The sequence below is a fragment of the Megalops cyprinoides genome, chromosome 1 (genome assembly GCF_013368585.1).
Source record: "Megalops cyprinoides isolate fMegCyp1 chromosome 1, fMegCyp1.pri, whole genome shotgun sequence".
Taxonomy (NCBI): Eukaryota; Metazoa; Chordata; class Actinopteri; order Elopiformes; family Megalopidae; genus Megalops; species Megalops cyprinoides.
In genome coordinates this window covers 16,133,149-16,253,199 of record NC_050583.1, presented here as the reverse complement: position 1 = coordinate 16,253,199, position 120,051 = coordinate 16,133,149, and the positions used below count along the sequence as shown (strand labels likewise).

General features: G+C 46.0%; 5 protein-coding genes across 7 annotated transcripts; 3 read left to right on the top strand and 2 right to left on the bottom strand.

Annotated features, from left to right (window-relative positions):
• Positions 1 to 7,074: 7,074 nt before the first annotated feature.
• si:ch211-214c7.4 (mucin-1) lies at positions 7,075 to 33,548 on the bottom strand. Of its 2 annotated transcripts, XM_036533161.1 has the most exons (6): positions 33,080 to 33,548; positions 18,353 to 19,096; positions 17,934 to 18,024; positions 12,777 to 12,782; positions 11,006 to 11,172; positions 7,075 to 10,458 (listed from the first exon to the last, which is right to left on the bottom strand). In XM_036533161.1, the coding sequence occupies exons 2-6, from the start codon at positions 18,984 to 18,986 to the stop codon at positions 7,700 to 7,702; spliced, it is 3,657 nt and encodes a 1,218-aa protein (XP_036389054.1). In that variant the 5' UTR covers positions 18,987 to 19,096; positions 33,080 to 33,548; the 3' UTR covers positions 7,075 to 7,699. The 2 variants fall into 2 exon arrangements, with proteins under 2 accessions (XP_036389054.1, XP_036389062.1); XM_036533169.1 differs by lacking the exon at positions 12,777 to 12,782 and having other exon boundaries at positions 33,080 to 33,547.
• A 5,374-nt stretch (positions 33,549 to 38,922) lies between these two features.
• On the bottom strand, positions 38,923 to 55,063 carry mcoln1a (mucolipin 1a). The gene is made up of 14 exons (XM_036527956.1): positions 54,831 to 55,063; positions 48,020 to 48,264; positions 46,822 to 46,989; positions 46,010 to 46,166; positions 45,347 to 45,428; positions 44,894 to 44,990; positions 44,522 to 44,621; positions 44,046 to 44,152; positions 43,537 to 43,686; positions 41,461 to 41,562; positions 41,105 to 41,227; positions 40,065 to 40,271; positions 39,706 to 39,836; positions 38,923 to 39,533 (listed from the first exon to the last, which is right to left on the bottom strand). The coding sequence occupies exons 1-14, from the start codon at positions 54,871 to 54,873 to the stop codon at positions 39,497 to 39,499; spliced, it is 1,749 nt and encodes a 582-aa protein (XP_036383849.1). The 5' UTR covers positions 54,874 to 55,063; the 3' UTR covers positions 38,923 to 39,496.
• Positions 55,064 to 60,816: 5,753 nt separating this feature from the next.
• pglyrp2 (peptidoglycan recognition protein 2) lies at positions 60,817 to 64,771 on the top strand. Its single transcript, XM_036527967.1, has 5 exons — positions 60,817 to 61,094; positions 61,374 to 62,222; positions 62,584 to 62,791; positions 64,269 to 64,563; positions 64,707 to 64,771. Exons 1-5 carry the CDS (start codon positions 61,022 to 61,024, stop codon positions 64,725 to 64,727), a joined length of 1,446 nt encoding a protein of 481 aa, XP_036383860.1. The 5' UTR covers positions 60,817 to 61,021; the 3' UTR covers positions 64,728 to 64,771.
• A 1,307-nt stretch (positions 64,772 to 66,078) lies between these two features.
• Positions 66,079 to 79,732, top strand: rasal3 (RAS protein activator like 3). Of its 2 annotated transcripts, XM_036542929.1 has the most exons (18): positions 66,079 to 67,480; positions 69,071 to 69,210; positions 70,814 to 70,898; positions 73,550 to 73,614; positions 73,832 to 73,917; positions 74,015 to 74,141; positions 74,385 to 74,483; positions 74,792 to 75,472; positions 75,631 to 75,775; positions 75,950 to 76,094; positions 76,372 to 76,608; positions 77,060 to 77,261; positions 77,363 to 77,454; positions 77,895 to 78,192; positions 78,404 to 78,514; positions 78,657 to 78,847; positions 79,026 to 79,110; positions 79,287 to 79,732. In XM_036542929.1, exons 1-18 carry the CDS (start codon positions 66,901 to 66,903, stop codon positions 79,404 to 79,406), a joined length of 3,489 nt encoding a protein of 1,162 aa, XP_036398822.1. In that variant the 5' UTR covers positions 66,079 to 66,900; the 3' UTR covers positions 79,407 to 79,732. The 2 variants fall into 2 exon arrangements, with proteins under 2 accessions (XP_036398822.1, XP_036398831.1); XM_036542938.1 differs by lacking the exons at positions 66,079 to 67,480; positions 69,071 to 69,210; positions 70,814 to 70,898 and adding an exon at positions 71,674 to 72,051.
• A 1,673-nt stretch (positions 79,733 to 81,405) lies between these two features.
• Positions 81,406 to 99,799, top strand: LOC118775946 (protein Wiz-like). The gene is made up of 19 exons (XM_036525966.1): positions 81,406 to 81,424; positions 82,813 to 82,984; positions 83,164 to 83,353; positions 85,702 to 85,786; positions 86,198 to 86,346; positions 86,519 to 88,069; positions 88,945 to 89,154; positions 89,481 to 89,837; positions 90,133 to 90,483; positions 92,830 to 92,961; positions 93,546 to 94,103; positions 94,552 to 95,025; positions 95,449 to 95,910; positions 96,369 to 96,896; positions 97,262 to 97,479; positions 97,723 to 97,990; positions 98,915 to 99,080; positions 99,520 to 99,694; positions 99,791 to 99,799. The coding sequence occupies exons 2-19, from the start codon at positions 82,859 to 82,861 to the stop codon at positions 99,797 to 99,799; spliced, it is 6,009 nt and encodes a 2,002-aa protein (XP_036381859.1). The 5' UTR covers positions 81,406 to 81,424; positions 82,813 to 82,858.
• The last annotated feature ends 20,252 nt before the right edge of the window (positions 99,800 to 120,051 follow it).

Below are 120,051 nucleotides of genomic sequence, written 5' to 3'. Positions count from 1 at the left end.
AAGACTTGGTATGGACAGCCGAGCTGCACGGTGTGGCATGACGTGTATGTTTTCATCTCCAGATACTCAGACATTTACAGTACTTGTATAACCCAATTGTTTGTCTCCAGAGCAGTAATGGTGCATTGTGCAATATGTAAATACCACACTGAAATTGTCCCACAGCAAACAGGTGACACTGCTGGTCTCGTGAGTGAATTATGACCAGACTCCGTGCACTCAGTAACATTAAGTCAATTGTGAATGGGCTGGAAGGCAATTAGTCAAGGCCATTCAGTTCAGACATAATTACATTGTGTCATTTCAGACAAAAGCAGCTTTGTTTCGATTTTGGGAATTACATCAATCACTGCTCCCTGCAAGTGTGTGAATTCAATTAGCAAAATTGGAAGGAAATTTTAACATACATCAAATTTTGCAGCAGATTACTGCATACAATGCAGAACACGATTCTGGAAATTCTATTTTAATGTCTGGTCTTTTTTTTGTTGGGCTGTTTAATAAAGTCTTTATGTGAGGGCGGAAAGACATCTGTGCTTGTCCCTCATGGAAACTTGGTGGATAGGAGTTTTATAAAAAGCATTTTACATCACCACCAGTGACGTTTATGAGTAATGGCCCATATATTTCCATTATCTGCATAGCAGCTCTCACACAGTACCGTCGTGTAATCGTGCAGAATTAAAAAATCTTCCCTCAGTAAAGAAATAGAAACCCTTCAGTGTAGTTTTGAACCCTTCAGTGTAGTTTTGAAACCTGATTGGCTATCCCTGATCCACCGCCACCCTGAGAAGAAGGGTGAACGTGACGGTTAATACAAGTGCAGTGGGCAGAGCGTTTCCACAGCACCACCACACTGCAGCAGCTCCTGCAGAAACCATCAGCTGCAGCTGGAAGCACTGCAAAGCTTCGTAACATAAGGAAAAAAAAAAAGGTTGGAATGTTTCATACACATATTTCTGTGAAAGAGGCAGAGCAGGCATCCCTTAGTATCAACATCAGAACTTCTTGCGTAAGTTCTCTTTACCATCCCCCCCCCCTCCCCTTCTACCTGTACATCAGCAGTGTTGAATATTTAGCGAACGCTATCCTTCAAGTGTCTGTCTGTGCTCTTGGCCCTTCATAAAACCGAATCTCAGTGCAGTTCCTTCTCAGCCAGCTTTTGCACGGTCCGTTCCCTCCCATCGTGATGTCACCCGACATGACACATCATCCCAGGGAAATAGGTCATAGCTTTAGAATGCATATCCCCCCCACCATGTGAGCGCACAACTCAGGATGGAGTCAAGTTCTTTTTCTGTGCCCATCTCTCAGTACCATCTGTAGTAATAAATTAAAAGTACTTTTAAGTTTGCATAAATACAAAGCAGAGCACTGCCATTCCATGATAAATACTGGTCAATATTAGGACATAACACCTCCTCCATCAGGAAGCTTACATGTTCCAGTCTTCTACCCTCAAAACATGTACGCCCACCTCAACATCCATCCGGTGTTTTCCAGGCAGGACCCCAGTTCATTCAGACCAGACTATAACAAGGCTGCTTCAATATTACACAAGAAAATATTTCCAAATTAGATTTGGAATGAAAGACTTCATAACAAATCAATAAATATTGCCTACATGTGTATAAACTCAGTAGTTAGACAGCATTATACATACCCTTGGTACACTGTTGGCAGAAAGAAAGTAAACCTATGTGGTGTATGCCACCTCCTTTGCAATTCCATTATTAATGAGTACCCTTAAAAGGAATAGTTCTATAACATTGAATTCAGCGTGAACTATTTGTCAAGCGCAAGTTATCAGCCTTCTGAATCTGCTAGTTATTGCTTACTGAATGCTTGTGTACCAAAGGTACACAATTCCTGCACAAACAGCTGCTTTACTTTTTTCTCCCCAGTGTCAATGTGTGGTCAAATTTCAAACTTAAAGATAAAGATGTAATAAAGGGCTGTACCCTTGCTTCCTGGATAGACAGAGTTTGTCAGTAGTTCTGCACACCCGTGTAATTCCATAGTGTTGGTTGAGCCCCCATTAGCTAAAGGGAATATTGGCACGTTCAGTTTATGAATGATAAACCAATATGGCACGTTCACTTACATGTGTTTTTCAAATGAAAAATTAGTGCACGTTGCTTGATCGCAAAGCACTGCTTGGTGGTGCTGCATCAGTAGTTCTGTGCATGTGGTGTGTCGGTGTAGTGTGGTGTGGTGTGTCGTGTACTGCAGTCCTGCGGTATAAGATCTTCCTGAGGTTGAGCCGCCCTCCCCCTCAGTGATGGGTCTCCAGCTCCACCACCGTCCACTCGCCCTGGGGGGAGCTCCCCTGGTCTTCCGGAGAGAAGCTGCTGACCGACGTGACCGTGGCAGAGGGGGGTGTGAGAGGGGGCAGCAGGGAGGGCCACAGGCTGGTCTCCAGGGGACTGAGGGTGCCCCCGCCTCCCCCCGGCAGGAGAAGCAGAGGCGAACAGCCATCCCCAGCCAGCAGCAGGGTCTCGTTGATCAGCTGCTGCACGATGTCCACCTTCTTGCTCCAGTCCAGGTCCAGCTGAGGGCGGGGCAGCGCCTCGGAGGGGGAGGGCAGGGGGCTGTCCGACGGGACAGGGCGCGGTTCCTGCGTCGGCTGGGGCGAATCGGGCGCGACGGGCACGGGACGGGAATCCACGCCCTCTTCCTCTTTCTCCAGAACCCGCTCTTCACCTTCCTCTCCAGTTGCTTTCTCCGGCTCTTTGACTTCCTCTTCCTCCTCCTCCTCGTCGCTGGTCTCCATGGCTTCGTAGATGGTACAGAGCCCGGAGGATGGGGACAGCAGGACAGCAGCCTGGGCCTTGTGCTGCTGCTGCTGCTGCTGCTGCCTGTGCTGCTGCTCCAGCTCGAGCTGCCACTGCAGGATCTGCTGCCGGTGCCTGTGCTCCTGCTGCTGCAGGTGGAGCTGGAGCTGGAGGAGGTCCTGCCTCTGCTGCTCCAGCTGTTTCTGTTGCTCCTGCCTCTGCCTCTCCTCCTCCTCCTCCTGCTGCTTCTCTTTTTCCTCCTCTTTCTCCTGCTGCTGCTGCTGCTGCACCTGCTGCCGTCTCTCCCTCTCCTGCCTCTCCCTGCTCTGCTGAATCTGCAGCAGCTGCTGCTGGTGCTGCTCCAGCCTGCGCAGCTGCGCATTGGGCTGCGCCCGCGCGCTCTGCAGCGGCAGGTCGGCGGGCTGCCTGGGCTGGGTCACGTGATCAAAGGCCAGCTGGCAGGCTCTTTTGGGCGCCGGCGGCAGAGCGCTCCCCTCGTCTTCCCTCCGCTGCTGCTGCCGTCCGTCCGTCCGTCCGCCCCACCCTCCTGTGAGAGAGTCAGGATCACTCGGGATTGCGTTACAGAGACAGAAACCAGACGGTGGGACGAGTCAAGAGGCGGTTATGGTGAGAGAGAGGAGAGGAAGAGCTCCAAGGCGGGAATAATCTACCGGCTTTCAAAAGATGGAAATCTCGGAAGTGATGGTGAAGACAAGTAACAGTCAAGAGAATGGGGAAAGGACGGAAAGAATATATGACTTACAGATGAGAAGGATAAGAAAAGTATGCAAGCCCTGGTCAATTGCAAGTCACTGGACAAACAGGATACAGGTAAAACACATCGAGACACATCTTGCACACTATGCTCAAAGGAGAGTACTTAATCCCTTGCAGCAAATGACAGAACAATTTTAGCAACGCAAAACAACTCAAGCTGTGTGGGAAAGGTTTTCCCCAGTGAAAAGTAGACAATCGTGTTCTAACCAATGGTTTAATCACTACCTGCACATGTAAAACCCCTAAATTAATAAAATTGGAAGTTCTATGGTAAGTAACAAGCATATTGGTCAGGCCACATCAGAACTAGTGTTAAATAAAACACACCAATTCAATAAGGACATTGAATTGTTTCACATCGCCTATGTAAATTTAACAGGTGGATCAGATGCCCAATAGTACCCACCATTGCTTAGTTGATAAGAACAGAAATCATGAGACCGTGTGCAGAGCAACACAAACTCCCTGGTCTCCTGTCCGTAGCTTCCAGGGTGTGGTCACTTTATTGGGTCCAGTTGCATGAGATACAGCAAATGGGTAAAATTCTGTAACTGGACAGATCCTAGGAGAAAATTGGCAGCTTCTTGATCCAAGATTCTCAAACGGCTAAATCAAAGGATCTCCGAGACTGAGCTTGCCCTGCACCATGGAGTGGGCCAATGGCATCCATCCATCAGGATGTAACAAAATCAATTTCATCTTAATGGAACATACTTGAGTTAAAGCCCTAAATGCAGTCACTTTGTGCTTATCAAAGTATATATATATATGCATGTCATATACTATTTACTGTAAGTAGTATGATATATGCAGCACCAGTCAAAAGTTTGGACATACCTGATTACGAATGGGAAACAGGCATTCCAAGACATTTTTATCCAAAAGACCTATGCTTACTTGAAATTAAATTGGTTAAGTTGATCCCTATGTGTGACTTTTTTCCCCCTACTTTGAAGAATCTAAAATATAAAACAGTTTTGATGTTTAACACTTTTTTGGTCACTGCATAATTCCACTTGTGTCATTTCATAGTTTAGATGTCTTATTACTATACATTATGTCTTCACTGTTACCATTAATGAAATGTGGAAAATGGTAAATGAATAAAAGTTGTTCAAACTTTCCACTGCTGCTGTAGATATGTAAAATAGTTTCATAAATAATTTATTGTTCCCCACAAAGCCCCAAATTCTCTAATACGTATTCCCTAAAATGACTTGAATACTTAATTCTGCAACTGAAGATCACTGGTATATGATGGCAAACTGAAAAATGCGCATTCACGGAAAGGTTGCAGCCACCCTAAATGAGAAGACAAATGCAAAGCTTTGTTCAATGGGGAAAGCCAATGCGAGTGTGCGACACTGTAGAATTAGACTTCTTATGCACTTATTCACAAACGAATACAAGAGAAAACCAAATACGTGGAACCTTTCACCTTCCTCCTGTAGGGTAAAACCCAGAAAATGAGCGTGTAGAGAGGGAGCAGGGAAGCATGGGAGAAACAGTGGCAGAGGGCGTGGGCTCGGGAGTTAGTTAAAGCGGAGAGCAGCTTTATACCAGCTTTGTTTTAGATGAGGAACTTGGATCAAAAGTTAGGTTTTTTTGTGCAATAAAGCGGCCACATCCTGTATATGCAGTAACTATTCAGAATTGTGCAGGAAATTAAATGAAAAATAAAACAAAAGGCCTAGTGAGAAATGTATAACAGTCCCCGCTGTGGGCTGGTTAGTCAGTAAGACATGCATAACAGACTTTACCATGCAGATGTACAAAGACAAAAGCACAGAGAACCTCCTCCACATCTGTGATGTACACTGTGAAAAAAAAGAAAAAAAAAAACCTGCCCAACTTCAATAAGGTGCAGGCTAGAGTACACTCAAGTGGTCTAATGAACGAAACCTAACGAACACCAACATGCAAAATTACACCTGGAGACCCTGAAATCAGAGTGCAGACACGCATGCACTTTTGACAAAGATACAACATTTAAATAGAAGTAGAGGGACTGCAGTAGGTGTGGGTTGATTCACTGAAACACCTTCATGAAAACAGACTGGAGAAATGCATGGTTTGGCGGAAAGACGGCCTCTTCCAAACCCACGGTATGCATTGCAGGCTTTGACACCACGCATCCAGCGCCTTCTGACGTTTCTCAGTGCACCATCAACCGTGCAGAAAGGGCTCTGGTGACCGGACTGCGCCCGAAACGGGGGGCCCGCCGTACGCACGGCAGGTACACTGGGTGCACGGGAGCGGGATGGGGAAGGCATGTCCCACCGGCAGACACGCATGGGAGGTGAACAGGAAGGGGGGGCAGCCGGAATGTCTTTGCAGGTGACTGAAATCCAGAGGTTCTCCAGGGGCCAGATCTTGCACGCCTCCTCTGGATTGGGTTGGTGAGGAGCAGGGCAGGCAGGACGAGGAGGGAGAGGGGGGAGCAGAAGCAGGAATCTCTGAAAGATGGGTCTCCACCACACCCACCCCCCGCACTCATTCTTAGTTCATGTCATCCATGACCGCTTCACATTTTCACCCATTCCTGATCTGGTTGGGGGGGGGGGGGTTCATTCAGGGACAGAGGAGCTTGTGTAGGTGCTTGTGGTTACAGTGGATAAATATGAAGGAAAGAGGGAATTTTGTGCAGGTGTGAAAGACCTGTTGATTCAAGGCTGAAGAACAAAGGGGGGGCTTATGTCAACTGCATCACCCGAGAACAAAAAAGGTCAGGATCAAAAGGCAAAATCTGCCCATCTGAAGGGCCACGTGTGCCCCCTCCCCATCCAGGGATGTCCTGGAGATGAGGAGCAGGGGCTGGTCAAAAAGACACACACGCCACTGAGGGGGGGGGGGGCAACACCAAGTGGAAAAATGAGGCCAAAGAAGGGTTTTAGTCAAAATTCGCTTCAGTAAGTGACAACATTCCACAGAGAAGCTTGCTTCCCGTCAGCAATGGCCGTCTATAGGGACATGCTCTTCTTTCCATGTTTACTGTGGTATTTGTGCAAACGTGTACATCTCCAGATTTGTAATCTGTGCACCGTTATAAAAGGAAACAGCAATAGTTCTGAAATGTTTGTCATCAGAATTTTGAAAAACCCTTTCAGTTGGAATCCAACCGTCGCTATACATACATGACAATAAACTGCAACATCAGGGATTGTATCAAATCCCTGATAGCAGAGAATTGACTGCTGAAGTCCCATACATGTGTTCATAAATTTTAACTCACTCTTGCGGGGAAACAATATTCTTGCATCTCAGGTTATATTTAAATAATGCAGACATCAATCTCTGTGGTAAAGCTTCATGACTGCACACCAATGGCTTCAATTTTTTAAACAATCATGAGCTGGTACTGGTTTCAGAACCCTATGTTAGCAAAATGAGCTGTGCTGCCCCACAGGGTAAATTAAAACTTAGAATTGTATAATTTTAAGGGTAAGTTTTCAGGAAAAAACAAGACTTGCAATCCGACCACCCTCCCTCCCCACCTGAATAAAAACTGTCCGGGAAAAATGTATCATGTTAAATATCTAATCTTTATTCAAAGCTAAAAGGGTAAATACTCAAAGGAACAAAAAAGGGAGGGTGAGCTAACCCTAAAGTGCAGGAGAGAGGGGTGTGAAGAAGGGCAGGTCTCAACAACGCCAATGGGGGGGAGGGGGGAGGAAAAACAAAACAAAACAAAAAAAAAAAACGTACAAATAAATTCATTAACATTTATTCGGTAAAAAGAGTAGGATAAATACACAAAGGTAAAGAGTTCATTCCTTTCCATCTTTTTTTTTTTTTGTTTTGTTTAAGAACTTCATCACAACAGACCAGTCAATCCATGCCAGTTCAGGGCAATCGGATATGCAGTGTTAATTAAAAAGGAGAAAAAAAAAAAACATTCTAATAGTAAATAGTAGTAGCTATTGCACATACAGGAGTTTAAGCCATATACTTATAATCATGATCATAATAGTTATCATAGAGGGAAGTGGCACTGATATATCTAAAGTCTTTTTCCTTCCCTTCACTTTTTTTTTCTTCCTTTCCTCTCTCCCTTTCGCCCTCCCTTCTTTCTACAGACATCTATACCGACTGGAGAGAAAATGAACGACAACAACAAGGGGGGGAAAAGGTGCGTTACAAGTGCGGGACTATACGTTACCTGACAGAACGTTATCAGTCTTTTCACAAATAGCGGAGTAGTAGGGGGGCTGGACGTCGGGAGCCTCCCCGGAGTGCTGGGGGGTGAGCGGTAGGCCTGGCTCCTGGGGGAAGGCCCCTCCCGCGGCGCTCTGCTCCGACAGCTCCGCCCCCAGCTTCCCGCACAGCATGTACTGCTGCTCCTCGGGGTTGGGCTCCGCCTCCCCCGCCTGGCCGACGGGCAGGAGGTCCACTGGGGCGCCCAGCAGGAGGAGGTCATCGGCGTCGGCGGTGGCGGCGGCCGGCAGGGTCAGCTCCTTGATGAGGGAGGGGTCCTTGGCCTCCTCGGGCAGCTGGTCCTCGTTCTCCAGGGAGAAGATGCCGGGGCTCTTGCCGCAGCTCTCGGCAGTGGAGTGGGCGTTGGAGTTGGACGTGGTGGTGCAGTCGAAGCCGTAGGACGCCACCGAGTTGGCAGACTGCGGGGTGTCGCCGCCCTCCTCGCCCTCGCCCGCCTCCTCGCGCTCCTCCAGCGCCGGCAGGTTCTGGGCGCCGGGCTTGCTGTCGAAGGCTATGTTGTCGATGCCCTGCGCATCGGGCTCGTTGATCTGCATCTCGCCTTCCGTGTCGCTGGCCTCGTCGCCCGAGGTGGAGGGCGAGGAGGGGGCGGACGCGGGGGCCGTGGGGGGTCCGCCCAGGACCTCGTCGGCGGGGAGGGTCTCGGCCTCCTCCTCGTCCTCGCCGTCGCCGCGCTCCATGTGGATGCCCAGGTCCTGCTCCGTGTCGGGCTGGGGGAGGGCCGCGGCGGGGGTCTGCTGCTGCTGCTTCTCCTCGGAGCGCGACTCCACCCCCGAGCTGCTGTTGTAGTCGCGCAGCTCCTCGGGCGTGCTGGTCTCGCTGCTGCTGTGGGCCGCCAGCTCGGTGCCGCTCAGTGTGCTGGACTGGGACATGCCCCGGGCGGGCGGCGCCAGCGGGGCTGGCGGCTGCAGGGGCTTGGAGCTCTCCTGCTCCACGGGGGCGGCGGGCGCCGGCCGGGGCTCAGCCTCCTGCAGGGCCTGGGGGTGAAGGAAGGGCTCCTCGAACTGCGGGACGAGCGCGGCGCTGCTGAGCTCCAGCCAGGCTTGTGCCGGGGACTGGGTGGGCGTCTCGGGGTCGGCGGCCCACGGCTCGCAGGAGGGGCTGGCCAGCAGGGCAGCGGCCGGCTGCGGCGGCTGCGCCCAGGGGTCGGCGAACGGGTTGGTCTGGGACCACTGGGCGGGCGGAGCCGTCGGAACGAGGGGAGGGGCCTGGGCGCGGTTCAGGTTGTCTAACCTTTCGTCCTCCGCGAAGTCGTCCTCGTCGGCGTTGCCGTAGCTCTCCAGCCCGCTCTCGGTCACGCCCTCGCTGGCCATCTCCACGTCCTCGTCTTCCTCCTCATCCTCGCCCTCGTGGCGCACCCGCCGGGGGTCCTCCACTCGCTCGGAGCCCACCTCCATGTCGTACACCTGGTCTTCGTCGTCGTCGTCATCTTCCTCCTCGTTGGCGGGGATGTCCGGCACAGTCTCGATGTCGGGGGAGCCGGCGGACCCGCCCTCCCCGTCCGCCCCCTTCAGGCTGGCGTCTCCCAGGTCGTCCATGCTCTCGGTGCCCTCCAGCACCCCGGGGGCACTCAGCTCCGACGCCCCCTGCTGGCTGCCGCTCACCTCCTCAGAGTCCAGCTCCGACAGCAGCGCTCCGCCCCGCCACATCGAGCCGGCCAGACCCGCTGAGCCCGGCCGGGACTCCTCCGTGGGCTGAGTGCCGCTCATGTCAGACACCGACACCTGCTGGCTGCCCTCCCTCTCGTCCTCCTCCTCGTCTTCGTCCACGTTGTTCTCCTCCTCCGCCTTCTCCACAGCCTCCTCCCGCTCCAGAGCCAGGGGGCCCGGGGCGGCGGCTGGGTGCAGGGCGGTGGGAACGGCCACCAAGGGCTCCGGCTCAGCCGCCTCCTTCTCAGCCCCTTCGGCAGCCACTTGCATCAGAAGGTCCTCCTCATCTTCAGCTTTGGGTTTCCACTCCTCCTGGGCCGGGCTCTCTGGAGGAGCCAGCGCCCCGAGCGGTAAAGGCGCCGGGCCGGGGGGCGAGGACGGAGGGGACAGCACTGTGGTGCCCAGCGGAGCCACCGCAGCCACGGGGGGCTCCAAATCCCTCAAATCCAGAAGATTCTCCGCTTGCTGGGCGGGAACATCCGCCGGCGCCCTCTCCGCCTCTCCCACGACAGCCGGCGCGGATGGCATCTCCATCTGTTCCTCCCTCTGGGCGACCTCAGGCTGTTCCGTCTCCACGGGGGCCTGGGGCTCGGCGGCTGCCACAGCGACAGCTGCAGCGGCGGTGGCGGCCACAGCGGCGGCCGCAGCGGCTGCCGGTTTCTTAGCCTCCGCCTTCTTGGCCGGCTCCCCGCTGGCGGCCAGAGGCTGGACGGCCTGCGAGGGCTTGGGGCCGCGCTTCACCGGCATCGGGGCGCTGCTGCCCACCGGCTTCTTGGGACTAGGGGCGGCGGTGGTCTTGGCGAGGCCGGGCCTGGGGCCGGCGGCGCGGGGGCTGGCGTTTACCGCGGGCTTGCCCTCCTGAGGCTTCGGCCGGGCGGGCTTGGTGTCCGCCTTATTGTTGGTCGCCGGCTTTTTGGTGGAGGGGTCGGGTCTCGCAGCTGTGGCCGGTTTGGGAGCTTCGGGCTTGGAGGTCTTGGCCGCGGCGGGGCGGGTGGTGGGGGCGGCTGCCGGTTTCTTGGCCGGCGCTGCGGTTGGTTTGCTGACATCTACAAACAGAGCGAGATGCAATATGTTCACGCATGAGTAAGCCTGACATGAAAGGGAGTGAGTGGATTTAAAGTAAGCTATACTGAGCTCGGCTGAGAGGGAACAGCACCTCCTGCAAAGACAGAACAGCTGTTCCCATTACCCATGCATGTCAAGAACTAAATACCACATATGCAATCTGTTTGTTGTTTAACAGCTTTGAGACTAATAAAATTCATTCAAAAAACCACATCCAGCTTCAAAGATGCAGTTTCCATTGCCATAAAAATAAACATTTAAGCTTTTGTTGCAACAGAGCACCATTCCCTTATTACACAATAAACATGCACATTTTGAACACTGAAATACTCAAAGACTGGTACCATCATGAAACACAGATTATGTCTTTTTGCTGTTGTTACTACTGCTGACTGTACCAGGGATCTTTCTGTCAGCCATAACCCTGGGTCTTGTATACTGACAAACTCAACTCTTCTGCTGTACTGGCAGGACAAGCATTATTTAGAATATTTCTTATTAGATTATACATTATGGCATCTAAAGCACCTTTCTTTGCAGGAGTTGAGGGCTTGGTGGGCTGTGATACTGCACTGCGGCCAGCAGAGGGGGCTGTGGTGCCGGCTTTAGAGGAGGCGGGTCTGGAGGAGGCAGTGGCTGGCTTCGCTGCTGTCGTCGTGGGTGCAGGGCGAGAGGCTGGAGGACCACCAGGAGGCCTGGAGAAGCAAAACTCCATTTAAAAACATTCTGGACATTCAAATGAAAGATTATGTACCTTGGAAAGACACTTAACCACTTTACATGACGCCCGAGGATCGTTTTTGCTCAAAGCAGGAAACAGGCGACGTGTTGTGGCGACCCTGATTGGATCTGATCGGCACGGTAATCTCAATCTCATGCGTTCGCAGCGCGACGGCCCCAACGCTTGATGAAACAGGTGACCGTTCACAAGGTTTTCATTTTTTCTTTATTACTTTCTGCCACCGAGAGCATTCATCATGTGATGAGAAGCGTTTCACCAGCACGGCGAGGAGAGAGGGAGGGAGAGGGAGACGGAGGAGGAATGTGGGGCAGAGGGAGGACTGGACTTAAGAAAAGATGAGAGCTAGAGAGAGAGAGAGAGAAATCGATTTTCTCCACTCCCCTTTCTCCCACTCTCCTCTCTCTCTCATTCATTCTTGGGAGCAGCGCTGAAAGGGCACTTATTCCCCCGCCGATGAAGCTCTCCCTTAATCACCCTGCTGCCGCTTCCCTGGCCCCTGCCCCATCCCCCAACCTCCCCCCAGTTCCGGGGGGCAGCTGAGGAGGTGACTCAGATCCCCCCGGGGGGGAGAGAGACGCTCACACGTGCCAGGGCCCGTTTCCTGACTAAACCCGCTCGACCTTTACCGTGCCAGGGCGACGCGCGCTGGCCTCCGGCGGCGCTTGGCTTCCCTATCAAGCCCAGGCACAGTAACCTACATAAGCCTCGCGCAGCCGCGTCAGAGTGGGAGCGGTTTAGCCTGCGCTACACTGACCTTCGCCCGCTGAATAAAAATAAACGGCAAATAAGGCGCATAAAGGGAGGATTGTGAGGGGGGTCTTTCTGAACGTCAGCTGTCCGCTCTGAAAGGAGCGTGAAAACAAAGCAAACATTAAAGCGCTTTTCAGGGCCTTCCGTCGAAAAAGTGGCTTTTATGACGGCAAACCAGAAAAGGGTTCGAGGCGACTCGGACTGGTTACTAATAAGAAACGTGTAAGACCTAGGCGCCCCAGTGCCAGAGACACAAGCGAGAGAATGATGCAGCTGAATGATACAGCCCCTTCTCCTTCCAAAATGGGAGGGGAAAGGAGGCAAACAAAGCTATGGTTTACCATTGCACCATAATGTGCCGCAACAGTCAACTGGGAGGTGTAAAATGGATGGAAAATAAAAACCGTATCAGAATATCAGCAGCTCAACAGGGCAGATTAAGCTGGCAAGAACAAAACAGCAAGAAGCCAATTCAAGGACAGAGGCGCTGGTTAAGAGGACAGCCAGTTAGTACATGCTCACATATGCGGCATGTGAAAAAGGGCGTGGGGAAAGACAGTGGAAAGGAGAAAGGGAGAGCAGAAGGAAAAGCCTTGGACTGGGAGAGGAGGAAGTGGAGGACAGAAGATGTTTTTTTTTGGGGGGGGGGGCTGCAGTGGCACGATATGAGAGTACAGACAGGGCAAGCCGACTGAAAGACGACAGATAAGAGGGAGCAAAGCTGATTAAACGGGGAGCTGACTCCCTTAATCGCTGCGGTACAAAAAACACATACGCAATCAAACATCACAGCACAACCAAACTTACGTGGTACTGCGACGGGATTGGCGGGAGCCAGTGCATACAGGAAGGAACGGGAGAGAAGATGCAGAGAGAGAGAGAGAGAGAGAAAAAGAGCTGTGTCACTCATCCGATTACACACAGCTAACAGCGTAGCGCTGTGGCTCTCCTCTTCATAAAAGGGCCTTCAGACTGCTAAAGTGGACTTTACCGTGAGAGAATGCATGGAGAAACAATGGGATGCTTGTTACAGTGGAGGTACACAGAGTACAGTGAAGTTGCCATGTTGATAGCACCGAAGGCTGGGCGCTGTGGTCTTCTCGCAGCATTCCCGTAAGCCAGCGGTGGGATCAGCGGGTACTTTATTTCCGTACGCAACGCTGCGGAAACTGGGTTCAGTGACAACCGGGGCTGAGGCCGCCGCAAAAACGACACCCAGCTGGTGCTGTCGTAACAATTTCCCAGGAAGAAAGCTCGCTTACAGGAGCACCTGCTGAATAATGCAACGCAACACACCCCATTCGATCCATCCATGCATATAAGCCAACAAATGTTCTCTGGAAAGGCACGCACTAATGGCTGCTTGGCCAGCCAAATGCTGTGGGAAAAAACAGTCAGATGGCCGGTTATATTTTGAAAAGAAATCGATAAACACTGAATAAAATATGGATACTGGATTGTTTAAATTGCTTTCCCTCTGCTTCATAAGCGCAGCTGAATACAGTCAGTCGCGCAATGTTTATTATGACAAACGCACTGACATCAAAGTCCACGCCCTAACAGCACCGTGCCTCGATTGCCCTTTCAAACCCAAGTGTATCCTGTAAAAGACTACGTTTTACAGGTTGTTTAAATATTGGAAACTTCCAACAGCTACTATGTGACAAATTCAGACACACCTTCATTTGGTTTGACCTTTTCCTGTTATCAAAGGTCAGATCTATAATGACAAACGATGGCTGCAAAACCCGCATGCCAATAGAGGAAAGGAGCACTTTCGATCACCGCGAATGCATACTTATCTGAAAGCAGATAAGTTCAGCCGAATGGAAGAGCCAGTCTACAACATTCCGGTGAGTGACATCACAATGAGCCGGGCTCTGGCTTTGCCACAGGCCTCGTCTCCAGTAACGCTGCCATTACGGCGGTTACGCTAAATGTAGAGTAGGACAAAAATGCAACGAGGCCTGCAAAATCGGTGACAGTCGGTCATAACTAAATGTCAGCCATTTACAGGACGCCGGCAGGCGCGCGCAGGGCTTTAAAGTTCGCGATGGTTGCCTGCGGGATTTTTATTTCTAATTTTGTAATGCAGTCTCGCTAATTACGTATTTCACAGTAATAAACATAATCGGGATGCCTGGTGCGTCTCTTTGCGGGAGATCAAAGTCGAGCCACAATTAAGTCAAGATGCACAACTATTCTGTCCCCCCCATCCCCCCCCTTCACACACAGAGCAAACTGCCAAAGGGGGAAAGCTCAGTTCCCTGGGAGATACAACTTGCAGATTAGAGATGAAGTTTTAATTAAGCAGAAGAGCCAGGAGGGCCTCTTTAACCCTATTCCCTGTTACTGGAAGATCATCCGCCTCCACGACGCTCCTGGACTGAGGCGATTCAGGAAAGCCGCAGAATATTTGAGCTGGAACAGCATTTTCTCGTTCATCCACGAATTCTGTTAGCCAAAAAAGGATCTGATTTCTCTGACTCAGAGAGAGGGGCTCCAGCAGGAGAGTCGAGGAGCAGGGGAGCAGAGCTCCATGCCAGAGACGTGTGAATTAGCTCCATCAGCACACTGCGCCCTGTGGCAGCAGAAACGCACCAAGTAACTACTGGAGGGAAATCGCAAACTCACTATTCAGTTCAGAACTGTCCGGCCCTCGGTATTGATTACGCACCCAGAGCTGGGGAGACATGTTTGCGCATTAGCATTCAGACACGCATTTCCATCACAGGGCCAAGGCTGTGACAAAATGGCCCGTTTCTTGTGAGGATACAGACGGAGGACAATGTCTCCAGAGGGCGAAGGCCTGGCTCCGTTTTGTGCTTGGTGAGGCGCGGGGGGCAGGAGTTAGCGCCTCTATTAACGCGGGGCGCTGTCAAACTGACACCGCGGTGCCGAAACGGGAGACGGCTCGTGTCCATTAGAGAGCTCCCGTCATTCGGGGGGGGGGGGGGGGGGGGGGAACCCACGCGCTTACGTCCCGCGCAGCGATCAGTGAGCCAAGATAAATGGGGTTTGAGAACACAAAAGCCCTCTTTGCTTTATTTTCAGCAGCCGAGACCTAAAAGCAAAAGGAGTGACACGTAAACCCCAGAGAGTAGCACGTTCTGCTGGCTTGCTGCCTGGAATTGCATTCAACATGGACAGAAAAAAAAAAAGAGGTGGGAAGGGAATGGAAGCAAAGGAGAAATAAGCTGTTTTTTCTGAGACGTTGAAAAAGAAAAAAAAAAAAAAAGAGTCGCCATTAACGGGGAACGGGGGAGAATGAATCTGGAACGTGCGGGTTTTACAGCCGCGTAGCCAGCGCTCCAGACAGATCCCCGCATCTACAGTGCGCGCACGTACGCACGCAGCCGCACCCCCGCCTGATGGGCTCTGCGGCGGGCGGCCCAGCCGCGGGGGCTGCATTATGGGAATGAGCTCCGCCACGCCTGCCGCTCTGGGGTGATGCGCCGCTGCTCCTGGCTCGGCTCGCCGCCTCCGTCTCCCCGTCCCTCCCTCCCTCCCTCCCTCCCCCGTCACCGTCGCCCTCTCCTCTCTTCCTCTGCCCTTCTTCTGTCTGCCACGTCCCTAAATACTTCCCATTCCCAGTCCCCCCTCTCTCTCACACACACACACACACACACACACACCCCCTTCCATGTGTACACCCTCGCTCTCACTCACAGCCCATTTCATTCCTTCCTCCCCCATCTCTCTCTTTCTCTCTCGCTCTCCCTCCACCACAGGCGGGCGAAGTTCCATTCCCCTGCTCAGGGAGTCATGACTAATTCAGCGGTACAGCATCAATCGCGGCCCTGGCTGAGGCGGGCTGCTCCCCACGGTTACCTCAGCGCTGACATCAGAGAGGCAGGAACAGGGCTCAGCATGCAGGCACTCGCGCACAGCACGCTCACAACGCACTTAACACAACCCCCTCCCGCGTCCTGCAACGCGCACACACACAGGGCTCATTAGACAGTAACCACCCAATTCTGTCCTGTAACACACACATACACACACACACAGATTAGACAGTAACTGCCCCATTCTATGTCCTGTGACACACACACACACACACAGACCATAATGACCCCATTCTATATACTGCAACACATACACACAGTGCACATTTGCCTGTAATCACCCCATTACATATCTTGCATTACACATTAAAGACTCTATGCCACTATACTATGCAGTAACCAAGCCATATGCCCACACCTATGCCCTAAACACACACACACACACACACACACACACACAGCATGCCGTAACCAAGCCATATGCCCATACCTATGTCCTATATCTATATCAGGCACACACACAGCATGCACGTTGTGCAGTAACCAGGCCATATGCCCATATCTATGCCCTCATACGGTCATCGTGCAATTAATTTCCTATATTTGTGTCCAACAGTACAGAAACCAAGCAAGTATCCATTAATCTGAACCCGCGTGCATCCGGAATCATACACAGCGGGTGTGCACAAGTGCACCCACACCCAGCTCTCAGTGAACACCACCCAATCCGGAGCACGGCAGGTAAATAAGCTGGCAGTGCATAAACATTCAGTCTGCATTTATGCAGTAACAGGGCGCTGCCCCCGAGAAACAAACTGATGAGACATGGCACGCACACACACGTACACACGCGCACACGCACGTCTCATCCTCGCCCTTTAAACATCTGCAGAAACAAATGTCTTAACCTGAGTCTTCAGCGTAATTTGGGAACAGATAGAGGGAAACTGATGTACTGCACACACAATGCCCCCACAGGTCTGCAGTGGGGGGGACGGGGGGGGCAGCAGACAAGGTCTGCAGATGATCCGAACGGGGCGATTTCCCTCAGCGAGCACTCATCTAATAAAGAACACAATTACTGAGGAAGCAGGACAGAGGAAAATCAAATTAAAGGGGAGATTAAAGGAACTGTCACAGCCAATCACAGGCACCGTCCTGCAGCGGGGGAGTACAGGGGAACGGATGTGGAACACCCGTCTTCCTAAACCCCCCCCCCCCCCCCCCCCCCCGCAATCGGAGCGCATATCGGGAAAGGAGTGATTCGGAAAAGGAGAAACACCCCCCGGGGATGCCAGTCAGCCAAATACCCTGTGACAAGCACCTCTATCGTTAAACAAACTGCTGCTTCTCAATGTGCCCCGTTTCCTCTCGGATTTAGGTGCTCGGTTAAACCCGACCCCATTCGGGCCTGTCCCGTAATGACCCAAAACACAGCCACGTCACGCCGGTCTGTCCGCTTACTCACAACAATGCTCTGAATACCTAGCTTCACTGGCCTAATTTCCTCCTTCCCAGTGTGAGAATGTGAGTCCTCTTTGGTGAGCTTCTTAATAGACCAAAAGTAAAGGAATACATTCGCAATGACATGTCTATTTTAAATGCGGAAAAAGCATGAGAAGAGGTATTATGCATCTTCTATAGTTTTTCCTTTAAGCTGCATTTTAATGAGCATTTTTGGTATGTTAATTAAGACGCACTATCGCTAATCTCTCAGTTCTATAGACTAACGCACATATTAATTATGAGGCTTGAACAATTCAATGTCATGCATCGCTGCAAATGTTTGTAAAGTGTACAGTTGGATTTATGCGATCAGACGTTCAGTGAATGCAGCACCGGCGGTTCAAACTGATTTCCACTTAAATGCTGCAGTCGTTATGCAAAGCCTGACGGATTGCGCTGGAATCGCTGAACTAGGCCACGTATGTAACTACATTCAAAATAAGACATCGGATTCCCACAGATGCTGTAGGGCAGGACGCCTTCGCTTCAGCTTTAGATTCACGATGTCACGCTACAGTCAGACAGCACAGCCTGAAGGATAGTTCAAGTGTGAACTGCTTAATACAGGGCACGTTCGTGACATTTATCCATGTTCAGCGCTCAGGCTCCTCCCACCACCGCTCTCCTCATAGGAGGGGTTAAAACTACACAGCATCATTGGCTCCCTTACCTGGTTGTCTTGGAAACAGCGGGCCTATCAGTTTTGGTTGCAGCAGCAGTGCTGGGTTTAGGGGCAGCAGCGGAGGCTGGTCTGGGAGCGGCTGGGAGGAGGAGACATGGGAAGATGCAGGGAGGGACACAGAAAGAGAGGCGGGCCATTAACAGTCTTTTCCAGTTTAAGAATTATTTTGACTAGTTCTGGTCAAAAGTGATTTCCCAGCGATGAATGACCATAATTGTACAGCACACACTTCCTTACAAGTTATCAGGGAATGACAGGGCAGCTTAGCTGTAATCTGAAGACAAATCAAATGAATGAATGACTCAGCAATTCTAAGGGAGGCGAGACAGTCAAAAACAATTACACTGAGGGGATGCAATACTGAGAAGCCTCACAATGAAAAAGCATCGATCCGATATTCGACCTACCGGCAGTTTTAGGTTTTGCTTTCACGCCGTTGACGGGTGAAGCTACAGGTTTCTTGTTTGGTTGAGCAGCCCCCGTGGCTGGCTTTGCACTGTTGGTCCCTGAGGGAGCAGAGGCGGGTCTGGTCGCTCCCACCGGCTTCCTGTCGGCCGCCTTGGTCGGGGTTCTGGTAGAGGAAGCGGCCACCGTCGCTACCGGCCGTTTAGAAGGTGCCGCGGTGTTGGTGGCGGTAGTGGCGGGCTTCTTCTTCTCAGGAGCTGTGGCGTTGGTCTTCTTCGCCACCCCATTGGCCAGGGGCTTCTGAACGCCATTGACGATGCGGTTCTGAGTGGCGCCAGGTCGTGCGCCGGGTCCGGACGCTCCCGTGGCTTTAGCGCCTGCGGCCCCGGTCTTCGTTTTAGCGGGGCCTTTCGTCTTGGCCTTGAGGTCTCCGGGCTTGCCGCTCCCCTCCTTGGCAGCAGGTGGCGCCGTCTGCGTTTCAGGCTGCTGCTGCTGCTCGTTCGCCCCCTCCTCAGGCTGTGCGGGTGGAGGGGCTTGCTGCGGCTCTTCCCCGAGGGCCGGCGCTTCGGCTACAGGCTCTGCCACCAGAACTTCCACGGGCTCCATCGCTGCTGTGTCAACCCCATCCGGTTTCATCTCCCCCCCAGGCCTAACGCTCACACTCTCTGGCGCGGCTCTACTGGATTCACAGCTTCACTCAGATGAAACGCCCCCACAACGTCGTCTTGCTCCAAACTAAAACTGACCTGGAAAAAAAAAGAAGGAAAACTATTCTTACCCTGCAGAAGTACAAGCCCAAACATGCAAACTGGCATAAACCTCAATTTGGTGTTGCTGATTTTTCATTAATGGAATGAAAAAAAAAAAGCTGTGCACTACAAAGGCAACACGGTATTGTTTTTAGGGAAAATGAAGGATTTTTTTTAAAAGGCAGCAAGTCCACCCAAGGGATTTAAGGAAGAGAGAAAAAACAGGAAGTGAGAAGCTGGGGCAGCCAATAATATTCCCTGTTCCCAGAGTAACAAGGCAATGACCCTTTGCAGTACCCACAGGAAAAGTAATAGTCAGAGACACTACATGTACAAACAGACACACACACACACACACACACACACACACACACACACACAGAGATGAGCACCAATCACATGCAGAGATTAGTACACGTGACAAGGTGACTAAGTAAAATGTACTGACAGTCATTTGAATTTGCGTTAACTGCGAGCCATTTACCCCAATCTCCTAACAAGAGTAAAACCAGTTACAAAAAACAGCTGACAGACAACAGCCATGCAGCCTTGCAGTCTGCCGATACCGTTGCACAACCCAGATGGAGAGCGAGCTACAGCAAATGAGAAACATGTGGCCGGCTTGTGTGCAATTATCCCCTCGGAGATCAGACACATCAGGGAGTCTCAGCCATCAAACGGGGAAAAAACGCCACCAAAGCAAAAAATTACAGCTTCAACAGAGTAAAACCCTGTCCTCGCAGACAAGCCCTCACCCTGTGAGATTCAATATAACACAGCTTCAGCTGCGTGAACTGCGCAGAAGAAAAGGAAGACGTTTCCAGGCGGCCCTGAAAAAGGCTCCTGCACAGACACCCAAAGACAGAGGGAGGCAGTCTCCCTAACACAGAGAGAGAGAGAGGCAGAGAGAGAGAGACACAGAGCGAGAGAGAGAGAGAGAGGCAAACAGAGCGAGTACCCTAGACTGCCACTGCAGTGAGGGTGAGGGAGGCCAGACAGAGGAAGAAGCTTGGCCGAGGACTATGGGAATGAGGACTCGTGCTGTTCCAGTGACTCACTCGGTCAACGGCACTCACTTGGCCGCCACACTCGCTCCGCAAGAGCAGGCAAGCCTACGTCCAGCGTGGCCCAGCTCAAGACCGAGGAGCCAGTCCCTTTTCTCTTTACTCCACACCACCAACCAACCAGCCCCTTTCTCTCAGTACCCCCGCCCCCTCTTCCTCCTCCTTGCCCACCCCCCCCCTATTGCTCCACTCAATGCCTTGCCCCCCCCCCCCCCCCCCAAAAAGAAAATCTCCTCCCTTCTTTGGCCCTTTCGTTGCCACCACCCCCGCTCCATTGCTCCCTCTCCCCCCATTATAAGATCTGTTCCCAGTCAACAGTCGCACAGATGGCCGGAGCAGCTGAGCCATTGTGTGGGCTGAACAAACAGGCCCGTCCGGGGAGACGGGGGGAGAAACAGGGGGAGCAACAGGGACGACCGGGGTGCACACGCGCTTCGGCAGTGGCGCAGCCCAGCGACCCCGGGACAGAAAGGGAGAGGCAAGAGGCGCATCCCGATTCTTAAACGGACCGCCCCGGGGGCCTCGGGACGCCCGAGCTGGCCCGACCGGCTGCAGCGCGAGGTCATCGCTTTAAAACGGCGCAGGGCGGAAAATTTCCCGTCAGTTTGAGTGCGGAGAGGAGCGGATCGGGGGTGAGAGTTTCTGGCCCTCGTCAGTTCAGCCGCCATCTCACACAGAGAAACTCTGTTCAGAAACAAACAGGCCGCTTGTGGAGGTCAAGACAAACCGGTTATGTTGGTTTGGGGCCGGCTGTGGATACCCCCCCCCCCCCCCCCCACACCCCCTAAACCCCCCCCCCCCCCCCCTCCAAATTAAACGGCAGATTCATTATTCTGCTGCAGTCTGTGATAAGTCCCTCACACAGCTGACCTGTAACTCAACCACACGAAGAAAACAAAAATTCCATCAGTACTTTTTTCCAGTCCACCCCCCCTTCCCCGTCCGCCCGCCCCTGGGCTCTGACTCTTGCAGACTGTCCTTTTCACTGCTGTGGTTATAAATCTCCAGAGCACAGAGGCCAGAGAGGGGAACTGGCTTTCCACACATTCTCCTGCTCAGACTTCTCATGGCTGCCGGAGCTCTCAGCATATTGGTAGCAATCCATTTGAGAAACACTCATCTGCTTTTAATGTAGCCAAAGCTGCAGCTAGCTCCTGGTGTCATCTTTCAAATTTGTTTAATAAAAAATATGAGAAATGAATTTACTTAGTGGCTGCAAAAAAAAAAAAAAAGCATACGGGAGCAGATGGATAAACCTGCCAAAGCCAAGAACATGTGAAGGTTTACACTTATGATTAAAGGCTTGGTTTACTGCAAGCTCCATACAGCCAGAGACAGGCAAAGGTGACAAAGCATAAACTCGCATCTCTGACTGCTACTTACCAGAGTCCAATGGGGGGGCAGAGATTAGCGTTTGCCCCCCACCCCCGAGTCAGTTCATATCCATTCATTTCAAATAAAGATTCTGGACAGGGGGCAGAGCAGGTCCAGCAATCTCTGATGCAGATTTCCAAGGGTGGTGGGGTGGGTGTGTGTGTGTGTGTGTGTGTGTGTGTGTGTGTGTGTGTGTGGGGAGGTTAGCGGGGGAGAAAGAGCCGGGGCTTACCCAACTGCGCTCGGTATCACATTCCCCATGAGCCTAATCAATTACCAGCAAAGCCACAGAGCTGCAGGCCTCCCACAACAAACACATTCTCACAGACTGGGAGGGATCAGAGGGTGGGGGGGGGGCACACAACACTCAGCCCTGCCTCGCACACTGAGAAAATTCAATGACACGCAGAAAAATAGCCCTGCGCCCGGGCAAACACGGGCAGAACCCCCCCCCCCCCCCCCCCCCAATTCTCCTTCCCTTAGGAATGGCTCTTCTATTACCGGCCTCCTAGGCAGTGCCTGTGAATCCGCTGCTCTCCCCCTGTCTGCTGACAAAGGGCAACCTCACTTAAAATATTAAATGCAACACATTGTCTTACATAACAGCTTTGCACACTGAAAAGTAAGAAGCCGCCCTTCTTCCAGGCTCCGACATCAGTGCGTGCCCATCTCTAATGTATGAGCAATAATTTATCACTCTCTGCTAGCATATCCGGCACATGGCCTAACTGAGCGAATTCAAATTATAGACATGAACCGGCTTAAAGGACAAAGACGGCACACCATCTTGGGCTTACACAAAAATCTGAGCGCATAAGCCCTCAAAATATTTTTTGCAATTGTAAATTTGCTACAACCTACAGAGAAAAGAGGTGGGGCAGTGCATTCTGGGGTACGGTGGGGGTTAGCCTGAAGCAGGTTAAAGAGACAAAAACCACCTCAAATGTTTTCTATGATAAAATGTTATTTTCTTGGTTAAATAGATGAATAGCTTTTTCATATGGATCCACACTATCGCAAAGGCTGGAATGGACATTCAATGTTACATTCACAGTGAGGTATCAGTGGCACCTAAAAAGGCTGGACATTTTCCTCAAAAAAAAAAAAAAAAAAAAAAAACATCTGTCACCCATTCTCCCTTAATGGCCACTTCTGATCTCAGCTAAAGTAAATACACATTTGGAATCAAACCATTTGCCCCGCAAACACAGACAAAGTAAACTTGCTGGTTGATGCAACAGTGTGTGTGGGGAGGGGGTCCATTTTCAAAGGTAGCGCATCACACTATAAGGGGTTAAACACAGTGCTGCACTGCGTAAACAAACACAGACGCTCACACACCGTAAGCGCGCACACACACACACACACACACACACTCACTCTGACAATATGTAGCTGCGCGCTGCGAGATAAGCCCGCTAGAGCGTCTAGACAGAGGCACAAGCGCCATCTTCCTCTCCACCCCTCCCTAAACAGCTCGTTGGCATCCCCGCACGGCAATCCGCGCCTCTGCCCCTCCGTAAGAACAAAGTGCCCTGACGCAGCCACCGACCGCGGCCGGCCCCGCAGCGCCGACGCGCCTGCGCGTCACGGCGCAAGAAATGGGTCACTCTTAATACCTTTAACACGCAGCTACCAGGGATTTACCCACATTATGGCGCACTCCGAATGCGAGCCACAGGCCAACCGGCGCTATTTGGCGAGCGGCGCCTGGATACTCCTCGATGCAGACGGAGGCCATGAGGAGAAATGTGCATCCGTACCCCTCTCCTACCGCGAAAGAAGGTGAACGTGGAGGGTTTGAGTAGAAACTGAGGGGCCGGGATGCGGACCCGATTCAATGTCACGGTCAAACTGGGAATCTCATTGTCACGTTCAACCTTGGAGTCACGTGGTAAAACGGGGGAAACGCGCGGAATGTTTATGAGTGTGAGAGAGAGAGACGGGGGGGGGGGAGAGAAGAGAGGAAGAGGGAGGGGGGGAGGAGAGAAAGAAAGAAAGAAGGGGGGGAGAGAAGAGAGAAAGAGAGGCTACCCGACCACATTCTTCTTCCTGCCTCAGGCTCCTTGGAGTACAGTCAGTAAACAGCTGTCAAATGCTTCACTCAGAGAAGGGGAGTGTGGGGAGGGAAGTGTGTGGGTGCAGGGGGGAGGGGAAGGGGGGGGGGTGAAGGAGATGGGCTCAGCGGCGTTAACGTGTCAGAGACACCCGCTAGTCTGTCATCCACGGCATTCTTGTCTACAGTATAAAGAACGTTGCCATCATCCGCCATCCGTCTTTCATCAAAATTGTGTGCAGCGCAGCTCGCGGCCCCCCTATTCTTAGCACATTGTTCACATGCTGAGGCATCCGGGCCGGGCCGCTCTCAGTGTGTTAATGCACTGTGGTGCCTGTGTTATCCACCCGATTGCCGCTGCGTCATTGGCACAATGCTGTGCCTTTCACTCGGCGCGGCGCTAGCATACTGCTGCGCTGTTCTCCGTGCGTGTCGAGTTCCCCACCCCGGGCGTTAGGTCTGAGGAGTTCGCAGGGGAGACACTGACCCCATTGAGGAAGCCCACAAAGGGGCTGGGAGCTGGAGCTCCTCCAGTCACACAAGAAGGGAACTTCAGCTTGGGCAATGTCCCCTGAGGGCCACACATCGGCACAGGGGGCCGATTAATACCTTTTAGACAGTGAGAACCTGAGACGAGGGGAGATAAAACCAGGATGTAAGAATGACAAACCCCAAAGATAGCAGGGTTCCTGTTCAGGTTCCCATTTCTGCTCCTTTGCGTCTCCACATCCACCAACAGGCCCAGCCAATCAGGGGACATTGATAGTTAAATTCCTTCAACAATATAGCTGACAACATCCTGATAAAGAAACCACAAGCTTTTTTGAAGAATTCCTGGACAATGTGCTCTTTTAGAATGGTAATAATACAAAAGTATCTTTGCTAAGATATGTGTGCTCATATCTTGCTAGAATAATAAAATAGCTGCTTGCTAAGATGTTCCCACAGCCAAACTCCTTACTTTCCAGAGTTGCAAGTCACTGTTGAGGTAAGTGCTTTTGCTGTTCTGGCTAAACTGAAAAACGGCTACAGAAAGCAACAATGAACCTCTGAGCAAAGCAATGGTGAACTTGAGCCATTTTGTGATTCCAGTAAGCTACTAGTAGACCTGAGCTTCCCAATCAGTCTAATTCAACTAGTACTCCTTTACTCCTGTACTACTTCAAATTAATTTAAAAGAAGATATTTCTCCAAAAAAACCTGCTGCTCAGACTCACCTGTAAGGCATGTACCAGAAACAGGATAATTCTCACCTGACAGTTGTATCTGGCAATGACCCATTAACTAGTTCTCATTAGCTGGCACCAACTTTGAGAAGCACAGCTCCACAGTCCATGGCTGTGGAAAAGCAGGCAGAACCAGAATGCCACAGTTTTAGTTTCTTGTACCAGTTCCATCTGTGAGAAAGTCCCTATTCTAATGACCTCATCCCGCCTCTCAAATCACCCTGAGAAGCCAGCAAGGCGGCTGAACTTCACACAGTCAGTGCCATATTTCGCAGGCTTGCGCACTGAAATACATGGAGGCAGAGGGGCAGTGCGCTTCAGCATTGACCGGATAATGGGAATCAGATGCCTGAGACAGAGTGCCGAACAGCTGATCAGGAGGTGGAACGGCCCTCTCACTTCGAAGGCCTCACGCAGAGAGGTTATGTAAAGGAAGGGAGAGCTGCTCCTCAGAAGAAACAGTCTGCCGCAGGAGGAAGGAGGAGGGAAGAGGGGAAACCGAAAAGGTGAATGAACTGTTCTGGAGAGGGGAGGAGAACAGAGAGAGGAGAGGGGAGGGAGGGAGGCAGCCCGATGCTCCATCTGACCATACAAGGCAGTGTTGCTGCTTTGTGCTACATTGCCACAAAGCACGGACAGACAGACCAGGACCCGATCTCTGGGCTGAACTAGCACACTGTTCAAAGGACATGTAGCTCTCCCTACAGCAATGTCAAAGGCACTCCAGGTCAGAACTGCGGGACAGTGAGAACGAGTCACACGAAATGCCACACATGCACATGAGCTTCCCACAATGATGCAGACATAGCACCTAGGGTTGGATTTTGTATCATACAGAAATATATATCTATCGAGGCTACATTAGAACACTTTATGCCTGCCATCATTATAGCCATTGTACTTCATATCCAACTTCTATGCATATAAGTGGTACACACAGAGACCATGTCCAATTCTGAATGGCTGAAAAGAGCAAGGCCAACTTCGTGTTGTCATGACGATGGAGCCGGATGTTCAAGCCAGCCCCCTGGGCTGACAGCTATCCCCACAATCAACATCTTTCAAAGCATTTTCAAATCTGGTGTGACTCGACTGTTGACTAAACGAAAAAACCCCCAGGTTGTGCACTTTAGGGTCATTCAGCTACTCCGAAGAGAAAACTATGGGTGTACTTGCTGGAATTCTGCCTTTGCATAAGGTGAACTTATCTTTATGCGGCATTTTATTATAGCTTGGGCCAAATTAAGATCGTTACTCATCTGTAATGATAATCTGTATAATTGTAACCTATTTAAGTCACTTTGGATAAGAACATCTGCTAAATGATGTAATAATAATGTAATACTATATGCTTTTAATGAATACTTTAGCACTGTATCTTTACCTTCAACAGCTTCTCACTGTACAACCACTGCCCCAACTTTCTGCGTCTCGGCGCTGTGAGACCTGACTCCATTTTGCCCACCCTGGCGCAGTATAGAGACATTTATTCCACGTGGTGTACTGCCTGCAGCCCTCCTCTTTAAATGGACTCATTATACAGCCGCACTCCGAGACGAGGCCTCGGTGCTGAAAGCGCCTCTCTCTGAAGCGCTCACAGAACGATTGTTTCAGAGAGGGGAGCGCATGATATCAACACCGCCGGGTCCAGCTGGAAAGCGCCGCCCGCGCCGGCCCAGATTCTAATCGCGCTCGCGCATTCCTCAACACCCTCGGCCGAGGGCAGGAAGCCGCCTGTTCCTGCTTGCAAACAAACGGCTCCGAACAAAAACATCTCCGCTCCGCAGAATTCCTCTCAGGACACGGCGGAGGAGGGTGAGGAGGGAGGAGGGGGGGTCCCGCATTTTTCTCACAGTCGCTGACGTCCGACGGTGACAGAGCAGGCCTCGGTGTACCCAAACTGCCCCTGTGACCCCCCCCCCAGGCCGCAGGCTGCTGGCCGTACACCTAGAGGCGGACGGGTTCTCTGTGCGACCCAACAGAAGGGGCAAGTAAGAGGTCCTCCAGCGGAGCTTTCCATTCAGCCTGAACAAGCAGGCCTGGCCCCTACTTCCAAAATCGTGTTTTGACCATGGTGCCCTGTCCTTCCATTGAGCCCCTCTATCCCCCTACATCTATGCTGGTCACATTGTGTAGAGTGGGCTTTACAAGATCTTTAACCCCTGCCAGCGAACGATTAAAAAAAAAAATCGAATGACCTCTGCAATCCCACAAAAGCTCCAAAACACTGACACCGCCAGCCCGACTGCATTGCCGCAGCAACACATGGCATATGGTGGCACTCAGCACTGAATGTTCCACCACGCTCCCCCCCCTGCAGCACGCATCACCAGCGCCGGACCGAGGGGGGACTCAGCCCCCCGGGGACAGGGGATTAACAAATGACAGAGCTCGTTAACCCTGGACAAAGACTGATGCTAATCCTGCAATATCTGCCCGTTCTCCACCCTGGACAAAGAGAAGGAGGGAGGGGGATATAGATAGAAAGAGAAAAGGGTGAACGAGGGAGCGGTTTCATATACGTTTCACTTTCTTGGTTCCAGTTTTCTTACAGCCTGAGACACTAGGCATCAGGGTTATTGCTAAGGAGCCACTTAGCATATGAGTAAATGCAAACACACACACATAATTATGACCAGTTTAAAACTGATTAAAGCCTTTGCGTACATTTCAAAATTCACCTGTGGTACCAGCTACCCTGAATTAATTATATCAGAAGAGGGTATCCTTCCAAAGCACTACATTTTGGCAGCCAGCAGCATATTACATTCTGCAAGGTGTTATCATTAATTAATTTAATCATCTGTCTAAACATTTGCTATGACAAAGAGTCACATTTAAAAGGCAACTGCATAAATGAGGAAGCCCCACATATAATATTGAAACTCAGACCTGCATCTTGGTCTGAGGCAGCGGCAACTTTCAAAACTCTCTCCTTCACCATCAGAACTTGGGGAGGAAGAGACAACCACCATTTTACAGTTCATCCGGAGTGACTGACAGCCTCCGGAGACAGATGAGTGCTTTTCACTTTCACATTTCAGCACCTTTTAAAAGATTTACAATAAAATAAAGCACAACAAAAGGCCTCTTGAACTCCAACTGTGTAATGATGAAATTCAGCCATCCTTACATAAGTGATTGAAAAAATATTACTCCATAATACTTTATACATACTTAAGTAAACAAGTTCACACTGCTTGTCATATTATATCTTTCATGTTTTACTTTTTTCTTTTACATCGTATATTTTGGGCACATGCAGAGACCATGTAGCTAAAAATTTTAAACTTTATATCAATCCATCGCTCTCATACATATAATGTGTTCCCTGTTTATTCGATTGTTTGCTCTGAACAAAGGGAACACTTCGGGATAGAGGGTAGAGGGAATGAGAGACGGGTTTGGAACGCACCGCCTTGTTTGCAGAGCCTTTGCCACTCAACCCTGTCCTCCACAACAACGGCACACAGACACAGGCGTCATTTAATCGGCATCAAATTCACGCCATAATAGGCTCCTCTAGGGTAATGAATGGAAGCAGCCAAATTAAACAAACCTTTTCATTCAATTAACTAAAATGATGAGACCCCGCTCTGAAATCCGATGTGCTCGAAGACTGGTGCGTGGGCCGCATCCCATCAAAAATACGTAATCAAGATTAATACATGCGAAACGTTTCGGCCCAAGCCATCTACAAGTGTGATGAAATTTGAAGGCCATTAATGTCCCAAGGAATACAAAATATATTCATGAGATTGGTATAAAACTCGATTCATGTGTATATAAAAATGTTTCACAAGGAACATTGGGTAGATATAAAAATGCCAACAACCTCAAGTGATTTCAACCATTAAATTATTAAATACATAAAATTAAAAATGTTCCCTGGGGAGTAACCTTCAAAGGAAAACACGAATGCAAAATGAAGTCAAGCTGATTTCACACGCAATAACCGAAAACCCTAATTGGAGCATTCGGGGTGTGTCTATGCGGTAATTGGGCTTGACGGTGTAATGGTAGACTGCCTTCAACAACATTTAATATTTTCTTCATTAGCATAAATTCCCCAAAACATGTTGTTCAAAGTTTAACTACTGCTTGCTACCCTATGAGGGATTACATGACAGCGCACACGTAAGCATAATTTACACCCTTGCAAGCTACACACAGGGTAATTTGAGGAGTCAGACGGCCTCCATTGTCTGCTGTGAGCCAGCTGATGGAGCCCATTGCTGCTGTGAGCTAGATGAGCTTAGATCAGAGGCAGCTGGTGCGTTTGGACCTGCCAAACAGAGAGAAAATGATCAGCGACACCAGAGAGGGTGTGGAGGAAATAGGCTGACATCATCTGGACTGCAAACACCAAGCGAACACACCCTCCCTCACACCACACACACACGCGCACATGCACGCACACACACACACACACACACACACACAACAGAAAGTCAATACTGGAAAATACTGCCTCAGAAGCTGATCAATTTCTGGAGCATTAAGAAGGGGCGAGTGGGAAGGCCCCAGATGGAGTGTGATCCCTCGCTGGCTCGCCACACCCGTGCACATTGTGGCTTGTTGACACAGCACACAGCTTGGTGCAAAGCCTTGCCGGAGGATTAAAACAGGAGACCAGAGCCGTGTGGCGCTCAACAAGCCGCCCCTTTCAACGCGAGCGCTCACACACTCCATCAAACTACCATCAATCCGGTGACAATGGCTCCAGTTTACGACTAAATCAACAAGCCGCAGTTATGGCATGTCGGTTTTAAAAGGTGTCGCAATGCCGACTCTCATGACGGCACTCCGTCACAGTAGAGATATAAGATATAAGGGATATAAGTTTTTTTTCCTGCTACTCAACATTGAGCAGGAAAACAGGTTATGGGCATTTCAGCAATGCAGCTGTGCAAAGTTATGACCACACCTGCAGAGAGAGCACAGACTGATCGATACCAGTTACAAGCACACACTTACTTTTATCCCAATGTCCCAATGCTACAGCTCCAAGCGCCGACAGCCCTCAGAACTCCATCCCCAAGGCAGACCAAATGACAGAGCACAACCACAGTGGCAGTAACTACCATAATCACAACAACCAGGAAACCACAGCCCTGCCAAACTTGAGGTGCCATAACAGCTGCTATCACAATCAAAAGTGAGAATCACTTGTGAAAAGAAACCATGACCAATGACTGAAGAACAGCACCTAGGGCTTGAATCTGAGTTAAACCGATTCACTCTTACTGTGGGAAGAAATTTACTTTTGTTCAGTCAGGCTGCCCTGCAAAATAGGATTTGAACCAATGGCCTCAGTGCAGGTAGCACTGACAACAGCCCCAGCTGCTGTAACAAACAGGCCCGAATCGCCACTTCAACTGCGCGCAGCCTTTAGCCCGATGACCGCGATTCAATTATTGTACCCTGCATTTCAGAAAGGTAAAACTGACTTAAAAAAAAAAAGCAGGCAGCAACAATCACAACAACTGTTCCTCTAAAAATACACATTACGGCATCAACCACAGCAATTTCGCATCTCTCTCACAGTTGTACAAACAAGACGGTCAGTCACATGGGCTGCAACTGAAACGATCCTGACAGCGGCGAGCTCACCAGCACTGGTGGAAACAGCCCGGCCGGCTGACAGGGAGTACAATTACAACTGGACGCAGTGAATTAACTCACCAAATGAATCTGTGCCACCAACCTGGGACTAGCTGAGGACACTACTTGGACTTATGAGGATGAAGAGGTCAGACAAAGTCATTGTCTTTGTGTCACCGTCGCGTCCTGTGCAAGGGGGCATCGCGCCCACGCAGTGACATACCAGTTTCTCAGTAAAAGCACAAGACCACAGACAAGGCCACAGCTGGTTACTGCACTATTAATATTAAATTTATTTAAAGTCAGGATGGCTAGGGGCAAGCAGAGCTGAAGTTCAGATTGTTTCTTACACTTCCCTGTCACGAGTGAAGTGGCACAGCCACTCAGTATTAACAGCTGAACTATGCATTATCAACAAAGCTGACAGGCACATTGAGCAAATCGCTGTGATGGAAAATCCATATTTTAAAACCCGTTTCATTTGCACCTAAGTTCCTTATAGGAAACACCAAGTGCTCACCAAGTTCTGATGAATGCCTCCATCACTTCTAGGAGAGCTACCTCATTACAGTGGTATGAGTAAACACACCACAATCACATGAAGGAGGATGGCCTGTTTATAGGTCACAAAAGCGCTGTTCATCTCTCCGGCATACCTGGCCATACCTCTTGCAGGCAACCTTATGAGAACAAACGAAGGAAGATAAGGGAACCAGCTATGGGTCGACAAGTCCGTTCTGAGTAATCTGCTTACAGCATCGTTTGAATACAGATTTGATTTTCACGACAGAAATCAAAAGTAGATGTGTAAGAATGTAAACTGATGGGGATCTTTGGAGGAAAGAATCTGCAGCATCTCTAGAACTGGAGTCTGGCGACGTGCGAGGCAGACAGTGACACAAGCGCGGCATTGTCTGTTTTTCCAAGAGGATAAAAAACTATAAAACAAGTAGCCGTTCCAAGTAATTTTCCATTACAAAGACAACGCTTTTACTGAACGAGCATCACCCCGTCCACGCTGTTACAATAACCCCCACATATAAGCAACAACCCTCTGAAGTGGCCATTATACGACGCTGATTTCCTGTGCGCGTTGGTAAATGTCACCAGCACACGGAATAGTGCCTGCGATTATTTCTGGACTCTTATCCTATATTGACAAATCGGTCTGCTATGCGTATCACTGGTCGCATTTTTCCGCTTAAAAACTCAGTTCTGCACAGTTTCTTATAAATGGACTGCGCAGTCGAACCCCCTGCGAGAGGGTAAACTAGCAAACGAGGTTTGCCGGATACGGTGGCGTTTAATACATTTAAGAGATTTAAGGGGTGCAAGTAATAATTCGTGGAGATGGAAAGTATTAATGTTAGATCACCTCAAAAATGTGTCGACCCGACTCACTGCTTGTACAGCTAGTGAAGAAACTCAGTTGCGTTCAAATATGCCTGATGGTGTTGGTAACGTTAATGTCTGCGTGTGGTTTATCTGGTCTATTGTTCCCGTGGTTGCAGTGCCGTCCAGTGTGGGGGTGTTCGGCGTCCCAGTGATACATCCAACAACGCATTTTAAGTTTATTTAGCTCCCTTCCTGGTTTTGTTTGCCACCGAACGAAACTAAGCCAACAATGCAGTAACCAATGTACCGAGCCAGTTTACCAGCGAGGACCACTGCTTTTGTGTTTGATAATTGTACCGCAAATAAAATGTGCAACTAGCCCGAGGTTCTTGACCAAAAGGAGAATGTTTAAACGGCGGTGACAAAATGCGCATCAGAATTATGAGCGCTAAATCAGGCATTACTTTGCCTGATTTAAGGGGAAAACGGAGTCTCCAAATCGTCAGTTTTGTGGCTAACGTTAGAACAATGAGCTTCTATGTCTGGTCAATAAAGGAAGGAAAAGTTAACTGGTGGGAATTTACGTTAATTACTTTGGAAAACTGGAGGCACGTCTCACAGCGAAATCAAAGCAATTATTTAAATCTGTTCATATTTATACGGCGCTGCGGCCAGTTCAGTATCATGCGCAAAGAAAATAAAACTGCCCTCCAATCTTGTGTTAATCAATGTCAGCCACCACCCAAACGTCTCCTCCGCCCCATCCGGCTAGGAACTGGGCTCAAACAGAATTCAATCGATCATTCTCAACCCCAAAAATCTAGCCAGCGTTATTCTTCGGCGGAAAAAAGGTTTGCTCATAAGCGACCTCCATTTTCGCCGTGTGTAAAATGTTTGCATATCCAGTGCGATATTTATTTGCATGACAATTATTCATACGAAAATAAAACGATACACAATAAACGTGTGCGCACTGATTCAGTCTGCGAGACGGATACTTAGTCCAGCTAGGGACAAACAAAAGCAGAAACGCAAACGACGTAGTAAACAGCTAGACTACCTTCAATTCAAATCGCCTTGCTAATCCTAATTTACCAACGGTCTCCTTTATCAAGGAAACCAGACCGATAGCTATCTTTGCCCCCAACTCTATTCAGACATGCACACACATTAAAACTCTAATCGTGAAGACAAAAAAAGACAAAACGTCTGGCAACGGAAAAGTTATAAAACGCTGTAAAATAACGCAGCTAACTAGCTGCAATAGAAGTGATAAAACATGGCAAGTTAACAAGCTAGTTGGTTGCAGTTGTCCCCTTACCGTCAGGAATACAGAGGCACGCTAAAGTTAGCTAGCTTGCTGGCTAGCTACGCCCAACCCTGGCTGAACCACCTTTCTCTTCCCTTTCTTTTCCAGGCGGCGTCCGTGCATGCACGCTGTCCAAAACCAGCGCACCGAATAAAGGACGCAGATTTGCTTGTAACGCCAAACCGCGTACACCGTCTGTAGTAGTTTATGTTCACATAGAAGCGACCACAGCTTTTTTAATCTGGAGCTGCGGACGTCCGATGCAATCTTGTGTCCTGCGCGCCAGTCAAAGACGCATATGCTATTCCCGGGAAGGAGGGACAGTTTACGGAGGGTGTTACCACACGGTAGCGCGGGGGTGAAATTGAAATAGAAGCCCGGCTGCAAAAAAACTTTTATGTCTTCCGCCATTGACCAATCACAGCATGGGCTCGGAGTTATTCAAAAGAAGGGATGATGTCATTTTCCGAACCACCCCGCCCTCTCCCCTCTCGTTTCTTCTGTTCGGTCTTTCAGAACACCCTCTCCCTTTTCCCCGCCACCCCTCCCTCCCGACGCCCTAGTACCTCCCTCCTTCCCAGCATACCTCCCGCCGAGGCTCCGCCAGCTTGCGGTCGACTTCTTACAATGGCGAGTTGCAAAAAACGCAGAATCTCCGAGTAGCTAGATCACAAAGGAAGTAGAGACAGAGAACTGAAGCTTATGAGAGGAAATATTACAAATGGAAATATTAATTACTAGTTTGCAGAAAATCTAGGAACTTCACATTTAATACGTAGATGAAGGAGGGATTTCTTTCAGTTTAAAGAATTGCTTTTTTTTTCTTTATAATATTCCTGACGCAGCCCTTTCCATATTAGGTTAAAAGAGAATGAGAAGGGAGGTAGCTACATTAATCTGCTAATGAGGTTCAGCTCCTTTGCTGCTTGGCACGGACTGAGTGACGGCAGAAGTGTCCAGTTTTGTTCTCCTTTTTTTTCTGTCTCAGCTGCAGCTGCTGGGCTTAGAGGGAGAAGAGGGAAAATCCAGACAAAGAACCAATGACTCAGACTGAAAGAGAAAGCTGAATAGACCCGCACAACTCGCATCAACATTTTGGTCTCTTGTGCTGTAGCTAGAGGAGAAAAACACCGGGACGAAAAAGAACCAAAGCTCCAGGGAAATGAAAAGAATTGACCAGAGGATTCCACACAGAGCAAACCAGTAGACATTACCCCACCCCGAGTTTGCATGTAAAATTATCACAGACACATGCAGAGAGCCGCTGAGTTGATATGGGCATTACATAGGATCGTGTCCGTCAGTATTGTCCTTTACTTTTGGCTGGGTAGAAATGGGCGAGGCATGCTGCCCATCTGTCTGTCTGTTGTTATTCACTCCGTGCCAGTGGTATGCTGCATTGCTGTCGGTTTGTTCACTTTTTCCTGGCTTTATCTAGTGAGTTTGTGCAAGATGGCTGACGCTGTACTCTTTGTGCTCATCCACCACAGTACAATTATCAGCATGCAGTACAACAAGTTATCAGCCATTTACCATTATAGATCCATGCCACAGTCATCTCCCCATATTGGCCCAGATCATTTACTATTGTGAAATGTGTGCTTTTTCTCTTTCACAATGTAACGGTTACTTCAGTGCTTTTGTTGTATTGTTTTGTTCACCTGCCTCACTTCTTCCTGGGTCTTTTCAGTGTGGTCTCGCCCACCTGCTCCAAACATCATCCCATCCCATCCCTTCCTCTTGAAACAGCTGCAAAAGCTGCCCCCCCCCCCCCCCCCCCCCCCCCATTAGGGTGGAGCCCACTGACGCACACACATTTTACAGGCTCTGTGTGGTCAAGTGGTCACACAAACACCCAGAAGGATATGCACACAGGGCTTCCTCAAACAAGCATTCAGTGTACACACACATGCCAGAAGTGTGTTCTCACACAAATACACACACTCTCTCTCTCTCTCTCTCACACACACATACACAAAGAAATAGAGCCAGCACATGGCCAGTGGTGATGGCGGTGGAGGTCTTAGCAGGGGCATACTGTTACAAGTTCAAATGGACACCACAATGAGAGGAAATCTTGGACACAGACATTGTGGCAGCAGAAACAGGAAGGGACTAGGCAGCACTTGGCCTCTCTGCTCTCCTGTTGTTTATGTCACTGTTTTTTCCCCCGGTTATTAATGCAGCTGGCCTATAAGAAACAAAGGCCATATTGGCAGATATGGAACGAACTCAAGGGCGTGGAGCTCTTTTTGGGTACTGATACACAGACAGAAATTTGTAAACTGAAATGAAAATACATAGACTGTTTTATCCTCCCATTATCCTTTCAGACTGTAAACACACAATATCTACATACATTATGTGTTACTTTTTCCTTTCACACCACCATACAAGTGTGCAAAATACTGTATACCCCTCTTTGACCCTCTCAGGTCCTTTCGACTATTTCACTAAATACCATGGAAAACCAAGGAGGTCTGCAAAAAAATGTGTTGTAAAAGATGTTTGCACACACAAACACACAGCACACTGTACACAACTAGCACACTCTTGACACATTTTGTGTCATGCCATACACACATACACAAACAAAATGTTCTGTTCTGTAGAATGTCTGGTGTGCATCCCCTCTGAAACCTGAGGAAGCGCGGGACAGTTCCAAGCTGCTGTGCTGAGTTAAGTGCCTCACTCCGGCTGCATCCTGCTGTAAATAATGTATGATCCTATTAAGCGTAGAGTACGTGAGCTCTCGCAGGAGCGCTGTGCCGTGTTTGTAACCAAATATTACCACGGCAATATGCAATAAAGCAAATAAGTGCTGCACATTAAAGCTTTTCTGTCTCATCTTAATATCTCTCATCTTTCCATCTGTGTTTCTGCCTCTGTGCCTGGTTATTGCTTTTCAGTGGAAATTTCCATGCTGATGGGGGTGTATCAATCAATGTCTGAGAGACTGTGAATACTTTATTTCTTCCATGTAGAACTGCCTGATACAATATTTGTACAGACTGCTCGTACAGGTACTCTAGTCGATGTTTGTGAGCTTCAAGCTAATTTGCTATGGACATTTACTTGCTATCTCATAAATAACACATGTCCTTTCATATAGGCCTACACTCACACAGTCAGTCTCTCTCCAGTGCTTCTTTGTGCCTGGCTTTGCATGTACTTCCACAGCATTGTCTCAACTGATCCTTATTTTCTTTGATTAAATTCCATCTCCCTTCATCTGATCCTCTCCTCTCTCCTTCTCGTTCATTCTTTTGACAGACACCAGTTGCCAGTGCTTCTTTCTCCCTCTGCTGGCCACTTTAGATCATTGCAGCCAAGTGGGGAATTGAAGAACCTTTGCTCAGATTTCCTCATTAAAATTATAGGTTGTTTTACTTCCAGAGGTCTCAGGTGAGATCTTAAGTTTCATCATTAATGCTCAAAACCAAAATAAACACAAGAATAGTGTTTATTAGTCAGCTAGGTGTCTAATCATGGTGATGATGTAGAGGGTGAGGGAGGGGGACAGCGAGGCTCACCGCAGGAGTAAAAGTGTGTCTTTCATTCCTCACTTTCATAAAATTGTGGCTCAGAGTACATGTGGGAGAGATGGATAATATTCTGTGCAGCATTTCGAGGATTGGAGTCTGGAACTGAGGGCCACAAGCAGAGATGGGGTCAATTTCCATTTTAATCCGGGGAATGAATTCATGAATTGAAAATTGCCCATGACTTTCTAGGAAGATTTTTCAAGAAATAAACAGAATTTGAACTGAATTTAATGAACTGAAATGGAATTCCTCCTGTTACGAGCTCATATTTCACTCTAGAATGCAGAATGCAGAATACATAAGGCATAAAACGCTGACTGGTGTTATTTGGTAATAACATTATTACCAAACCAAACAACACTAAGTAACATTATTTGGTTACTTGACGTAATGTCTTTGTCCCAACCTCACCAGAACGTTTTCTGTATTCAGGAAAAAAAAAGTCAGTCAATTCACGGAGACAGGTAATCATGTTTTTTAGTGTTTTAATCAGAGGACTGGCATCTCTCACAAAAGAGCGTGGCACAGGAATCAGGTCAAAGAGCTGCATGGCATCTCCATCTCCCTGGCCTCAACGACCCTACATTTATACATGGACTCAAAAATGCAAGACGTGTAAAAGTGAGGTAAACAATACAGAGTACATCAATACCTCTGATTATATACATTATATATATATATATATATATATATATATATATATATATATATATTATATATATCATGTATATACTAAACGACATACATGCACACAGGACCCTGCTTGGTTCCAATGCTTTCTCCTCGCGCAGAACTGCAGTCGGGCACTTCACTGAAACATTTCACACAATTACACAACACAATACACAACAGAGACAGACGTGGCAAGGCGTCTGCATCAGGGCTGTGTCCAGTTGGCAAAGCATCACAAAAGCATCTCCCACAAGGGGCTGATGGGAAGCGGAGTTCAGAACCCATTAAAACACATTCCGCAATGTCGCGTTCTGCACTTCATCTCCCACTGTGCTCTCTGCTTAATGATTTGTGGTCCTTTACTCATGGAACTCAGCCCAGGTCTCCTTTGGAGGAGGAGGCACAGAAGGGTGTCCTCTTTCATTCCGCTGTTGTTGCAGAGCGCTGGTACACTTGTTTCCACCTTTCACTGTGTGCTACATGGTGTTACATCTCAGACAAGACAATAAAAAAAAAGTGCCAGACTCCATATGACAGAACTCGTTGTGTGCCTGTCATGCCGATACCCCAGAAAAAATAACAACTTGTTTGTGCGTTTTGCTGAGGAAAAAAAACATTTAAAAAGAAAATAAATAAATCACAGAAATGATATAAAAACAAACCAAATTAAAATGTTCTACAAGACACAATCATGAGAGTTAGAGTTTTCAAGTAGACATCATTATTTAAAAAAAAAAAAAAAACCTAGAGGAACAAAAATGCAAAGGCATAGTGGGTAGACATAACAGACCCCTCTCCATCTCTCTGTCCTCATTATTTCGTCCTGTGCTATTATAATTATTGGGTTTCCTGTGCAGTTATAGGCCTTCCTGTTCAGCCTGGTCAAATATGATCCGTCATCCTGTCATCCACAGAACTAAATTAAGTTCTCAAAAAGCGATTCAGGGGGAAGAAAATGAGGAACTTGACCACGTCATCCCCTGATTCCTGCGGCATTTAGGCCAGGCAGATTTGTCTATTTGCTCCACTTAGGGCTGGAGTTCCTGGAAGAAGCTGGAATGTTGTGCTACCGTGCATATGCGTGAGTCCACTGCGTGTGTTTGCTTTGCTGAACCCACAGAAAAATGACTGGTCCACTTAAACTGAACCTTCACTTACCGCCTTTCAACTTGTTGACTAAGAATGATAAGCGTCTACCACAATGGTTTGTTATGAATTCTAAACCTTCTAACATACTGCATCATTGTTTCAATCAGCAAATGCATCCAGATGCACACTTCATGACCTCTCTCTATTTACGAAAACATAAAGCAGCTGGGAAGTGTGTTTCTGGTAAAGTGTAGTGCCTTCCTAAAATCAAAGTTAACATTTACCGCAATGCTTTGTCATGGTACAACAATCAATATCTCATCTTTCAGTGGCGGTGAGAGAAATTCTGTGACCCTACACAGCTTCAGTTGGCAAACAGATACAGATGTTTACAAATGACAAGGAAGTGGATCAGAGAGCTGAGAGAGAACCTGTAAATTGCACTGTACCCATATGACTGTTGTCTCTGACAACAAAAATATGGCAGTGGTATTATTGTTATTATTTTTCTAGGGCATTGTTAATAAAATAATACACACCAAAAAATAACTAAGGAAAAAAAAGAAACTTTCCTATGGTAGGGGACAGAGTTTTCTGTTTTACTGTATGCTGTAAATAGTAGACATTAAGAACGGCTCTTTGTATCAGACCCATACAAAAAGAAAATTAAAAAACTAATTAAAAATGCTAATTTAAAAAAATCTAATCCTTAGCCCACCAGCCTGTTACATCTCACTTCACCCCAGATGCTTTACATATACTCTGTTGTTCATCCCTTGCTGTTCTTTTGGCCTTTGGCACTTCCTAGACTCGACTTTTGTTCTGAAAAATACTGTTATCTCTGTGACACTGAGAGCAACGGGTAGCATGTGAGGGTACGAGGATTCTATGACACTACGTAAGGCCACTCTACAACTCTGATTCCACATCAAAGGAACCCAACTTCAGTGAAATTACCGTCCAGTCACTCAGCACCCACATCATATCAGTCAAGTTTTAAGGATGAGGGAATATGTACGTGCGTGTGTGTCTGTGCAACTATACCATAGCTTGTGGTACCAACATGAATCAGGATGCAGTATTGTGCTATGACCAGTAGAGGGCACCAGCTCCACATGCATGGTCAGTTCACCAGCAAGACATCTTCGTATGTTGTGGTTCTGCAAAGCAAAATGACATTGCTGTAATTTAACTGTAGACAACGATGAAAAAACAATATTTCACAGAACTGATACAGTAATGTTTAACTCGGCAATGGCAGATATCTCAGTCTCGGTACTGCTTTTCCCCCCTCCTTACTCTTCCGGCTTCCCCTTTCCAAGCGGCCCTCACCTGTCACAGCAGCAGAAGAACGAGCAGGGCGAGGTCTCCAAGCCACGGAACTTTCCAGAACTGGGCGTGTCGGTGCACTCGGCGATGAAGGCGTGCAAGTCTGTGATGTGTAGCGGCTCCTGGGTTTGTTGCTGCATAGGGGGAGACCAGCGGAGCGCGGCATAAACGCTCCGGCCAAGCCTGTGTTCCGTTCCCTTGACAACAGAGCGTCGCATTTCCCCTTCCCTGCACTTCCCCTTTCAGCCGCTCCCTCACCCTCTTCTCATCTCCCTCCTTCCAATCACGTGTCTTTCCTTCCCCTTCCCTGGCCCTCTTTCCCTCCGCCCTCCCCGGCACACGCTGCGCTCCCCGCTCCGTACCTTGATGGCCTCGTAGGCGCCGGTGATGAGCGCGATGAACAGAGACAGCACCATGTAGATGAAGAGGGAGATGAAGGTGTAGAGGTAGACCTGGCTGAAGACCCACACCAGCGTGCTGCTGTCCTGCATCTCCGCGAAGGTCACGAACATGTCGTCGCCGTTGATGAGGGAGAACAGGCACTCCGACACCATGGACAGGGAGCGGAACTGAGGAGGTCACAGAGAGGCGGGGTTCGACAGTCAGCGCCCTCACATGCTGCCTGTGGCTCTCAGTGTCACAGAGATAACAATCCAGTCTCGGAAGCAAATCCATGGTGAAGTACGATGTAACGGGCTGACGGAGTATTGAATTAGAATTTTGTTGCTTATTGTTTTGTTTGGGTCTGATGCAAAGAATCTTTCTTAAAGTCTACTTTATACAGCATATAGTATAACAATAATCTCTCTGTCTCCTAGCACAGCAAAGTTTCATTGTTTTCTGAGTTAATTTTTGGAGTGTTATTAACAATGCAGACATACAGGTACAGTGCAGTTTACAGGTTCTCTCTCAGCTCTCTGATCCACTTCCTTGTCATTTGTAAACATCTGTAACTGTTTGCCAACTGAAGCTGTGTAGAGGTCACAGAGTGCCAAGCAACAATCTGCATCCTCCCACACATGTTCACAGGTTGCCTTTCATTCGTTCGCCTCTTCAAAACTCTTCAAGGATATTATGCTGGCAGTTATTTCATCTGTGAAGGGGGCTGCTATGACATTTACTTCCTCTAGGTCTGATGCTGACCAGATCTTAACTCTTGTGTTGTTACCCCAGCCAAAATACTTCACAAATGTAGCAACTGTAGCCTTCTTTAAGCTGAATAAAGTGAAACCCTGGATTTTGTGCTATGTCTTTTAAGCTGTGATTGTGTCTCTTACTGCAGTGTAACTTCAAGGTTGTGACAAAAAACTAGAAAACTAAACGCAAACATAACACTCTTTCGCACGACACAGAGCCGAACTGCAGCGTTTGGAGGTTATCAGTGATGCATGAGCAACACTACCTTAACGTGGTAGGGGCCCAGCACGATCCAGCCGCAGAAGCAGTACCCCAGATAAATGACCGCCACACAGCAACAGAAGCGGATCACGTTGGGGAATGCGGCACGGAGGGTCACGATCAGGATCTGAGAGAGAGAGAGAGAGAGGGGAAGAAGCCGTGAAATGTCAGACCAAGGTTATAGCAAAGAACACGCGCTCGTATGGCAGTATGTTTATGTTTACATGGCTGTGTGTATGCGTGTGCACGCATGTGCGCGTGTGCATGTGATGCACATGTGGGTATGAATGTGCGCTCGAGTGCATGTGTGTGTGTGTGTGTGTGTATCCGTATGTGCGTGTGTGAGTGCGTCTAACTTACGTTGTACTTCTGGAAAAAGCTGAGGTAGCGTATGACTCCAACCCACACCAGGAGGGTGGAGGTGCCCAGGAGAATGCCACACACATCATAGGAGGACGAGTTCTGTTGGACAGGGAGACAGGAAAGGGCCGTCATGCCACACACTCATTGGACATGTTCAGGCGTATACCAGGCTGTGGCGTGTTCAGAACAGTACCTTCATTTTTTGCTGAATTGGACCTTGGATGCATTCTAGCAGCGTTAGCGGTCAGCTAGCACTCACCCTGCCCCTACATGCCAGCTGTTAATACAATACGACAGACCAGTACTTGAGAAGCTATGTTTTTTGAGAGTGAGTGCCTTTTACAGCTGTCCATAGGGAAATGAGCTTGATAACTAAAGAAACACAAGAAAAGGAAGAACCAGAGTAAATGTGCCACTCCTTGCACAAATTTCTACGTAAGAAAAATGCCAATGACTTATATTTCACTTATTTTTGTACATTACTTATTTAATGATTTTAAAAGGTACAAGGAAATTTGTTATAGCACACAATGGACAGTTTCCACCAGTTGGCATTGGTTGTGTGGGGATATGTAGGGTAGTAGTATCATATGGCCCATGGGATGTAAAGCATAATGATAATACTATTATCCTTATTATTATTATTATTGTACTACTACTAATACTACTAACATTACTACTATTAATAACAATAATCGTTTTCTGGGATATTCTATGGTCTTGGCCATCTCATATGTAAAAAAATATCTGCTTTCTGGGATATAAGCACTCCTATGATTTAACCTACATTATTCTGAGCAGCTTTTTTTGTGTCAGGAACTGGACTTCTTCATTCAGAAACATTCAAATTATCATAAATCTATCTGGGGCAACCAATGGCAATCACTTAACCAATATGAAACTAAATAAATTTCTCAGACCTCATTCCATGATACTGTACATCTGGTGATAGCCTGGAATTCAAATGCCAAATGTGAAATGGCTTTTTGTATAGGCTTATACTGCTGATAGCTGTTTAGTTTTAATTAATAATAATGTGTTAAATAATACATATTTGCTGCTGCTATCTTCTAATTACTATTCTAATTACTAATTACTCAGTTCAGTTGGCAGCAAGGAAGTCACATACTTCATAATAGTCATACGTATAGTTCTTATATGTATACTCATACTTAGAATTCAGGTGTGGTTTGAAAGTAATTTCTTCCGAACCTTGCGCAGATCTACTGTTGAGGAATCCAAGCGTGTTACACGAGGTAAAACGCGATGTCAACAAAAACACTGTCACATGGTTTCCCCAACCCCATAAGAATCCACACCAGCCTTGCTCAACAGCAGAATGCCTGTATCTCACTTCTCCATCTGTAGATACCACAGCAGCACAAAAGTAGAGCTGTACTTTGAATCTAACTCCACTTCACTAACTGTCTGTGAATGCAGCTAGTTGCTGAGGAGCTTGGTGCCTTCTCACATGGTCAGGCAGCAACATAACATCAGTTCTGGGTTAGGAAACTAGATACTAAAATTGTAGCACTGTAGCACTTCATAATGGTTCTTGCAGGAATGTAGTCAACAAAATACCCCTATACATATATATGACGAAATATACTGTAATATCTTGGGAAATGCATTATTTAAGAAATACAGAAAAGTGCAAATACATGCAAAATATATTGTAAAGCAGAAATATACCAAATTGGCAATAATTTTCAATGTATTCAATGTAGTGCTTGAACTAAAAAATATATTCTCTGGAAAATATTCTCAGTATATCATTTTTGTATGGGTGTATGCTGCATTATCTATTTATGGGAGACCATGTGCCATGCCAACGGAATGGAAACATCCCAGTTCCTCACGCTGAGTATCGGGCAGCCAACTAACAGAGTCTGCTCTCAGCATGGGCTCAGAGTTTACCCTACAGATGATGTAAACGTGCCAAAAAAACCGCAGCCAGGTGGGCATACCACATGGAGTCCACCCTCCCGTAACCACGCTACCAGCAGCAAGGGAGTGGACTTCCCCATAAGCCGAGGAATCAACTCGTTAACTCTGCAGTAAAACCTTACAGACCTTGGACTCGATGCCGATCTTGATGAAGCTGCCGGTGATGGTGAACATATCGCTGATGATGAGCAGGATGTACCAGCCGTTGATGAACTCCATCCTGTCGCTCCAGCACACGCTGCGGCCCAGGTTGTTCTTGAAGAACTGGACAAACTCCTGGGAGCCGCAGAGAGAGAGAGAGAGAGAGAGAGAGAGAGAGAGAGAGAGAGAGAGAGAGAGAGAGAGAGAGAGAGAGAGAGAGAGAGAGAGAGAGAGAGAGAGAGAGGAGGTGGTGTCAGTGTAATAGCATAGCTAGTGGGAGAGATTTTATTTGTCTTGGCTGCAACAGCTAGGTTTCAGCCTCAGTGTGTCAGGTTTAACAGGTCTACCGTGTTGACAAGATGCCAGCTAACCAAGGGTTAAAAACTCTTTGCATGTATGCTCTTTGCACTCTTGTACATGTATAGATACACACACACACACGCCTGTGCGTGCATAATGTTCTCCCCCCCCGACTCCCTCGCTTCCCAACTTACTCTCTGCAGGAGGACTCCCCTGAGGATGGAGCGGCCACACAGGAGCAGGGAAAGCACACACACCACTACCACCATCGAGTCGAACGTCAGCCGCGCGTAGTTCTCCGCTACCGAGGCAGGAGGGGGGGAGGGGGGGGGGGTGGTGGACAGAGAAAAAGAGATTAAATGCATGAAGAGAGTACAGAGCAGTGAAGAAAATGAAATGAGAGGAGGAGGAAGGGAGGGGAAGTAGAAGCAGGAAGGCAAAAGGAGGACAAGGAAGGCGAGGTGAACAGGATGTCAGGATGTTCCCGAATGAGAGGAGAGGCGACTTTACAACCAATAAAAAACAGTGGCGGTGTAAAAGTGGACAGAATGTTACTTCACTTCCTTCGGAGATATCAGTTACACCCTGTCATATCCCGCCACTTCCTCTCACCCAACCCCTTTCTCAGCACACTGTCTCTTAGCTGTGCGTGTCTTTCTCTCTCCCGTACCGTGTCCAGACACACTGGGGTCTTTGCACTCCTTGATCGAGGCCTGGTTGTCCAGGCTGATCTTTACTTTACCGCTGTGAGCCTTGTTATCCAGGACAATCTACAAGCAGAAACAGCAATATGACGGCATCAGCGCTGACTTAAGTCACGCTCAACATAATAACGCAGTAGATAATTATTAACTACTGTAAAGTCTTTACAAAACGTTTGTGAGGCTTGAAAGTGCAGCCTGCTTTCTGGAAACTGCAGTAAGCCTTCGCTATCATCGTTTGACTACACAAGCAGTAAACACGGCTAAAAAACAAGACGTTTAACAGGTTGCTGGAGACAAGCTGCACCCAACATTTAACAGACTGAGAGACGGGGGCTCACCGTGATGATGAAGGTGTAGCAATCGGGGATCTCATTGTTTATTATGGTCTGGATGTTAATGGCCTTTAGCTGGAACTGGATGGTCACATTAATAAGCCTGAGAGAGAGAAAGACAGAGAGAGAGAGAGGGAGGGAGTGAGAGAGGGAGGGAGGGAGTGAGAGAGGGGAGGGAGGGAGTGAGTGAGAGAGAGAAAGAGAGAGAGAGAGAGAGAGAGAGAGAGAGGGAGAGAGAGAGAGGGAGGGAGGGAGAGAGAGAGAGAGGGAGGGAGGGAGGGAGGGAGGGAGAGAGAGAGAGGAGGCAAGAGTGGGAGGAGATTACGGCAATGCGTGTGGCCCAGAGATAAACGGTTCTTCCTGATCAGAAGCTAGATATCACCATCAGCACGATCGTGCTCAGCAGACAACAACAAAACCTGGAATGCACTGCAGTGCAAAGCTTTGTTTTGCACTCACTTGTGGAACTTTAGGGTGAAGTTCTTGTAGTCCCCCGACAAGGATGACGGATGGACGGCCAGGGGATTCACACCAATACAGTCTATACAAATGGAGGCAGACAGAGAAGAAGGGGCAGAAAAGAGAGGCAACCACTCAAAGCTGTGCTGGTGATATTTTGTCCATGATTAACACATAAGTGAATGAGACCCACTGGTGTTTTCTATTGTTACTTCAAAGCTAATCAGCTTGCAAGTCAAGTCATTTCCACCAAGCTGTGCTTTCCTTTTTTTATAATCTTGCTTCTCTAATTTCATTGCAATAGAGGAAGTTATAGCCAAATAGTGGGCTTCCTTAAACTTTCTGCTTTCATTATCTTTCATTTTTGTCTCAGCAGAGAGAAAGGTCTGGAACCAATTCAAAACTTTGCCCCACCTTTGCCCCACCTGCAAAAGGGTTTCTCTCAGGCCTGAAATTTGTAATGCAGGTGGCCAAAATCTGGTTTCAAACCACTCTAATATCTGCACTCATCTAGCAAGCGGAACATGATGTGGTAACATTCATTCTGTAACAGGAATTTTCAAGAGCTTTTCTCAGAAGAGATGCTGAAACGGGAGGGATATGACCACGCTGCAACACTCTGAAGTGAAAACAAGTAAAAGGTGAAAAAGAGGGGAAGGGTACCTGTGACAACATGTGGGTCAATGTTGAAGGTGTCGTTGGCTGGGTCGATGCGGCCCTTCTTATAGTACTGCTGACACAGGGAGAGGGCACTCCCATTCACTCCAACTCCAAAGACGTACGCATAGCGTCCCACTGTGGTCTCTGGCAATGCCAAGTACTGCGGGAGAGGAGGCAGGGCAAGAAAGGGAGAATAAGGAGGAAGTTGGGGTGGGGGATTAAATAACAGTGGGGATGGGTGGAATGTAACAGAGAGGAGATGTAAAATGAATGGATTAAGGAGCATGAATCAATGATGGAAAGGGAGGGGAAAGGGGAGGGATGAAAAGGAAAAGGTACAACATCAAGGAGATGGATATCCAACTATCAACATTAATCTAAACATATCTTACAGAAATATTAATGTATCATTCATGTCTATAGCCTAGTGTCATATGGTAGTATCTGCCAGAGTAGCATGGCAAAAGTGGTCTACAGTGTAATGATGTCAGTCGTCTATATGTCAGACCAGAACCTATCGGGTAATGTTGTACATGGTCTGCAATGCTTTACAGACATAGCACAGATGAAGTGTAAATGTAATATTCACATTACATTACTGATTAGCTTGGCTGATGCGCTCATCCAGTGATAGCTTAAGTATCATTCATGTGTATATTTTGATATTTGATGAAGCAAGGGTATGACAGCAATGTCCCAGCTGGAAATTTAACCAGCAACTTTTGGGTTGCCAGCCTGTTCCTTATGCCACACTTTTGCAAATGCAGCCTATTGGATAACTAAGACAGTGCAGTAACAGGAGAGTGGTAATATACCTGGTCTATGGCGTAGTGGATGTGGCTGTAGACATCACTCTGCGTGTAGACAGCAAACGTGTCATCGGAGCCCTCGTCATAGTCTTTGAGGAAGAGGTGCTTAAAACAAACAGTGTTCTCCTCCTTGAACGTGACCACCATTTGGTTACTGAGTCCAAACAGTACCAGCTTGGAAACAAAGAGAGAAAGAGGTAGAAGTCCAGGTTCACTTTGTTTCTTTGTTAATCTGATGACTAAGGGTTCAGTGGTCAAATGGATATGTATTTTTAGGTCATTACGAAGCACTGCAATGCATATAAAGTATGAACATATGGGGTATAAAGAGCTTTTGTCACGTGCCATGTGACTTTAAAGTGCAAGTTCCTGAATAGATTTTTCCATGACATAGTCTAGACCAGTGTTTCTCAACCCTCTCCTGCAGTACCCCCTGCCCTGCATGTTTTAGATCTCTCCCTGCTCCAACACAGCTGATTCAAATGATCAGTTTGTTATTAAGCAGCTTCAGGAGTTCATAACGAGTTGACCACATTTACCCATTTTCTGGCATCAGGCCATACAACGTAAGGTACACATTCACTGATTGGTACATTGCACTCACTATGCTCACACATGATCAATGCATCTGTGCAAACAGGACCGCAGTGTCACATTTTAGCTCCTCAACAGGAAGTGTTGTCATCTGGCCGCCCCAGGCTATAAACGAATGTACCTAATATGTTACATACCAATCGGAGCAGTTATCTAATAGATAGGTAAAGAACATGGTAAACACACAGTGAAAGTCGGCTGCTAATTGGAAAATGGAAAAATCCAACCATAAAATCTTGCGTCAGGATCCAGACTGGCAGAGTGACATGAGATGCATCCATAGTAGAGTTTTAGTTTCATGCACTGCTGAAACTCAGCATAGGTGCTTGTTATGTTACCGCCATGTCACGCCCCCCATATCAGTTTAAGTCTTGGAGGGATTTGTACAGCTGGTGTGTCTCCTGTGGCATTTGGGAGGGAGAGCTCAAAATGGACTGCGAGTATTTTTTTGTGCGTCAAAGCAAAGCAGGGGTCAGTGTCAAAATTGCAAATTTAATCACAGGGCTTCCACTGAAGAACAATGACCTCAGCTGAGGCGGCACACCTGAATTTTTCCAAACCGTGGGTGAAGTTCGATAGCTAAGCAGTGTACGGGAATGAGCGTCGGTACCTGCACAGTAACGATGATGATCTTCAGTATCTGGAGCCCCAGTTTGAAGGGCTTGCGTCCCTTGGCGTGGAACTTGTCGCAGGGGCTCATGAAGAAGTACTTCAGCTTCAGTCGCAACTCCTCCTCTTCCTGCTCCATCCCCACCCAGCCTGGGGGCGGGGTCGGCCGGGGGGTCCCGAGCTCATCGCTGAGATCATTGGAGCCATAGTGTGCAACGGATGTCAACAACTTGTCCTTCTCTGAGACTGAAAGAGAGACCGTAGCAAAGCGGGATGAGTGAGTGCACTGTTTTGATCTTAAAGCACTATTCCGCTGCACTGTACACTGAAAAGGAGAATTAGAGAGACACTGGATTATATATAAAAAATAATCTTTACATTTATTAGTTTAGCAGAGGCTATTATCCAGAGTAAAATACACAACAAAGGTAATCATGGTAATATTTTCCACAGAGCATTTTCTTTCCAGCTAGAGGACAAATGGACATCAACACATGCTTCCACCACACATTACCACAGATGAATCAAAACATGTTCCAGTAACAAGTACACAAACATGCACTTATAGAGGGAGACGGTGGGAGAGGGGCATGACGATTCACATAAATATCACTTCCTTGAAGTCAGGGTTCAAGAGTGAAGGAAAATGCAACGTGAAATTAGCATAACCACTAGCTTCATACGTGCAGACAACTCCACTTTCATTGGTTCACTGGCTGCGACACATGACATCAAGCACGCTTTGGTGACTAACAAGCGTTCGCGAGAAGAACAGACTACTCTTTGAGAGGTTCTTCTCTGTAGACACATGCTGCACTTCCTGATGCAGGAAGTGACAACTCAAAGCTCTAGGCCGCCGGCTCCCCGCACGCTTCTGACACACCTTTCAGTTACAGAGGCCCGAACGGCTCGTCTAGTAAAGTGCCGAATGGAATGCAGCCCTGAAACTCTTAATGACTGGAATTGGTCTTCTTCTGTTCCCTGAGGTCGGTTAACGTCACCTCCACTTGCCGCACCGGGCGTGAAAGTGAATTCTTGCCGACGACAGTGAGACACTGCACGGAGGGATTCCAAGGATTTCTACGAGTCCCGCACCAGTCCGACAGGGTTGTCAACCCCTCTTTCATGTTCGTTTCGCGACTCGTCAACTCGCTGTCTCCAAAATCGAGGGCTGACAGACAAAGATGAACCCAGATGAAACTCTCTTAATCTCTCCGTTTCACAACTCCGCTGCGGGTTCAGTGTACCTCGGTGTTTAGCCAGTCGGTTATGCACCCTTCTATTTCATTTGCCTTTAGTTTCCTTTAAATACCAGCCATCTCACTCAATCTCTGTTTCTTTTATCAGAAGGGCGCCAATATACACCTGAGCCCTGAAAAAAAAAAAAAAACAGACCTAGTCTATTCCCCTGCCTGTGCTATGCACCCTGCCTATCACCACCATGTATGTGTATGTATGTATGAACGCATGCAACTCTACGGTCACAGTCACATCACTGGTGTCCCTTGTGTGCAACATCCCTGAGCAATCAGACACTGTTTTCCCATGTGTTCACACTGGTCATGTGCATATTTACCTCCGTCTGGAGCTCTGTTTATTAAGGAACGCCTGACATTTCACGAGGTGCTCACTGTGCTTGCTTTATCTTGAGACAAATCCAGTCAGCTGCACTGTGGAAAAGCTATATGTGCTATACACTAGTATATAACAGTACAGTACTACAGGTGTAGGAATCGCTACATAATGGAACAGATGATGAAAAAACAAGACAGAAATAAAAGTAACGCTGTTTCAGCAGAATTAAACTGAGAGATTCAGAGCATTTAATCGGGGGATTTTTCCAAATTCAAACTGCCTCCACAGCTGCAGTACACAGCTACAGTCTACATCTCTAGTGCTGTCCCAGTTCTGGTTTCACTTTATGCGTGACGGATTGTAGGCTTAAACAGGGATCCTGTCACCTACAGAGGTTCATACATGAGTCTGTCTTGGGATGCATTTTAAAAGGGACGATACAACATGATGAAGTTTGTGATGTGGGCATAGATGTCTGCTGCCTCTATTAATGCTGTTGATGGAGATATTGCGAAATCATTTTAAGGACGACATATTTGGTCTATTGCTGCCTACATTGTGTATAAAGCATCTCCATTGATATTTTGCTTAGTCAGATGAATTTTTTAACCTCTGTGATAAACCAGTGTATATGTTTTATCAAAAAATTTTGCTTGCGTTGTATATTCTGCACCCATTTGCTAGGGTGGAAATGTCACCAAGAGAGATTTATTTAAGAGAGAAAGGTTTAAATGTTAAAAAAAGATGGCTGGACTATGAACTATGGCTGGACTGATGACTCTAGATTTACTTGATATTACTATTGCCAGGAACATGACAGAGAGAACTCAAGTCATCAGAAAAGCATACAATAAAATAAAAACACATGTTAGATTTAGGTAGAAAGAAACTGTTAAAACTTTATGGTTTAATATCAGCAATTCAGGTTGTTTGCAATTCATGAATTCTAATCAAGAAAACACGAGGGTCATATTTAAATATATTTAATATATATATTTAAATAACCTCTAAAACAAAAACACCAGCAAAATGCCTGTTGGAAATTCATTGTAAGCCTAGGGAACTATACACATGCATCCAAAGGCTTCTTGTTTCCCAGAGGTCTAAAAGAAGGTGACAGTGAATATATTAATCAGTATCAGTACCATGCATTATTATGGATTATTAAGGCCAGAGAGCTTTCTGAAGACTGTAGGTAGACTGTCAATGACCTCCACAAGCTGGAAGATGGTGAAAAAAGGAGTTCAAAAAAGCCAAACCAACCACTTTCCACTGTGTCCAGTATTAAAATAGGGCTGCTGCCACAGTGGCAACTCTGCCAGGTAGAGAATGCATATCTTTCCTGTCACTGTGGCCTGTCAGACAAGTAGTTCTAAGAGACTACTGTAAATTAAAGGCAACAGTTGGAGATCCTCTAGGCAAACTGGCATCTACAGATTCTGGATGACAGTGTCAGAAAAGAACCATTCAGTGTTACGTGTATGAATGTTGCATTGATGGTGGGGGTGCAGCCTCCGGAGAGCCAGACTATGTTTGAATGACAACTGGAAGCATGTCTCTTTTGGACTACTCATCAGCTTCATGTTGGGCAAAAAACATGAAGCTTGTGTTGACAAAGAACCCTTACCCGCTGTGAAATATGATAGGGTGCTGATATATTTTCGGGCTGTTTTGCATCTATGGGTCCTGAGGACTTGTTAAAATCGAGGGAGTTATGAACTTCAAAATGCAACATGACAGTTTGGCCACAAATCCGGTTCCCTCTGCCAAGAAACTCAAACTTGGCTTGAAAAGGACATTCTAGGGTGACAATAATCTGAAGTATTCATTCAAATCTACAAAGAAATGGTCAACTGGGCACAAAGTCAATATTCCCAATTTATCAGCTCAATCTCCAGACCTCAATACCATCAAACGTTTGTGGTTCAAAATCAAGAAAGCAGATGAAAAATTAAAAACAAAAGATATGAAAGACCCAGAGTAAGTATGCCAGGGGGCATGGTAAAAAATTCCCACTCATAAGTTCCAGAATCTCATACAACACTATAGGAAGCACCCTGTCAGTGTAATACATGACAGAAGAGGATTTGGAAAATACTAACTACAGGAATGTGAATAAATGTGACCCTTGTATTTTCTGCACTAGAACCCATTGTTTGTGAACAATCTGTATGTGCTCTATGCAATGCAATTAAGACTAAAGTATAACATGTTTTAAATAAATTTTTTTTTTTTTCTTAAATAAGTAGAAAAAAATTATCAATTATAATTGATAATAACAATCAACTTTTATAGTCTGTTTTGCATTCATCATGGGTATAAATACATATGGATGACACTGTACATTTTTCATGTATAGTTCTGTTCACGATAGTTGTATGTATCTGGGTATCTGTGCTGATGCTGACAATTTTCCTGTGGGCCCACTAAAGCTGTATTCTATCTATACAACTTCCGCAATTACGAGTGTTTACTGTGTTTACAATTACGAGATGAAAAAAGAAGCAAAACTGAAAAAATCACAGCAGTGTGAACTCTCTTACCTACAGAGACCACGGGTAAAGCTCAACATGCAACCGTGCTAAAAAGGGAAGTGATTCTGAGTGGCGCAACACTTCGTTATGCGAGTGATTTCAGTTAAAGAAGGACAGAGGCAGTGCCAACCTCCCAGTGTCCCCTCAAACCTCAGAATACCCTGTAAGTGACCTACCTTCCCCGCAAACCCCTTAATCACATGTGGCTCTCTGTAGTCTGCACTTGCCACGGTAACGCACGTCGCTCACGTCTAACACACTGTGGTGTCAGGCAATGCACCAAGTTCACACAGAAACAACCTCAGGCCAACTGAAAGAATTTTGCTGTGGAACTGAGCGCTGACAAACATTTCGTGTCAGCAGTCGGAAAGGAATCCGTGGCAGAAGTGTGGGCAGATCTCTAATCAAGGAATGTGTCGAGTGCCTGGTCAATGTCGATCGGAGAGAATATAAACAGGACTGATAAGGTCATTTTAGAGCCATCATGTCTGACGTGCAGAGATAGAGTCAATCAAATCTGAATAAATACAGAGAAAAATCCTGCCATTCCGGTTGGGTCTCTCGCAAGAGTGACCCACAGCAGAACTATGCCCTCGCATCTCAGTGCTTGCTCCGTCAGTAGCGTCTGCTGGCAGGAGACCGTCAATGTAGAGTCCTATCAACAGCTCAGATCTCTGTCTATCATTTGGCAGTGGCCCATCCACATACACTCTGCCTAATGGCATTGACAGTAATGCTGTCAACACCTCTCCCTCTCCATCTTTCACCTTGACTTCCTCCTGACAAGCAAAAACAAAATGAAAGTTAAAAAAAAAAATCTTAAACGTGTGTTTATGTTTTCCGACTGCCTTAGAAACTGCCTTGTTCCATAATGCCCAATAAAGACACTGACATTAGGGTGAGACCAGTGACTAACTGAAGGCTTAAGTTACAAGGTGACATTACACTCCACACTGCCAGGTTTGATAAAGAGAGAGAGAGTGATGTACAGAGAGAGATAGGGAGACACTGACAGTGAGAGAGTGAATTTGAATTTGGATTTAACTGACAAAAAGGAGCAAAAGGGGATGGAGAAATTACTGACCCAGTAACTGATCCAGACTGGACAAGCAGTCAAGGAAGAGACTCTAAATCAGGTTATAGGGAGACTGGTAAGCAGGCCCGGCGCTATGGGGGTGCTTAGGGGTGCACTGCAACCCCCTCCCAGACGAACCTCACTGCATCCCTACTTGTCTGCTTACACCCCGATGCCTACGCAGTATTTGACTTTTTGGGCACCCCCGTGGATTTCATTTGCAGCCCCCTGCATTTTCTCCTGGCACCGAGCCTGCTGGTAGATGCACGTGGACAGTAGAGTAAGCGTGCCGAATGCCTTTGCATCGGCAGCGCACAACTTAAAAGGCGTCCAGATTCACAGCAAAGCCTTAACCCTTTTCCCAAAGGGCTTCTCGAAAAAAAGGGAAGTGAAAGACAATCAGACAGCAGTAGGTGTTTGCATCAGCATCTGAGAACACGCAGCGCAACTACTGAAAGGTGAATCGTTCTCAAGAAGTGTAAATTACGCAACAGTTTTGCATTTTTTTTCATGGACGTGGAATGAGCGGAAGGGCCGCGGGAACAGAGAAAGAAGACGATGATGGAGAGAGAATTACTGACCGTTTTTTTTTAACAGGGGCCGTGAAAGGGTGGGGACAACATGAAACAAAAGATTCTTTCAGACCCGTCCTCTCCACTCCCCTGAAAATGATACGTATAATGCATATAGTGAAACGGGACTTGTTTGGGGTTGGGAAGGACATACGAGGGAATTTCTCGTAAATATCACGAGCCCAAAAGACACCATTACGATTTCCCCGTAAACCCTATACATGCAAACTCGAAACACTTGCGATGACTCAACCTCGGCCGATGGAGCAATGCTTTCACCTTACTATAATCCCTAGCTTTACCCACTCCACGTGACAATTGTGGTCTTACCCTATCATTTCCTTAAACGCTAGTCGGTTTCTCCTGTTTTTATCCGCTATGCTGTAGTGACTTTCCTTCCGATCAATTCGTGTTCCTCATGTTTTCCCACTTTGTGCTACGAGGAAGGTATCCAGCTAGTAAATATTTAGGCTATGAAACGGTAGTTATAGTATACGTCTAGGACAAGCTGTAAGCACTCTTGTTCTCGCCATCAGTTATCTTATGTTAAGCATAAATAGGTCTATTGGTAAAACATATCAGGAGCGAACTGACAAATAACTCAAAGTGCACGGAACCCAAAGAACAAAACAATTTCACATAGCTAGCTTGTTAGCTAATACACTCTCTATTTTCATCACAATTTGGCGTGGAAATGCAACGTCAGCAATCAAAAACTAGACTCTTGCTAGCTGACCTGCATTGTGATCCCCAATTGAAAACAAGTGATATGTAACCACGAACTGCTAACGCCAACATGCTATCATTAGCTAACGTTAGTATTGCTAATTAGCAAGACAAACAGCAAGTTAGAGTTGCTGACCACACTAACTACCAAATAATATGAATAACTTCCGAAAATCTTGATGAACAGTACTCTGATCCTGAGAAAGCTAGGCAAGCTATCTCGGTAGTTAGCGCTCGTATAGATGTAAAACAATAAGATAGCTACAGTCTAACTAGTTACTTCTAGCTTATTACATTATTATTATTATAACTTATTGCAATTGGACCTACCTGAGCCGCTGTGGTTGCAGTTATTATATCCCGAAGAAGCCATGTCGACGTCTTAAATACATAAATTAGCTATCAAAATAAAAGTGTACACGATACACCACAAATAAAATAATAAAATCGGTGATCTGATATCGACTCTCTGCGAGGTAACGTAACTTAACATTGCCCTATGAAGTCCATTAGCTTGCTAACGAGACACCGCGCAGGAGAAGTGACAACCACAGTAGCGTAGTTTGTCGCTCTATCATCCAGACAAAATAACATCTTTCGCCTTCAACTTCCCCATTGGTCATGTGACACACGCCGTGTGACCACAGACTTGCTTTGCACCCTCCCAGATCCTCCGTGACAGTGAAACTACCTCCGGTGTCGGCAATGACGGCTATCCATGCGCAATGAGACTTGACTTATCCGTGGTCATAAACCTTCAGAAGGGAGTTTAGCTTTAATGATATGGCCCCGCTGGATAGCGAGTGTCGCGTAGATGGCACACCTACTGGCAACTGAAAATGCCGTAGCTGCTTTATACGAGTTTTAGACAACCGATTTTATTAAGCTGTACTGAAATGTGTGTCACAGTAGTTGAATGTGAATAATTGCATACAGCGTTTTTCATGCATGAAACAAAAGGTGCTAGAGGAAGCTATACTTGCGCAAGTAAAGGGATTTATTCAACATTGCCAATGTCAAACCCAGATTAGGATTCAACGGCTCAATCAGATAATGAAGAGCTCTGTTGGAACAAAATAACAAACCCAGAGAGCTTCTAGGAGCATAACTAAGAAACATTGCTTCATTGCATTCAGCTTTAACAGATTTTAGGATTTTTAAAGTTATAGTTGAGATATTTAGCTGTAATGGTAACTACATGTTTTAAGGTGAAAAAACAATGAAGTGTCTGAAACAGAATTTCAGTGTCTGAAACAGAATTAACTGTCACTTTAAAGATAGTGGTAAAATCAATTGGTAAAATCAATTGTGGCTGTCCAGAGCAGTGTGGGCAGCATATTCCGTTGTGTATGTTCTCATTCACTATTTTATTATGAAAATAATAATATCCAATGATATCCAAAATCCATTCAACCTCCACCTACTCACCCCCCACTGTGGCGGTCATCCAGTGCCTTGGAAGCCGTGGCATTTTTTGGATATGATCTTGAGCAATGTGCTTTTGTGCCAGTGGTCTGTGACATAAGCATATGGTATGTGAGCCTCTTTGGCAATGAGATAAAGCTGCTGACTAGTGGCTTTTCCTCTGTAAAGTAGACACTCTTGTCATCATTACAGACCCAATTAACTTGTCTGCCACTTCTACAAGAAAGGACTACTACTGTATATTGACACTGACAAGACTGAAACTATGGGTACTTATACCCATGCACACAGATACAAGTCTTGAGCTCAGTAGTGGTATGCAGCAAAATTTCACCGGCTCACCTATTGGATGTGATTGAAATGCTCCACCAACTGATGAAGACCTTAAATAAACATAAAGAGGTTATTGACTATGAATGGGTTTGTAAGGCTTGTTCATCTCAGACAATAGCACTGTAGATGCTTACATTCAGATAACTGTGATTGGTTTTTCACCACTGACAGTGGTATCAATCTCCCAGATTGCTACGGGTTCGCTGTAACTGGATCAGAAGATCCATACAGTACCTTTGCATTTAAAACGTCATGACTGAGGTGGCTGAGAAGTCTGGCTAACTGACACCGCAGACCAAGACACCTTTATCTGGAAATGGTCATGGTGTTATTATGTGGCTTTCCAGATGCCTTTATATTTTACCAGTCAGTGGGTCCTCATAATGTTGTCCGATGTGTTGCAGCTGCTTCTGTCTGGCTGGGAGTCCCATAGGAAAGAGTTTTTTGTTTTTCTAAAATGCTGTCTGTGAATGACAGTGTGAATGTATTGTAACAGCTTTTGAATGACAGTGGACGTGGTCAGAAAAAAATAAAAATATTGTTTAAAATATTGTTTCAGAAAGGGATGTTTGATGTTGAGCATTTTACCAAGTTTCTGAAGGTGAGGGTTGGTGTTTTTGTTGTTGATAGTTTGCTAAGAATTTATTAGTTGGAACTATTGAAAGTGGCAGTACTCAGAAGTTGAATTATTTCAAGCCGTTTGCAGCTTATCAGGGAAGGGCTGTGAAACAAGTGGTGTGAATGTGTGGTGCTTGATGATGATTTTTCCCAGATAATTGAAAAATGCTTGATGTTGACTGTGTAGTCTGGATTACATTACATTGCAATGGCCAGGTAAGGTGCCACTACCCTGTATATGCTTTTCGCTGTGAATTAAGAGTTGCTGATATTGAGAGACTTGAAACAGTTCAGCATTTTTAAGACTGAGAGGTCACTGATGGAGAATTCACAGCATTAAAATAGTTATCCAGAGCAACTTATAAAGTGCAAGCTGTTGTTTGTTATTTGTGCAGGTTTGTTATTGGGGTTTATCCACATTATTATATGATGTATTTAAGAGGACAGGTTATAAGAAGAACTGGATGGCTAACTATCTGGTGCTTTTAAAGTGTGGATAAATGTATGTGTTTTTTAAAACAGGAAAAGGTATATGATCTTTGGTAGTGGGTTTCCATCCCATAAAAGATATGGTGTTTCATCTTAGCCTTTGACTGTTTTCAGTAATTGAGTTAAGTTTAGGATGAACAGGCATCAAACATTTGGTGCATTTAGAATCTGAAAGTATTTAAAAGCAGATTTAAAACCACAGCGTCACAAATTTCCTAGAGATAAACCCACTGGCCCCATCTAGTGGATTTATAGTGGTTAGAAGATGTGAAGTTATGTAAACGGGTTTTTGGTGGTGTGTGATGTTCAATAAAGTATAGTTTAGTATAGAGCTGTTCATCAGAACAATTTGAATGCATTCTAAAGGTTTACAGTATAGGACATAGTACAGAAGGTCTCATCAAGCAAACCCGAGCTCCCACTCTTAACCCTTGTGAAAATCTCATAATTTGAAAATATTCAGCAGTATACCAAGTTCACTGCTTACACAGTGTGCTCCTGAAATAAAATGTGAATGTAGCATGCAATACTCTTAAGTGTCTGTGGACTTCATGGAAAGTGCCCCAAGCTGTGTGTGACACCCTGAAAATGTCAGATTATTGATTGTGATTGTGATGAAAGTTGGGGAAGTATGGAGCCATGTTCATGTGGAGGCCACATATATACAAGATGTCTCTCTGGACTCAGTGCCACCTCCATGCCCTCCTGCCACAGGCATTCTGTTCCAGACAGTCACCCTAACTCCTCTTGCTGGGGTAAGGATGAAAAACAAAACCTTTTCAGTCTTAGTATTAGCCGTGCTAGCAGTTGAAGCAGTGTAACCAACTGGGGACAACCTAAAACAACTGATTGACTGTAGCGTGATAATGGAGTCAAAGGAAGTATGAAGTTGGTAGTATAGTAGTATGGTAGTATAATAAATAAATAAACAGAAAGAGCCTAACTTCCGCCATGCAACTGCAGCCATGCTCCAAAATGCAGGCCAAGGTGATAATACTGCGAAATACTGGAAATTTACTTTCCAAAAACTGGGCTACAAGGGACGCATGCTACAAGGGGCTACAAGGGACCCCAAACAAAAAACACTATTCCACAGTAAATTTGCACAAAACCAGATGCATTCATCAGGTAGATGATAGTGCGTTTTGTCTACCTTTTACCTCCAAACAGAATGTATACATACAGTAAATATTATAAAACTTGTTTGATCACAGCCATGTCATCAGCCAATAATGGCAGGGAGCCCACAGCAGCGGAACAAACTGGCTCTGTTTTGCTGTGGAAGAGACAGGCCGGCCAGCCAGAGATTTCTTGTCTCCCTGCTCTAAGTCAAAGTCAAAGCTGCATAAGTGTGAATCATTAGTAAATAGCTCTTTAGCTATTTAGATGAGACATGAGAGCAAATGAAGGCCTCTCATTTTCTGTCCAGATTATGGACAGATTACATGTACAGATCATATACATGTGTACAGATTATAAACATATATCAAATATTTTTAAAGGCAACAGTTCACAGTAATTTCTGTTTTTAAAGTAAATCAACTCATAGTTATGTTGATTGAATGAGGCCAAATGAAAGCCTCCTCCATGTCAGTGAATGGTGATCACTTCCAGGTCAGGAGAGTTGTACTTTTTCAATATACCACTAGAGGGAGTAATATCACCTCATAAAGGTACACTTCTCTCAATATTATGTCAGAGCCTCATAAATGTATTGGGAATGCTGTACTAGCTTATTTTCATTTGGATAATATGTTTTTATGATATATAAACTATTTCAGAGATAACTAACGGTACACAAATGTATACACAATAAACTGTACCTGATGTAAGTCGCTCTCGATAAGAGCGTCTACTAAATGCCAATAATGTCATGAAACGTAATGTACTAGTATTAAAGCAAAACTGGTATGCACTTCTCCCTGCCCACCTTCTGGTGGCACCATCTCACAGTTTTTGTTCTTTTCTTTCACAATATATTAAAATAGCTCTGTGTCTTTCGAGCTGTAATGTTATGACTGGACACTTAAAAAACACCGGTGTGTGGCATCCCACATCCTGTACAACTACACAAGGACATTCACGATCATTCAAAACGGAATTGCTTACTACCAAACCTTTTCAAGCATGCGCTGTTGCTTGTTGAATTGGGTGCTGTATTGTCTGTATTGTCTCTGATGCCAGAGTAAAAAAGTAAATATGGCCAGTAATCACGCTATGATTATTGTTATGTAGTTTTGTGACATTATCAATAAGGACACTAAAGACCCTGTGAAATGATGTGACTGCCATTCCTTGCTGTTGCAGAAAAAGGGAGCAGACCCACAAGCCTGAAGCAGATTATTGGCACATCAGAAGTGATATGGTGTAGCAGCGTATCTGAACAAATGACTTCACCCCCAAAAACAGCTCAAAACAAATGACTCCATCCTTTGGCAGAAAGCATCATTGTATGTCACATAATAACAGACCATTTTACAGTTTCAACACTGTCTAATGTGTAGCTTACAAAGTGAATACTCATTTACTGACCATGTAGCTTTGTAAAAACTGGATGATAAAGGAATGCATTGTCTGGTGTGACCTGTATCTACTGTACTAATTTGTTGGTTTTGGAAATAGTTTAAACAGCAATATCACTTAAAGGGTTCTTTTAAATGAGTCAGCATAGCCATTGCCTTTCAGGAGCTGAGGTTGACACTCCTGATGTAAGGCTGTGTTGGTGGGTTTGTGTGGTAATGTTTTCCTCATTTCCAGTAAAGGAATGGCTCTGGTGCTGTACTGTGAACGGGTGCACCTGTTTGACATGTTTGCATCACAAGAGCCGTGCCACTCATTAACTTACCCTCGGTCTTTTTCTGAGTGCGTGCGTTCTACGTCAGCACAATGAGAATGAATGGAATACAGACAGTATTGCAATGCTGCAGTAGGACAACACTTTAAGCAGTTATGATTACTCTTACAGCTTACAAACAGTGAAGATACTGTATGCTGCGTAGTGTTTACATGAGTTTATGTAACACATTAAGAATATTTCTCATACAAGACACAGCGAGCATGAACTGCCTCTTAGTTGTGAGTGGTGATCAATTAGGGAGACCGTATGTCCTCTTTTTCCCATGTTTTTTAGGTCCCACAAAGAGGACATGTCTGGGAAAAAGAGGACGTACGGTCACCCTAGATCGATATGAATGAGCTGTTCCCAGAGACGAAAACCACAAATGAGTCAAACTATTATTTAAAGCAGGAAAGCAAATAAATTCAGGGATTTTGTGAATTTCTTGTCACTTGTTCCAGAAGCAAGCAAGCCATTTATAATTCACTTAACTTTACAGATTGACAGGCAAAGCCTTTACGTTACAACACACACACGTTTCTTGTTGACATAGTTTGTGTAATAAGGTCAACATAAGGGAGTTCAACATGGGGTTACAGAAAGGACATTGTGCAATTTAGATAAACACACATGCAAACACACAGAGATATGTACTATCTGTGTATTTTTCACTGTAAATTCAAAGAGACAGGACACTAAATTGCTAAATTTAATCACCATAAGAAATACAGTCCGGCCTTTTTGATCACTGTAACATTTATAAACTGTTTCATGTATTTTCTTTGATCTGGAGTAACACCAAGAATTCACACAGAAGCAAATGGTCGGAATGGAATTGACGGCAGAATTGTTCATGACCCTGTCTATGGTGTGTTTCTGTGTTGGCAGCAAAGGTAAACTAACCATGTCTTTTTAATATGTTTATCTTAAATGTTTATCAATATTTAAGGTATCGATCAAATAGAAATAGTTTTTGGTTTTGTAAAATAAAAATGACATTACAACATTAAAACTGTGCAATGATGAAGTGCAGTTCCAGTATTAATATCATAGGAAGTTATGTTACTCACACAAACCCACCCACCCACACACATACACACACACATGCACACAGAAATACCCAGTATATGCAAGTAAAATACCGTAAATCACTGGTGAAACTTTGATCCTAGTTTCAGTGCTGTCCTCCTGGCACATGGATATTTTCATTGGAGCTGTGCAGCAGACTGAAGATTCGAACCCAGGACTGGAGCCACTGGCTGTGGTGAGGAGTCTGCGCAGGACAGCGCGCTATGAAGACGCTTTCGTCCGGCACTTCCTGGGGGAAATAAGTAGCACTGACGAAGAGGCGCCTGTGCTAGATTATGAGCTCTCTGAATTTTTTGCCAGAGCAATTCACCACAGGGTAACAGACAGTGGCAAGGAGGAGGGGGTGTTTCTCACCCCTGATGGCACAACAGTCGCCATAGCCCCACTTCTGCTGGGTATTGAAGCTGGACTGTTAGTGGCAAGCGGGTCAAGTGTCCCCCTTTTTGGCTTGTACCCTCTCACCTTGGCTAAAAACCTAGGTCTGTCTTTTTTGCATTTTTACAGCTCTTTAACCTCTGAAAATCTAGGCCCAGATGGCTGCTGGGATAACGTGACCTCACCAAGAGTATTCACCCTGTCTGGGCCACCTTCTCTGGTCACCGATGCATGGATCAATGGGGGCATGGATGGGGTGATTCTGGGGAGCCATCTTTCTGGTCTTGCTCAACATCCCCTTAGGCTAAGCAGTGCGCTAAAAAAGTACTACCGCCACCATCTAGAGGAGCTGGGGCTGGACGCTGCTCCCCGGTTCATTAGCGTTCTGCGCAGGGAGAACTTCAGGGAGCTGGTCAATGCCTCACTCCTGCAGACTCAGGTCCTGGGTTCTCTGAATGTCTACTGGAGACTGCGGGCAGAAACAGAGGTTGTGCAGGAGACGGCACTGGAGAAGATGGTGCGTGAGGGGGTGCAGGAGTTTATCCACAGGTACATAGGTGAGTAAACACGCATCAGGGAAGCAGGCAAAGAGAATTTATTGTAACACATATTGACATGTGACACTTCTCAAACAGTAACATTAATTAACCACAAGGTGAACAACTGTCTAGGCTGCCACATACAAACTATAAAACTACGAGGGAAATCCTGGTTCAAGTCACATTCAGGCACACAAATGGGGAGATGCTGTGGTATGTGATTCTGGGTCAAGTTCTAATTCAATCAATCCATCATTGGGAAGGGTCTACAGTAGTGTTCAGTGGAACTGGACTGAATAGTAAACAATGAAAGTATTGTGATCAAAATTAGAATGGCATACACATGATCCTCCCTTCCTCACTTTTGTCCCCTTGTTAGAGTGTCCAGCGATCATCCCACGGTGTCAGTGGAGGGCGAAGCCTTATCGGGGCACGCCCACCCGGCTGGACCTCCCCCTCACTTCCATGTTCATCCATCACACCTACCATCCTAAGCCCTGCCACACCTTCCAGCAGTGCGCTGCATGCATGAGGGCCATGCAGAGCTTCCACCAGGACGTCCGCGGCTGGGACGACATCGGATACAGGTGTCCCGGAAACACAGCAGCACTGCACATGGCGTAGCTGGTAACATGGAGTTCAATAGGCTGGTCAACCAATCAGAATGACTATGGCTTGGGTGATACTGCCACAATTGTTGGACTCCTTTGTCATTACATTACATTATTGTCATTTAGCAGATGCGCTCATCCAGAGCGACTGATGTACAGTATTTACATTTACATTTATTTATTTAGCAGACGCTTTTATCTAAAGCGACTTACAAAAGTGCATACAGTAAGTATAGTGACAGTACAGGGACAGGATGTGTACAGTTCCACAATGAGACAGTTCTCAGCTGAGAGCAAGGTCTGTTTGAGGACACAGTACTATCAGATTTGTACAACTAAAGCGTATAGGGCAACTAATACGATAGTCCTTCAAACAGCAAACTTCAACAACCTCAAACGGCACAATGAGTGTCAGGGTAAAGGCGGCAACAAGAAACTATTTAAAAAGCACAGCAATTTACGACAGCACTGATTTGGGGGGGGGGCAGCAATTGTGTGCTGTGTCAGTCCAGGTAGAGTCTGAAGAGGTGCGTCTTCAGGCCCCGTCTGAAGGAATGGGGTGAGGGAGCTGTCCGTAGCAGGACAGGGAGTTCGTTCCACCACTGGGGAGTGATGTAGGCGAAACGCTGATGTCTGGCCGAACAAGCGCCTCCTGCCTTGACCATGCAAGGAGCGAGGCATCCAGTTGCTGCTGAGCGCATGAGCGCAGGGGTCGGGCTGGTGTGTAGGGCTGGATGAGTTCTTGGAGGTAGGTAAGGGCTGTCCTGTTGATTGCAGAGAAGGCGAGGGTCAGGGTCTTGAATCTGATCCTGGCAGCGACAGGAAGCCAGTGGAGGGATTTAAGCAGGGGAGTAACATGGGAGAATTTGGGGAGGTTGAAGATTAGTCGGGCAGCTGCATTCTGGATGAGCTGCAGAGGCTGGGTGGTGCAGGCTGGGAGGCCTGCAAGGAGAGCGTTGCAGTAGTCCAGTCGAGGGAGAACTGTGGCCTGGATAAGGAGCTGCGTCGCGTATGTTGTCAGGAATGGACAAATCCTCCTGATGTTGTGGAGGAGGCATTGGCAGGCCCGTGACGTGCGAGCAATGTACTCCTTGAAGTCCAGGTTGTTGTCTAGGATGACGCCCAAGCTATTTGCTGACTGAGAGTCACAATTACAATTTTATACATTTATTCAGCTGGATATTTACTGCGACAGTTGTCGGGTAAGTGCCTTTCCCAAGGTCACAACAACAGCGCCCTCGCAAGAAATCGAACCAGCAACCTTTTAGTTATGGTCCCTGCTCCTTACCACAACACCACACTGCTGTGCCTTGTCAGTTGAATAATATTAAGGTAGGCGGAATTTATTTGCAGAGCAATGGATCCCAAAGACATATGATTAAGCACGAATTCCCCAAAGTGTGGGTAGAAATGTGTACTATCCTTAACCTTCCTTTCCGGGTCTTTCTCCCAGTTTTGTGGCGGGCTCTGATGGGTACCTCTACGAGGGGCGCGGCTGGCAGTGGCGAGGGGCACACACCAGGGGCCACAACTCTAGGGGCTACGGGGTCGCCTTCGTGGGCAACTACACAGCCACGCTGCCTGCTCAGCGCTCCCTGGAGCTGGTGTGGGGTCGCCTGGCCTCATGCGGCGTGAGTGGAGGGCGACTGGTGGGCAATTTCACCATGTATGGGCACAGGCAGCTGGTGAACACGACGTGCCCCGGCGATGCCCTCTATGCAGAGATCAAAGGATGGCAACATTTCAGGGTAAGAGGGGATTGGACACATTACTTCCCCATGGGTTATTTCTGCAGGACCTCTTGTTAAATTTCAACTAATTTTGCATTAACTTTGAGCTGGATTTGTGACCATTGGATGATCTAAACAAACATTCTTTCGATCTCTGACAGGAAATTCCTTCAAAACAGTAACAGGGAAAAAAGCCAATCCGACCAGGAGTGGATATTATCACAGAATAAATGTTTAGCTTTTGAAGAAAATGTTTCTGGTGTTGTTTTTTATTGATCCCTGTAAATTATTGTGTGGACATGTATTCTTGAAACACAATATGCAGTAACACAACTTGAGAAAGCAGTGAATGTAAATTTTATGCTAACTGAGATGTAATTAAGAAAAAGAGTAGTTATTTAGCAGTATGTGATCAAAACAAGAATGTTCTTAAGAGGAACAATAATGTTGGAAATAGAGGCAATAGTTATAACACAATACAGGTGTAGCCTATTATCTACCTATAGTGGTGGTTATATGATTTGTAAAGCAGGCATTTGTTTAACACAGTTTAAAAAGTCAAAATGAAATTCAAATCGTTTAAGAGGAGTTTTTGCTAGCAATCAGAGCCAAAACCTTGGAGACAGTTGAGGGAGATTTTAAAAGTGGCTCACAAGGCTTGTGAACACAGGAAGTGGTTTTTTTATAGAGGGCCTTGGAGTCAGACAGACCTGGCTGGCAGGAAGTGCAGCTGCTTGACAGGAAACTAAACTTAACAGCCACAGAATTTAAAAAAAAAAGTAACTGGGGCAAACTGCCTTGTTTACAAAACCTCCACGTAGCAAAAGTTCTGGACACATAAAGACCTTAAACGAGAGGCTGTCATATATTTCACCAATTATGATTCCAGTGGGCATCTTTTTCAATGGCAATATTAACATACATAGTGGTGGTGGTAAGGGAGGCTCCTGTGGCGCTGATTTGGTTAATATTTTTTAATGGGCCATGAGGTTGGAAGGGATAGTAAGAACAATGTTTGTCTGTCTCAGCCAACCCCCAGTCATATAAGCTAGGGTAGCGAGGATTAAGAGATACACATTAGGAGAAATCAACTCGACGCCCAAAAAACTGAAAGGAAGCTGTTCAGACCGGTAAAGAGTAAAAAATGCAGAAATGTGATCTGTTACGAAACGAAGTGTGAAAACACACAGGAAAGAAAAGCTTCATGGCAAAAGATACAAACCAGATATATCTCATCACTCTATACAGAAAACAGCATTTGAGGGTTTGTTCATTTAAACTGCAAGAGGAGAGGAGGGAGGAGCCGGTGTGACCAACCGAGTAACAATTTTGGTTGACACCTCGAATTAGGATGATATCCACACTTCATAAAGCTCTGTATTTACTTCAACAACGTATTCATAAAGTCAGCAACAAGCAAACGTTGTGGTTTTCAGGGCGTTTCACCCTCTTTCCTCCTCCTCTCAGTAGCTCTCTTACACAGTAATGCTTTAAATTGATTGGCTGATGTCTGGTCTCTATGCTCAAGACAGACTTCCTGCACAGTCGATGAAGACAGGTAGATAAACCAAAAAATAACGTTTACTACGCATATACATGTGCATGCATTTTTATACATATGGAATACATATCATTCATCAGAAACATAACAATGGAATATTGAAGCAAATGAAGACGAGGACAGATTTCAGACAGCTCTCTTGAAGGACCACGCACGTGAGAATTGAAGAAAAGAGGAGTGAGTGAAAGGGGGATGAGTTCGTTGGAGGTTTAACGGCAGGGGAAATCACGATTGTGTAAAGAAGACTTAGGCAAGACAATTCATGACACAGAAAGAAATCTAAAAAGATACTGTGAAAAGCTGAAAGGAAGTATCATGTATGAAAGTATGCTTAAGTATGTTTAAATGGAGAGTCTCGACTACCAGAGTCAGCAGCCATCAGCGGAGAGGAGGTGAACAGGTGTACACCACCAGCGCATGACCTATGTAGACAGAGGAGAAGCACCGAGGAAGATAGCTAGACTTGTCTTTAGTGCAGACGATTTCTGGGACAGAAGGTGAGAAACGACCATCCAGAGTCACTATAAGAAGAGGGCATGAGAGGGAAGAAGGAAGGAGGAAAAAGGAGTAAAGCCTTAAAGTAAAGTAGGGGAAAGCCTACAACCATTCTCTCAATCACCACTGACAGCAGAGCTCATGTCTTTTTAGATTTAAGTGAGTGCATCCACAGTATACAGGATTATAAACGGGAGAGGGACAGACTGAAGCCTTTGACATAACGCTTCAATTTCGAGTGATTGTTTTAAAAGACAGCAACAAACAGAAAACGCAGGAGAAACATACCTCAAGTGAAAATGGGTACTAACAAGGAAGGAGATTTTGAGCAGGCATCTCAAAAGACTCAAGAGGAGGTGGGGAGCTTTGAGAAGGACCTCCCAGCTGACCATCAACAAGATCTACCAGAGGACTCTGACCTCCTCAACACATACAAATGGCACACGGGGGCGAAGCAACACTCTGACGGAGTAAAAGGCGAGGGTGGGGCAGTCACGGCCTCTGAAAGGGCAGAGAAAAGCACCCCCACTAAATGGAGCAAAATGCAGAGCTGGCGCAAAGCCCTGAGCGAGGATGCAGGGGAGAAGAGCAGCACCCGGGCAGAAGGCTCCAAGCAAGAGAAACCTGCAAGCGGTCGCAAAAACCCCTTCCGCAGGGCCCTCTCGGAGCCTCCTGGGTCTCTGCTCTCCACATCTCTGGCACCCACCTCCTCCACACCGTCACCTAGCGTGTCCCCCACCGATCCCCTAGGTTCGGCCTCCCAGGAGAACCAGCAGAGAGGGGGTGGCGCCCTCTTCAGGAAGTACCTGCGCACTGTCTCTCAGAAGTTCAAGAAGCCACGATTGCAGAGTCGAAACAGCACCCCCATATGCCAAGATGGTGAGAGATTGTTTTTTGATGTGTATGCCTGTTTTTCTGCCATTGCCCAGTAGCTCAGGCTGCCTCTTTGCTTTGTGTGTCTTTCATTCCCCATTTTTATTTGAATAAAACTGTTTTGCTGTTGTAAAAAGTAAGTAACATCGTAGGAAATGCTTAAATGGGAAAAATAGTCAAATGTTAAGTTTTTTCTTTGAAACCCTGACATTCTATCATAAATGGGAACAATAGATTTTGTGAATTCAGATGTGTTGCAATGCTGTGGAGCCATTTTCCATTTTCTTCACGTTATTTATTGGTTGAATAAATACAAAATGCAATTTTGCTGAGAAAAGAAATGAAGGAGATGTAGAAAGAAGGAGTACGGAAATCGCAGAGAGGGGTGGCAATGAAAAGCGCAGAGGAGAGGGACAGCAGAAAAAGAGCAGCAGAGACGGAGAAAATGGAGACAGGATGCAACAGAATGTTACGCAGTACAGATAAAGTAAGACAACAACTACCATAAGAGTCAAAGTGAGGGAGAGAGAGGAAGAGAGGCAATGGACGTACAGATAACATCGCAAAGCTTCTCTGAAACCTCAGAAATGGGTGTGACCGTGTGCGGCAGAAAAAAGCCAAACAAGCCACCCCCAACAGCCATGAGCCAGCACCTACTCAGTTGCCAGCTGTTTGTGCATATGCATGTCAGTGTCTCTGTCTGCATGTCTGAAAGCATGTTTGCATACGGTTAGAAGTCTTGAATATTTCCCTCTCCTTGTTGGAACTGCATGTGTATGCCTCTATGAAGCATTACTGACTTGCAGCTGAAATGCAGTATTAAAATGTGCATATATTTATATTTATATTTATATATATATTTACTTATATATTTAGAGTGAAAAACACTGTAAGCTATTTGGAGGTACCCCAATCAAGCAGGTTTCTATTCCACCACAACACTTAAGCACTTGATTCACCTCATTACTGCCTCAGTTGAATCCTGGAACCTTTTAGATGACTTTTCGAGATTGTTACTCATGTAAAGAGCTGGAAAGCCCTCTGGAGGGTATGTCAGCCCTTTCAGGACTAGTGATCTACTCTGCATCTTACCACCGTACACTCCAACAGAGCGGTAAACAACAGTCAGATGTTGAAGTGTGACACCATGTTGTTTCATAATATCCTGTATTCTGCTGCTGCAAAAATTGTGCAAAACCTAGCTACTTAAGAGCGCAATACCTAGTTACTTAAGACAACATTATTTAATCTGTTTTGCACTGAACTGTTTTGCACTGAACAAACAGGAATGGTGAATTAGACTACAGGGGGTGGCAGTGCAGCGTAGTGGCAAGGCACAGGACTTGTAACCGAAAGGTTGCCGGTTCAATACCCTGCTGGGGCACTGCTTTTGTACCCTCAGACAAGGTACTTAACCTAGAATTGTCTCAGTAAATATTCAGCTCTCTAAATGGGTAACATGTTAAAAAAAAAAAAGTGACCTATGTAAGTCGCTCTGGATAAGAGCATCTGATAAATGCCATTAATAGTGTAACAGTGGTGCTGAGCGTTACAGAATTCCAATAATCACAACCTCCCTGTGCAATGTGTTGACAGAGGTGGGAGGCAATGAGCCCGCAGGTGCAGCCCTGGAGCCAGAAAGGTATTCCTGGGTCCCGCCTCAGGATGTCCCAGTGTGGGACATCAGTAGCTGTGTCTTGCAAGATGGACAGATCCTCATCTCGAGAGAGGATGAGGTAGGACATCGTGATGGGGTGGGACAATTATATCAACTGATGGAATGGTCTGCATTGACACACAGATGGGTGCTCAGATACAGAAATTACATTTCACAAATGACTGCATTTTCACGGTGATGACACACTAAGCTAACTAGCCCTGAAGTCCAATTTCAAGAGGCCTCCATTTGGAAAGGGTCAGTTTGGCCTTCCCCACTCTGCATTTGAATTTTCCAATGATATAACCAGTAGTGTTTCGTTGGTGATCGTCCTGCCAGTCACACGCATCTGGGAAAGGCCAGGGAAAGGCAGAGAGGGAAAGAAATTTAGCTATTGTGATTGAACCATGACTCAGCAGGTCATCCTATCACTGGAAAGCAACATCCCGAGGCTGAGCCATTTACCCCGTTCACATTCGCAAATTGAACATTGAATGGTACATTAAAGAGGCGGGAGGCAGGCGAAAGCTGTGCATGTAAAAGCAAAAGCAAGTATCTTGCCAGGTTCTTGCAGGAATACTGAAATAGGTCATCTCTTCTGCCTCCTACTGTCCTCTTGAAAGGCATGACAGGGCCTGCAAATGATTACTTCATTCACTGGCTGCAGGAATTTGATTACTTCCTTATTGTGAAACAATGGACTAAATAATGTCAAGCATGAAGTGCTGTTACTACATTCTCCCATAAATCCACAGCTGAGCTATTCTTTTATTGGAAGTTATATCTAGCTAGTACCCTGGAGCAACTTGTCAAGGCAGGAGCTAAAGAATAAATAAATCAGAATGTATGCACACCTTTGTTTAGCTTGCAATATTTACATTTATTTTCATGATAGAGTTAATTTTAAGGTTTCATTCATGCTTCCAAACATAGCTAGCACGGCTAATAAGCTATGAAATGAAACACTGCAAAATCCATTTATGAGGCAGAAAAAAGTTGCTAGCTAAGTAATATTACAAAAGAACAAAAAACAAAACAAAACAAATACCGATGGAAAAACTTCAGTTATTGTCAATGTTAGCACTATCATGAGCTGGGTTGCTACATTTCAATACATGCACTTAATGTCCTTAATGTCCACTCACGAGAGGCAACATCGTTCTGTTATGGATAAGAATGGTGTGAAAAGGAGAGGCTAACTGGAATCTCAGCTAGAATATTGTGTCTTTGTCCCAGTCTTCTCTTACCAGTTCAAGTGAGAAAGAGGCTATTATAACATAGCAGGCCAAACAGGAAAAGGATGACCTTTTCCAGGCTGTGTATCTGGAAAGGCTATCACTAGCCAAAATATAGGCATTGTGATTGGATCATGACTCAGAAATTGAGTATTGTCCTATCATGGGCACACAATGTCCCAGGGCTGAACCACAAAGGCGCAGGAGGCCAAAACTAAATTAGGGTGACCCTTTCCAGACTGAGAAGTAAGTATTCTACACTATGTATCTACCTTTTGGGCACACTAACACTGAGTCAACTCAAAAGGCAGAACTTCCACAGTATTAAAATTATTCAATTAAATGAATTGCCCATTCATCATGTGCACCTTTGATATTTATTGAATGTTTTATACATGAAGTCTATGGAGGTTACATGTGGAAGCGACCCCCCTTCTTTTCTCTTAGCCCATGATGCGGCCCCGGAATCGTGCCAGCAGCTCCATGTCCAACCTCAGCCTGCAGAACCTCGCAGGCAGCCACAGCAACCTGGGTTAGTACTTATGCTGTCCTCCCAACTGGCGGTGCATTCTGGCTATTGTGTCACTGCAATCTTACTGCTTATGAACGTGATACGTTTTCTTCCAATTAAACCATGCATATAAGGACTAAAATTTTTAAAATATCAAATCATTCTCCACGCATGATACAATGTGAATTGCCGCCACATTCATGTGTAATGTAATGCTATATTGCAGAGTATTTTGCACACACAGATATTAAATTATGCACTAAAATTTCTCATTTTTAATATTTTATTTGACTGTGTATGCACACTGTGCTATGTTTTCATAAGGAAGACTTGAATAATAATGATAATAATAATAATAGTGACATTTTCTACATCTCTTGACACTATTACGATCCATAATTTTAATTCATGGAGACACTGTGTAGTAACTGAGCTACAACATTACAGTGACAACTATTTGGGTTTGGGGAACAGCTGTTATAGAACAGCAGTGTGTTTCAAGCTTGTGTTGCAACACAAAGCCCCAACATTGCAGCGTCATTTGGAAATGCTGTGGAAACCTTACATGTTTCCTGGGTTCTCACAAGCAGACGGAACTTGATAAAAACAACATTAGCTAACAGAAGACTACACAGAAGTGTTCTCCCCCTCCAATCACGCAACTAATTTTACCATTTGATTTTGTAGTAAACACTTTCTCTCTGTTGAGGAGTCATTTCAGAAGGCTGGAGTGTGTAAATCAGTGAGAGTTCAAAGCCTTCCTGTCCTCCATTAATGAGAGAGGAACACTAACGCGCTCTCCCCAATATTTCATCTCAAGCCGCAGTCTGTCTGTGTACGGCGGCGCTCCGACACAGAGGAAATTGCTGACGCGATTACGCGCGCGAGCGGCAGTTGAATTGCTTCCTCCACATTTCGGGACAGATAGCATCACACACGGGTGTTCCAGAATGCGAGACGGGCTGCCTGACACAGTGTGCCTCTCATTCGTACGTCGGGTCTCACGCGTTTGTGCCGCGCTGGCAGACTAGGTCCACTGTGCGGGTATGGGATTAAAAAACGCATCAAGGCGTTGATCAGCGCTCTCACACAGAAAGGGAAAACACACCAGGTCTCTCAGACTGTCTGAGAATTATGGGATTCAGGCGATGGATTGTTTGTGGAGGTGCTCTAGGTAAGGAAGAGTTCATGACCCCCTTCTCAATGTACCTCATATCAGATGCTGCTGTAGTTTAAAGACTTTTAATGGACTTTTTTTAATGGATTGGTGCTCCAATTTGCTACATACATTTCTGGGGAGATATGACATTAGCTTTTTGAAATATAAATGTGGAAATAAAGGCATTGTTAATGATACAGTAAAAACATTTTTTTCAGTTGTACGTTTTCCAAAGTCTTAGCTGTCACTATTGATAAAGTTATGAAAGATGTGTCGAGTGATCATCAGTGAGCCGAGTCCAGTAGTCTAAGTAAGACCAGAGCTGGTGACAGCTAATGTCAATGCTTTGGGTTATACACTGAAACACCAAAAGAAAGGCAAAGCAAAAAATGTCAGAATTAAAGGTGATTCAGTACAGCAACAGTATATATGAGACACAAGTTACCAGTAGGTACAGTGGACAGCAGTGTGGTATAGCGGTAAAAAGAGGGCAAAATGTTGTTGGTTCAATTTTCAGGTGAGCCACTGTTTTTAAACCATTGGGCACGGTATTTAACCTGAATTGCCTCAATCAATATACCAGCTGTATAAATGGATGGCATGTAAAAACTGTAAACTCCTGTTGCTCTGAGTAAGAATGTCTGCTTAGCAAAAACCAAATGTCAAAAAATTACAAAAGCCACATCCTGTATCAGTGTACTCTGCATATTCTCTAACTGCTGGGCAAATTTTGAAATCTTCTACAAATAGTTACAGTCAGAACCATGTAAACTTTGTTCAAGTGGTGAAGGTAAAGATTTAATTTTGGGCAGAGTCTGACTACCTTGGGAATGTGATGATAGAATACCATAGGGTTTAGGGGTTTGTCTGGATTATCAACCTTATAAAATCTCACATATGTTTTTTTTGTGTGAAAAACTGAATTTATAGAGTCCTGTCTGAGTGAAAAAAAACAAGGAACGATTTTTTGCTTTAAGACAAACCACATCCACCCTACTGTGGACGCCATGATTCACACTATTTTAACTGTCAGGAATTGACACAGTTAAAATAAATAGTACACAACTATGTTTCCAATCAAACAAACTAGAACAAATGACCACTAATCTCAGGACTGTGAATGGTGCATGCAGTGTGGGATAAACCGCTTTGCTTTGATTCCAGTGCTTGTCACGGTCTACAACTAATTGCTGTAGATGCTGTCTGTCTATCTAAAGCGGAAATGCTGGCGGGAAATGACTGGGCTTCCTGTGGTCTTTTCAGATGAGCACTCTAGGAGATGCGTCCCCACATGTCCCACCTCTACCCCTCCGTGCACAGAAACCAGGCATAATCACACAGGAAGACCCATATTCACATGCATGTTCTCAAACAGATGGCAGAGAGATGTGACTAGTCTCAGAAATTAGCCAATTTAAGACCTGTGGTCATCTGATCATAAACATGCTGTTTACAATTATGTATGACTCACTGCTGTTCTGCAGTTAACATCATGTCTTTCCTTAACGTCTAGAATGCAGTCCCGATCACTCGACCAACACCGGGCTGAAAATAAAGCGGCCCGATGGAGGGGTACGGGTGAGTGTCAAACCTAACCCTGCTGTCGTCAGTAAAAGCCCAATTACAAATCAAATAAAACCATCTTAAATTCCTCATTGGCTGGTTTGCGGATCTGTGCAAATATGAGTATCATTCCCCTGTCTTCCATCGATTGAGTTGAACACCTGACTTTCATGAATCTTCCCTCTGCCTGTCTTCTCTCTCCCTCTCCCTCTCTCTCTATCTCTCTGCCCAGGCGTTGATCAAGCGGCGCTTCCAGGGCACAGCTATGAGGAACAGCAACACACAGATTAATGCAATTGGAATGAGCAGCGGGGGCAGGTAGGCTGGGTCAGCAGCTTTGGCGGTGGGTGTTCCGCCTGTAGCTGCGTTTGTATGTAATGACCCCCTACCCTCTCCCTCCTAATGTCCCCTTCAGGCATGGGTCTCGGGAGTCCCTGTTGATTCCGGTCAGTGCTGCAGAAAGTCTGGACCTGAGTTCGGACCACAGCGCCATCATTAGGCCTGTGCACAGCTCCATTCTGGGGGAGAAGTATTGCTTTGAGGTACCCCCGAGCTCTTGAGTGGCTTTGTGAACATGTGCCAGAACTATCTGTTGTGTGTGCATCCTATTCACCTGCAACACAGTACAAAACTCACTCTGTTCTGCTCCGTGCCCTAGTTTGTGCTTCAGATGTAGCTGCCAATATAATAGCCCTACACTGGAGCCTTATACAGGAGTGCTGAGTGCTTGTGATTCTATAAACCTTTGTTATGTGCCTGATCGTGTATCACATAATTTCTCCCAGGTCATTAACTCAGAGAGCAACCACTGCTTCGGGTGTAGCTCAGCTGCTGAGAGAGACCGCTGGATTGAGGAGCTGCGTCGAACTGCCCAGCCCAATAAGGTATTGACCTGATCCTCGTCCCTCCCACACACCACACTGGCACATCTACGAAACACATCTTGACTCAACTTGCACCTCAACATCCTGTCTATAGATATACTTCAGATATACTCATTTCCTCATGTTCATGTACTCATTTCTGAGTATCTTTCACTGTTTTCCTGTGTGAAATCTTTACAGTGCTGCAAAAGCTGTATCTTAACTAGCAAATGAACAAATCTTCACCTACAGTATATCTCCCAATGGCAGTTATGTCCACAATCTGAATGCATCACACTGAGATTACATGTCATTTCCTCCTGTCTCAGGATAACTGTGAACGGACAGAGCACTCCCTCAGTCTGTGGGTGAACGAGGCCAAGGACCTGCCCCCCAAGAGGCGCTACTACTGTGAGCTGCACCTGGACGGGACCTTGTTTGCACGTACCAGTAGCCGAGCCATTGGCAAGTCTCCCAACCGCTCCAGTCTGGCTGGCGATGGGGGGCAGGGGGCCTCAAGTGGGGGCCTGGGAGGGGGTGGCAGCGGAGGAGGAGGGGGCTGCCAGCTCTTCTGGGGTGAGCTTCTCGAGCTTGATAACCTGCCACCTGTCTCCCAGCTCACCCTTCACCTCTTCCGGGACGAGGATCCCAAGAAGAAGCGGCACTCCAAGGACGACTCCTTCCTGCACCCACTGGGCAGTGTGTCCATCCCTCTGGCCGACATAACGGGGCGGGCCTTTCAGGAGAAGTGGCACCCCATCGTCCCCTATAAGGTGTCTGGCCCTGGGGGCACCAGGGACCAGCTGGGACCCCAGGCTTCCATCCGTGTAAAGGCCCGCTTCCAGAATCTGCGGGTTCTGCCCATAGAGAAGTACAAGGAGTTTGCGGAGTTTGTGACACTGAACTACATGGGGATGTGCAGCAGCCTGGAGCCCCTGCTGTCCGTCAGAGAGAAGGAGGAGCTGGCGGGGGCACTGGTGCATGTGCTGCAGAGCATCGGCAAAGCCATGGTGAGCAGAGATCATCAGAGAACGAGGGGAAGGAAAGAAGGAGAGAATGAGGGGGAAAAATTGCAGGAAGAGGCTGGGGAGAGATATCTGGTAATGGAGAGGACAATGATAGCAGGAAGGGAGTTGACTTAAAGCCCTGTGTTTTTGTGTGTGTCTAGGAGTTTCTGATTGACCTGGGCAGTGCTGAGGTGCAGCGTTGTGGAGACAAGGAGGCTCTTATCTTCAGGGAGAACACTCTGGCCACTAAGGCTATTGACGAATATATGAAGCTGGTGGGGCAGAAGTACCTCATCGACACACTTGGTACGGAGGCCATGGAGAATGGGTGCGGTGGTGTGGCTCTCTCTCTGTATAAGTGTGTTTATTTTCTCTCACCATCATTCTGAAAGTCTGTCTTTTCACCTCTTTGTATATCAGACAACTTCTGTTGTCCGTCTAAATTCCACTAGTTCCTCACCTTTGCGTCTCTTTCCCCAGGGGAGTTCATCACTCGTCTGTATGCTTCTCCGGAGAGCTGTGAGGTAGACCCCCGCAAGTGCCCTGCTTCTGAGTTGGCAGGCAACCAGAAGCACCTGAAGGAGGGCTGTGAGGAGGTGGTACAAAGAATAACTGAGATGCACAGGTAAGAGTGTGAGACAGAGGGAGAACATTCATTAAGAGAGATGATTTATAGACCTACATGATTCAGCTAGCTCCATGCAATGATGAAAGTCATGCAACCAAAGACAATTTTATTTTCCAAAAGGATGAAACTGGTATATTCTGCCCTCTTTTTCCTCCTGCTATTCTGATTTTCACTCTGTTTATTCTCAACCTATCCTTTTGGGTTTTTTTCCCCTCTAATCCTCTTGGATGTGCCTTCTCCGGAACTCCCTCTTCTTCCCCTCTTCCCCTGCCAGTTCCTTCCCAGTGGAGCTGAACAAGATCTTCTCCAGCTGGATGGAGGAATGTGAGGGGCGGGATCGGGGCGAGATAGGCCAGCGCCTCATCTCTGCCTCCCTCTTCCTTCGCTTTCTGTGTCCCGCCATCCTCAGCCCTTCCCTGTTCGGTCTGACCCAGCCCTACCCCGATTCGCACACCCTCCGTACCCTCACCCTCACAGCGAAGGTCATCCAGAATCTGGCAAACTTCACCCTGTGAGTCCCACTGACACCCTCTCTCTCTTTTGCTAACTGGGGAACCTGTTGACATACCACAACACAGCTATTCCCTTCTTAAAGTTTGAATGTGTAACTCATTGTATGTTAGCAGATGTGCTGGAACAACTCGAGTGGTGTGTTGGAGATCAGGGTCTTTTAGCATAACAGGCTGTAATGAATCATTCAATTCTGTGGTGGGCAAAGGCCATATAACAACATAAGAATATAAGAAGTTTAGTGACAGACAATTTGAGCAGACATTTCGAACCAAGTAAGCTCATCATTGTGCCTGTAGCACTGAGTAAAGCCCGTCCTTGAATATTGTAAAGGCCTCTGCTTCCACGATGAATCCTGTAAAGACATTTCATGCCATGCTGGTTATGGTATGATATGAAATTCCATATAATGTTTCTCCGCTGTTCCTCTGTTCACCCCTTGCCTCCTGCAGGTTTGGAGAGAAGGAGGAGTACATGCTCTTTATGAACGACTTCCTGGAGCAGCACTGGGAGAAAATGCGTAGCTTCCTGCAGCGGGTGTCCACCCCAGACAGTGAGCTGGTCATGGCCCACTTCGAGGGCTATGTGGACCTGCCCCTACGCCTGGCTGTCCTGCACAGCCTGCTTACTGACATCATCTCCCCCATGAAGCAGGTACTCAGAGAAATGGCTGGGGACCTCTACCCAGTCCTGTGTGAAAGCTTTAGGCTACTAGGAGCATGTACTGGTAAATAATGGTTATGTTTCTCCCTTAGGAAACCATAGACCAGCTGCACCCACTTCCCTCCATCCTGAACCAGATCTCAGACTCACTGGGTCCTAATGCTCCCCGAATCACTGTCAGCAGGTATGATATAGGGCAGTGTTTCTCAGTCCTACTCCTGGAGGCCCACTGTCCTGCATATCTTCTAGCTATCCTTGCTGCTTGAATAAATCAGGTGTGCTCAGCTAATCAAAAGTGCCACTGATGAGTTCAGTCAGGTAGGTAGAGCAAGGATAGATAGAAGATCTGCAGGACAGTGGGCCTCCAGGAGTAGGATTGAGAAACGCTGATATAGGGGATCCGAAAGGAGCAATGCATATTCACTCACTCTCATTGCATGCTGTGATGTGGAAACAATGATTCACTTTAATTATGTGGGTGTCGGTGGGTCTGTTTGCACAACATTTTGCTGGTGAAGGTAAAGTTAGCCTTTGTTGATAGAAATGCTGTGACTGCATTACAATTTTCCATTCAACATGCCCAGTCATCCTGCCTCATCTTGCTACATGTATCCTGTCTCACAGCTTCTGCACAGAGCAGTCAAAGCCCACTTACGTTCCCCCGAAAGATCTCTCCAAGTACAGCCCCCTTCACAATTCGCTGGTGCAACTCCCTCTGGATTCGAAAGGTGGGGAGGGGAAGGAGAGACGTGCGAGTGGTGCCAAGGAGAGGAAAAGGGTGGTGAGGACCCAGAGTGTCCCAGACCGCATAAAGCACAACCAAAAGCGTATCCTCAAGAGGCAGGCCAGCAATGACATCTTACCTATGGAAGACCAGGAACCTGAACCCAACCCCCCGCTTGACATTTCCGGTCCCACAAAAGTAAGTCCAGACAACCACCCACAGTTTCACAGCTAACTCGTGTTGCAGAATGTCACTATAGGGTTGGACAGGTATCTTGGACTTACTTACCAATCTGGGCTGTTTCTGTATGTGGCTCAAAGTACTAGACACACCCTACTCTTATTCTTTCAGATTTTGTTGTCTCTTCCTATATCGCAACAATTCTGCTCCTTCCTTCCATTTGTCTCAGCCTTTCAGTACGAAGGCCCCACCGGCTCCAGTGCCTTGGATTAAAGTCAATATCAACAAGGAGCCTTATCAGATGAAGACTGAGCATGAAGAGTTTAACATACTAGACAAGGTGAATTCATATTTTCATTGCTCTTCTCTAAGCCTACCTCCACCCTTCTTCCTCTCTTAATTTACTGCCGTTGCTCATGAATCTGTTTCTATGGCAATGAAGCTGTGAGTGATTATTGACAAAGACTCCCTCATATGCACAGCATGAGCAGGAGCTGTCAGAGCTGCGCCTGGGCGTGGAGCAGGTGACGGAGCGTGAACTTGAGATGGCCAAGCGACTGGAGGACTTCATCGCTCAGACCCAGGACCAGAATGCAATGCTGCAGGCCGAGGTCCAAGAGTTACGCAACCAGCTTGCACTCCGGGAGGAGCAGCTTGCCAGTGCCACCTTCAGGTAAAATGGCAGATCAACCCCCCAGGACTTATTCTGATAAACTGAGCATTACAGCAAAAGACTATGACTCCAGATATGCTTTTGCCTCACCCGTATACAGCACTACTGTTCACTCACACACATGTGAAGACTGATACAGAATCCTCCCTTTGTGTCTGCCCTCCTGTGCTTCCATTAGGCTGGGAGTGATAGAGGAAGAGAGGGAGGAAGATGAGAGGAAGCTCAATGTTGCTGTGGCAGCGGTCGAGAGAATGAACTTACTGGTAAGACTGAACTCATGGGATGAAAACAAATAAAGTTATTTAAAAGCAGAACAATTCAGCTGACCTGTTCAACGATCTCAGACAGCTTAAACCCACATAATATTACGTCATGCAGAACTAATTTTAAATAATAGTACTAGTTACTAAAATACATTTCTTGCTTGTAATTTTCACAGGAGGAGCGGTTTGCAGATCTGCTGAAGGACATGCACCAGCTCAGTGGCTCCCACACTGGCGACCATATGAACACACAGCACCCTGTGCCAGACACCAGACCTGATATCAGCAGCAACTGAAGTCAGGCGCAGCTCAGGGACTGAACTGTGCCATGCTGTTGTTCTACATTGTACAGTTTCTATCTCTCATAATGGTTAGGGACAATATCTTCCCCACAGCTAATTTGCAATACGAAGCAAACCAGTGAATGGGGGCCTCATTTACTGGTCTCATTTTGGATGCTATAATGTGCCAGCTACACAGTGTGTAACAGAGCGGAAAATGGATTCTGGTCATGGGATAAACTTTGGCATGCAGGCTGTGACAGGCTGTGGGAAATGTTCAGTGGTGTTCTATATCATCATCATCATCATCATCATCATCAGTGTTATCATTATCAATATCACAAATTGACATCAGATTAAGCTTTTTTTTCCGAGACAACCTTAACAATTTATTTTGACTCTACTCTGTAGAATTCCATCTCCATATTTGTGTTTTTGTATTTCATATGGACATTTTCCACCTTTGTTTCTTTAAACTCTGCATCATCAGTATGAAAGATCATAATCGCTAATAAAACTTATCAAAACTGATTAATTCACCTCTTGTCTATCTGTATATATAGGTATAGACAAAAATAAGCAGTCTGTCTAAAAAGTCCATATATGCTGCACATACAGGAGACACTGTAGAGAGAATTTACATTCACTTTGTTTCATACTGATCATAGTAAAGTTTGTAGACTGACCTCAACATGACAGTTTTTTTTGGAAAAGAACCAAAATAAATATGAAAAAGTGATCTTCAAGATCTATTTTATAGGGGAAGTTGATGACAAGTCTATACCATTTATGATTTTTTCTTTTGCTCTGGTAAACAGCAGGACATTGTACAATCAATGAAATATTGTCCTCTGTAGCAACACTGAAGTTTTTCCTTACAAAATATGTGAGGAACTGTACGCCTCTTAAGTGACATTGTACTACAAAACTAATGAAGATGAAATCCCAATCAGAGCGTTGTGAAATCAACATGACCAATGGGAAACATGAACGCAAACCCCAAAAAGTAACCAAGTTAACAACCATACTTCTTACACGTGTAAACTGTGAAAGGAAAAGAGCAGAACCAAGCCACCTTGCTCCATGCCAAATTTAGGGTGGAAAGGCCCCAAGGGCGCTTTGTAAACATGGGCAGACAGTCACTGGTTGAACCCGGAAGTAACACCAGTACCCACCCACAAATGGACATTAGACCTAATTCTGATACTACTGTCTTATCTAAACTTTGGTAATTGTTGCTAAAAATCTATTATTATAGATATCTAATCTATTGCTGTTAAACTATTGATACAGGTACCTTTCTCAAAGATGAAATCTGTAACATTTTGCTTATTCACTCAGTTTCTAGTACAGCAATATTTAGTTTGTATGAGCAGGTGGGTAAAAGTTTTCATTGCACTCCATGTCAGAAAATTGTAAATTAACAGGAAAAAAAGGCAACAAAATAGCAAGCGAACATACGATGATGGAAAAGTTCAAAGACACTGACTTAAAACTAGAAATAGGCAGCCAACGGGCAAATAGTGCGTCTAATAGTAGTACAGCGTAAACTGCCCGTTAGAACGGGATGTGACTCCGTGGATGGTGTGTTCGTCTGCTTGTCTGGTCCTTGAACAAAATACTTGTAATACGGTCACGCTGCAGGGAGGCATGACGCCGTCTTTCGAAAACCTGTGGTGGGAAGGGGTTGCTACTCTCAAGTTTTTTCTTTGCCACACTCAACATGGCAGACACAGCTGGCCCGCACACTAAGTAACCCTCCTCTGTCGCCTCCTGATGTCACGTAGCTCGCCGTGGCCTGCCCTGGCTGCAGTGGAAAGCAATGGAGTCGTGCGTCTCGGCTCTGCGAAGAGCGTGCGAAAAAGAAAGCACCCCGGTGTGACAGCTTAAAAACAGCGACACACGCGGAACAAGTCACCGCACATACACACGTACTGACATAAACAAACATACACACCAGTAAAAGCATGCAGCACGGCGCCTAAACGGCCCAGGAGCTCACCTCGAACGGCAGGCAAGCCAGGCCATTCTCCGTGAGTACTTTGACAACACCGTCAGCAAGGAGCGCTTTGGACGTTAACTAACTTATAAGCATCATCTACACCAAGAAACTCTATATTTGCATAGCTTTGAGCTAACTGGCACGCTTTGGGAATCGTGATCAAATGCACTGTGCAACGCTGTGTCTGCTGAATACAGCTAGCTAGGTAGCTCTAGCTAACCAGCCGTGTTACGAAGCTAGCTTGCTACAGTTGCTCGCTAGATAATATTTATTCCGTCTTGCTGCCTTTGCTTTCATCACATGCAGTCTGGACATGTGCATCTTGTGTTTTTCTGGTCTGGTGGTCACGTTTTTTCCCCTCAATGCATAGATTTTCTAATCGTTACAAGCACATACAGTTGAAAAAGAGAGGGTGACCCATTATATATTTTTAATACAGGAGTCGGCGCCTTGCCAGTCGATTTGTAGTGATTGGTACAGTGATCGCACTTAGGAGCCCGTCACATTCTTCCACATAATAATATCTGTTTTTAAAACATGGGTAGGGTGGGGGGTTGGGGACTCCCTCTTAAGTATGGAATTCAGAAGGTCACTCATCCGTCGGTTGTAGATGCGCACCATCAATACTTGGGTATCAGTCTACGCCCCTAGAGAGCCTGGTGTCATGCCTCCAATAATCGAAACAGTAGGGTGTGCAGCTCCGTGTTCTGTATGATAACGGATTTTGGAGCTGTACAAAATTGCCATTGTGATCATGGTGGTGTACCCTGTCATTTGAATTAGTTGCAGCTTGTTTTGAAATGTAGTTATTATGGTAGTTAAGTTGATTTAGAAATACTGAAAAAATACTGACTATATTTTTATGGCAATACTGCAATCATTAGCCCTTCAGTGTATATATGGTAATCTTGAGCAAGGCTAAAAGCTACATACCTTACGATAAAATGATTGCCGAACCTCTTGGTCCAAGGTATAGTTGTCAGGGATATCTGAGGAATGTGGGCATAGCAAACAAATCTCTGCTTAACACTTTAAAATGAAACCATCACTGGCAGTGAGTTTTGATGAAGGTAGCAGAGGGAAGGGAAGGGACTTTCACAAATCACAGCCTTGTAATGTTGATTTGACATCTGATTGAAGTATAATAAAAGGCATGTCTAGTGGCAACAGGATTACCTGTTCTACAGGAATTAGTTCTGCCAAAAAAAATCCCACACAATTAGCAAAAGCATTTTTACAAACCATGACATAACCATTTTAATGGAAGAGGGCTGTTGAGGTATGTCAATAGTCTTTTTGTGTGGAGGAACTTTACAAAAGAAGAGAGAATAAAAACAAACAGCAATGTACAGTGGGATGTAGGTATAACTTTTATGTTTGTGTGTCTGCTCAGTGGCTGAGGGCTCATTTGATATGTAGACAACGAAGACAGGAGCGGGTTGGTGGACTACGGCCTTAGGGGACCATGGAGCCAGGAGAGAGCTCCTCCTCGCCCTGGAATCCCCCCAACCTAGTGACAGTCCCTGTGGACCCACTTTCATCCTCTCCCCAGAACCCAGTGTCACCTACCCTCCACGATAGCACCTTACAGGTGAGGGGGGAGAGGAGGGGGGCACAGTGAGAAAGCTGTCTTGAGTTCTGTCCTTCATAACATACACATAAGATTACTTTGGACACGATTGCTCTTTTTCAGCTCAGAGACATTCTGACTCCAATGACCGTATTTGTTCACTGTCAGGTGTGAAGTCTCCTGTGTGTTGTCCTTCACAGACCTCCTGTTCTCCATTGGTGAGGGGGGAGCACACAGACACTGGGGGCCCCTGGGATGGAAATGGGGAGGGGAGAGGGGACTCCTCGTCCAGGACAGAAACAGGGGGGGCCGCACAGAGGAGCCCTCGGCCCTCAGCCTTTCCCTCCTCCCTGGCCTGGGACTCGGACTCAGAGAAAGAGACACTAGATGGTGATCATTTCTCCTTCCTATCTCTTTTTGAGAGAACTTACTCTTTATAATGTTACCATAGCAGTCCTTGGTGTAGTGCAACCAAATACGCTACAACTATGAAGCTCATGAAGTTTTGGTGCAGTTGGCCAATTTACATGTATAGCGCCCTCTAGTGTCTGTTATCACAATTTGGAATGCAAGCAATAAAGAAAATTGGTACAGTTCGTACTCCAAAGAACATAAGTTCACAAAAGGAATGCTTCAGTCAATGAGTATTGCAGCTGCATCTGCCCCACACAAGGTCTGATGTATGGCCTGACTAAATTCTTATGGTGGGATGTCATGTGCATTTAAAATGTACAATCCTATTGTAATTTTACTACAAAAGTGATTTCTAGATGTACTGTACAAATGATAGTTAACTTGCTTCAAATGGCTTTCTTATGAATTAAATTATACACCAGATTTTTATCATTATAAAAAATTTTAATTTCAAATTTGATATGACTTCATGTAAACAGTGACATTTTAAATATTTCCCTGCATGAGGTAACTAATTTACTTGATATTGGTTGATCACTGACTTTCACCAGGGCTAAGTCAAATGCATTAAGAATGTATATGCTGGGAAGGTAGTTTTGGGTTTAGTCAGACCTGAGTAAGATTTCAGTATTTGTTTTGGATTTTCTTAGATGCATTTGAAGCACCAGAATACTTAAAAAAGTGTTTTTCATTTGAAATATTGAAAGAATTCATTGAAAAAAGACATTTCAGACATTTCAAATACATGTGTAAATATGTCTCAAATGCCTCAATTTCAGGTATTTTTATTAAATACTTCTCAAATGCCTACCAGTTACATTTCAGAGTCTTGAGAGTTAGCTGCCAAATAAATGAGATTATTTTACATATATCTTTCACGAAGTTCTGATTGCAGTAGGCAGCTCTCACAGAGTAATGACTGACCTTGCTCACTCTCAGTCTGTTTGGAACCCGTCATGTTCTTGAGGTGCAACACGGCTATCATGGCTCTGCAGTGACTCGCGGACTATGATTGTTTGTGTGACTAAAACCTACATCCTGTTTTCCAAGAACACAGCTATGTAAATGTCCCGATTGTTTTTGTGTAAAAGTTCAAAAGCATCCCTGAAATCAAATATCTTGTATTTGAAAATACTGCTAGATACCTTTACAAAAATTCATATTTGACTCGGGTATCGTTTTAATATGGGAGCGGGTTTCCCCACTTCTAAAATGCAAATTGAGGGGCTCAGTGGGAGAGGTGCTCGCCTTGAGTCCAGGCTGAGCTCTGTGGCCCGGGATCCAATGCAGCTATGTCATCTGTTGACACTGACCGGAAGCCCAGAGTGGCTGAACACATTGGCCTCATTCCAGGGAGGTTGGCCAGGGTTTCCTTGTCTCACTTCTCTCAGACACCATGCAATTTGTCAGGCGCCTGCAAGTTGCTCAGATGACATCAGTGGAGAAGCACCTACGCTCCAATGAGCGTCACTTAACCATGGTACACTGTGTGACTTACAGTGCGAAAAATAGCTGCTGGCTGCATGCGAGTGTGTCGGAGAATTGCGATTGTCTCGCCTCAGAGCTCCTGCGCGAATACAGAGGTTGTCATGGTGACATGAACTTAAAGCAAAACTGGCAATTCCAAAACTGAGTTTCATGAAGGGGAAAACTTTTTAAAAAATCAAATGCCAATAGGAACATTTGTTTTGAATTATAGGCTGCTCAGTCTGCTTTAGCTAACAAGAATAAAACAACTACCAAGTTACCATGGCTGATCATAGTTCTTGAAAGGTTTCTGAGGCCTTTGTAAACTATGCTGACTGAACAAGTGTGCCTTGGTACTCTGATGTAACACATTGCGACAAATACGACATACCGTTTGAGTTGTGGAGAACAAAAACTAAAATTGAAATCTTACAATATCTGGAGTAAGCATGAAAATACTGAATTCTGTATTATTTCGTTGTCCAGTTGTTTAAAATTAGCCTCAGTGCCTTTAATTTGGAAAGAAGCTGAGAATAAGTGGCCATCTCAGAAAGATTATCCAGTACCAGAAGTAAAATGGGCCGACACCTCCACTGCCAGTGTGACTATATGTTTATAGTGCGTGTCATCTGCAAGTGACCTGTCAATACTCGTGCTCAAAATTTGCTGTTAATGTACTCGCTACCAGAAAGTCGCAATTCATCCCAAGTTATTCAGGCAGTGCTCAGTTGGAAGAGTGTCCTGTAATATTTACGTGACTCCTGTTCTTTTTGCGGTGAATTTTACCTGTGAGTTGTTTGTACATGGTTGTGGATATTGCTGTTGATGTTGTTGTTGTCTTTGCTGTCGTGTGTCAGAGGAGGAGCTACAGCACTTTTCTAACCCTCACGGTCTGGCAGCTCACAGCCCAGGATCCCCTGCCTTGGGACACAGGCAAGAAAGGTGAGACAGAGGGGACAGGGAGCTGAGGTCAGGATGCACAGGGAGGGCGTGCAGGTCGTAGCTGTACAGAGACCGAGGAGAGAGAGAGACAGCCAAAAGCATGCTGCAAGAGTGAGATCAGGAGAGAGAGACGGGCAGAAACGCACAGGACACAAAGATTGACAGGGGATGAGGGAGATAAAGTGGAAGAGAGCGAAACACACAGATAAGGGGAGATAGAGGCCATTTTAAGTCAGATCGACCAACGAGACAATTAGAGCCACATGTATAACCTGTTCAGCTCACGTCTCCATCTGTCCTACTATCGATGTCCAAATCAGCAATGTGTGACCTGTTTAGTTATCTGTGTTGCAACCTTTCTGTCACCGCTCAAGTCTCACGCTGCCTTTTTTTTTCCCCTTTTCCCTTCAGAGCGGACAGTGAGGGTGACAAAGCACCTGACAAACTACAGCACTTAAACCCTGAAAGTGACCCACCTAGCCCTGCGGATGGGCGGGACCAAGGCGGGGCCAGCACACAAAGAGATCAGCCAAAGACAGCAGAGCCCAGCTCACCAGACTGTGAGTATGAGGAGGATTACTGACGTGCTGTTAACGGGCTTAGTGTCAATGCACGTACGCTTCGATGGTGGAAATTATTTTGTCGTCAACCTCAGATTCTCATCGGTCGTGCGGTAGGATTGTTGTCTTTGTCGGTATAATATAGCTGTTCTTCACTTCTTTTCCTCTCCAGCTGAAGACCATGGTGACGGAGAGTTAGCAGAGAAGGTGTCTGCTGAGCCGTTGTTGTCAGAAGCGAAACCAAAGGATGGACGCCCAAAGGGAGAGGGGGAGAGGGACAGGCAGAAGGGGAAGGAAGAGGGGAAGGTGCTGGATGTGTACACCTTCCCCGGGGACTCGGATCCCGAAAGCCCCCCTCCGGCGCCCTGGGCACACTGCACCTTCACCCAGCGTAGGAAGAGGAAGAGAGCTCTGCTGAAGCCCTTCTCCGGCCTGGGCTCCACGCAGGGCACACCACTGACGACGGGGAGGGGCTTGAAGGGCAGCCCCCTGGGGGCAAGGGAGGGGGCGCTGCCAGAAGTGGGGGGCGGGGTCTTCGAGTTCAGAGATGAGGAAGAGAATGACAGTGTGGGCCAGGGCCTGGCAGAGGAAGTGGAGAGGGAGAGAGCGGTGGACGAGGAAGCGGCCCATCAAGAGGTGTTCACGTGCGTGGAATGTAGCATATACTTCAAAAAGCAAGTCCACCTGCGGGAGCACATGCATCAGCACTGGCAGAACGCGGGGCAGAGGAGGTGCAGCGAGGGGGAGGGCAGGCGCGATGGAGGCAAGGCGGGGAGGTTCCAGTGCGCCGAGTGCGGTTGGGAGCTCGAGACCCGGGCGGCGCTGGCCGACCACCGCAGGCAGCACCAGGAGTCCCGGCAGAAGATCCTGGCGGAGCTGAACAAGCTGAACGCGGACGGGAAGGGAGCGGGGGAGCTGGGGGCGGCGACGGAGACGAGCGGCGCGGCCGCGGCTCCTCCCCCCCGGCTCCGCTGCCCCAAGTGCAACTTCGGCACGGACTCCTCGCGGGTGTACGTGGAGCACGCCAAGATGCACATCAAAGAGCGCAACAGCCAGCGCTCCAGGGGAAAGGGCCTGCAGTCGCCTCTCGGCCCCGTGGGCCTCTACCGCTCCTCCTCCTCCAGCCCCACGGGCCTGGCCTCGCTTCTGCACTGCGAGCTCTGCAGCTTTCGGGCGTCCAGCCAGACTGTTCTGAGGGAACACCTGCGCCTCTCCCACCCCTCCTGGCCCGCAGCCTGGGATGAGGGGCTACAGGAGGAGGGCTGCCCTGGGACCAGTCGCGATTTCCTCAACCCGGCTCTCCTACCGCAACGCCCCGATGAGGAGTCCCACTCCCGGCTGGTCGCGCAGGCGCTCACTGGGCCCCTGTCAGTCCGAGGAAGGCCGGGGATCGGCAAGGTTAGCCTGAAAGTGGGCACCGCCACCAAAGGAGGTCCCTACTCTCCCCGCCCCCAGCCATCCCCGCCTGCGTCTGTGAGCCTAAGTGTGGGACCTCGCCGCAGGGATGTGGCGTTCAAGAGCATTGGAAATCGGAGGGCAGGGAGAGGAGGGAGGGAAGGGGCGGCTTTGACACTGCCTTTAACCAGGTCCGAATCGCAGCCTTCAGAAACGGGAAACACAGAGGACCAGGACCAAAACACAGACCAGGTCACCCAGCAGAACCAACAGCAGAGCCCCGCTGCAGTGAGGTCAGAGCCTCACGCCAGCAGACAATGGACCCCAGGTGAGACCCACTGCAGAAGAGTGATGTCCTCTTCATTGAGGAAACTGAGGTCACGGCTGTTGATCGTCCAAGTATCGAATGCAGCCAAGCAGATACATTACTGCAGATTAAGTGTGATTAAAAAATTCAGCACAGGGTGGTTGCATTTCTTCTGAGGAGTTGCACAATGTCTTTATGCTGCTGTGAATGAACGTTCTCAGCTCATGACCATAAATCAGTGCATTTCCATGACCAATAATATTCCACACACATTCTGAATATTATTGAATGTTCCAGATGTGAATGCATGCGAGATCATAATATTTGTAGTACGGTGTACTGTAATTTTGAAGTTAAATAAATGTGTTCTGTTTTCTTCAGTTGGTATGCACAATGTTTTAGCTCCCTGTTGTGTGCATTGCAGCATGTGTGTCTGTAGTTTTTTTTTTGTTTAGCACATTTTAATGACTTCTAATGCATAACAGATAACGGCAAATCAAATTCTGTAGGTAACCAAACTATAAAAAATAAATATAATTGAATTTTCCGTTGAGCCCTTATTTACAGTGAAGTATATTGTATACTCAACCCCTTCTTTGTACATTTAACAGAATAAAACAGAAGCAATTTGGTTTAAGTACCTTTTTTGAGGGTAAAAGAGCAGCACTCTACTCCTTTCGGTCCTTCTGGGGTCCCCAATGTCAACTCCACATTGCTTGCACCACTTATCTGTAGTCATCTTTTATTGCTGTCACTCAACAAACGGAATAACCAGAGATGATTTGGCACGAAACGTTTGGGTTCCATGAGTCCAGCTGTACTGTATGTATACGGCTGACCTGGAGGCCCTGAGAAACGTCCCCTGTGACTGACCCGAGTTGCCCTTGCCTTCTCAGCAGACTCAGTGGAGGTGCCTGCCCTGGCCTTGCAGCTGAAGCGCAGTTTCTCAGACAGCCTTCGCGGGGCTTCGGAGAGCCTGGGGCTGTCAGAGGGGCAGCAAAGCCAGCTCAGACACATGCTGCCCCTGGTCCTCATTGAGCCCTTCCACTTCAGTCCCAGAACTCCCTCCTCAGTTCCCGGCCTTGGGGAAAGTGTCAGGGCATCGGGTGAGTGGCAGTTAAGGTCATGGCGTTTCATGACGTTAATGTGACAGGGCAGTTACGCATTACACACCAGTACATTTCCTCCTTGTCCCCTTGTAAAAAGGTTCAACATATAACATTTTCTTAGATATTTCATATTTTTTATGTCTAATATATATGTTTTTAATGTCTGTGTATCAGAGTATATTGTATTGTGTTTTTGTCTGCCATTCCCATTGCCTTCCACCACTGAGTCCTTCATTATTTTTGTTTAGAACAGTGAGATAACTGTATGGAAAAATAACAATCTCATGGTAGTGACTTGTAACCATTCTTGCATATCTCTTCAGGCGACTTCTCCACTTTCCTGGACAACTTGGGCTGCTCTGTGGTAGAAAAGGTAGAAGAAGAAGACGACGAAGAAGAGAACGAGGAGCATAATGATGAAGATATGGACGACAAAGATGACGAAGAGAATCTTTTCCTACCAGACGACGCAGTTGGGGAGGAGGTGGGATTGCTGAAGAACATCGAGAGGAAGTGTCCGTACTGTCCTGACCGTTTTCACAATGGCATTGGCCTGGCCAATCATGTGAGGGGACACCTCAACCGAGTGGGAGTCAGCTACAACGTGCGCCACTTCATCTCCCCGGAGGAAGTCAATGCCATTGAGAGGAAATTCTCTTACCAAAAAAAGAGGAAAAAAGGTAGGAATTGGGAGAATAGGGAATGTAGAAAAGCAGACATGAGGGAAGAAAGCTGTTTGTATCAAATTGATTTTCAAAGCCATTAAAAGGTATTTCAGCTGTACTAAGTGGTAAAAAGGTGATTAATCAATAAGTGATGTGAAGGAAAAGGATTAAAATGCATTTCCTCATATATGCACAGTACAAGAAAAAAAGTTATGTTAAGAAGTAGAAGAGAAATTGTAGAATGAAGATATGATGAAATGGTAATATTCCGCATATCTCTATCTTAATAATCCTCCCCCTCTCTATCCAGTAGCTAACTTTGACCCAGACACCTTCAGCCTGATGCACTGTGAGTTCTGCAGTGCAGGCTTCGACACCCGAGCAGGCCTGTCCAGCCACGCCCGCGCCCACCTCCGGGACTTCGGCATCACTAACTGGGAGGTGACCGTGTCGCCCATCAACATCCTTCGGGAGCTCTTCTCCAGCCGCCCGGACCTAGTTCTTCCCACAGCGCCCCCAAGCAGCCCCCCTCTGGACCCTGACACGGACGACGAGGAGCTGGCGGTCACAGGGGTGAGCCAGGGCGGGGCTGCGGATAGTGCGTTGGCATCTCTTCCATCCTCCCCGCAACCTCCAGCTTTGTTGACCACTCAACCACAAGGTGAGTGATAGGGTTTTATTCCTGTTGCCTACGAAATGATGTGTGTGGCTGAGCACAGCAGTATCGGGTAAAGTTCAGCTTATCGTAAGAGGAGATATTTTTGGGATGTGCGACATACACTTTCAGCTTTGTACCCAACATGTGAATCCTCATGTAAACCTATAAAAGCTGGTGACCTAAATGAGAACCTCAAAAAATAAAGACTGGAGGAGAGAGGTTGCTTAAGGGAGGCAAAATTGTACCAAACAATATAGAAGAGCCACTTGGTGTTGCTTTTGTGTCTTTGTGTTTATACGTGATTTGTATCACGCATAAACCAGGTAACAGGACAGTCAAATCTTTAACATCTGATTCAGAGTAAATGCAAAGTTTTTAGATCAGTGTGATCTTCGCAAGGTAGCACTGAGGTGTGTAACTGTGATCTCTGTGGCAAATGATTAGTGTGTGATTACCCAATGCAGTGAGGAGAAAGTGCCAGTATTTATTTTCACAAAATGAATGTGGCTTAATTTAATGCTTTGCAGGAAGCCATAGGTGTGGCAACAGTGATTTGTAATTGACTGGCACTAGTAACTATTGAGCTGTATTGAGTATTCAAAGTGGCCATATTTTATTTATGTTTTAATATTTTTTATAGTGTTTTCGTATTTCATGGCACGCAAATATTGTGTGCAGATTCACTGATCAGCATGCAGTCTGAACTGGGTTATGCTTTGGGTATATTGAATAGGAGGTGCCATCTGTAAGAGGAATGTAAATGGAAAAGCTGCATGGGGTTTTAAATGTGATGCGAATATTATATCAGAATAACATTCAAGCTTCTTCAGCCCAGTCTTGTGTCGATTAGTTGTGCCGAGCGGTTAGCTAGCGTCTACGCCCTTAGCTCGATTGGTCACGCCTTAATTTAGCGATGCATGTGGACTCGGCAAAATGGCCGCTTCCACCTCCCCGCAGACACAAACAATAGCAGAACAACAATCTGGTACCGCCGGGCCAGACTCCGGTGCCGTGCTGCTAATCAACGGTGAGTACGAGTCAATCCATGTATCCCCCGTGGATAGCTCGGTATGTGATATTTATGAAGACACCGGGACTCCGGCAATCATCACACCTCTCACGATCGGTAGACAGCCAGCGATCTTCTGGATTACAATAGCTATCTAGCAAGCTAGCTATCCATCAAAGCAGAATTGTAGCTACGTCTATGAGGCCATTTCAAATCGCTGTCAGTGCTGTATATAAATGACGAGCCTGGTATCTGTGCGGCTCGCGAGATATCGCATAGACTGCTGAGCCAAATGTAAGGTTATGAAAACCAAATCCCAAATTCACTTTTTGGTGTCATTCACAAAGGTAGCTAGTGCTAGCTAGCTCGCTTGCTAGCAACTATGCGTGGCTTCTTGCAGGGAGGCGCGCTAACCAGGACCAGTTAGTAGTGTCCTCTTTCGCTCCCATTTAATGATGCATTGAATCAATAATTGAAGTACAATGCATCATAACCATCTAGCGTTATCTTGCTAATCTGTTAAGACTGCTGCTTGTAACGATGCGCAGTTTCCATTTGGGTTTTTTTCTGGGAAGCCCTTGGGTTTTCTAATCAAAAAAATGACTTGGGGTATCTTGAAGTTCCTTACTCATCACTGCTGTAAGTCGTGTAGTATAGCTGTTCAGTGTGGTTATGTGGTATAAAAGTGAAACTAACCGATCGTTAAATTTGAATGTTCGCCAGGTTACGTTCAGAGTATTTGCACTTTTCGTAAGATGGTATGTGAAGCACGTTATTGGAATAGTCTTAACTATTGAAAAAAACTCGCACTTCATGCTGACGTTGCACATTTAAATTGGAACTTACCGAGGCGAGCCGTTTCTATACAGTTTCTGGAAAGAAGGTGGTTAGCTCGCTGCGGAGGTACTGATAAAACTAAACGTTTGATTAAGATGTATACTCTTGAAATGTAATGGTAAGAAACAACGTTGTGTGTTGGTATGGCGAAATAGTGATAAGCGGTAACCTATAGTTTCGCTATGATTATCAGTATTAACGTAATTTAAGATAAATGTAAATGTAATTGTAGCTTTGTGTCATAGCTGTGTTTGGAATACTTCAGACATGAATAAGTGTCATAGTCGCGCAAGGTGCTGTAGGCTGAACTGCTCCATGGTTGTGTAGATCGGTCCTTCAGTTGCCATTATTTCTCTTGAAAAATAATGGCAACTGAAAAAACAGTATTTTACAAACATTGTTTGATGAAACATTAAAATATTTACCAGTGAATGGGTATATTAATTCCTACAACTTGGAATTGTTCCTTCTTGGCATACTTATGATTGTGTCATTTTTTTCAGGTGTAGAGGAGGACGAGATGCCCACAGTGGAGAGTGTGACTCCAGGCTCTGGGAGGAGGAGTGTGGTCCCCTCAGACGCTGGAGCTAAACATATAGACACTGCCACACCCAAGGAGGAGCCAGATGCCAAGGGTGAGAGTGGGGTGGGAGAGGAGGAGAATAGAGGGAAGTGCTGGGTGTAAGGGCACGGGGAGAGAATGAGTCAATGAAGGTGAAAAAATGAAACAGGAGATCTGAACAGAAGGAGAAATGAAGAGAGGAAGGATAGAGGGAAACGTTTGGGATTGGCTATGAGGTGTGTAGTAGGGTGGCAATGGGATCTTATGATGTGGGGTTGTGTGCGGTGGCATGAGGGGGTTACAGGCTAGGAAATGAGACAGGATAGAGTTAGGGTGGAAATCAGAAAGAATTTTGCTTTTTGTTTTAAAATCTGAGCTTTTTCCAAGTGTAGTCATTTCAGATGTAAAACTTTTTGTGACGAGGCTACATGCAAAGGGAAGTATTCGGTCATGCGGCACTTCTCATACTGTGACTCTGTATGTGGCTTTTGCTTGTGTCGCACTCTCCGTTACTTGTGGGTCCCTTTGGATGAAAGCATCTGTCAAATGAATAGATGTAATGGTAATGTGATTGCATTTCTGTGTTTTCAGTTCTAGGTGATTTTCTTTCTTTTTGTTGCCCTTGCTTTGTCTCTCATTCTGATTCCCTGCCCCCAGCCACCAGCCTGTTGCAGTGTGAAGTGTGTGGGGCGCCCTTTGAGACCAGGCGGGGCCTGTCCAGCCACGCCCGCTCGCACCTTCGGCAGCTGGGCATCGGGGTGTCGGAGAGCAGCGGGGCCCCTATCGACCTGCTCTACCAGCTCATCAAGGAAAGGGACGGCCACTTCACATCAGCGGTGCCGCACGCGTCCACAGCCAAGAAACAGCACCAGGGCTCGCCCACCCCCCGGAAGGACATTGGGGCCAAAGTGGGATCCAAAGTGGCTGTCCTGGAGAGCAAGCCCGCCTCTCTGTCCCCTCTCGCCACTGCCACTAAGGCGACGGCCTCCTCCAGCCGTTCTTCCTCACCCTCCGCCCTGGTCAAGTCCCGCTCCACCTCCCCTTTGCTGAGGAAGGCCCCCATCTCTTCCCTCCTGCCTGCCTCCTCTCCTCTCCGCTCCATGGACTCCAAGCCCAGCAGTGGGAAGGCTGCCTCTGCCTCTGCCTCCAGTGCCCCCCCTGCCTCTACCAAGCCTTTCTGGGCCCCGCAGGAGACGGATGCCCCCCTCAACCTAAGTATGGGACAGGGACCTATGCTGTCACTGCGTGTGTGGCTGTACTCAGTCACATTTTCTGTGTGTTGCAGTTGGTGTAACTGTTTTCCTTGGCAGATGGATGTGTTTTGTAATGTAAACAGAATGCTGGCAGGTATTTGATGTAAGGAGAGCAGTACATTTATTTTTGGCTCTACCACAAGTCTGTCAGGATTGTGTAAAATTAGTCGTTTATGTACTAAATTGACATCTTTTGTTTCATTGATGTTTGTTAATTCTCTAGCATTTTGCTAATTACACTTAATTCTGTTCTGCTTTGTAAAGCATCCTCAAGATACATTAGAAGGTTAGGATTGCTTAATTGCAAGGCAAGTCTTGCCAAATCGCCCACACACACACGCCCCACCCCCCACACTTCAGTCTGTTTACTTAAATCACACACTGAGTTAGTTATTCTCTCTCTTCTTTAGCGATGGAGGTAGATGCCAGTAAGGACATTGTGTGCCAGCTTTGCGGCGCCTGGTTCGAGACGCGTAAGGGCCTCTCCAGCCATGCCCGTGCCCACCTCCGCCACTTTGGGGTCGTGGATGCTGAGACCAAGGGCTCCCCCATTGACTATCTCAACCAGATGATCCACACGGATGACTTTAAGCACAGAGCCAGCTCGCTGCTGCCCGAAGATTCCGAAGAGCTCGGTGGCGTCTCTTCCAACCTGTCCCCACCCTCCACCTCTTCCTCCGCCAAACGCCCTTCTGTCTCCACCCCGTCCCCTGGAATGTATAAGGCCGTCTCGGTGGGGGGCGGGTCGGGCTCCAAATCCAGCCCCTCCTCTCCGCTGTCTCCGCTGTCTCCCCCCAGAAAACGGTACAAGCCCTCCGCCGCCGACAGGGCGAGCTTGCAGGTCTTTCGTTTGAGTGGTGGAGAGTTGACGCCCATCACCCATGGTAAGTCTGTGCATGGCAGGTGTGAACTAAAACAGGACAAAAGAGTATTGCATTACATTATTGTCATTTAGCAGGCGCTCTTATCCAGAGTGACTTACATAGGCTACAAATTTATGCTATCCATTTGTACAGCTGGATGTTTGACTGAGGGAATTTTGGGTTAAGTACCTTGCCTAAGGGTCCAGCAGCAGTGCCCCAACAGGAAAAACTATGCTGCATAGTAAAATAAAATGGTCCAGTGCATCAGTGTGGGGAAAAGGTGAGTCAAGCTGTATACAACCAGTCCAAAGCTCAGTACAGCCCATGCCGTAAGAAGCCATGCTGCAGAAGACATTGTGAAACTGTGTTGCAGTGTTTCAGTTGAGCACAGTCTGCTGCGATATTGGCCTTGCGTAATACGCAGTATCTTTCCCTCTCCCTCAGGCGAGCCGGTGAAGGAGATTGGCTGCGAGTTCTGCGGGGAGTACTTTGAGAACCGCAAGGGTCTGTCGAGCCACGCCCGCTCTCACCTGCGCCAGCTGGGCATCACCGAGTGGTCGGTCAACGGCTCGCCCATCGACACCCTGCGGGAGCTGATCACCCGCCGCGGGCTTCCCTGCGCCCTGCCGCTCCGCCCCCTCAAATCGCCACCTCCGTCCCCAGGGTCGCCCCGCTCCCCCACCTCCCCCGGCCTCCTCAAGCGTTTGCCCTTCCCCTCGCTCCAGCCTACGGCCCGCAAGATGGGCGGCATGTCGGCAGCGGCTCTGGCGGCCAAGCTGAAGCCCGAGCCCATCCAGGTGGAGCTGGCCGTGCCGGGTGGCGCCGAGGGGGCGGGGAACGTCGGGAGTTACACGTCTGAGCCCCTCCCTCAAAGCTGGCCTGACACTGTCCTCCCCCTCAACCTGGGTGAGTGTGGGCCACAGCATGGGAGTCTGATACAGCTCCTGCCAGCTCCTGCTCCTGTCCCTGTAAGCTTAGGGTCCGACTCCATGTGTCTGCTTGCGTGTTAGCTCCTTACTTTCTCCTGCTCGCAGTGGGCTTCTCTTTCCCTATGACTTTATCTTGTGGTTTGTCCTTGTTTATGATTCAAAATATACAAAACTTACAGTAGTTTAACTGGAGATGAAGTGCAAGAAATGAATTGTGTCATGTCAGAAAACATAAATTGCAGTTGAAATATACATTTTACATAAATGAATATCAGTCAGTAATGCAGCTGTTAAATATGTCTGCCGAGTGAAGTTTTACTTATAGTAGTTTCTCTAAAGGTCACCTAGTATTTTGACTCTGACAGGTCTTTGGTCTTGCTTAATTAAATTGTGAAAAAGAGATTAAATTAACATATTGATGTGTTCTCTGCGCAGCCAAAGGTCCAGAGCCCGAGCCGACTCGAGACATCCGCTGCGAGTTCTGCGGGGAGTACTTTGAGAACCGCAAGGGTCTGTCGAGTCACGCCCGCTCTCACCTGCGCCAACTGGGCATCACCGAGTGGTCGGTCAACGGCTCGCCCATCGACACCCTGCGGGAGCTGATGCGCAAGAAGGGCGCCACCGCCGCGGGGCAGGTGAAGAAGGAGCCCGGCTTGGGTGGCAACGCCTCCTGGGAGGAGCTCGGCTTCCTGTCCTCCAAGTTCTCCCGCAAGTCCCCCGTCAGCATGCTGCACGCGGGCTCCCGCCTCCTGAAGCAGGGCCTGGGCGGGCTGTCCCTCCCCGTGTCCCCGCTCAACGGGAAGGGGAGCGCGTTCCTGGGCACGTCTCCGCTGGGGAAGAGGTCGCTGGCGGACGAGGGGCAGTCCTCGGAGAGGCCGTCATCCAAGACATTCTCGACTCCGCCGCTGGACTTCTCCTTCAAGGGGAAGTCCTCTCCGGACAAGTATGGGGCCTCTCACTCGGGTGAGCCAGCACAGGAACGCTCATGTACCACTCTGATGAAACTAAGTCTTACGTTTTACTATCTTAGAAGTTCCCTCTCTGTTTTTGCTGTGGCTGTTTCTAAAATAATTAGTTTTATTCACTAAGTGGAGTGGGAGCCCTGCCGAAGCTCTATAAAGCTTAGTTGAGAGGCAGAGTGGCATAAAGTACATTTTAAAGACCTGGATGGGGATTGAACTGTGCAAGCTTTCAGTATCAGCATGGACACTTGCCCAGTGCCACTAAACAGACCTTTCTCCTCTGTTTGACAGCTGACTAATGTTCATCTCCCTCTGGTCTTGTCCCTTCCCATCATCCTCCTCTCCTCCCCTGTCCTGCTCCCTCAGCGTCGGACGCCAGCTGTGAGCTGTGTGGGTTCTACTTCGAGAACAGGAAGGCTTTGGCCAGCCACGCCCGGGCACACCTGCGGCAGTTTGGCGTGACGGAGTGGTGTGTGAACGGCTCCCCCATCGAGACCCTGAGTGCCTGGATGCGCAGCAAGCCGCACAAGGTGGCCGAGATGCACCGGCGCTACATGCAGGGTGACCGGCCCTTCCCCAAGAAGGTAAGAGACGGCAGGGGCCACCAGAGCTTATTGCTGAAAGCCACGTTAAGGAATTAAGCCAGGTTTTATTAGGGGCTTTAATAGTTTTTGTCTGTCTGTACCTTTAATTGGCAGACTGCTTCCTCTCGTTATTGAATTTACTTTAATTTTGTCGGTTCTTCATTTTCTCAATGTTTATTTGTGCTATATTTGGAACAGGCGTCTTTCTGGCCTCCCCTTACCCGCTGCCTCTTTCCATTGCAGAAGTGTGGCTCCTCCCCCTCTCCATCTGATTCGGACCACATGTCCCCTGGAGTGTCTAAGCCCCTGTCCTCCCAGCGGCCCTCCCTGGGGCTGCCCCTCGGTAGGCGGGCTGGCCGCGAGGTCACGGGGGGCACGTGGGGGACGTCCCGGGCGGCGCAGGGCCGAGCCGAGACCAGCTCCTCCTTCCAGCAGGGCCCGTCCCGCCAGGCATCTGCTCTGCCTCATTCCCAGGTGGCCCGCAGCGAGCTCAACGTCCGCTCGCCCCGAGGTGAGGCTCTCTCTCTCTCTCTCTCTCTCCCTCTCTCTCTCTCTCTCTCTCTCTCTCTCCCTCTCTCTCTCTCTCTCTCCCTCTCCCTCTCTCCCTCTCTCCCTCTCTCTCTCTCTCTCTCTCCCTCCCTCTCTCTCTCTCTCTCTCTCCCTCTCTCTCTCTCTCTCTCTCTCTCTCACACAGACGCACGCACGCTCACATGCACAAGGCAGTGTCTCGTACACACCAATATGCAATGTGTTAGTATTTACAGCATCAGTCAAAAGTTTGGACAACCCGTGCTCATAGAACGGTTTCCTTTATTTTTACTATTTTCCACATTGTAGCGTAATAGTAAAGATATCAAACCAAAAATAGAATATGCAGTGATCAAAAAGGTGTTAAACAAATCAAAACTACCTTATATTTTAGATTCTTCAAAGTACCCAAGTATATTTTTTAAAATTAAATTTATTTTGGAAGGCAATTCATACACAAAACTGCGCAATTTAATTTATATTTGTCTAACAAACAGATTTCAAGTATTTAAATGCAAGTCTTTAGATCAGAATGTCTTTGATTGCATGCTTCCCATTATCTTAATAAGGTGAGTCCTTTGACTGGTACTGTAGATGCATGTAAAATGGTGCACTTGCACAGAGGTATTACTGAGTTAAACGTTATTGGGTATGTCATAAGAGATGTCGTAAAGACAATAAATGAGGCATCGGTCTCCATGAAACCATTTAGGTAGTTGCTGTTTCACAATCTGGTTTACAACCACCATCTTTTACACCGTTTGTAGGAGGCCAATCTGTTTTATAGTTGAAATAAAAATAGTTTTATAGTGAAATCAAGATGTACTTCTGGAGAAAGGCTGGGTGTGAGCACCCAGAACAGGAGCATAGACTCGATGACTAACGGTGTCTTCATGTCTCTTTCCAGGCTTTGAGCGCCGCCCCCCCAAGCACTTGTCCCACTCTGAGAGCGGGGAGAGGGAAACAGGCCCCCCACAGCCCCCTCGTACCGGCACCATCCCTGCCCTCGTGCCAAAGCCACCCACCACCCCCCTGGTCAAGCTGGTGGGGAAAATCTACTCTCTCAAGTGCAGGTGAGTCAGAGGAGGCTTGTTTTCATGTCTTCATATTCAGCTCTTTACTCATGTCTTTGGTGTTTTAATGTTGAGTAATGCATACTCGCCCTGCGGTTGGGTACGTGAAAACTCCAGTGTAGCTGGTTTTACATACAGATACAGTGACTGTATGTGGTCTGTCTGTCCGGTGAATGAGTTTGATTTATTGGAAGATGGTAGTGCTGGAAGAAACGCACGCTTTTTTCAGCCAGTCAACATGAGGACCAGTAGTCTGTTCTGAAACATGCTGTAGTAACTGCATATCTGCCCATGTTTCGGTCCCTGCAGTGCAACCGGTGAGCCATAGCAATTTAAAGAGAGGATTTAATGGAAGAAACCCATGAATAGGGGATGCTTATTGAATAAATGTGCAGTGGCAGTGCATTGATACTAACAGCGTCTGTCCTCTCTCCCCCAGGTTCTGTGAGGTGGAGTTTCATGGCCCCCTCTCCGTGCAGGAGGACTGGGTCAGACACCTGCAGCAGCACATCCTGGATCTCAACTTCAATAAGCCCGTTCCCTCCTCGACGCCCATCCCGGCGGACGCGCCCGTCCCCAACCCGGCCCCCGTTCCGGGGATCACCCCCACCCCCGTCCCCACGTCGACCTCGACGCCGACCCCCACCCCCACCCCCACCCCGGCATCCACCCCCACTCCCACACCTGCCCCTGTCCCCGTTCCTGCACAGGCCGTCTAGACCCCCCCCTCCCCTTCCCTCTCCCCCACCCTGAGAATCTCTCCCTCCTTCTTCTTTCCTCTCTCATTCTCCCATCCAGATCCTCTCTTTACCCTTTCTTGTATTTTCTGCCACTCGTCAGTTGTTTTAAAAGTGTTTTAAAAGTGTTTTTTTAAAAGAAAAGATTTCCTCCAAAGAACTTGCTGAAGTGAGTGCCCGTTCCTCTGTAGACACTAAAGAGATGGGCGTGTCTGTTAGTGTGACCGAGCAAGCGGAAGCCTCCCTCTCTTTTTTTAGGCTGTCAGCACAGTTGCTCGCAGTGGTTTAAGAAGGTCGGTCTTATTTCAAGTGACAAGAAGGAAAGAGCCTCCATTGTCTCCTTTCGTTGGAGGTTTCTCGATCAACATGTATATACAGTATAGTCGTATTTATTCCGAATAAGATAACTTGTTAGGGTGTTGATGTCCCTACACAGATAGCTCCACTGCACAAGAGATAGAGAGAGAGGGAATGCCAAGCACAACCATACACAGGCCTTGCAGTGGTCCTGCCCCATTTCATCATTCGGAGGATGCACTCGGACCTTGCGAGGGTGGGTCCCGCTAGTTACTTAAGCGCACAGGTGAACTTTCTGAAGTAGGAGGGGTCAAAGGATTGAACGTTTTTAGAGGGACCAGGCCGTTTCACTTGTTGTGAAAGGGATCTGGCTCAAGTCTGGCTTGGTTTCCTTAAACAGACACCGTTTGCCTCTGTCGTATACGCTACATGAGATATCAGTCTTCTGTCGTTAATTTATTGCACATTTGAATGTGTTTTAACTTCTTTTTTCAGTATATGAAGCTGAATAGAATGTATTGCTACTGTTGGAGAACCGGGACAAAAGTGGATTGCCCCCTTAACACACTGTGACCAAAGGCACAGAGGCAGTGTGTGTTTGCCTGTTTGTGTGTGTATGATCGCAAGACAACAGTCAACGGACAGCCCGCATGTGGAAACAATATGTCTGCTTTCTGACCCATATTGAATGAAAACGGGCAAAACTAGTGAGGCTTTTTCTGATGGTTTTTATGGGTTTAACAGATTCAAAGATTTCCCTAAACTTTCATTGTGTCCATGCAAGTAATACAACACTACTGAAGTCCTATACCGGACACCTGAGATTTACTGGACTCGAGTCCCAGTGTGTTGCTACCAACCGGCTGCGCGCCAGAGCGTCAGGATTATGGCTGTCATTCACTCAGTATGTGCCAAAGAGTCTGTTTGCTCCTGTCTTGCCTCAGTGCATTGTTTACATAAACAGATCCCTGCGAAACTGAACCAAGCTGCCTCAGGCCTGGTGGCGTACTCTCACAGCGGCTGGCAAAAGCGCCGTTTCGACGCTGTGTCGTGGCAGTAAGCCGCCAGGGCACCAGGCACGCTGGTTTTTTTTTTTGAAGGTAGGGCTCTGTGTATGACTGTCCATACTGTCAGTTAAGTGAAGCAATAACAGGAGGGTCCATGTTCAAGCTATTGAAGTCTGTTTCAGCATTAACAACATTCCCCTGACTGTCTGACCCTCTTCCTACCCCCCCCCCCCCCCCCGACTATATATATATATAAACTACATGTACAACGGCTAAGACTATTATTGTTATTTACCTCTATTAATGGCTAGCTATAAAATGTGATCTTAACTTCTTTATTGTAATTTGATTTTAACTTTTTTACGCTTTGTTTTTATTGCGATGTGCGTTTTTTTTTTTTTTTTTTTGTTGCAGTAAAGGGAGATGTACTTTTTAAGTTGTTAGTGTTTTTCTTTTCTTTTCATAAAGCTGAAATATTGGTGCTTGTGAGAGTGGGGAAACTCGGAATGAAGAAAATATGCTGTTGTCGTCTTGTCCTGAGATAAAAGAGGACTCTAAACACTCTTCCTAAAGGGGGCCTTTTCGAACCGGTAGGTTTTTACTCCCACCCGTCTTGCAAGTAGGTGTTCGTTCGTAGCAGTCAGATGATTAGATAGGTCCTTTTCTCGACTTGGCTCTTGTCAGTGTTACTGTGTGAGTGGGAGGTGCTACCCCTTCGGTTCCAAAGTCCCCTTTATGACTGCCTTTATTAAAACCCAGGGCCGGTGTGACTGGCCGGGCTTCGAATGAGTCTGTGTGAGTGGATTGTGTCAGCTCATTGCGGAGGTGTAAGAGTGAAGCAATGTGTTGACCATGGGAAAAAGCACTACTGTACACAAAATGGTTAGATAGCAATGTGGAATCGGCTCCCGAATGATCAATAAATGTGACTGAGTTTCAGCCGCCAACCAAGTGTGACGTCCTCTTTTTCCAACTTTGTCCTGTCCTGTAGTCTGCTGGGATCATGTTTTGTTTGCTTCAGGGGATAATTTAAGACAAATTTAATGAAAGAACATAATGTTCTAAAAAAAAAAAAATTTGTTTCTTTAAATTCGAGGGGTCAGTCTGGAAACTTTGAGGTTAAAGCATCATGTCTTCCTTTACAAAAAAAAAATAAATAAGTGAGACTTGAAATGGGTAGTGCTGCCTGTTTGACATAATGAGAGTACTGGCATAACGGATAATGAGGACTACTTTAAGTACAGATGCTGTATGTTCAGCACCCAATTTTGTAGCATTGGTCTCCCTCACTTCTGTTGTTTTGCGCTGGAAGTCACTCTGGATAAGAGTGTCTGCTAAATTAATGTAATGATGTTATAGCCTATGATTCAGTCACTTAACTCTTCGACTTGTGGTCCTGTTAAGTCATTTATAACCTCTCACCCAAATCTTTGACTACAACCATAGATAATGTTAAACATTAGGTAAAAGCCAGTGGCAACATGGTATCCCCCCCCGAGAACAATACCATGTGAAGCAGTGAATAATCTGCTGTTGAAGACAAGATGTGTAGCTACTTTTACTCAAACGGATAACGTCTGAGTGACAAAATATTGAAACATTGGAGTGGGGTGTGTTTGTGTGTTCTAAACAATCAGCTCCAATCAACAATCAATCTCTCCACCTACCTTTCATTTTATCATGAAGGAACAGTGCATCTAGCGGTCTACATCAGGGGTGTCCAAACCTCTCCTGGAGGGCCACTTGTCCTGCATGTTTTAGATCTCTCCCTGCTCCAACACGGCTGATTCAAATGATCAATTCGTAACGAACTCCTGAAGCTACTGAATAACAAACTGATCATTTGAATCAGCTGTGCTGGAGCAGGGAGAGATCTAAAACATGCAGGACAAGTGGCCCTCCAGGAGAGGTTTGGACACCCCTGGTCTACATCAAGAGGGGTTAGCATTTTGGGGTCAGCTGTAACTTAGGAAATAAAGTTGCCATAAGGAGAGAGAGAAATTCGTCTCAGTTGACGGAATCAGAGGAAGGTCTGGTAAGGCAGCTGCCAGTTGTCCAATTATTAACAAAAGCTCTCCACGTCTGGATGCACTACGTCCTGTAAACTGAAAGCATAAAATTCCCAGATAAAATGTGTGACCACCACGATTAGGGATGATTTCATTTGGATTAGTAATCTGAAATGATCTCATTCCGTCAATTAAATATACAAGCTCAATGTTTGCGTAGTGCCTCAAAGAAATAAGGCAAGCTTAGCTGAGGTCTGTGGCATGTTTTGCACGGGTAGTTTTCCTGGAAGATGCGGTTCAGTGGATGTCATTCGCTTTTAGTAATTTAAAAACAACAAAGAAAAAAAAATCAATGTCTCCAGGGAGGTTCGTGATTTATTTAGGGCTGACACAAAGAGCAAGCAACTGCCTGTTGAGAATGTAGTGCAAGTACATAGTGTATATAATACAGGAAGGATCTACAAATATTTTTTAAACCAATCGATGGTTTATAGTTGTCTCACTGCACAAAAATTAAGGTTGTTTTTTAAATTTTTCAGCAGATGTTGCAACCTTCTACACTTTGCTATGTCCAACTACAGCCAGAGGGTTGCAGACTGGTTTTAATTAGCAATGCAAACATTGCAAGAAAACAGGTTTCAGTTTAGTCCCAAGACACTAACAACTTTGATATTACTTTTGTAATGTTTGAATACATTTCCATTGCATATCTTCTTTTTTCTTGTGATTCCTTGACAGAATTAACTTCAATGCACAGACAGCACTTGTCAGAAATGGTACACCAGTGGGAAAAAAGACATGGCTGGAAATGTCTTTCATTGTAAGTGTCATTAATATTGTTTCCACATAATGAATGCTGCTCCAGTATGATTGAACAAATAAAACCTTAGCCAGATTGGACTGACTGGTTGACTATGCACAGATGGAAAGGTACTGATGTTTAATAATAGCTTGGAATCTTAATTGCCACACTTTGTTCTGCCCTCACGTTTCCTTACCTCACTGCATTATTAATTTTACCACCAGGTGGTGGTAGAGGACTGAAATAATCACGTGCTGTACCGATTCTCTTTCTGTATTCCAACAGAATTTTAACATTCAGTTAGTTAAATGCATTGTGTATTGAGACACATTTTTGTATGACGAGAAATACATTACCTGCTTGTATTGCAATGGCTGTAAAACTGAACTATGATGCGATGTGATACAATATGTTACGTTTCCATCAAACGGAAAACTTTATGTAACTTTATTGAAGGGTCTGTTGCTGAAGATAACTACATTGCTGTTTGTGTGATTAACTTGAGTGGTTGTAGAATTGTTTTCATACTCAGGTAATTTTACGTGCTTAGTCTAATTTTTTTTTGACAGTAAAATGTATTCCAGTGCAAAGGTAAGTGCTGTGTCACCTGTGTTTATATTAATCATAATTAAAGAAATGCAATTAAAAAAAGGATCACTTGCATTATGTCTACATTACTGCCATTTGTAATCAATTACCTCTAAAAGGCCTATATAAATTGCCCTGGTCAGTTTTCTGTTGAATCTATACTGTTTACTACAAGATGTAGATAAAACTGCGCTGTCCTTTTTCACTTATTAAAGGAGGTTAATATAAAAAGACATAATTCATAGCATATTCATACCATTGTAAAAAAATGTGTACAAATATAATGCAAAACCAAAACATGAACTACTGAATTTGTGCTGCAATCCAAGCCAGTCCATGTGGAATGAAATTATGAGAAACAAAGAAAAAAAATCTTGTCTAACCCATCAGTTCATCAATGAAACATCCTCTGGGCATACGCTAATGGATTGAGTTGTTAGTCTGAATAGGGTCGATCTGCTCCTGTGATGCCACAGGTGATCGAATCAAACCTGAGCGTCAATTCGATTGAACTTTTCGAGGCCTGTACAATTGAACTGTTCTTAAACGTGTAGAGCAGGGGAGCGAATAAATAAAATCCAACCCCAGGTACTTGGACCTGTGGGTGAATATGAGGAGTCAGGAAATTGGTATTAAAGGGAGAGCACACCGTCTCTGACCCTGGCTTTGGCTCCAATGGCCCTGAACATTATGGGGTGGCGGGCCATAGTCACAGCCTATTAGAATAAACAAAAACATTTTATTTTTCTAGGAGGTCCCATTTGAAATCAGATGACTTCTTTTTCAAAAGACAGCTTGCCAAGGCAGGAACATGCAGCCACACAATGGACCACGTATAACGCATCATTTTCGATTCTCAATTTTCAGATACAGCGTTATGAGTAATACCCTAGAGTTTATTCAACAAAAAGAGGCAAATTAATTTGAACTGTTTTAGCATGTTCCAAGACTAAGTTGCATAGTCGTTAAAAGAAAACTTTCCCCCAGATCAGAGGGTGGATTTAAAGCATTAAGAAGCAATTCTTTGCGCAAGCAAAAATAATCGCTCACAAGCGCTTTGAGTGAGGAAGTGGCAGAGAAAGGAATAGGTTACCCAAAGACTTTTACCATATGAACACATATTTATCATAGTCATCAGCAATGTGTCATATTGTAGTTTTCAGTAGATAAATACACAGCAGGGATGAGCAAAAATATTTTCCAGTCATACATCAGACATGTTCATTAAGGGCTTATTGAGCCATATGTTGTAGCTCTTTACTTATCCGTATTGATTTCAGTCAAACATGAATTAGCAAGTAAGGAAAGGAATTTATAACATAAAAATGAACAATGGAGTGCAGTAAGATCTGATACTTTTACTCAGTGACCAAACAATTCTTGGAATGCTCCAGCCTCCCACAATCATTCTTAAGTGTCCATTTATACATTACATAACATTAATTTAGTGACTTCCAGCACAGAACAGAAGCGAGAGTCATGCCCTCTTGTTTAAATTTGTCACATTTTTCCCCCCACACACACACACACGGTGTGGTGATGGGAATTTGTCCGTTATCGGGAAAAGTTTTCTAAAATCACTGGCTGATGCCAGGCATGGTCTAAATGGCTATATAGCTTCTAGTGCTGGCTTAGCAGACATGTCCTAATGAACACTGAATGGTTTTGACCTTTTTGCGCATGAATGTAACATGCAGGTGTCACGGGTTAGCAGACCTGGACACCCAACTGCCCCAACCAGTCAGCCCACCACAAACCAGGTAGGTAGCAAAAAAAAAAAAGCCAAACTATTACTACAGTTAGGTTTAAAATCCTACATAAGTGTAGTTCATTTAAGGTCAGCACACCCTGGAGTCACCCCCTTTTGCCTACTCTCTCCACAGCAGGCCCTGGCAGAACCTTGCCCCCTCCCTCCTGAAGGATAGCACCCCCCACAGGTAAGTGCAGACTCCAACCCACATGGTAGTCCCCGCACTCCCTGGCAGATAAGCACTGCAAATTCCCCACATAAGCTGCAGGTGGCGCCTCCCTCTGGCCAGGGTGAGTTGGTCCAGGATTGGGGACTAACCAGGTTAGGGGGGGGGGGGGTCACAGGCTGCCACAGGGAGCACTCACACACACTTGATACAAAACAGGCGTTGCTGCTAATTGCTTCTCCCCCAGGCAGCAACACCAAAAAAAATAAAATCTTAAAACCAAACAATGCAAAAAAAAAAAATCCCCAAAAACACCCTTGTGTCCCAAGTGAAATGGAGTCCCTTGGCCGTCCGGATGCCAGACTCCAAGTATTTCTGTGCTGCCAGGTGGGGTTACGCTGCCTCTCAGATCCGATTGCCTTGCTGCAACTCTTGCGAACGTGAAGAGGGAACTGAGAAAACCAGCGTAGTCACCCCTGGTCACCGTCACCGTCACTGTCACACTCACACTCACACTCACCCTCACCCTCACCGTCACCCTCACCGTCACCCTCACCGTCACCCTCACCCTCACCCTCACCCTCACCCTCACCCTCACCCTCACCCTCACCGTCACACTCACACTCACCCTCACCCTCACCGTCACCCTCACCCTCACCGTCACCCTCACCCTCACCCTCACCGTCACCCTCACCGTCACCCTCACCCTCACCCTCACCGTCACCCTCACCCTCACACTCACCCTCACCCTCACCGTCACCCTCACCCTCACCGTCACCCTCACCGTCACCCTCACCCTCACCCTCACCGTCACCCTCACCGTCACCCTCACCCTCACCCTCACCGTCACCCTCACCCTCACCGTCACCGTCACCGTCACCGTCACACTCACACTCACACTCACACTCACACTCACACATGTATTGTGCAGAACTGAATGCAACACATTCCTTACAAAAAGCAGGGCGGATGCTCCTGCTGTTTACGCCAGTTGATCAGACTGCGGTGGGTCTGAGGTTGACAACCTTCCTCCTCCCTGGGCTCGCTGTTCCGCCCTGCACAAACACAAAAGCACATAACCAAAAAAAAAGGAAAAAAAAACCCAAAGAAGCTAAAAAACCACTACAAAATAATACAACTTAATACACACCACAACAGACCGCTTCCACATGTACTCCTGCTACTTTTCTCCAGGCAGCTGTCCCATTACCACCCCAACCAACTGCTTTTTAAAATCTGTGAAGCTCCCCAACACCCCCAGCTCACAGGTGCCTGGCATAGCTTGCTCAGTATTCAATCGTTCAGTAATTGCTGTGCCACACCCACATGCAACTCCCTGGGCTGCCCAAAACACTGCCTGACACAGACTCGCCCTGAGCTCTTTGGCCTATCTAGCCTTCTCCCCCACTATATGTTTGATTAGCTTCGGCTGTGCTTTAAGTCAGCGTTTCCCAAACCTCTCCTGGAGGACCCCTTGTCCTGCATCTTTTAGATCTCTCCTGCTCCAGCACAGCTGATTTAAATGATCAGTTTGTTATTAAGCAGCTTCAGGAGTTCGTAGCGAGTTGATCATTTGAACCAGCTGTGTTGGAGCAAGGAGAGATCTAAAACATGCAGGACAAGGGGTCCTCCAGGAGAGGTTTGGGAAAAGCTGCTCTAAGTGACTTTGCTGAGTCCCTCATCTGAGCCATCAGTTTCACTCACAGAGGTGGGTGAGTTTCCTCTCAGGAATCAGTTCATTATCATTTTCCCACGGGGCTTGCATTGGACACACTTTGTCGAGGGCTGAAAGCAGAGCATGGAATGGATGCAGTCCTGGAGGACGGGAGATTGAGTCAGACTATGGCCTAGAGTCTGCGAGGGCCAGGGCAGAGAGGCAGAGCTGTGGCTGTATGACGGGACCCAATTATCTCACCCACGTCTTTTCTCAGTCCAGATTGTCAGACATAAAAAACGCGTAATGATAGTCCCAGAGCGTCTCTCTCGGTCTCCTGTTCTGACGGTAAGCTCGCTAATGCCGTATTCCTGGATCAATTCTGCCTCGAGGCTGAAATTGTAATGTCTCCCACTGGCAGCTGAGGGATTACTCATGTCAGCCCGTCTGGACGCAAGCATTATGGGACAGATGGAGAAGTCGGTGACAGCACGATGGCACAATAATAAGAAATGAGGCTACTTTAAGCGAGAAGTCTTTTTGAGCAACGGTCGATAGAAGAAAATTTCTCCAGTAAAGCCATTAAAACATTTCTAGGAATATATAACAGGGCAAAACTAATCTCTGTACATTTACAAGCATTATTGTTATTCTCTAATTGTGTCTCATGTTGTGATGTCACATTGCTTGCCCAGTAGGGTTCTGTCTAAATTACCCCTTCCTTTGATGCTACCCACAGTTTTGTTCAATTTCAGCTTCTTTGCTTACATAATCGTAATTGTAAGACATGAAGAACTTTAAGTTTAATTGGGCAATTTAGGTGACTGAATCACCACTGTCTCATCAATGACAAAGAGAGGCTGAAGAAGGCTTGCAATGCTGATAGCCGTAGTGGTTTTCCTGTATGGAATTGTTTTACATTTACCTTTTGAAATGCTTTGTTTACTTTGAGCCCCACCAATGCAATCTTATCACTGCAGTATTAATAAATGCTAAGTCTGGAAAGAGAACCTCAGACTTTATGGCATCATCTCTAATACTACTGGCACTTTCGAGCAACCAACGTGTCTCCACGACTGCATATCCAGTGTAAGCCCAAAAGTCATTGAATGTATTTTCTGATTTATTAAGATCTCCCTACATCAAGGGGCAATTCTGATACATCACATCATGTCCTACTTCAATGACTGTCATTGTGGTATATCACCCTTTTCTCTTGGTATATCTAGTGACTGTGTGATATATGGTAATGTATGTACTTGACTTCCCTCAGTTTTCTAGGCTTTCTAGTTTCAGGTTAGCACAAGTCAACTTACCACAAAAGCGGTAGTGCTTGAATAGTGTTGTGCTTACACTCATTGGTCTGGGAGTGTTGTTAGTTTGGTCTGTTGCTCATTTAACTTGGATGCATACACTTCTGATCTGTGGCACTGGAAGCCGCTCTGGATAAGAACATCAGGTAAATTAATGTAATGTAATGGTATATCAAACTCTTGCCATGTAGATCTACAAATAACAGCAGGGCTGTTCAATGTCAGACTATAAAGTGATACACTGGAGTGATTAGTTCTACCAGTATTCTGCCAAAGTCTAAATCCAGTTTGTTTTCTCCAGCACTCACACACTGAAGCCCACTCACAGTATCGGCATCCAGTCATGGCACTGTAAATGTAATCACCTCTGTAAATATTTCTGTTCTCCTTCATTTTGTGCAGTTTAAAGGCGCCTCTCAATTTATGGACTTGGCATAAGTTTATGATTTTTCAAATTTTGTTTCTCATGCATACAAAAACAAAAAAATCCTTTGTTTGGCTTTGTGTCAGAATCATTGTGGAAAAAAATTGCCATAATCCAAACAGAACATACAGATCTGCAGGCTTTTTAAAAAGCATTTTTTCTTGACAGTTATGTAGAGCAAATGTGTGTGTGTGTATGTGTACTGTATATACTTAAAAATGTATTCTGTCACCCTGCCAATAAATAGTAGCAGATAAATTACTCATAACAGCAGTTCTTGGACTTCCGTTCCCCTCCCAGGATTTGGACCAGTTCTGTTCAATGCTGTACTGTACACAGGACATGTTTGGTAATTATATTAAAGCTGTTTCAAAACTGCCATTGAAAAGTATCATTTTCCAGGCAGCCCCACAGTCAGTAACCTTTCACCTACAGAACATTATGTGACATTAATTAGCAGCAGGCAGCTGAAATGAACATTTTCTCCCCTTTGCCAAAACACCAAACAAGTGCCTTGACAACCAAAGGCAGTCCAAAAGATGAAAAAAGCAAGGAATTAATCTTCCTTTTTGAACAATTAATTTGTTATTGGACACACTGACAGCTGGGAACCATGGGACCATATGTTAAATGAGCTGACGAGAACAGGCCTTTTCTTTCAGAAATATTTGTCATTGTTTTTTTATTTGGCAGCAATTCAGGGTGATGTACAGAGCGGTAATACATAATGTGTATACACCACCATATAGTCCTAAAGGCAATGTAAAAATTCAAAAGGGTTTGGTAAGGCACTGACTGCTAAAAGGAACTACTACATACCTCATAGCCACTACAAGTTAAAACACTAACAAGCAAGAAAATACTAGGTACAGGATCAATGTCAATTCTGCAGTTACAGTCTACAGGTTCTTACATCAACACTGTTAGTGAGATCAATATAAATCCTACAGATATCACTGCTGGAAGCAGTGTAATGATTGGTTTTATTCAGAGGAGTCTAGATTCTGCGGCGGTCTAAGACTAAAGTGAACAGCAGAAGCAGACCAACGACTTAGTTGCTCTGACGATAACAGGCAGCTTTTTTGAAACTGCCCAAGGCTAAGGAGCAAATCCAGGGGGTGGAAAGTAATGGTTATTAATAGTTATGGTCGGTTTCCTCATTACAATTACCATTTGTTTTCTCTTCCCTATAAACTGCATTTTTTCTTTTTTTTTTTCTAAGATTTAAAGGTTTGTGGTGCAGTTCAGGAAGTGTGTTGCCTTGTCTTGCTTAATGCTTGTCAGCAGTGAGATCCTCCTCATTTCTATTTTATATTTTTAGCTTCCACATACAGTGACTGGGGGTTATGGTGGCACTCAGTTGAAATGGTTGACATATATTCTGGGTGGACAGCTCTGGTCTGTAATCTCCTTGTGGACTCCTCATGCGTGGGTCAAGGAATAATGGCAGTAATGGAAAGTGTACAGAGATTGTGAAGGGGTCAATAGCACGGGCTGAGAGTGCGGTTCACAGAGGGAGGAGGGAGTGTTAGATAATCTTTCATAGGGTTCATTCTGAAGTGTCTATTTTTTTTTTCCATAGCACCCAGCTCAGATATTTTATTACCACAATCTTCAATGCATAATGCATGATTTATATGTTTTGGGGTTTGGCAGCTTTTTCAGTTTTCTCACATGTCTTGAGGCTTTGCAATCAGTGCTCTCAAAGGATCAATTCTGGACTGTGGAACTCTGACAGTGTTTGTCCTTTCCAGGCTGTCTATTACAGACTGAGGCTCTCATATACGCTGGGGTGTCATGAACAGAGTGTAACTATTGGCTAAGATCATGTGAGATTGCAAGCTGTTTTGACTCATGCGTTTTACATAGCGGTTTATATAACTGACAATGAGAGTCTAGTCTGAATTATATTCAGTTATACGGTGAGCATAATCATGAATGAATTCAATCAGGTTTATGACAAATAATTAAACCCAAAGGAAAAGGAACAAAGCCAGCAAGTATGAGGCGTATTTATGGTGTTGAGCAGGTAGGTCCAAGGTTTGGTTCACTACCCAGTACATTAAGTCATGTTAAGGTCACAAGAGTTGTCCTGGTTATCTTAGGTTTCTTTGCTGATGTCACACAGCTCTCGGAATCTACTGTCATTGGACACCAGCAAGGAGCAGCTCCAGTGCTGGAGGACTGCAGGGTATGGCTGGTTTCCTGATGGTTTCGTTAGTAACTGCATGTGGATCAGGTGATTTGCCATCAATCCTTTTGCTCCTGTTACATCATTAAGGCCATACATGGCACTGAAACTACCCCCTGTGACCTTTGGAGCAGAACTTGCCTAGCAGTGCCCGTCAGCATCTTAGCTGCATATGGTTTCACTGATTTTAATCTGATACTTTTCTAGTGTTGGATTGATGCCTGGGGTTAGGATGTTGATTAAATCTTTTCAATCAATGCCGTTGATGTTTAAAAATATTTTAGAATACTTTGGAGGATGCCATTTGATTTCTTTGGAAAACGATGTCGCCTCAGCTGCACTAAATCTCGTCTAAATTTTTTTTTTTTTCCCCCGAACACAGCTCTTGACTGGTGTCATCGCTGTTTTCAGTCTCCGAGCCAGCTTGTGAATTTTCTGTCAGTTACTCACCATGTTCTGCATGATTGTGGCACGGCACTGCAGGCAGTCCAAGCAGTCGAATGCAAAGCTATGTGGAGTCGGTCACAAAATGATTTGCACGCAAGAAGGCAAAGGAACACTCCGCCATTAAGGCAGCAGGGCAGTGGTGGAAGAGGTTACGTGCGGTTTAAAAAGGGTGGATTCGGTGTCACAGAGTTTAAAGCAATACATGGAGTTATGCAATACTATGCCGACCGGCAAGTGACACTTAAAAATGTTGCAACACGCTAATTGATTGCAGGACACAGTTTCCTAAAAGGACCTCTGTTACCTTGAGCCCCCCTTTTCGCTCAGGCATTTGTTTCTAATCCAGGTCTCATATTTTTTAGGCGCATGTGATTTGTGACAGTCTTTGCAGTTACCGCGAAGAATGTTCCCTATGATAATTGTGGCATTCCACCAGAAAAAAAAAAAAAAAATCAGGAAATATGTGTGTCCTTGACTGGAGATCAGAGACCTCAGAACGTCTGCAATTCAATGGGTGCTGGGTTTGTTACTGAGTAGCAAAGGAAGCTGACAAACAACCAAAAGGAAATAGCATAGCAAATGGATTTTGGTAGAGGTAGACATCTTAACTCCAGAGTTGAAGTGATTGATGTGAGGAATATATGCTGATTTGTGCCTTGGAGCTGGAAATGTGAACCCATATTTCAGTACTGCGGTTTCATAAAGAGCTAAAATCTAATTGATTTGGGGCTTAAAGATCTCATGTAATTTCCTTAATCTTAAAGAAACTGGGCAGCAGAGTGGTAACGAGAAGGACTCATAAGTGAAAGGTTGTTAGTTCGATTTCCCACTGAAGGACTGCTGTTGTACCCTTGGGCAAAGTACTTAACCCAGAATTGCCTCAGTAAATACCCAGCTGTCTAAATGGGTATGTATGTAAAAATGTTTAACCTATGTGAGCTGCTCTGAATGAAAGCATCTGATAAATGCCAGTAATGTAATGTAAATCTCTGAGGAGATGATTGAGTCATCTATGACATTGCTGGGCTCTGGAAAATTCCCTTCCCTATTCCTTTTTTCCCAAAATCTCTTTTTTTAGTGACGCCTTCCTGCTGAAAAGTGTGATGCATATCACTCAGAAGTGTGGTAAGTATCACACCCAAAATTCTGATTTGTTGATTGACAGCTCATGTCTGATCTTTTTTACTTTAGGAATATCTTCAATGGTATAGCAATATTTGTCTTGAACAGTACTGTATTTGTGTTTCGGATTAATACACTGGACTATTGTCCCAGTGAAGGTGATTGAAAACAAGAATCTTTCCAAAGTGGCTTAGTGAAAGTCAACAATTTATGTATCCCACTGAAACGACATAATCTTGGTCAGAATTAGTGGTCTGAGGAGAATGCGGGGCTCAAAACAGCATCGATCGTCCTGCAAATATCTGATCAAAATCTTGGACTTGATGAACTTGGTCTCACAACGAGGGGATGTTGAATGATGGTTTGTGAAAAACACCAATGTTTAAATTCGAAACAAACAGTGTGTCTGCCAGTGGAAATTTCTACTGGGAAGAAACATTAGTGCAAAGACAGTGCTATACTGTTCCAAACTGTTGAATTGTAATGCATGATTGATGGTGTGTATCATCTTTGACTAGGATGATAAAATGGTCTGATAAACTTTTGAATAATTTTGGATGTTTGGCACAGGAATGATTTTGTTCCATCATTATCAGTTTATTTTTTCAATGCGTGGTTATTTGTTGACCATATGTCTATGGTGGTGTCTGGTTTGTGACAGAACGGATGTGACTTTGCTACTGGAATGACTCTAGGGTTGAAATGACTGGATTGAGGTCTGCATGGATAAGGTGGGGGAAACAACCCAAAAGCTGTATCATCTTCATTTCAAATGCAAAATCTTGATGTATTTTTGTTGAATTTGCTTAACCATGGCATTCATTTGTGAGGAGAAAAAGAGTGAAGGAAGAGAAGTAAAATCACAAAGAAAGCGAAATTCTGCTATTTATATATAACAGAAAATCAGGAGGAACAACCTCTCTAACAATTACACTTCAATTGAATTCAGCTAATGTATTCAAGATCAAATCTACTTAAAAACAAATTAGAAATAATGCCTCGTAAACAAATATTGATCCATCCAATACTTTTCTGAGAGCAAATGCTCTGAAAATAAGATAAAAGACATTTAATATCCAGGTCCGGATGAATGGAGTCTGATATTAAAGGAACAGGTACAAACCTCCGCAGTACAACTGGGTGTACGATACAGCCGTATCTGCAGAGCGAGAAACTCAACACAACAGCTTACAAGGGCCTCAAGAAGAGCACCATCCTCGGCCCTCCAAGAGGAACATTAAAAAAATGATAGGTTCTAAAATTGTGCTTTTATCATTTTCTAAATACTTGTTTCATTATCAAAATGGATTCTTGTAATGCTGTACAGATTCAGACATCCAGCAACAGAGAGGAGTGGACCAGCTGGGATGTCAATTTTTTAACCATTTTCAATGCTTCAGGTTTTGATGTTAATTTTATGATTTGCTGTTTGGCCAAGAAAGGGAAATGAAACATAAGGTTTTAATTGTGGAGAAGGTACCTGATGTACTATTCATACATTCAATATGTTGCACTTGTATCCATCAAATCTTATGTAATGTGACTATTTATTTCCTCTGTAAAGATTATGGCCATATGTGCACAAATTGGTGGTCTCAACCCCCAAATCTGTGCTGAATCCCAGGGCACTTGTCCCTTGTTATAGAGTAAAGAGTGTTTCCTGTTATTTTTCCCTTTAAGTGGCTTGGAAACCCCATGAGGTTGGTTGCAGACTCTTTCATTATTTTTTCTGTCCGTTCCTGTGTCTCCTACTGTCTCTTTCTCTGCAATGCTTCTTGGGAGTTTTTTTTCTTTTCTTGTTGATCCTGACAGTTCTCACAGTTCATCTGTCAAAGCAGTACACTTTGCACAGCAACAAACAAGTAGACCTCGCATAGCTAAAAAATGTCTGGGGAGACATAAGGTAGGCTAATGTCTTTTTAAGCCATTGATCTGTTCAGTGAATGCACGGACAGCAATAATGAGTCTAAATCTCTTTAGAATAGTATTTATGAGTGGGAGTGTGTCTAGCTTTAACATGGACAAGAAGGTCAGACGTGGGCATGCACATGATTAAATGAATAGCATTGAGTTTATATATAGTGAAACAGAGTTCACTTTAGTAATGTGAATGTGAATTATCAAATCTGTGCCTCAGTGTGCAACATGTCCACATTTCAACACGGTAGTGTGAATGTGAGATTCACAATTTTGAGAACGCAGTGGATAATATTTGATCATAGTAGTCAAAAGTGAGAGAGTTCTTTGTATAGTTATGTATATTCTATATTGATCGGAGGAAGGAAAACAAGAAAATGGATCACTTAATAAACATAACTGAAGACTTCAGGGGAAAAAAAGACTAAAATTGGGGGTTGTTAGAATCTGTAGTGGTCTCTGCTACAAAATTTTGTTGTGTTTCTTGGTGTTGTGTAAACCCCCAAACATCTTAACTAATTAGAGTTTCTGAATGACTGTAATAAAGTGAAGGAAGGCTTTCCTCAAAATACCTGAATGAAAATGCCCTCTGTGTTTTGCATGCCACAATCAAAGAACCGCTTTAGAAGAATTTGATTCATTAATCAATAAATTATTTGGAATTTCACCCTTTACAATCAGGCTGTTAGAGTGCATTACAGATCACTATTCTTGAATTTAAAACAACAGAAATTTGACAGAAAAGAATCTGACAGAGAAGTGGAGCAGCCAGAATAATGTCCATGACACTTATTTCAGAAAGACAACTGATTTATTTAGGCCTGTTAAACACATACAGCGTGTCCCTTTGGCTCATTCTTTCTCCTATGTGTTAGAATTTAGTGACAAAAATAAAATGCGTCTGTTAGGTTTATGTTTCATTGATGCGTCGCAGTTAGTTTTCTGACAAACGAGCATCAGTGTGAGTGCTGTTTATCTCTACGCAGAGAGCGACGCGATGCCAAGTTGATGATTCAGATTTCATAGCACAGTGGTGATTTTGATTTTGCGGAAGGTGCTATGAACAGCTTGTTCCTGTTACAGCATTGCATCCCTGACCTTGTTTTTACCCTGACCAAAACAAACAAACACAAAAAAAATGAATTCAAAAACGTACCACAATCGATGACAGCTGACTCCAGCCAGGGTGCAAAAGGACATCTCTGGCTGAGCCTGCAGTTTTCCCCCCACCAGCCAATAATCCGATCTGATCTCCAGCCTTCGTAAGGTTCATCCCTTCCAGTTGCCATATTACCTTACGGTTATGCTATTTTTAAAACAGTCTCCATTAAGCCATACCCTGACGTACTGTCTCCGCGTTTCATTTTAAACACTCCAGTTGGGCTTGCATGGGTGAAACTTGTCGTTCAAGACGTGGAGCCAAAGGCGTGATGCAAACGGACTGCTCTCTGTCATTAATCAGGTCTTTTAAAAAAGACTGCCTTTCAGATGCCAGCCATGTCAAAAAAAATAGAAGGTGACATTTCTGTTTCCACTGACTGACTCATTCTTGGATATTATCAATCAGACTCAGTTTAGTATAAGATTGGTTCACTTTCCTGGCTTGCTGTTAATATCAAGTCTCTGTTTTTGGATTTTTTTTTTTTTTATCACTGACTTCATCATGTTACCCAGAGCATGTTAGAGTTATGTGGAAGTAAGGGTGGAACTGAGTCAGTGCACTCGTACCATCCAGATTCCAGTAAAGAGGGAAAACTGGGAGGTGGCCAATGGGACGGAAGCATGCCTGCTGTGTCAGAAGACCCCCATCTCTTCCTGTTGCCCTTAAGAGCTCCCTTCTCTCCAGCGATGGATATGTCAGGATATGTCTGAGTTAAAACAGCACACAGAGGCTCCCACGCAATCAAGACAAAAGATTGTTGGGAAAAGAGAGAATATCCTTATTAGAGAAACGTGGTGATTCATGAACTGTGATGCTAAACAGAACTGTGTGGTTTCAAACAAAGTGCAGGTACAGTATAAAGCTATCAGGGAATCTTGCGCTAAAGGTGAGAGTAACAGTGCAAGAAATCCTTATAAGTGTTTATTTTGGGCTGTTGAGGGTGACTCACTGCAATGTTCTGGGCAGATCTGCGACTCCCTTTTCCCTCTGTCTCCTCTGCACAATCTGGGGGGGCTGGGGTAAAGCTCAACTAAAAGGTGACTCATAGCATTCATGAATTTTTCTGGAATTTTTTTTTTATTACAAATACAGAATTAGCGTTCCGTCTTGTTTTGTCATTTTTTAGAATTAGCACGGTACAGCGAAAAAGCGAGAAAAGGCTGAGGTTGGAGCGGGAATATATCATGGTTTGAATTCAGCGTAGGCTGTCGTTTTCTTTCTCTTTTCCTTCAAGGTTTCTCTCAGTATGTTCCGGGTTTTTATTATTATTTACATTTCCTATCATAAAGAACCTCTACAACCCCCCCACCGTGTCTCTGTTACACTTGATATCTTATTTCTGAGGTGATAATGGTGTGCCAACGATTGCGGCATCTCTCAAACAGCAACCAGCAAAGTCCCTTCCAGGGCAAGAAACCTTGCCACTGATGTCAAGAATTATGGGGACAAAGCCAAACCAGTGAAGAGTTAACACTGAAAGCAATAAACCATTTTCTTCTACCCTGACTCCAATACAGCTCTGGTGGCTGCAGTCTAATTTAAGAGGTGGTTTAATGTCCATCGGTAATTCAGAGGAACCAATCGATTTCAGAGGAAACAGGAAGGCCCGGGTGTTTCTTAGGGAACGAGGCTGTGCAGAGCATAGGATAGAGGATAGGCAGAGGATATCACTGACTGATGATGGCCAGTTTGGGGAAGTGGAGGATGTGCTGTACGTGCTGGAGGTGAGATCTCTATTTCCAGATCCGCCACATTTTAGGCTTCAGTGGAAACCCTCTCACATAATCTCTCTCCAGTGAAGATTCACATGGAAGACAGCCAAGCAATAGGACCCTGCTGTGACAGGAAGACACTAGTTAACTCTGGTCCAGCCACCACTTTTTCACATTTCAGGAGGTCTGCTGAGGTGATGGTTAGACTCCCATTCTGCTGTGAATCGTATGGAGTTTGGAGAAGGTTGTGTGATGCCTCTTTAAAAAAAGAACAGAAATTAGAAATATTTAGCCTTTGGAAACACAAAGAGAAAGTGATTTAAGAGACAAACATTCAGTATCCCCTGCTGAAACCACTCAGATACATGGTGTACAGAGAGCAGATGGCTCATACTTTCAGCCAAACTCACCAACAAATTTCTCACTTTATCCACCACTCTCAGGACAGGGGGGTGGGGATGAAGGTTGGGGGGGGGGTGAGTTACATCCATGATTGATGTAACTGGTATTGACTAAGCCCCTCACTCCCCACTCCCACTCCCACAGGATACCCCACGGTGTAGTATAGCTTAGGATACAACAACACAGTTGAGAAATACTGCTTATATGCCAGGGAAATGAGACGATGCCACTGTGGACTAATAACTCCCAGTTGTGAGGGAAAAGGGAAGGGAAAGAATGACCTATAATATGGTCTTTTCCACTGGCTTATTTACTTCTGTATTTATTGCCTAATATATTCATTGAGTTAACATCAGCTGAGCCCAGCTGAGTCCTCATAGGTTCCAAATCTTTTCTGTTTGTGTCTGTCCCAATGCATTGAGTGAAAAGGTTAGGAAAGGCATAATTTCTCAACACATGTGACAGCGTAATATCAGTGACTAGTGGCTGTCTGCGTCCACCGCTGCTGGATTTTGCGGGTGCAAATAAATGGAAAAAAGGATGCGGATAGGCTGCAATTAAACCTTGTTCACATTGCCTCAGCTTGAAGCAAATTTCAGGAGCTGCTTTCATGTGGCAAAAATCACTGGTGATATTTTCTCGTAATTTCAAACCAATTTTACAGCACTCATCCAGTGGAGATGTAATAAGTATAGTGCCTCAGCAATGGATGCATTTCTACCTCTTGTGGACTGTGGTGTGATGACCGGGGGGGGGTTACAGACTGGTCTGACTAGCCAATTACATCTTGGACAATGTGTGTGTGTTAGTCAGGGAGAGCCTTCTGTTTTTCCATTTTCCTCCTGCTGCACCACCTGCTCTGATTTTTCTGTTTTCAACATAACTGCAATATTGTTTCAACAGCAGTGCACCACTCCAGAAGCATCGGGACTACATTACGGGAAAGTATCCCAAGAAATGAGTGTTTATGCTTCTGATAATACAGGATGTATTTATGTATCTTATACGTCGGTTGAAGGTCAAGCAAATGTTTTGAGATACTTAATAAGTCCTCAAAGCCTGTTTATGATCAAGGTTGAATCTAAAGGAACTGTAGAACGCTTTGTGACCTGAGGATGTAAAATGAGTTTTCCGTCTCGAATTCAAGCCCAAGTGAGTTTGGATATTTCCTGCTTAAATGCTGACCATGAGCTAATTTACATACGTCACAGATTTTGTTATCATACCCAGTTTGAAACAACAACAAAATGTGGATAGAGAGTAAACTATCT

What these genes read in the sequence shown, in the direction of transcription:
- si:ch211-214c7.4 (XM_036533161.1), bottom strand. Translation starts at nt 18,986, where the DNA reads ATGAAACCGGATGGGGTTGACACAGCAGCGATGGAGCCCGTGGAAGTT. An exon ending in AGCAAAACCTAAAACTGCCG is followed by an intron (nt 18,025 to 18,352) that starts GTAGGTCGAATA and finishes TCCTCCTCCCAG; the next exon opens with CCGCTCCCAGACCAGCCTCC. An exon ending in CTCAACTCCTGCAAAGAAAG is followed by an intron (nt 10,459 to 11,005) that starts GTGCTTTAGATG and finishes CTCTGTTTGTAG; the next exon opens with ATGTCAGCAAACCAACCGCA.
- mcoln1a (XM_036527956.1), bottom strand. Translation starts at nt 54,873, where the DNA reads ATGGCTTCTTCGGGATATAATAACTGCAACCACAGCGGCTCAG. An exon ending in GCTACACCTTCATCATCACG is followed by an intron (nt 44,622 to 44,893) that starts GTGAGCCCCCGT and finishes TTCTGCTTGTAG; the next exon opens with ATTGTCCTGGATAACAAGGC. An exon ending in GCTTTTTCCAGAAGTACAAC is followed by an intron (nt 41,228 to 41,460) that starts GTAAGTTAGACG and finishes TCTCTCTCTCAG; the next exon opens with ATCCTGATCGTGACCCTCCG.
- pglyrp2 (XM_036527967.1), top strand. Translation starts at nt 61,022, where the DNA reads ATGGTCGGAATGGAATTGACGGCAGAATTGTTCATGACCCTGTCTATG. An exon ending in GTTTATCCACAGGTACATAG is followed by an intron (nt 62,223 to 62,583) that starts GTGAGTAAACAC and finishes TCCCCTTGTTAG; the next exon opens with AGTGTCCAGCGATCATCCCA. An exon ending in AAGGATGGCAACATTTCAGG is followed by an intron (nt 64,564 to 64,706) that starts GTAAGAGGGGAT and finishes GATCTCTGACAG; the next exon opens with GAAATTCCTTCAAAACAGTA.
- rasal3 (XM_036542929.1), top strand. Translation starts at nt 66,901, where the DNA reads ATGGGTACTAACAAGGAAGGAGATTTTGAGCAGGCATCTCAAAAGACT. An exon ending in GGGAGAAGTATTGCTTTGAG is followed by an intron (nt 74,142 to 74,384) that starts GTACCCCCGAGC and finishes AATTTCTCCCAG; the next exon opens with GTCATTAACTCAGAGAGCAA. An exon ending in TCATCTCCCCCATGAAGCAG is followed by an intron (nt 77,262 to 77,362) that starts GTACTCAGAGAA and finishes TTTCTCCCTTAG; the next exon opens with GAAACCATAGACCAGCTGCA.
- LOC118775946 (XM_036525966.1), top strand. Translation starts at nt 82,859, where the DNA reads ATGGAGCCAGGAGAGAGCTCCTCCTCGCCCTGGAATCCCCCCAACCTA. An exon ending in GGAAAGTGTCAGGGCATCGG is followed by an intron (nt 89,155 to 89,480) that starts GTGAGTGGCAGT and finishes ATATCTCTTCAG; the next exon opens with GCGACTTCTCCACTTTCCTG. An exon ending in ATCTACTCTCTCAAGTGCAG is followed by an intron (nt 99,081 to 99,519) that starts GTGAGTCAGAGG and finishes TCTCTCCCCCAG; the next exon opens with GTTCTGTGAGGTGGAGTTTC.